Source organism: Cuculus canorus, chromosome 16 (assembly GCF_017976375.1).
Source record: "Cuculus canorus isolate bCucCan1 chromosome 16, bCucCan1.pri, whole genome shotgun sequence".
Taxonomy (NCBI): Eukaryota; Metazoa; Chordata; class Aves; order Cuculiformes; family Cuculidae; genus Cuculus; species Cuculus canorus.
In genome coordinates, this window is record NC_071416.1 from 17,730,583 (window position 1) to 17,863,418 (window position 132,836).

The 132,836-nt window shown below is 47.9% G+C and overlaps 4 protein-coding genes across 6 annotated transcripts; 3 read left to right on the forward strand and 1 right to left on the reverse strand.

Moving 5' to 3' along the window:
* The first annotated feature begins 13,819 nt into the window (after positions 1 to 13,819).
* CCN5 (cellular communication network factor 5) lies at positions 13,820 to 23,820 on the forward strand. 2 transcript variants are annotated; one of them, XM_054081832.1, is made up of 5 exons: positions 13,820 to 19,706; positions 21,919 to 22,135; positions 22,519 to 22,773; positions 22,967 to 23,160; positions 23,682 to 23,820. In XM_054081832.1, the coding sequence occupies exons 1-5, from the start codon at positions 19,647 to 19,649 to the stop codon at positions 23,703 to 23,705; spliced, it is 750 nt and encodes a 249-aa protein (XP_053937807.1). In that variant the 5' UTR covers positions 13,820 to 19,646; the 3' UTR covers positions 23,706 to 23,820. The 2 variants fall into 2 exon arrangements, with proteins under 2 accessions (XP_053937807.1, XP_053937806.1); XM_054081831.1 differs by lacking the exon at positions 23,682 to 23,820 and having other exon boundaries at positions 22,967 to 23,230.
* Positions 23,821 to 28,831: 5,011 nt separating this feature from the next.
* Positions 28,832 to 31,196, forward strand: LOC104065132 (P2Y purinoceptor 1). Its single transcript, XM_009567565.2, has one exon. The coding sequence runs from the start codon at positions 28,854 to 28,856 to the stop codon at positions 29,907 to 29,909; it is 1,056 nt and encodes a 351-aa protein (XP_009565860.2). The 5' UTR covers positions 28,832 to 28,853; the 3' UTR covers positions 29,910 to 31,196.
* Positions 31,197 to 42,235: 11,039 nt separating this feature from the next.
* On the forward strand, positions 42,236 to 49,023 carry KCNK15 (potassium two pore domain channel subfamily K member 15). Its single transcript, XM_009567583.2, has 2 exons — positions 42,236 to 43,527; positions 46,494 to 49,023. Exons 1-2 carry the CDS (start codon positions 43,245 to 43,247, stop codon positions 47,405 to 47,407), a joined length of 1,197 nt encoding a protein of 398 aa, XP_009565878.2. The 5' UTR covers positions 42,236 to 43,244; the 3' UTR covers positions 47,408 to 49,023.
* Positions 49,024 to 49,044: 21 nt separating this feature from the next.
* RIMS4 (regulating synaptic membrane exocytosis 4) lies at positions 49,045 to 107,939 on the reverse strand. Of its 2 annotated transcripts, none has more exons than XM_054081503.1 (6): positions 107,624 to 107,939; positions 73,222 to 73,363; positions 60,266 to 60,378; positions 59,510 to 59,611; positions 59,116 to 59,255; positions 49,045 to 56,115 (listed from the first exon to the last, which is right to left on the reverse strand). In XM_054081503.1, exons 1-6 carry the CDS (start codon positions 107,718 to 107,720, stop codon positions 55,981 to 55,983), a joined length of 729 nt encoding a protein of 242 aa, XP_053937478.1. In that variant the 5' UTR covers positions 107,721 to 107,939; the 3' UTR covers positions 49,045 to 55,980. The 2 variants fall into 2 exon arrangements, with proteins under 2 accessions (XP_053937478.1, XP_009565861.1); XM_009567566.2 differs by having other exon boundaries at positions 55,973 to 57,196; positions 107,624 to 107,937.
* Positions 107,940 to 132,836: the final 24,897 nt, after the last annotated feature.

Sequence of the window (132,836 nt, forward strand, 5' to 3'; positions counted from 1 at the left end):
TAGCAACTGGGTATGAAACTGTCCCTGGGCAAGGTAAGCTCTGGCTCACATGGACCATTTCACCTCTATCTCATGGCTTTTTTAGCAGCCACTTGACAGACATCTGCTTTGCCTGGAAAGTGTCCCACAGCACTATGTTTGAGGTCTAATTTCTGCTTCAAAGCAGCTATAGCATAAATGAATTCAGTGCGAATACATGGGCCCGTCTAATGGTCTTCCGTGGGCACAGCCTTGCTCGATGCATCATCTACAATGGGAGGACAGAGGTCACTTAGAGCCTTTATTTGAGATTAAAGGAAATTACAAGGTAAAACTAGCACGTGGGTCATTTTCTGCTGGGAGAAGGGTTGTTAGTAAAGGTCAGAAAGATGCAAAGAGAGCTGAACTGGCCCCATCGACTGAGAATGGTGCATAAGAGTTTTTGATGGTTTTTTGCTGCTTAGCAAATAACACGTGCAGTGTAGGCTCAGCTCTTTAGGGGAGTGTCAACACCAGGACCACATGCTGTGTGCAGAGCCTTAGAAGTAAGTCTTGGGCTGATTTTAATTGACCTGACCCTGATCCACTTTATCCATCTTTACCACCAGCTTAATCAGGTGGTTGCAACAACTGCTGTACTGTGATATTAAATGTATGTTTTCCTACAGAGGAAATCACATCTCTCTGCAACCAGAAGGCTCAAGAAGAACAAGAGTCTGTTATTTAATGGCTGATGGCAATTTCCCACCTGAGAAAGCAGAGGGGCATGGACAGGGACCTCTGTTCCACCCACACTGTTGCTTAGATATGCGTTAGCCCAACACTTCAGACCTAAATTGTTCCCCCCCCCCCCCCCCCCATTTTGGTCATACCTTTGAGTCACTTGTAAAGACAGTCAGCCCTGAACTTGTTCACCTTTGAGGAATGCTGCTTTTGAAGTGGAGAAGAGGCTGAACTCCTCTCTGTCCCTTCAGCATGACAGATGCTCCCCAGAGCCTCATTCTTGGAAAACAATAACTTGGGGAAAACAGGATTATGAAGGAGTACAGTGTGATTTTGCTCACTCAGTTCACATCGCAGCCCTGAGTTGGGAGTCTTCCCTGTCCCTATGAGCAGGGGAAGAGGCAGTCCAGGCACACCTGGGCAACTGCAGGAGCACCAGCTCTACTGCTTCTCCACAGCTGCTAGAGTGAGGGATCAGTGTACACTATAAGAGGGCTGGAGGATGCGTGAGGCTTCTCAGAACACGGTATTGTGAGTGGAACCCACCACAGGTTAGCAGAGACAATAAGAGGTACAGGAACCCATCTCATGCTTGGGGTGCTCTGGCCAAGTAAGAGGCACCACATGAGGCGGCTCTGGGGTCATCCATGGAAGTGACTGCTCATCTGCACAGCCTGCCCATGGCTCTGCTCTCTGCTGATAATTGTTTATCTTCTGTATTCTTAGGAAAATCCCAGGCAGCAAAGTAGGGGTAAAATAGATCTTTGAAGACATTCCGACGCTTACTTCCCAGGGATTGTATTAAAGCCTGCTCCACTCCCTTTCTCTTACCCCCACAGGTTAGATCAGCTGGGTCGGGGTTGCTGACACCCACAATCAACTTCCCAAAAATACCAAAAAGTATGCTTATGCTGGGCTTCTATTTTCAAGGAAAAAGAGAACTTCTGTTTAGGTTTGGGGGTTTTTTGTTTGGTTGATCGGGGTTTTTTTTTAAATGAGATACCAAAGAGTGTCACAGCACAGCCCATTGTAAGGGGCTAAGAGCAGAAAAAGTGTTTAGATCTATTGTACCAGTAAGGGACTGTAAATGCTGATGCCCTGTACAAACACAGCTTACTGCTATACTGGGAATTTTTGCAAGAGTGGACACTCTCAGCCCAAACATCCATTGCTTCTGCAAAATTTTTGTTTTTTGAAACAAAGCCCTAACTTATCTCAGCGTTTCTCATTTAACTTCTGCAGCTTTCCCCGCAGGGCAGGGAAAACCTCTGCCCCAGGGCCAGCCGTCACCAGTTCCCATGTCGGAAGCATTGGTGGGAGCTCAGCTGCATGCTGCTTGGTTCCTGCTGGGGATCAAGGGACCCCACTGTCAATGGGAAAGACAAAAACCCAGCTGAGGAGCAGCCCTGTTCCCCAGAGGGACTTCATTTCCCCTCTACTCCCAAAGGAGGTGGGAGCAGACCCAATGCTGGTCTCTGAAAGCTGAAATAGCACCTGAATTGCACCACAATCCTAGGCAGGTTGCCTCCCAGCTCTCCATCAGCAGGGAGTAGGTGACAGGCTTTTCCTAAGGCTATTCATGCAACTGCAGCTCCAAGAGCATTAGGGCAACCTTCTTGGAGGGTTGATGGCTACCAGGGTATGCCTGACAGCTGACACTGTGTAGGCCTCTTTGGAGGCTCCTGCCTGGTGCTGCTCCCAAGGAAGCCACAATCCTTGCACCACTAAATGCAACACTAGCCTGGAAATAGAAAGACACACTAACCTCCACACAGGATTCCCCTTCCTCAACGTGTATTCTAGGGTACAGATGAGGCTGTCCTGTAAACAGGTTACATTTTCCTATTTCAGGCCATTTTTGAGTACTACAGAAACACACACCTGGCTGACGACAACATGCCCAGCACAGGAGCCCAGGCACATCCCAGGATGCAGTCATCAGCAGAGCCAGGTGGGCTGCTGCAAGCACCACCTTTCCCTCTGCCCTATCCGCTATGTCACCCTGTTCCACAGTATTAAAACCAAGTGTGCAAGTTCTAGACCAGGGGTAGTATCACCAAATCTGGGTACCTGTTGTCATGCCACGGAGGTGATCTGCAGACAGCTCATCTCCTCCTGGGCCCTCAGGCTCCAGCTGTGCTTTGATTCCTCATGCAGGTAAAGAGATGAGACCAACTGCATCCTATGAAAAAACATGGTCCTGTCTCTTTTGTGCCAGCAGTGTCAGGAGAAGGAGCTGAGAAGTCTGAAACAGCCACAACAGCTGGGGCAAACCTCACTAGTATGTGGCCTTTTTCCAGGTAAAGGCCAACAGCATTATCAGCCAAGAGCAACCTGAGGAGACCAGGACATGAGGGAGTAGGTGGGTACAAGGCTTCCCAGCCAAGTGTGCTAGAAGAAATCCATCACCTTTACCACACTGTACAATGCCTTAGGTTCTGGAGGAAGGCTTTGCTGCCAGGGAATTATTCAACCTGATACTACTTGCAGGACTGGAGCCACCTTTCCATCAGTAGATGGTTGGGATGATGAGAGGTCCCCTTCTGCCCTCCTGTGACAGAGACCTCCACCATGTAGGGACAGGACACTCTCCTGGTCCCTGTACTCCTGGCACACACCAGTGCCTCCCTGCCCTGGCCCTGACTTTCACAAAGGCAAAGCCAGAGGAAGAGAGGGACGTGAGCCAGCAGGAACCCACACTACACTGGGACAAATCCCAGTGCAGCTCAGTCCAGTTCCAGCAATAAGGAGATGGGTAGGGACATATTCCTTTGTTATGTTCTTCCTTAAATAAACATACCCTCTACTCAAGGCACTGGGTGTAACAGAGCTGGGACTCAGAATGGCAACTCTGCCGCCCTGAGCAAACCCTTTCAGGAACACTCAGTGGAGCCAAGGGGTGAGGCAGGGTAGAGCCATCCTTGCCATTCTGCAGGAGGAAGAACCATCCTGCAAGGACAGAGGAGATTAGGCCCTTCATGATCTGCTGAGGTCACTGCCCTCCTTGTAGACACCATGCACCAACAGAGGCCAGGATTTGGACACAGATCCAGTTCAGCCTGGCACAGTCTACTTCTCCCGAGTGTTTTCAGCACCATCTCAAAAGGCAGAGCTCTCCTGCAGATCAAAGCCTCTACAGGATCAGCAGCACAGTGCCCAGGCTGGGGCTGGAACATGATCCTGGTACCCTCCCTCATACCTACCTGTCCTGCAGAGCCAGACTAGCCTTTCTGGGTCTGGCTCAGACCATCCTGAGCCAGCAGTGCAGCCCATCGCACTGGGACCAGCCACGGAGGAGTGGAAGGAGGTCTGCCAAGCCCCATATGGAATGACACCACCACCCCCCACCCCCCAGCAGCACTACTCTCAAGGAAATTCCACTCCAAGCAGGCTGCTCTACTCTTGCATGGGTGTCATTGAGCAGAGCAAGGCAGACACAGCTCCCAAGGCTAAGTGTAAGCCCAGCTGTGGCTCCATTGAAATCCACTTTTTGAGGGACAACCAGGAGACACATGGGCTGACACCTCCAATTTTGACCTCCGCAAGGCAGGGCTCAGGGAGTCGGGGCTTGTGCAGTTTTACGTATGCACAAAGCTCAGTAACCTCCAACCCACAGTGCTTCCCCAGCTCTTCCTTTCATTATTCAGTGCTGTGTTGGGAGCAGATCTTCATCCTCAGAGGCCATTCCAGCCATGAATGAGCTAGATCAGGTTTCACACCCTGTCCCATAGTACCTTCTAAAAGTTGCAGAGTCACTGCATTGGGGCAGAGTGACAAGGATCCCAAGTGCAACCTCTGGTCAGAGTGCTGCATGCGCACCTGGCAGCTGCGACCATCACAGACAAGCTTCTCTGGTGCCAGAGGAGGCTTTGTGTGCCCAGGCTTTAGCTGCACGTGTTGCACTGGGGTGGCTGAGCTGCGCTCCAGCCTCCAGCATAAGCAGGTAATTAGATTACAAGTGCTCGGACAGACACTGTCACCCGGGCCACTAAAGGACAGAGAGGAACTGAGGACAGCATTTCTCAGGTGGGCTGTGATCCTGCAAGTCAGCATCATGTGCCCCATCTTCTCTGCAATGGAGAGAAAAAAAAAAAAAAAAAAAAAAAAAAAAAAAGAAAGAAAGGGAGAATGCTTTTGCAAAACCTGACCTTCCTAGACATATGGTTGGGACAGAGCAGCAAACAGTGGAATAATATTGCCTCCCTCAGGCTCTTTCTAATATCACAGCCTCAGCTCACAGGTATGATGCAGTCACAGCAGAAACTCCAGGATCCCCAGTGTTCCCAGTACAGCTTCTCTGCCAGGGGCAGGCAGTGTCCAAGGGAATTTGGTAGCTCCCAGCTTCTGCTGAACCCCATGCCACATCTCACCACTGCACAGGGTGTCACCTTCCAGAACCTGCTTTTTTTACAAAACCCCTTCTCCACCCTCAGGGATCCACAGAATCAGCTTTGTGTTTCTTCAGGGGTTCTAAACAAGCTCTCAGCCCCTTTTACTGCACAGTCCCTCAGGGTGCAACTGGGGGGATAAGGATGGGAGTGGGGCTGGTCAGTAGCTGCAGGGATGCAGGAGCTGCTGCATGGAATAGATCACACTTGGGGAGGTGCTTCCCGCAGGGCCACTCAGTGCCACAGGAAGAGGGCATCCCCTCCCACCACATCAGGTATCTAATGCACACTCTGACCAAGTCATCCTTCTCAAGCTGTAATACAGCAGTGCCAGAAATGAAGGGGGTCCCTGCTCTTCTCAGCAGTACCCATGGGCCAGGGCTAAGGAGTCCATTGTTGTCTCATACCTGCATCTCCATCCCAGTCCAGGTCAGACATCTGGATCAGTGCCCAGAGCTGGGTGTTGGGCCATCAAAGGGAGCAGCACAGACCCAGAGGTGGTAGCCAGGTCCAACCAAGAGCGCAGGTCATAAGGCAACATTACAGAAGCGAGGCAGGTTCCAGGCCAATCCAGGAAATCAGTCTATCCATCAGAGCTAGGGTCAGGTCCAGAAGCACCAGGCAAGTCCATAGTGATGGGGCAGAGCTGACACCAAGCCAGAAAGGCAGGTAGCAGGATGAGGTCAGGACCAAACATCCCACAGCCAGGCACTGCTGTAACTAAGCTGAAATCCAGCACAGCTCAAGAAGAACCAGAGGCCTTGAGGTGAGCTTAAATAGAGCTCCTGGGTTCAGGGGTGTGGGGCCAGGTGAGGCTGGTCAGGGTCATTAAGGTCCATCAGTGTTGCCAGGGCTCTGACACTTCCAGCCATACATGCTGCAGGGCAAAGCTGTGGGATTGCCTCCACTCCTCTACTAGCCTGACACAGGGCACAGGAGACCCTCGTGGGGACCTTAAACCTGGCAAACGGCAGGGTTTGTTCTTGGCACTAATCCATCCCTGCTACTGCTCCATCCTGCCTGGGGGTGATTTTGAGTAATGCAGGAGCTATTTTCATTCCTACAGAGCAATAACTTCAATTGTCCTCCCTGGTCTCAACTCAAGGTTGCCACCCAAGGATGCTCACATCCACCCACCTTGCACCACCAGATAAGGTCTGGCTGATCTCAAACCGAGGGGCACAGTGCTCACACCTGGGGTCCCACGAGATGTTCACTCATCAAACTGGGCTTGCAGAGGGACCACCGGTAGAAATATCAACACTAGAGGCTATTGCATCAGGTTCTATTAAAAGGAAACATAGCAGGAAGGGGGACGAACGCAGGTGAAGGGGAGAAGAAGCAGAGGAACAGCCAGGTGCTCCCACCCATCTCCCCAGGGCTGGCTCCCAGCAGGAATGATGCTGCTGGGGCGTAGAGGGACCCTGCCTGGCTGCTGTCCCAGTGAAAGGCATCTGCGAGCCCCAGGGCAGACTGGACATGGCTTCTGCTTGAGCAAAAGATGTTTCAAGATAAAGTGATCCTCACTGTGTTGAGCTGGAAATTTTTGGAGACACTTTAACTCATCTAATCCAGGGCCCTGACCCAATTAATATTCTATAGTATCTCCTGGAGCTCTTGTTTTGTTCAGTTCTTGGCTTCAATGGCTGCAGAAGAAATTGAAAACAGGTTATTGGGAAGAAAACAGCTTCAATTTTTAGACAACTGTCTCTGGTGAAGCTGGCTTCCCTTCCAATCATTCCGCAGGCGTGATGCAAGTCTGGCTATAAAAAGTTTTTCCCCAGTGCAAGCAGAAAAACTTTGCTTAAAAGCAGAAGGTAAATATCCAGGAATGGTGCTGAGCAAAGAAAGAACAGGCTCTGCGTGTGAGACTGATGGCCTTGCTCACACTTCCAGCACCCATGGGTGCGATGTGATGACAAACCCATGTGGCACCCAGAGAAGGGACTTGAGGAGGCACAGGGGGGTGCAGGGTGGGGAGCAGGGTGAGGGTGTGGGGGCAGTTGGGGGTACTGGGGGCAGTCAGGGGTGCTGGGAGGCAGAGTGGGGGTACCAGAGGTCAGGATGGGGTGCTGTGGGATCGGGGGGGAATGCTTCCAGTGTGAGGATACCGGGGGGCAGTGAGGGGTGCCAAGGGGTGGTCAGGAGTGCTGGGGGGGCAACCAGGGTGCTGGGGGGCGGGACGAGGCTGCCAGAAGTCAGTCAGGGGTTCTGGACGGCAGGATGGAGGTGCTGGGGGGCAGTGAAGGAGCCCGGGGCAGGAATGCTAGCGTGCAGCCCCTCGCCTTCGCCGGGCAGAGCTCGAGCAGAGCGGCCACGAGAGGGAGAGAGAGGCCGTGCGCTGCCGCGGCGCCGCGAGCGTAGGGGGGCTGCGAGACCAGGGGGCTGCGGGGCCGAGAGATCTGATAGCTGCGGAGCTCTGGGGGGTTGCAGTTCTGGGGGGCTGCTGTATCAGCACCGCTCTCCCCAGGCCACAGCTCCAGCCCCCTCCCCGAGCTGAGGCGACGTGGGATGATGGGCCTCAATTGATCAGGGGAGCACGTGTGCTGTGGCAAGGCCAGCCACCTCCGGCGGTCCGTGAGAGAGACTGCTGCCCGCCACCCCAGGCACCTTCACTTTGCCTGCTAGGGCTGGCTGGGGAAGAGGACAAATATTCGAATATACAAGTTATGGCTGAAGTTCTTAAGGCCTTTTTTCTCCTGCAGTTTCAGCCCGGATGCCGAGGCTGTGTTCCATTCCGTGCTCACACTGAAGACAGCTGTTGTGCATGGGATATCTTGCAGGTCAGCAGCTGGGTGGGGCAGAGGAGAAAGCCTGGGAAGTCTCTGCAGTTCAGCTTCCACCTGTGAATCAGGAGCAGTCAACCTGCAGTGCCTTACAGAGGGGCTGTGTGCTCACAATGGGCTGTCAGTCCCCATGGCTGGCTGTCCATCCTCTGTCAATGGTTTTGGTTCAGTCACAGTTAACACCATGACAGGTTGCTGATCAGCACCAGGTAGGGACAGGATCCCATTCACACCATGAGTTTGGTGACCAAATGGGCCCTAAAAGCATAGTCAGAGAGCCCCTGATGAAACCCCATCAGCAAAGGAGTGTCCTGTTAGTAGGTGGTCTGATCCTCCAGCCCAGGACAGTATCGTCATCTGCAAAGGAGGCCCCTTTGGATACTGCTGACATCATGGCTGAAAGACCCCGACATTGGCTGACAGCAAAGAGCTTGTGTGATAAAGGGACCAAACATGCTTGGCAGGAAAGAGGCATCCAAAAAGCTGCAGAAGGGGTGTGCTGGCAACCAGGGGCCAGAGCTGTGCCAGGGAAGCAGCTGGAGCTGGGAAGGAAACTCAAGGAAGTTTCTTGTGGAGGTGGTTTTAAAATCACATCATGCCAGGTTGAAGTGCCGGTTTTCCAGTGACACGCAGAACTGGCTCTGTGGTACAAAAGTGGCCCAGAGAGTGACTCATGGTAGTCTGTGACATTTTAAACACCTTGTGTCCAGCTAATCAAAGACTTCTGAAAGAACAGCCTGCAGTCAACCTGGTAAGTTACCAGTGCATGGAATACAACTTCTTGCAAAAATTAGCCTTTTGAAGGATGCTGCATAAGGGTGGTACCTGCAGCACAGCAGAGTAAGTTCTCTGGCACTGCCAGTGTGTTCTGCATGCTCTGCCAGCACCACCAATACTCCCGGCCAGTGCTTGTCTGCCTCATGGCTTTCCAAGACAGACCAAGAGTTCAGGGCTGCCCATCCGCCCTGTTCACCAACTCAAGAAAGGAATAGGAAGGGCAGAGGAATGCAGACTGGGCCAGAGGACTCATTCATCATTCCCGCTCCCAGCTTCAGCGCTTTCTAGACCGTCTTCCTACAATGCAGCATTTTGTGTGCTGCAGTCCATGCATACACATGCTCGCCTCTCATCCCCTGCCAGGACTTTCTCTCCTGAGACACCTAGAGCTGATTCTGTAATAAATCAGGCAGCAGCCTCCATCCAAGACACGCACATCCCAGTTTTCTCTCCTGAAGAATGAGTGCCTAGCTTTTCATCTGAACACCTGCAGCAAGCAGACAGCTGTGCTGACCTGGAGTGTGGTATCACCTTCCGAATGAAAGGCACATTGCTGTTCAAACACGGTCTCCTGCAGCACTCCGGCATTTTTCTTTTCCCCATACAGGGCAGGGAGCTGCTCCTGCATCCTGATCCCTAGAGCTCTGGATGCCCTGGTACAGTTCAGTGCCACCCCAGTGAGTGTGAATCCACCAGCCTCTGGGCCTCTGGTGTTGAGGTGTTGAACATGGCCCTTACTCTCTAATGAGCTGGTGCAAGAGTGGAAACAAAATCTTTCCAACACACTGATGGAGGCTGGGAGGGAGCCCTGGGAAGGGGTGCATGCAGGGCATGCTGGAAGGATGTGCTGCTATCCAGCCACAGGCATCTGGGGAAACGTCTTCAGTGAGAGAGGTGGGAAAGGGGGGATTTTGCACAGGGCTCCTGTGCTAGCACATGAGCAGATCTAGCCCTGGGCACAAGCACAGCTCTGCCAGACACAGGAGGAAGAGTGCCAGCAGTGCTCGGAGCTCACTCGTGTCACTGAGACACTTGTGAAAGTCAGGAGAGTGATTGGAGCCAGGACATGGGGTGCAAGAGGGTGACCGCACTCCTAGAGACACCCAGTGAGACATTCCCAGCAGCCGAGTCAGTGCCGGGTCCCACTGCAGCCTGGAGCCTGCAGGATCAACTGCACAAGGTGGGAGCTCGCAGCACTGCACAGGGGAGTGTGGCCCAGCTTGGGGAAGCAGGAGCCAAGGCCAAACCCACCTGGCTTCGCTTTGCACACTGCCAAGATCTTTTTTGTTGATTTACATTCAGATTCCCAGAACACAGACATAGGCAAGAAAGCAAGAGTTGAAAGCAAACAGGAAAAAGGCAGGTTCCCTTGATTTCTATTTTTAACACTGCAAAAAAACATTGGTGTCATTATATTTAGGAAAAAAAATATTCTGAGTGTTTCCTGTCTCCCCTTTCAATACCTTCAGCTATTTCCTTGCAGATGTTTCCAGGGACCAGGGCTCAGAGGCAAGAGAATAGAGGCTAGGCTCTCACCCCACAGACCAACCCAAGGAGGGGAGGGTCCTGGGAGAAGAATGCTGGCTTGAAGCAGGTGCCCATGCCCCTGAATGGGGACAAGGAGGACAATCAGGCTGTGGAGGATGTAGCCAGATCCAAGCAGAAGCTGCATGTTACCACAGAACCTTCACGCTGTGTCTCCATACAGGGGAAGGCACAGTGGCACCATCATGGCACAGGTTTAGGGAGAGAGGCTGCAGCAGCCAAGGCTGGAGGCATGGCTCTGCCCTGCTGTGAGGACCCAGGGATAAGCAGAGCACCCCTGTGACAAGCTGCTGCACAAAGGGGCTGGTCTGCAGCAGAGGTCTCACCGTTGCTCTCCTCTCACACCCAGCACCACCTCTGTGATGGGGATCACATGTGAGACTGGTGAACAGTGTCAGCAGCAACAGAGATCTTAAAGCCAGGCTTGCATATAGAGGATGGCTGGTGTCCCTTGGAGCCAGAGCCTCTGCACGTGCTGCTTCTCTACTCGCAAGTACCAGCGTGGCTCAGCTTCACCTGCATGGCTCAGAGGATCTTCCTCTTCACTTTGACAGCCTAGGCTCATTGCCTCGCACTCAAGGACTGTGGTTTGCAAAGTGTTTGCATTTAATTCTCATACAGGCAATCCAGAGCATGCTTTCTGCATGGCAGGCCAGCAGAGAGGCTTCGCCTGTGCAGGCAGCAGATCACATCTCAGCAGGACCAAGAGATGCAAAGAAAACTGGGGTATGAATGCGGTCAGCTTCTGGCAGTGGAGAATGAAGCCAGCCGCTGGGGAAATAAATGGCTCTCCTAATCCTAAACACACTGTGCTAGATGTGGTTCCCAGCAAAATCACAGCACAGGGAGATCAGGATTTCTCCATGTAGCCTAGGGAGCACCCTGCCCCAGGAAGGAGATGTAGATAATGTCATAAATGTGCCATGGACAGCATGCATGGCCTCCAAAAGCACTTCAAAACATCTCCTCCAACGTAGGTCAGTTAGCTAGGGTTGTGTACATGTGTGTTGCCCTGTGCACACACAACTCTCCATGTTCTAAGTCACTGTAAGAGATGTTGTCCTTCACTGAGTTCTGGGCTCAGCCAGAGCAGGGAGAGCAGATGTCTGCCCTGGCCAATGGAGTGAGCTTCTGGGCTGTTTCCATTCCTGGAGTCTGGTCTACAAAAGGAGCTGCCTTGTGAGATGCTCCTCTGGGGCTCTGGCTGACTCTGAACTGGAGGAAAGCTCTGGGACAAGATGAGCCATGGGTCAGGCTTCCGTTGCTGGCCCTGGGCAACCAGGTGCAGATAGTCCCATAGGTCAAACACTTCCTTTCTATATTACTTTTCCAAAAGCCCTGCAGCAGGTGGAAACCCAACACCAAAGTGTCTTGATTTAAGGACTACATGAAAAATACCCTGCAGTTCCCAGTACAGCCCAGATCATCCCAGTTCTAAGCTGAGGGCAGGAGGCAGTCCTGCTGCACTTCCAGCAGGAGCTGCTGGGCTTTTTCCCGGAGCCGAGGCGGTGTCCACAGGCTGGAGCCTTGCTCTGGCGACCCTCAGCAGGAGCTCCTCCTATTTTCTGACTGGAGCTGCAGGGATCTGGGCTGCTGTCAAGGCATGCGTGGATTTCACAACACCTCCCTGCCTGCTCTGATGAGACATTTCTGCAGATGGTCCCAGAGGTCTGTGGCTGCCTCAGCAAGGCAGCAATGCTCGGTGGCCTCCTTTTAGCCCAGATTGTCCAAGCTCTCAAAGGGAGCTCACCAGCAGGCTCCTTGGAGAAGCTGTCCCCGGTTGGATTCAGGGAAGGGCTGATCTCTGTGCCAGAATCAGAACTGGACCAGTTATGCAAGCAGAAAATGCAATTTGTGGCAAGGGGGACCAGCCCAGAATGAGCAGATGCTGATCCAGAAGATGACATGTCCCAGTTAGTCACAAGTCATGGACAGGCTTTTTTTTTTTTTTCCCCTTTCTCCCCCCTCTTTTTTAAAAAAGTTCTTCAAAAAACTTTAGTCAGGAAAGGAAAATATTCCAGAACAGTCTCCCTTCCCATGGCTAGCGAGCTGTCAATGCGGTAACTCCACACAGACAGGGCTTGCACAGTTGAAAGCCAACAGAGTTTCGTTGAATAAGAATTGGTGAGTTTTCCTGCGAGTGCTAATCAAGTGTCTCAGGAAAGTGAGGTGAGGTGGCTGCAGTGCAGCAGCAGCAGGTGGCTGTAACTTGCAGCCTTACCGAGCCAGGTGAAGATGCAAATGTCACCACAGGAGATGGAGACATCACCTTGTTTGATGGGCAGCAGCATCTTGGAGCCTGCAGAGTAGCGCAAGCAGGAAGGTGAAGCACTCACCACTCCATCTCCTCCTGCCACTGTGGGGTGTGGGCAGCTCCCAGCCCAGGGGCTCTGCTCATCATCTTTTCCAAATTTTGCCTTTCTGCCATCGTGGTGTCTGGGCACAGTCTCCTGAGAAGAATGTTGGGTGGTGGCACACTTTTGTGGTGGGGTTTTCCTGCCTCCATGGGGAACAGTGGGACGAAAATGAAATTGTCACAGCCTTTCTCCTTCCTTTCCTGACTGCAGTGGGGAAAACACCAGTTTGTGGGAAACCCCGATGCCCCAAAACACCATCTCTTAGCCTCTGCTTACTATCCCAGGAGGAAATTCCTGCCACCTCCAGATGGCCACAGGCACCAGCTTCACAGGGACTTGCTTCAGGGGATGTCCCGGGCTGTGCCTCCTCTTCCAGACCTGCTTTAGTGGGTACGATTTCCAAAGACACAGCCATACCCTTGAAAAGGAAGCAGCTCTTCTGTGTAGACTGACATCACACTTGACACATCTCAAGCTCAGATAGCATGAGGTTGGAGGACACCAACCCCTCCGGCTCTGTCCCTGTGGTCCTGCAGGTCTCCAGTTCCTCCCCAGTGCCCATGCAGAGCCCCTGCCTGGGCTGTGCTGGGTGCCAGGCCACTAAAACTTCTCCATACCGTGAGGGCCAGCATAAGCCAGCCTAGCTGTAAAGGGTCAGTCTTGGCTCTTGCTTTGTGGTCAGAGCACAAAAGAAGACCCACCAAGCAGGCTGGTTGCTTTTAATTAGGCTTGGGACCTGCGTGAGGCAGCCACCTCCCTGTTCCTTTTTTGGGGATTCTTGTTTAGGGGCCACCAGTTTGAAATTAGCAAGTTGTGGCTCTCCTACCTCCCACGGCAGCAGGTCACCCTGCCCTGTGGGCAGCCTGACAGCCAGGCAAGAGCTCATCCTGCCAGACACCTTTTACAAATCATTCTGCATAGTTCACATTCTCGTCTGTTTTATGAGTGTTTCAGCTCCTCATATTGATCAGGGCTGGAGCCGAAGTAATTATGTTCATCACAAATAATTTCCCTTGATTTTGAGTCATATTTGAGCTGGTGCCCACCTCCTCTGCTCACCCTTTAACACAGGCAGCTCTCTGCTCACTGGTACATACTTTCCAGGCGACATCGTTGCTTTCATAACAACATCGTTGCTTTTCATAATAACCATTGTGAGACTGAGAGGCTTGTTTTCTTCACCTGGATCCCACACACACTCTAAAGGTTTCGGTCATGTCTTTATTGATTTGGCTGGGGATGTGGACAAGAGGACGCGGTTTATGGGAAGTGCATGCTTGGGAGATGTCTCCAGATGTCTCTAGTGTTGAGGGGGGAAGTATGGGAGGGTCGAGAGCCTAGGACCCTTCTGCATTGCTGGTTTCAGCCTTTGTAGTCTTGCTTAGGAGATGGAGAGCAAGACCAGCACTTGTTTTACTCCCATGGGCGCAGGTAGGAAATGGAACTCACTCCCAGAGCCTTCGATGTAAGCCCTGAGGACTAGCAGCAGGTCCTTTGCTAGATGGTCTTGGGTGGTGACTGGACATTTTGGCTTTTTAAGTGCTGGGTGTGAACCAAGCACTGGTGCAAGTCAAGTGAACCGACAGCTCTTCAGTCCTCCCCAGACCAGCCAACTGCTGAGCCCTCCTAATGCGCCCAATGTCTCTGCTGGAAGCCCCTTACCTGCATGGACCAGACTCCTACCAGTCAACAAGGACCTTATGAAGTGCCTGCTGCACAAGGTCTTTGGGCAGGTCCCACCAGCAACCAGGGGTTTGCAAGGAACCTGTGCAGAGCATCCACTGGAGATATGCCAGACAAGGGTTGTTGTCTTTGCCCCAGCTCACTGTTCCCTCCCCAGTACCATCCTGTCCCAACACCTTTACCATTCCTTCCCTGCACACAGTCCCAGCATCCTGAATCCATCAGCACCTTGAGCTGTTCTGGCTCCCAGTGCTCCTGCTGATGGTGAGCTAGGACCAGCTCTGGGGATGTGAAGGGCTGTGACACTGGGAACAGGCACAACTCGTGTTTCCCAAGCCTCTCCCAACATCACCTGCTTCCCAGGCACAACACTAGCTGCTGCCTGGCTGCAGCACTTGCGTTCTCAAATGCCTTCCTCAAGCAGAGCTGGCTGCAATTACCAGGTGGGTTTGGTGAGACCTAAAAGCATCACTGGCTGTACCTCAGTGCCTGCCTCAATCTGCAGCCTATTTGACGCTGCAAGGGACATGGCAGCTGCATGGGAACACATAGCACACTTAAGCAAGACAAGAACTGAAGGAAAAACATTGTCTATTCTAGCCTGAAACCACAAGAAAAACAGAGATAGTAAAAAGGAATGAGCAATTTGATCAGGAAACACGAGTTAGCCATGCAGCTTCATAGAAAATACCAAGGGCCTGTCGGTGACCACACAAGGTCAGGATCTGGGGTTTGTCTGAAAGGCAAAGTTCTAGTGAGATTTTTTTTAAAGAAATTTATATATAATGATGTGTGATACCAAAAATAAACCCTCAGAGGATCACAGTGTTTGATACGTGATGATTTCTGACACTGTTTTCCAAATAATAATGGAAAGACTCATTTGGCTGAGGTTTCCATCCAGGCTTTGTTTTACAAAAGTCTTATTCTTTGGGTTATCTGAATCTTTAACTTAGGGGGACGATTATGAATTGCTCTTGTCTGGACTACAGCAAAAAAAACCCACACAGAATGACTGCCCAGGGTTTGATACATCTATCAAGAAAAAGTGTTGTCCTTTCACAACATCTGACATAAAGCTGGGCTGCACTAACGAGAAACCCTCAGTCTGAATGATGAGATCTCACTACACTTTTGGCTAAGTGAGGCTGTGATAATCTCTTTGCTCCCTGTCTAATCTCTCCACTTCTTCCCCTCGGCAATGACAGACTTTGAGACCAGAATCAGCACTGACTTCCATTTATCAATGCTTCCTCCTAATGAAACCTACTTAAAAGTGCCTGGAAAATGGTGAAGGACTGAGTGTCCCCACCATCCCTCATCACTCCCCATCTGAAACACTCTTCCTTCTCGGGAGAGGGCAACGCCTGGTTGTTGCTCACTCTCTCGCTGGCCTCACTGTGGTGGCTGGAAGCTTGGAGGGGTCAGTTGGTCTCAGATGAAGCCAAAGTTTTCTCATGTAGTTGCCTGGCCATCAGAAACTGGACGGCAGCCCTGAATTCTTTTCTCACAAGTCACTTGGACAGGAACCAGATGGTAAATACTTTCAGTCTCTCCTAGCCTGGATCTGGGGTGGAAGCGGTGACTTCAAGGTAAAAGATTGCCCGGCCCATCCTTCACCCCTCAGGGTGGCCAATCCTCCCAGCCCAGCTCCACTCTCCAGTTAAGGTGCGAGAACCAGAGGGAATAAAAAGGCCAGACAGGAATGGAAACGGCCATCACTACCTCTCTCAGCTCTTGCTGTTTGAAATTGGAGCTGGATTCCTTCTGGGAAGGAAACAACTTTCCCATCCTGCCAAAAACAAAGGTATTTCAAAGTTTCTCAAAGCTGTGGTGTTTCCAGAAGTCTCATGAAAAACAGTCAGAGTCACCAACAGCTGAGGAAGACCTGAGATGTCTCCTTTTCATTTAAAGACTCTTGGCTCTTCCAAGCTGGGTATCTGTCCTGCTCTCCCACCAGTGCTGTCCACCCTCCATGCACAGACCTGTTCCCCTGCAGCATGGATTTGAGCCAGGAGTGCCCAAAAGCAAAGGGAACGCCCTCCTCCTCAAGGTATGGAGAACATCTTTCCCTAGACCCATGATTTCACTGTTGATATGAAGAGGGACAGAGCCAGCAAGGACCCTGGCTCAGACGGCCTAGGTTCTCCCCAGCAGAGATGAACATCCAGACCCTGGTCTGACTTCAGCCAGCTCTAGGGAGCATATTCAATAAACAGCATGGAGTAAGGAAGGGAAGAGTCTCCAGCAAAGGAAAGGGATGGAGGGAGAATATGGTCTATATCCATCACAGATGGATGCAATTTTAGCTAAGCAGGGTGCACAAATGAGAGCTTTGCAGTGTTATTCATGATGGCACGTTAAACGGCACAGACATGAAAAAAAAAAAAACCAGCTGTCTAAAATGTAAATTCACTGGGTCAGTTCTTTCATTTCTATAGAAACAGCAGAGCTTGCCAGCGGCTAACTCAAAGGAGATGGATTCAGATCCCTGTATCAACTATTTTCTTGCACAACTGACCACAAAAGAAAAAAAAAAAAAAAGAAATTACAACCCCCAAAAATTCTGACAATAATACCATGGAAACTGTGGAGCACAACATATGGACTTAATTACTAGATATGAAATCACACGTATGGTACAGAACACATATGGGGTACTTGCTGCAGAGGGGAAAGGTTATAACCGAGTATTTATAAAATGAACTGCTAATGTGCTGCTCTCGTGCGGCTTTGCAAATCAAAACCTGTGCAAGGGCTGTATGGCTTTACCAGGCTCTGCCTGCAGTCCCTGGCCCCCTCGGCACGGCAACCTGGGTGGGCACACGGGACCCTGAGAGCCAGGAGAAGGGAAGCTCAAGCCCATCTCACCCATGGGAAGGCAGAGTCATGGGACACTTTGTGGGGATCCCTTCATCTGGCTCCTCTGGGCGCCCCCAAAATGCAGTGAGATACTGCCAGGGATTTGTGATGCCATCTGAGGGATGGGCAGTTGGCTGGGTGTGAAACAGTGGGTTTGGCCCCTGTCTGGCTGCTTGACTCGGTGCGGTGGCTCTCTGTTGCTGCTTGGGCTCTACTGTGATGTCAGGCCATCACAGTGATGTCACCTTACTGCAGCGAAAGCTCAATGGCATCAGCTAGGGGGAAGCAAAGTCCCCTCTTGTCCCAAGCTGAGGAAGAGGGTAAAGAAGGGGCTCCCACCCCAAAGAGGCAAACCTGAGCCTTAGCCCGCCGGGGGGTGCCTCACTGCCCCCCAAGGCTTCACACGGCATTGTTGGCTGCTCACTGAGGGTGACGAGAGGTTTTTATTTCCCCTACCAGTATTGTCATCTGGGTTCTAACTGGGAAATGAAGTCATGCCCATTAATCAGAAGTCCTAACAAACACAAGCCTGGAATAATTAATTGAACTCCCCACCCCCCTGCGGCAAGGCTGGATCGGTGCTTTGGCTGCTCTAGAGCTGTGGCTGATAGAGGCACTGCAGCCACCTCTGGGATGTCTGGCTGGGCTGCAGCCTCTGAAACATGTGGCCAGTGGGAGGGCATCAGCTCTGAGGAGTGAAGGGGAAAAAGGCAGCACAACATGTGCCTCCTGGCACAAACCTTCTGGCTTGTGAGAACCCATCAGTAGTGCCTGAACCACTCTGCTAGCAAGAATGGAGCAATGCATGGTCCTCGTACCTCCCTTGTGATGGGCACAGTTGTGTCTGGGCAGGGCTTGGGCCATGCAGAAATCTGGGGCTTCAACTTGAGGAGCGGAAAGTCTAGTGCCAGGGTAAGTGACAACAGCCTTTGGAAGGTAGTGTGTTATTTCCACAAGTTGCCATGACCTCATTAACAGACTGATTGCAGCTAACAAAGCAAAACCAAAGCAGCGAATTGGGGTGGGAGAGCTGACTGCATGTTCCTCCCTGCCAGGCTCTGCCCTCCTTGCTCCAGGCCCTGGCTTCCAGGCTATGGCAAGCAGTGGAGCTGAGGTCAGGATTGCTGCTTAGGTGACTGAGGACCTGTTTCACAAAGCAGAAGTAAGAGGAATGGGAAAAGACTGGAGGGAGGGATGGAGAATCACTCCTAGTTGCATAATTTCAGTGTTCTGCTTATACAGCATCCAGCTCCTCCTGTGTGTTTGCCAGCACATATCATGACATAAGATATACAGCCTCTCAATCTCTGGGCTCACAAAGTCCCCTTCTTACCCCTTTTAATAAGACCTAAGGGACAGGAACATGGAGAAGGGGCTTGGTCTCCTGAAGGTGTTGAGATGTGTAGTTTTTTTCTTTCTAAAAAGACCCATGCTTTACCGCATAGACACAGCAGCTGCAAGGAAAGCTTGCAAAGGGTAGGCTGAAAAGCAGTAAAACATTGGGAGGCAAAACCTGAGCACCCACTCCTTTTCCCCAAAAATGGATTTTAAATTCTCATCATGGCTTAAACCAATCATATTTTTTCAGGAGCTGAGCTGGGGTTTACAAGGCTTGAAATCAGCAGTGCTCTGGCAAGGACCATGCTGCAGCCCTCTCTGCATCACGTACCAGGGCAATGTAACACAATGTGAATCCAATGCCCCTCCGCCACAGCACTAGCAGCCTCCCTGGGCAGCCACAGCCCCACGCAGGATGGGGGATTCTGTGGCACCTCACCACCACAGCAAATGCCTTTCCCGCTCTTGCTGCACCAGAGAAACTGAGAGGGAAGCACACCTCTACTGCCTGGAGAGCTTGCCTGGCAAACTGCTGCAACCCCAGTGCTGGGAATCAAAACCAAGCCACACACTGTCCTCAGTGATGAAGAGAGACAATCCTGCCCTTGACTTCAGGACTCTGTACAGCGTGGACAACTCACCCCTGTCCCCCAACCTGCCAGGCACTGTGCTTAGCATAAAACATAGGAATCAGTCCCCAGCAACAGCACAGTTGTGGCAATGTTCCCGCGTGTATGGTGGCAGGGATAGCCCTGCCGAATGCTTTAAAACCCACGAAGAAGACACCAGCTCTGTCCAGGCAGACCTTAATCAGTAACAACAAGCATTGACCTTCCTTCTGGGATGCAACTAGCAGCAAGGAGCCAGTCGCTCCACCAACCTGGCTCCCCAGCCCCTCTCTCCTCCTCTCTGGGGAGAGCATCCCTTCCCTTTACTTGCTGTCTCAGCAGACAGCACAGTCTCACCTTGAAGGGAGTGGAAATGGGAGCTGGAATGTGGGCTGGAAAAAAAAAGAGAAAGGAAAAAAAAAGAAAATCTTGAGGCTTGTCCAAACCTGCTCATGTTTATATTGGAGCCTGTGAGTGACATCAGAGAGGGAGAGTATAAACACCAGCAGGACCTACTCAGGGCTTTAAAACCTGCGAACACGCCACTGCCTCCAAACAGCCCAGGGGGTGATGTGCTGAAGTGGCAGAGGGGAGAGCAGCATGAGGCTCCAGCTGGAGAAGCAACTCCTCTTCCTCTCCCTCCTCTGCATCCTCTCTAAGGTAAGGGAGATGGGGCCCTGGGGCAGCTTTAGCCTTATTCGGGGGAGCACCCAGTTCTTGCGAAGAGAGATGCAGGGAGGAACAGGGTGTTACACCAAGTCCAGTGGCTAACGCTGGCAGACAGGCTGTATTCATGCAGTCCCACAGGGACAGACCTATGGTTGGGAGAGACATTTGCAATTAAGCAGCAGGGTCTTAACATTTATGGGCCAAAGTTGTTGTGCAAGTCCACCGAGCAAGCAGGAATGACAGCAATGCACTCTGTTTGCTTGCCCATCCCTCCAGCTCCCCCGCACCCGGGGCTGTGGTATGCATCCCCAACGGTGAGCGAGCAGCAGCTCAGTGGTAGTGGCTCCTGCAAACTCCTTGGTCTCTGCCCAGGCTCCTGAGGCAGGGGGCCAAGCGAGCCCAAGCCTCAGCATTCTTCAGCTCTCCCTCCCCTCCCCGGGATGCTCATGCAAAGCCAACACCTCCAACAGAATTTGGATTGTTGCAGTGAGCTTTTTTTCTTCTTGGCCTCTGCGTGAAAATAGTTGCCTGTGCAGAGAACAAGGACACTGAACAGTTCGGGATATCTCATCTCCAAGTGCTTGAATCCTAACGCAGACCTTCTGCAAGCAGGGACATCATGGCAGTGTGGTGACTATTTGACTCCTTTCCCAGACAGTTAAGATCTCTGATAGCAGCCACATTGTCATCTAAAGACAAGTTAATTACAAGGAGCTGGGGGAAATAGGTTAATGAGGCTTGGGTAATCTTTCTAAAACATTGATTTGTAACAGCAACCTCCTGAAATATGAAAAATGGCCTTGGCTGCCTGAGTAAGCTGTGAGAGAGAATTGATTCTGCCCCAGGTGCTTATGAGTGCTTGGAGAGTAACCAAGGGCCCTTGTGCTCCAAGCCCAAACCTGGCCACCACAGCCAGTCCTTTCGTTCCTGTGTGAATGTCTCTCTGGTTTCTGCCACACTAATAATGCTGCTCATTGATAAAACTACAATAAGACCCAGGTCACTCAGCCCATTTCAGATATGTTTTATCTCCTGGCACTGACATTTTTACAGACTCATGAAAGAACATCTAAATTGCTGCAAATGGGGACCAGGGAGCATACCAGCACCCACCTTCTCTGCCTAACTGGTCAAATCAGACCTGAAGATACTGGCAGAAACTAAAAGAGAAAGAAAAATGGTATCTAAAATCCATGTGGTCCAGCTGAACCTGTCAATCTCTTAGCACTGGTATCTGGACAAGCACAGGACTGAGTTGTTTTTTGCACATTTTCTGAACTGCTGCCTGCATTGCACGTGCTGGCCATGGGGCAAACAGAGCAGCAGGGCTGCCAGAGAGTGGGTCAGAGCTGCTGTGAGGAACTTACACACGTGCATACGCTGTTAGGCCAGTACACACAAAGAATTCACTTCCAAACTGCAGGACCAAATCACTTGGCTTCGGGCCCTATATGCAACAGTACCCTCAGATATGACACCATGGCAGCACGAGCGCTGCCTGTAGAAGTTATTTGTGCCAGGGTAATTGTGCAAACAGAACGAGCCATAGATATCAACACCTACCTGGGGCTGTTTAGCCTGGAGCAGAGGAGGCTGAGGGGAGACCTCATCACTGTCTACAGCTCCGGGAGATGAGGTTGGAACAAGACAGGTGCTGGTGTCTTTTTCCAACTAACAAGTGATAGGATGAGAGGAAATGGCCTCAAGTTGCACCAGAGGAGGTTTAAACTGGATATTAGGAAATATTACTTCACTGAAAGCAAGCACAGGAACTGGCTGCCCAGGGAAGTGATTGAGTCACCATCTCTGGAGGTATTTAAAAGACGCATGGATGTGATACTTAGGGACATGGTTTAGTGGTGGAGTGGGCAATGTTAGGTTTATGGCTTGACTTGACAATCTTAAAGGCCTTTTCCAACCTAAGCAATCTGATGATTCTATGTTCCCATCCTGTGGAGTGCTAAGCGTCCCTGATTCTCCCCGGTTTCCATGGATGCCCATCACACTTTCCCTCTAGAGGACAACAGCTTTCCAAGCTGCTTTGCTGTATTCTCACGGACTTTCAGAACCTCCCTCCACCAAAAATCTCCCCACATGACTGAGAGAGGATTACCTGTCTGTCCCAGTGAAATAGCAGCCATTAACCCAAAACTGTACAGAACCATTAATCAAATCCTGGTTAATGATGGCTTTGCCTCCACAGGTGTGTGCGCAGCTGTGCCGGAGACCATGCTACTGCCCCTGGGTGCCACCTCATTGCCCCCGTGGGTCCCCCCTGGTCCTAGATGGCTGCGGCTGCTGTAAGATCTGTGCCCGGCGCCTGGGAGAGCCCTGTGACTTCCTCCACATCTGTGACCAGAGCCAGGGCCTCGTCTGTGACTACAGTGCAGCACCCACAGGGACAGGAGCCACCTGCAACTGTGAGAACCGGGGTGCCCGTTCCCTGACAACAATGCCCGCGTGCCTTGAGCCCAGCACAAACCCCAGCTCCAGCTGGAGCCCAGCCAGCTCCAAGCATCCCTTGCATCCCTCACATCTTTCAGGGAAGCTGTTAAGGCTCCAAAAGCAGCTTAACTAGTGAGCTATTCCTTTGAAAATAGAGAGATGATGATGAGAAGTAGTAGGGAAGAGGAGGAGGCTGGGCAATGCACATGCTACTGCAAACCCATGTCCACCCCACACACTTCTGCTGTCCCAAATTCAGTCCTGTTGTGCCAGCCGCACCATTTCCCCCAGCAGTCCCCTCTGCCATCCACATCTCTGTCATTTTGCCCCTAACGGGCTCCCCTGCTATTGTTTGCAGTTGAAGACACCAAGGAGGAGGGCTGCAAAGTGAATGGCCAGGTCTATAAAGATGGGGAGGTTTTCCAGCCGAGCTGCAAGCTCCAGTGTCGTTGCCTAGACGGGGGCTTCACCTGTGTCCCACTCTGCCAGGAGGATGTCCGGCTGCCCACCCCGGACTGCCCGTACCCACGGCGGGTGGAGGTCCCAGGGAAGTGCTGCCCTGAGTGGATCTGTGAGGCCAGGGACCAGAACCTCCTTCGGGCTGCTGGGACAGGTAAGATGCAGGACATGCCAGCAAGGGGCTGCCCATGCAGGTCTCTAGAGATGGTCTCTTCACTCCAGACCATGAACATCAACAGGAGACACCTCATTTCTCCACTATGCAGGGCTATGCCTGCAGCACCCACAGAGTATGTTTCACAGTCCTGGCTCCAACTACTTTTTTCCCCTCATTTCTTTTCCTCCAGTCCCTGGGGCAGCGTCCCCACCGCTGCCATACCCCTGCCAGGAGTGGAGCACGGAGTGGAGCGCCTGCTCAGTCACCTGTGGTACTGGCTTTTCTACTCGCATCTCCAACCAGAACCGCTCCTGCAGGCTGGAGACCCAGAGGCGGCTCTGCATGGCCAGACCCTGCCCAGCTCTTTCGGCAGCTTCCCCAGTGGTAAGTGGCAGCCTGAGTGAAGCTGGTGCCTCTGAGCAACAGGTTTGACTAAGAAAGGGAAGTGCCAGCCAATACAAGCCACTGGACCTCCAGTTACCTGTAGGCACCACATGACCCCTCCCAGCCATGACCTGACCATGTCTCAGATAAACCATCTCCTGAAACTGCACTTGGAAAACAGTTGATGGCAGGTGCAGACCTGAATTTTGGGATCTCTGCATATCTGAATCTTAGAGAACTGTGGATCCCACGTAACACTGAGACACAAAGGTGGGCTTGACCTGCCCCTGTGTTCAGAGATGCTCCTAGCTGACTCCCTGGGTACCCTGGCTCCATCTTACACCTTTAATTAGCCTGGCACAGCCCCCAGTGTGGACACAGTGCAAAACTGCCTAGTTCACAGCCAGACAGTGCTTTCTGGGGCCAGGTACCTGCACTGCCACATGTCCCTGCTCTCTATATGTGGGGGGCATGCCACCACTCCCTCCATCTCCCCATCACTCTCCACTCTGCCTTTCCAGAGGGGAAGAGGAGGTCGTTGGTAGCTGTGCCTACCCCAGTTTCATCCCGGAGCAAACACCTCATCCTGGCAAAGAGTCTGGCACAAGCTCATGGCACTGTGGTTTTGGTGGAGACAGAGGACACATCCCTTCAGAACTGGGGAAGAACTGATGAACTTTGGCTGCAAAGGAGGGTGGAAATAGGGAACAAGATCCCCATGTCACCCAGCACCTGCCCCCTCTGGGAACCCCACTGCCCCAGGCAGGGTTATTGGGCAGCATCAATGATTTTCTTAAGCAGAATGAAAGAGGAATTGGGGAACCCATGCCCCAAGCATAAATCCACATGAGAACTCAAGAACTAGTCTTTTCCCGAATCAGTGGGGCTTTTGGAGAGGTGATGCTGCTCCTCCACCACGTCACGCATGCAGAGGGCTGCGAGAGAGACTATCTCCAGCAGCTGGAAGTTCAAATCCCCAGGAGAAACCCTCACACCCTACCTCCCTGAGGAAGGAATAGGTACATTGGGCTGCACATCACAAATTGCTGCTGTGCCAGGCTGAGCAGCTCCACCATTCACCAGCTCAGCCATCCCACGACATCCACCCTGTAACCTGGCAGCTGCCTTCCTGGGCATGGGCAGAGGAGTTCTCCTGATGTACGCTCTAATTCACCTTCCTCACATCTCTCCAAAATAAACACAAACCTTCCTGCTCTGCCTGGCCTTCCTCTCCAAAGCGCTAGTGGTTTGGCGGGGCTTCGGTGACCAAGGAGCTCAGACACAGGAGACACTGCTCTGCAGCACCAGACATACCGCCTGCCATCCAAGCACATACCCTGCCAGTCAAGGCCAAAAGAAAAACAGTAAAAAGAGAAAACAAATCACAAAGATGAGTAGAAGCCATCTCCCGACAGGCTGGACCCGGCCCAGCTATGTGAGAGTCAGCACAGGAAAGCTGCTTGGCAGCTCTGCCTTTACTTTCTCACAGCTATAATCCTTCTGGATGATTGAAAAATGCAACCCAAATGCCCTCTAACGGCCTCATGCAAGCATTCAGAGAGGTTGTACCTCCCACAACGGGACAAGGAGGACAACTGGAAAGGAGCAGCGGTTTAGACAACATGTCCAGGTGAGATCTGGACAGTTTAGACGTGTATTTATGGAACTGAAAATAAAGATGTGCTTACGTAGGTGCGGAGCTTATGTGGGCTTGCCTGTGTGGGGCGAGCCCAGCTCTGGCAAGCCCTCGGGAGCCTGGCTGCTCCTGGCCACCTCGGCTGCTGCAGGAAAGGTCTGACTCAGGGTGGGGCAGACTGGAGGCACCTCAGTGCAGGCTGCTTAGAATAAGAAAATTAAAAAAGAAAGAAAAAGTAAGTCAAAGTACTCAAAGCATTATTACATTATATTATATCCTGGATTAAATTCTGCTCCTTTCCTTTCACCCAGCCACGGCCTCCATCCACTCAGTTGATGGGACCAACCCTGGCCATACCAAGGCAGATATGACAGTGCAGGGGCAAAAAACTGAGTGGGGAAAGACTCCCCACAAGCAGCAGGAAAGGCAGCCACTCACCCACTCTCCTAGCCACTGTAACTGCTGAAAATGAAAGTCAAGGATGCTTTTCATTTACCTCTTCTGGGGAAAAAAAAAAGATAGAAAAAAAATCTCACTGCTCCTGCAGAAAACATTGCTTAAAAAGAGAATTATTTATTGTGATCATCTGGTGCTCTGCCTGAATACAAATCATTAATGCAGTTTGTCATGGGGAACGTGGTTAACCTCTGGCAGGCAGCAGATTACAGAATGAACATAGCCTGGTCTGTGACTTTTGTTTGGCTTTTTTCACCTCTGTGACAGCTGCACCAAAAAAGCGGTGACACGAAGTTCACAGAATCATAGAATGGTTTAGGTCGGAAGGGACCTGAATGCCCATCGAGTTCCAACCCCCCTGCAAAGAGCAGGGACACCTCCCCTGGATCAAGTTGCTCACAGCTTCATCCAACCTGGCCTTGAATACCTCCAGGAATGGGGAAGCCACAACTTCATGTAGACTTTAAAACCACAATGTTCCTTGACTGGCATGAATAAGACATTCTGTGTGCTGAAAATCCTGTTTTTAAGCCAGTTCTTGTTTGAGCATGTTGGGACACAGCCACCAAGGCCAGGTCAGCTGCTGGCAGGGAGTGCTGCCAGGGCTCTCGCTCCCTCCCAAATCCTGCCCAGCCACCTCTGGGTGACGGCAAAATTCAAAAGGCCACTTTTTAAGCAGCAACCTGTAATTCTCATCTCAAGCAGAAATGACTCAATGCACCTCTGCTTTAATTTTCCTTTTTTTTTTTTTCCCTACAAAATGTCATTTCTCCCTGATTCACTAAGCAGAAAATATCTGAATAATGAATTAATGAATCCAAATAACTCAGAGTTATTTTTCACTAAGAATACAGGGAAATCAACTCTTGCAGCTTGATTGCCAGTCTCACAATATTTGCTGTTCCCTTTAAAGACTTGCTACCCTGGAAACATAGTTATTTGAGGATCATGTTTATTACAGCCTTTGACACAGTGGGTCCTGAGCTTTGCCTGTTCTTGTGGGGCAGCAGATAAATAGTCTGCATCCACAGATGATTATGGTCACTCCTTAAAGATAAAAAAAACCAAAACCAAAACAAACGAGAAGACGACTCACCCCTGTCCTCAAAGCATACTGCTACATCTACATCCAGAAATGGCATATGATTTGACAATCCTTTTCCCAAACCAGCTCATTGCAGCGCAAGTGTGTGCAGATGAAGGAGAAACTGTGAGCAGCTGCATGAGTAAACAATGCGCATCAGAATTTCTTTTCCAAGCCATTCTCTGATGACCTTACTTATGATCTGTAAAAGCATGGAGTTGGCTGAGAAAGGGCTGGACGAGCTCCTCATTAAAGCTAAACATTGTCACATGCCTCCCTGAGCACGAGAGTGCAATGCTCAATAAAAAATAGTAGATCAAGACCCTTTTTTTTTCTGCTGAAGAGCCTTGAATTGGCTGCCTGAAAGCCCATAACTCAGATTATGCATTTGAAACCTGCAGGACCTAGCCTAGCCCTGTACTCTCACACTGCCCTGGATGCGCTGCCAGCAGCATCACTGCCACGTGTTGGAGCTGGGCACCACAGGGGAGCATCCTGATGCAGGATGCTTGAGTAGAGCTGGGCAGTAGCACCTCTATTGCGGGTGAAATTGTGGGTCAAATGAACACCTTAAACACATGCAAGTCATACACAAGAGAGGAGCTGTGCTGCTGCATGCAAGCCTCCAACATGTCAAGGGAGCAGGAGATGTAGAGGGCACAGGGCTGCAGCTGGGCACAGGCAGTGCTCCCCACGCCCTGCCTTGCTTCTCTCTTCCCATCCAGACCCAAGCCTTCATTCTGGGGACAGAGAACGTTTTGCCTACGCTGCTGAGAGTAGCTTGTGATCCTTCCCATGACTACAGCAGTCCTCACAGCCAGCTGCTGTCTCTGCCTCAGTTTCTCCAATGGTTTGTGCTCTGGGACAAACTGTTCCCAGTTTGTTCCTTTCATCTCGCTGCACTTTTGCACCTCCATAAAGTTGCTCTGCAAGTGGCACCCTAACCCCAGGCTGCAGGAGCAGCTGAAATGCATGGAGGCAAAGCCAGCAGGATAGAGGACTGCTTTCCTGAGAGGTGGGCCCCCACGGACCCCCTCTTCTGCTGCTGTTCCAGGAGAACAGATCCACCAGAGCCTCTGCAAACCTCAGAAAAACCGTAACTTCACCCCACAGAAACAGCTTTTAAACTACACATGTAGTGGCTAAATTTTATCACAGAGGTAGGAAATACCACACACCCTTTCCCATCATTAATCTGCTCCAGCAAGCACTTTTTGGAGTCAACACACTGATACCCACAACAAGGAGCTCCCACCACCCCACGTCTCGGGCTTCCTCACACTGGCCCCAACATGCCATGCCTGACTATGATCCAGCAGAGATGTTCGGCTGCTCCCAAGGAGGGAAGGGCAGTCAGGATGGCTCAGCAAGACTCACTCCAGGAAGGCAGGTGGCCCAACCCTTTACCTGAAGTTATTTTGCCAAGGTCTTTTCCCTATGACTTGCCAGGGCAAACCTTTTCCATTCTGACTGCTGTTCTGTTTACTCCTGTGCCTGGAGATAAAGTTATTTCTGGCCTCATTTATGCAGCAGCAGCTGCTCCGCAATGCAGACAGGGGCTGGTTTTCCTTGGGGGTCCTCTTTGGGGTTGCTGGGTTTAGCTCTCACCCAGCCTCAGGGTATCTGGGTGTCTTCTGTGTGACAACCCCAGCCACAGGGAAGGCAGGAGAGCAAGGTTGCAGCCTGTCTTGTATTTCCTTCCAGCATGGGTAAAAACTGTTCAAAGGAGGGGTGCTTGGGGAGGGATATAGAAGTAGGTATCAAGAACAGGGCGCTGCTGTGCAGTGTAGGGACGGTGCAGCCATTTGGCAGGGAGCAGAGCTCACTGCTGCTTATGCTGGGGCAGGCAGCCTGGCACACCTCTGCAGCACCAGCTGGAGCAGATATGGCAGCATGAACCCCATGCAAAGCTGTTAGTCTCTGCCTTAGCCTTGCTCCTGGTGTTTCTGGATAGATGGCATGGTCTGAGCAGTGGGGCCAGGAGAAAGGGTGTCAGGAGTGGAAGTGAGGGGTGGCTCACCAGGTGCAGGCTTCCAGCTCCTAGTCTGTAGGGATGAGGGGAGTGCTTTTCACCCTGAGAGTGAAAGAACAGAAGCAGACTGAAAGCTTTTGTCCCCATCACCAGACATCTTCCACCCTCCTGTCTCCCTGCCCCCTTCCTCCAGCTCCCTCCCAGCACACATGGCTTCCAAAATAGCTGGGGCTTGCGTATCCCTGGCACTTGGCTCAAAATATCTCAAGTAGGCTGGTGGCAGAAGCCAAGAGCACAGTGGAAGCTGCCGGAAACTGAGGATCTCCACTAAGGCAGCCCTCACCACGTACTCCGATGGAAAGCCTTGTGCCCCAAATCCCCCACTGCCAGGACTGACTCTGAGCACAGCATAACTGGAGCCACCTCACCACTGCCGTGGGCAACAGGCACTGCTTCACTGGGCACTGGCATCCCAGAGCACCATCAGAGACGGCACCACCCCGGGAGCAGCCACCACACCACGAGCAGGGCTGCCACTGCACCCAATGGCCAGGGAGGCTGTTGTCCCATCACCCAGTAATGGTAGTGCAGCTATCTGCCCTGTGGACACCACCTTCGCCCAGTGCTTCTTGCCTGCCATCTACCTTGTGGTGACCCCTCTGGGGCTGGCGGGGAATCGGCTGGGGCTGTGGCACCTCTGCACTGGGCGCCGGCAGGGTACCAGCCATCCCCTCACCCTGCTAATGGGCAGCCTGGGTCTGGCTGACCTGCTGTACATCAGCACGCTGCCCTTCCTTATTAGCTACTACTTGAGGGGCAGAGCATGGCTCTTCGGGCATGGCTGGTGCCAGATCACCCAGGGCCTCTTCCACCTCAACCTTTATGCCAGCATTGGCTTCCTCACCTGCATCAGCATCCACCGCTACCTGGGCATCGTGCATCCACTGAAAGCATGGGGCAGGTGCCAAGGGGCAATATCTTCAGTGTGGCTCAGTGTGATGGTCTGGGTGTGGGTCATCGCACAGGTAGCTCCTGATTTCGCCTTCAGCAAGATGGACAACACAGGGATGCAGTGTCACGACACAACAGGACACGAGAACCTGGGTGTTTACTTGCTGTACACCGTGGCCATCACTGTGACTGGGTTTGTCATCCCATTCCTCATCATCATCGGATGCTACTGTCACGTGGTTGTAGTGCTATGCAGGAATGAGACCATGGACCTCAGCCTCAGGAGAAGAAGCATCAGACTGGTGATTCTTGTGATGGTCCTTTTCTCCATCTGCTTGCTCCCTTACCATATCTTCAGAAACCTCAACTTGTTGTCTCGAAGCTGGCAGCTGCAAGGGTCCTGCACACAGGCTTTAAAGAACATCTACGTTTCCTATCAGGTGACCAGGGGTCTGGCCAGCTTCAACAGCGCCCTCAACCCCCTGCTCTACGTGATGACCAGCGAAGACTGCATGTCACATATGAGGACCACCTGCCAAAAAGCCAGCCAGTCCGTTAGGTCCACCTTCAGGAAGAAAACATCTTGCCAGGTTGATGAGAAGACAACAAACATCATTCTTCATGAGGAGGAGTCTTCTTATGAGCTCTGAGGTACCCAAGACTCCCTCCAAAGGATGCAGCACTTCAGTTTTCACTTGTCCCGTTCTCAGGAACACCTTGATGCCTGTTTTGCAGAGAGATGGTGACTGCAGCATCACCGTTTCCGATCTCAAACAAGGTATAGACAGGACTGCTAGCATCAGAGAGCAAACTAGAACCAGGTTTGAGAACAAACCTGCTCAACCCAACTATTTTGCCTACAGTACGCCTGGAGGTGGAAAGAGATGAATGTTGAGTTTACTCCACTCCTGAAGTCCAGCCTCCAGTGCAGTGGGCCAAGCTGGTTAACATCCTCCCCTGGTCCCCTGGCCATGCAGAGCTAGCTCCTCAGTGAGTGAGGAATGGGGGGGAAACAATGCCTCGTCCCCACCACTGGACAAGGGTTTGAGACAGGATTCTCTCCTTCACCCAAGGAGAGGGTACTGGTAATTAAATGCTTGCATGACAGGACAGTTGAGAGGGTGAATTTTTGTAGGAGGGAAGTGCTTTGAAAATGGAAATATTCATAAAAATACCAAGTTTTAAATATATGACACAGTTGTGCCAGTTCCTGAGTTTGTTGTTCCTGGGTGACTGACCTGCTTCAGGATCTGTGTTATCCTCTCCTGCCCACCCCCCTTTACAGAATTAAAAAAGAATTTTAGCATTACTTACTCTCTCTGGAACAGCACAAAGCAGACAAAACAAATTGGCATTTTAAAGCTTCTGGAGGCTATTGGTTGGGTTTGGGGTTTTTTTTTGCAAGGCAAATGACTGCAGTAGCCTGAACCACTGCTTTCAGCAGGCAGGAGAGTTGGAATCCTCCTGTGGGTGGCTGCATCTTACTCTAGCATCCAGCCTTGTGAGGGGATTAGATACATCCATTGAAAATCAGAAAAAAGAGAAGCAATGCTCTTCAGAAGGCTTGTGAAGGTGAGGTTCGATGCTGAGGGCAGTCTGTCTGTTGTCGCCAGGGAGGGCCAAGGAGGTCGCTGCTTCAGGGTAAGCTGAGGCACCTGAGCAGTAGTTCAAGTTTTGCTCTTTGTGTTCCCTACCATGAACATCTTGAACATTTCGGTTCTTGTGAAAGGAGCAATGTGATTTGCAACAGCAGATCTTGCAGCTCAGCTGAAGTGGATTGTGAGTTAAAACTTGCCCATTCTGGGAAACTGCTGACCCAGGAGGCTGCAATCTTTGAACCGAAGCCCTATATATATCACAGTCAGCTGCTCCTCACAGGGACTTACCCTCGGATCCACAGCTGACTTTCAGATGAAGTTAATCTGTCTAAAGTGCAAATAAACACCTAATGCTTTCAGTTGTGAGTCATCTCGCTTCTTTTAAAGCCTTATAGGAACACAGGAGACACCTAGCCTGTGGGCCGGAGAAGTGATGAGTTTCCCAGGGGTCTGCAGCTGGGAAGTTCACTCCCAGTGCAGTAAGACTGCAGGCAAACGGCGGAGCACAGTGCTGGGCCAGGCATGCACTAAGGTAGGTTTCCAGGGTCTGCTCAGCACCTGGCAGGTGTACAGAAAAGCCCTGAAACTTTCAGCTCCCACCCCATCCAGAGGAAACCCAAAGTCAAAGCTTAAATTCCTGAATGAGATGCTCTTCTGTCTCTGCAGTAGGGAAAATCTGTGGGACGTTAGGACCAGGTATAGCCTCTGGTACTTGCACAAACTTCCCAGATCAGAGCTTCTCCAGAGCTCTGAACTCTTCTCCTTTCCTGAAAAAAAAAAATATCCATGCCTCCCAAAGCTGTCCAGCTCTTCCACCGTCACACATATATCCCACTCAAGATGCTACAGCTCCCCAGAGCCCCCAGGAGCTGCAGCACTCTGTCAGTGCACCAGCTTTTTGCATGATTTATTGAAATAAATCATCACTGTATCCCAGGGTGGGAGCACTGCTTAGGAAGAGTCAGCAACTTTGCTCTTGCCATGTAGCATCACTGTGCCCAACTCTGTTCTCCAGTGCCCCTCATGTCATTGTTAATGATGATTTAAAGATCTGTATTCCTAGAAGCATCTCTGAGCCTCAGGAACAGCTGCAGCCATGAATCTGTTCATTTTTTCTGTGTTCTGCATCCATCAAATCAGCAAAAGCTATCGAGGAGATGTATGTTGGGATGATGACCCTGAGATATAGTTTTCTGGGCATCTCATGCTTTGCAACCCCCTTATCCTCAATGTTGCTTCCCCTTGTGAATTGGGGGAGAGGAAAAAAAAAAAAAAAAAGGAGCACCTCCCTTTATTGGCTGTATGTGTAATTAAGGCCCAATTTCTGGCACATGAGCCTGCATGGCTCGTTTTCACAGCTGGTGATGGAATAGCAAGCAGCCCTCCTTCCTCCAGCCCTTGCTGCCAAGGGCCCTCCTTCTCTCACAAAGAGCAGCCGCTGTTTTCTGCAGGACACTGCAGGTGCACGGTCACCACTGAAGGCCTGCCTAAAATCTATGGGCACTGCTGACCCCTCAAAACCTCCCCAGCGCTCTTTGTTCCCTGGGAGCTGAGGGGTGGGATTGTCCCTGGAGCAAACACCAACAGGCAGCTCTTGCTCTGTGCTGGTCCCTGCTCATGGCATGGGGAGGCAAGGATATAGCAGTTTTGGCAGTGGGTGAGGGGGCAGGGAAGGTGAAGAGCTACCATATTCCTCCTTCCCTTTCTTCCAGCAGCTCTGTCAGTCACTGGCAAGGCCACGTACACGTTTGCTGCTGGCAGGAGGCAGTCAGTGTCCACTGGAACTGCCGTCCCACGGTTGCATCCCAAACCAGCAATCGGTTCCTGGCTGGCATGTGCACAGTGAAGAGACTTGAGGACAAGACCTGTGGCAGTGCTGGGGTCAGCACCCACCTGCTCAGGGCCTGGCTTTCAGTCAGGTTCTTTCCCCTCTGTTGCAGAGACTTTCCAGTGCTCTCAGGTTCCTTTATATGAGCTGTACATCCTCATGGGGTGAGATGGCCCTGCTGGAAGAAATAAATTCATTTCACCGCTTTTTGGCTTAAGATAATCTGAATGTTCCTTTTCCCTCCCTTGGCTATCTGTTGCTAAAATCAGGGGAGAGAAATCCCACCTGTATTGTTGCTTCTCCCACAGACTGTCTGGCACAGCAAAGTGGAGCAATGAACTGGTCTACAAATCTGACCTAAACACCAATTTTTAACTCCTTTACCCAGATTATACCCAACCAACAAACCAAACATGGTGGGAACTCTCCAGCTGACAGTAACGGGACTGAGATCAAGCTTGTAAATTTGGCAGCATTTCTTGCTACATTAAATAAACCCATCTTGGATGAGGACTTGTTGCAAACAAAGTCAAGATTTGTTCGGTTAAAGAGAACTTTTGAGCTGACAGCCCTCGGAAGCTGTTCAGGCAGAATTAACAAGCACATGTACAGATGCACAATATCTTTCTTTCCCTCAAAGGAAAAACTGTTTTTCTTGGCATGAAAAACATTCTACAAGAAGAAAATATCACTATCAGTAGTAGCTAAATGCAGAGGACTCAACTCTGTTTAGGACTTTATTTCACTTTGCACAGATTCCTGACAAGAGACTAAACGCTTTGCATCTCCAGGGTCTTTGTGGTTCCAGAGGCACCCAGCAAGGCAAGGGGGTGAGAGGCTCCCATGTGTCCATGGTGGGGATCATGAGTGAGCAATGAGTGCTGCAGGAGTCACAAAGACTCCCTGAGTTCAGCAAAATGATTCCCAGACTGTTCGACAGCTGCTGGCTGCAGCAGTACAAGATTATATCCTGCTGGAGCAGAAGGATAGGCTCCTGACCTTGATTAGAGTTCATAGCACATGATACATTGCCTTTGGTCAAAACCTGGCTCTGACCAAGCTGCCCGCCTCACTTTAGGGAGCAGGCATGACCAGTAAAGCCCTGATTACTAAACAAGTATCGGTTGGCTGCCCTGTGCTGAAAACATGGGCTCACACATTTGTGTCAGACATCTCCACAGCCCAGGGAGCAGGAGCTGCTGCTCAGACAAGGACTGGGGCTGCCAGGGACATCACTGCAGGACTGAGATGGAGCAAAGGGCCAAACGCCTCGTCAGGCCCCAGGATGCTGCACCATGAGGCCACCACTGTGCAAACGGGGCTTCTCCTTAACACAAGAGCCCCTAGCCCCAGTCAGAGGTGTGAAGATCACATCTGAAGCCGAAGGAGAAGCAGCGTGAGCAGGAGGCTCCATAGGTCTCTATGCCAGGCACCAGGCAACGAGACTTTGTGGTGCAGCTTTCACAGCATGGCGGGAGGCTGCAGTGCGCACACAAAAAGGGATGAGTCACTCAGGTCACTAATGAAAGGTTGCAGCATCCTCAGATTCAGCGAGAGGCATTTATTTCTTCAGCAAAACAATTTCACTGCTGAAGTAGCTTTGGCTACAGGCTCAACAGACCGGACTGGTTATCTTATTTACAAAGGATATTGATCAGACCAGGGAAGGAATAGTAGATGCAATTACTCCAGGTGGCCTGGGAAAAAAATGGTAAATATACCTGTGACAGGTGCTGTTGGTGAAGATTTTATTAAAAGAGAAAAATCTGAGTCTTCATCTACGTTACAGAGAGTGTTTTGGCATCTGTGAGACCAACAGCTTGTGGAGAAGAGCACATCACGTAAATAGAATAACATTTAGCGTGACTGTGTGAGCCCATGAGTCTAATATTATTCCTGCAGCGCATGCAGTTATAAATAGGGGATGCCATGTAGTGTGGGACCTGGGGAGAGCAAGAGCTAAGGAATGCACTTGCAGCTCAGCAGCACTGCACAGCTTGCAGCTGTGACACACATTTGTAGGTTTGCTACAGAGCAAGTGCAGCTGCACCCTGCAGGCAGGGATTAATCCTGGAGGACTTGATGAGCCCAGGCTTAAAAAGATGAGCCTTTTTTTAGACCATCCCTCCAAATATCCCCTCAGTGCTGCCCATTGCTCAAAGCAGGGGTCAGCAGAGAGAGCAGACCAGAGCAGCAAGAAACCCCCAGGACCCATTCTGTGCACCATGACTTGTGCTGCCTTTTCAGGAACCTGGCAGGAGAATATAGTTTTAATTTCCTCTAACACCTCTTCTCTGCTCCAACCGAGAGATGCTTAGGTTGGATCTGGCTCCCTGAAGAGCCCTTTGTACTAGAGCACAATGCAGCCAGCTTGTTTGGGCTCTGGAGCAAAATGAATACTAAGGAGCATCAGAAATCTCCCAGGATTCTCATTAGCACCACAGCTCCTTCTTGGAGAGGCTGCTTCCGTGCTGTGCAGAGTACATCCAAGGACAGGAGGCAGATTAGCTCCATTCCTAGCTGCCTTTCCACTTCTGCTGCCGCTCAGCAGAAGTGGAGGAGAACCACACACCACAGCTCCTGGTCAGCACTTATCAGACCAGACCACCCTACAGCACCGCTGTGCCTTCAATCCAGGCCATTTAGGGTAGCAAGGTCTTGTGGCAATGCGAAGCTGCTGGCATGGAGGAGAGCTCAGGGGTAGGAAGGTGACGCCAAGAGCCAGGCACTGTCACTGGGTGAAGCGTTGCTTGGTCACGAAGGAGAAAATCCCCCTACGAAAGTGTGTACAGTGCTGGGATGACAACACACTGCAGTGCTGAGAACCCAAAAGAGCTGGGAACACAGAGAGCCCTTGGGATGCAACTCCTCCAGCTACCTGGGGCTCTCAAAGACCCCAGTGGGTTTGCAATACCCAGCAGGAGATGCTGCAGCCTCCCCAGGGCTGCTGGAGGAAAGCATCTTTCTGCATACAAAGCAGAAAACAACAGTGCCATCACCATAGCCACTATCCCACTGCACTGAGCTAGGGAAGAACTGTGGCAGGTTTGCCCCAGGGCCAGCTGTAGAACAGAGACACCAATGGCACAGATGTGCAGTGAAGGAGAGGGGCCCCATCAACTAAAATATGAGGGAGAAGTCTGTGTTTAACCCACCTGTCTATAGGGATGAGCATAAGCCATCTCTCCATGGCTGGATTTCATGGACACAGCTGGTGGTGGAGGAACCAACCTCTGGGTGGTTCAGTGTTTCTTCTCTCTTCTTGCCAGGTCTCCATTTCATAACCCCATATTTACTGCCAGTAGCTCTGGTTAGCCTCAGTGGGAGCAAACCCAGCAGCACAGAAGGCAAGCAGAGGGTTTATTTTCCTTTCCAGTGCTGTATGGATGAAGAGCAGAGTTGTTGATGGATGAACTTGAGCGGCAAACTCTTATTGGGAGTACAGGGCAGCATCCCCTCCCAAAGGGCACAACACAGCTATGAGTGATAGACTCGTAGTTGCATCCACACCAGGCTGGGGGACAGCTCGCAGCTCCCCATCCTCCCACAGAAAGGGAACCATTCAAATATGTTTCGCAAGCCAGAAATCCAAAAATGGCCACACTTTGAATCTGTTACTTGGCTCCATATGGAGGTGGCCCAGGGAGGTATGTAGAAGAGCATCACCCCTGTCGCTGCTCCACCTCAGCTCACACCCCAAGAGACCCTCAAACAAGGGAATTATAAGCTAGCTAATTATTTCTGAACCCAGAGATGCCTGTGGTTTATTTAGCCATTTATCTCAGGTGGTTTGCCTGCCTTCAGAAAAGGCTACTCTTAATTTGATTCCCTATAACTGATTCATGGCTGATCTGGCATCCTGATGCCCAGGATAGCTGTAATTCTTGTGCCGCTGTTTGCTCTGCCCCAGGGACACCACGCAGCCCTTGAGTGTGGCTAGAAAGAAAGGGCCAGGGCTGGAGCAGGGCACAAACACTGGGCCAGGCGCACACAGACACATCTCTGTATTTGCAATTCAGAGAAGATGTGTCTCATCTCCCCAATTAATGCTGTCAGAGCAAAGCCTGGAGAGAAGCAGCTGGAAAATCTCTGCATACAAACAAGACTCAGTAAAATCTGCAGCTTTGAGGTAGAGGAAGAAATGTGGTCCAAACACTGTGCTTTCACCATGAGAGAAAAAAAATATGTTCTTTTTGTTGTATTCATTCTGCACTAGGAACCTGCTGTGCTCTCAGGCATGGCACAGCTGGGACTGTTTTCACAGAGCAAATCACAGCTCCCTCAGCTGTGAAATTGTTTGTGGCTCCAAAGTTGGAGCTACTCCTGGATGGCTGGGAACACCCTGCGGATCATCACCAGCAGGGAAAGAAGTATGCATCTTGGTGGAATCAAACACTGCATCAAAGCAAGCTTCTCCCTGGCCGGGAAGCACAGTCAGCATCTCAGCACCAGTTCCTGGAGCCTGAGAAGCAGAACAGGAAAGGACATCTTGCGTTTTACTAACAAATGCACTTTTCCCCAGTTGAAGTGCTGGGGCCAATTTGTTTTCTACCAGGTTATTTTTAGGATTGAAATGAGCCATTTGCTGTAAACTGTCTGCTTGGGAAAACAGAGCAGAGCAGCAGACAGGTCTGCTGCAGCTCCCGCTCCGCAAGGTCACTGCCCCAGCTGCCAGCATGGCCAAATCTCACCCGGAGCGTGGCTCAGCTCGTTAGCAGGATGGGAGCCACTGTTGTTCCTCCCTCAAGCATACACAGATGGATGCCCAGGCTGTCACGCACACGCCTCCTGCCCCAGCCAGCCTATAGTGCCCTGCATCGGAAGTGCTGCAGCTGTCATGGGAAGGAGTGTGCCACGGCACCCAGGGACCTTCGGCACTGAAACCACCCACAGGGCTCCTGGTAGGGGCCACGGCACTCACCAGGCACCACATGGGTTACTATGAGGCACACGGAACACCAGAGCCAATTTTTTGCGGCTCTGATCACAATCATCCCCATGGGTGTCCCACAGGAACCCTACAGCAGCTAAGGACCTTTCCTGTCCCCATGGTGCAGTACTACCATGGCAGTGGCTGCCTTGCAGGGCAGGGGTGAAGCTGTCACCGAGAGAGATGCCCTCTGAAAGAGCCTCGCATATTTGCAATTCATTCCCAGACCCTTTGTCTGCCCCCATCCTTGACCTTCCTGGCAACCCCATGGGCTGTGATGCTGGAAAGTCACGTAAAGCCATAGCGATGCTGCTGTGGTGGGAGCAGAGGTGTGCTCAGGACCAGGCCCTGCTCTCCATTTGGTCAAGTGTTGTATGTGGCCATGTTCTTAAGGTGAGTCTGCAATCATGGATGTGGCAGCTCATCTCCAGATTAACCTCCCCAGGGTGCACAACCATTCTCCAGACACCTTCCAAAGCCTCTCTCCTCTGTCACTGGGGTCTAGTATCTCCTCACAGGAACAAGACCCCAGCACTGACAGCAGCACCATGGAGCCTCCTACCTCCGAGCCCCAATCCAAATCATTAGCCAGCTCTGATTTAACAAGGCCTCAGCACATATTTCTACAAATTATTAAGCAGGGGCATTATTATTTTATCTTATTATTTTATTATACAGCCAAGATCCTCAGACCAAATGACTGAGCCAGTTAATGCTGCTGAGATCAAGAACTTGCTAAAGCAGAGCAGCACCTTTCCCATTTGGTTGTGGTCCAGGCAGTTTATGGCAGGTACTTTGTGCCTGGCTGATGTTCAGCTGACAGCTTTCCAAGCATATAAAAAACTTATTAGGCCGAAAATAGAGTTTGTGACCATAAACTCTCAAAAGTACTGTCAGCCTTTTCAGCCCTGATCTGCTTTGTGTACAGGCACCAGGAGATCAGAATGCCAGGGGGAGCAGGGATGGAAAAGAAGGGGCTGTGCAGCCTCTTGCAGGACCCATTTTGGGTTTGAAGGGTAACTGGGGAAGGCTCACTAACAGGATATCAGAGGGAGGCATAGCTGAGGTTTAGCACAGCTGGTATCAGACAAGGTGGCTGAAGACTGTCATACGTGGAGCTGTATCCACCTACCCTGGGGGGCTGAAACCTGACAGCCACATCCATGGTGACCACGCACAGGCAATTGGCACTTGCAACCAGTTTATATCCAATGCTTCATTAATTCCCTCACTAAGCTTACAGATTACAGAGCGCCTGCAGCTGTCTAAACTACAGAGTCAGGCAGAGAGACAGCAGGGAAACCCCAGAACCAAGAGAAAGCCGTGAGGTACCTGAGCTTCCAACAACCCAGAGCATGGCCTGTAGGACAGACAAGTTAGCCCTGGCTAGTGGGAAGGGATTTTGCAGGAAGATTTATGGAGTCATTAGGCAGAAGCAGACATTGCTAGATCCAGCCTGGATCCAGTCAGGGACTCTGCATCTGCAGAGAGTTCATCGCTATGGCCTCTTGCACAGAAAGGAGGGATCGTTCCCATGCACAGCTCCAGGGTGCTGGGAGAGCCAGGCAGTGCTTGCAGTCCCACTCTCATCTGGGCAGCTGCAGCTGGTTGTTATTCATATCTCAGAATCTAATCCTTTTTAGAAATGAACTAATCCATTGTTTTAAAAATATCCTGTGGCATGGTGAGGCTATAATCTGAGTATTAAATGGCATTAAAGCCAGAATAGCTGATGCTTTTACTAAGGCAAAACAAAACATCTGTTTGGTCTTAAAAATAATCAAAAGAATCAGACCATGCCATGATGGTCCCTGAGCCCCCGAAGAGCTGAACACCCTGTGGCCAAAACCCAGTGAGGGGGCTGATGGGGCTAATGCCTGCCAAACCCCATCCTCAGCCCTGGCTGCCACCTGTGGTAGGTGGGCAGCGCAGACGGAGCTACGCTAGCAGCTGGTACCACACATCGTGCCCAAAGCTGGCAGGATGCTTCCACCTCTCCCGACGTGCACTGTTATACAGGACTGACTCAAACAGATCCACACTGCTGGTGTCTATTTAGTGTCTTTCGTCTGAGATGATTAAGCATCTTTGCTCATTTCAATCCATTAAAACTGGAAAAGCTTTTTAATAAATTCCCTACCAGCCTGGAATTAGATGTGGGCCAGTTAGACACATTAATTAGGCACTGGTTTAAACACAGATGAGGTTTGACTTTGTTTACCAGCTTCAGAAGGAAGTAGCTTCTCAAAGTTCACCTCCAAAGGACTGAACAAACAAGAGACATTTGTTCCCGGTCACGAGCACCTCACAACAGAAACACAGCACTTCAACTTCTATTTTATTTTCAGAGCTCTTGCTTTGTCTCTGCTTCCCTATGCAATAAAAATGAGACATTTAATCTCATAATGCAACTTGTCACTAGAAATCAATGATAAAGTACATTATCTTGCCTGGCCTGATCCTGTGGCTCCTGCCTGACCTTTCTCAAGTGCAGCGAAGTGAAAGGAAAGACAAAGGCTGAACTTAGGGAACTTCCCAGTGAGAAGGTGTGAAACTTCCGGTTTCAGTTTGCCATGCACAACAGTGATCTGACACAGTTTGGTCTCACTCGTGCCCCCTTTTTCTTGCTGAATGCGAGAAACAGCAATATGAGAGCAGAGCAGGCTGATTTCAGCATCATCTTAATTCCGAAGCCTTTGTCCCCATTGAGAATGCAGGACTGAGCATGTTATTTCCCACATGGTTTCATCAGTACTGGATTTGTTACTGGGCGGTTTCTTATCTGGAGATGGATCCTGCTGCCTTTGATCCTGCTGACCAGCATTGATTCCACTGGGGCCTGTGACCTGCATGAGGTCAAAATAAACCCCAAAAGGAGAAAACGGTGATGTCCCAAGTCCCCATGGGAGTGATAGCAGCCATTTCGTCATGCCCATTGCCAAACGAGACCCTCTTCCAATGCTGCTCCATTGATAGCATCCCTGTTTCCAGAAAAAGGATTTGCCTGAATCTCTAATGGGATGTCCCTGCCCATAGCAGCAGGGCTGGAATCAGATGATCTTTAAGGTCCCTTCCAACCTAAACCATTCTATGATTCTGTGATTCTATGATTCTGTATTTCCCAACATAGGAGGGAAAGGCTGTGCCAAGGGGTAACCCATTTCACCAGACACTGGCAAGGGAGGAATTCCTCTGTGGTCAGAAGAAGACCTTGGAACCAACCAAGGTCAACCCACCACAAGACACAAAGAAGACAGATCTAGCAGGAATCACACTGAGGAAGCACTGAGAGCTGTTCATACTGCAGGGTCAGAGATGAACTCCTGCTCCAAACAGCTCTAGACACAGGGAAGGTGAGATCCCATCAACAGAGCCCCTTCTCTGTGTAGGTAATGCTTTGAGAAGGCCGTGCTCTACCATCTCTGTACAAGCACCACTGGATGTCATCGCAGACACATTTGGAAACAAACCATGGAGGATTTAGGCAGTCCATGACCACACAGGATTGATGCTGCTGCTAAAGGGAACTGTGCATGCAGCTTCTGCCATTCTTCTCCCATGGATGGAGAGCATCTCCCAGGGTTTTGCAAGCTTGAACCTACACTGGCATGTTGGCCCAAGGTCTGCACAGAGCAGCCGGCTTTGAGCAATACCCTACGACATCAGCTTCATGCTCCAAATATTACCTGGGGACACTAGAATTTGACCTGCAAGGTACTGGAGGTCCAGAACCCCTCCTAAAATTTGTGTGACAGACACCCAGTGAAGTGATCACTGCTTCCTTTGTTACAAGACCAATAAGAACTCAATTAGAGTATTCAAGGTGGGATGTCATTGCTGACAGTGGAAAAAATCTCCAGCAGCTGGATGGCCACAGGTGAAGCATATCTTCCCTAGCAGGCAGCCCCCACATTGTTCTGAGTCCAAAGGCTTGACAGCATCCCAGTCCCCGTTAGCAGGACTACAAATGACCACATAGAGAACATAAACCAGAGAAATTCCTCCCACAGAGGCTTTTCCATGTGATTTAGGAGGCTGCAAGAGCTACGATGTCAAACAGCAACCCACCGACAGCTTGTGCTGCTGGTGATGGATGCCAGAGCCTGTATTTTTTCTTCAATAACAACTTTCACTAATGGCGCTGGCACAGAGAGTCGGCAAGGAGGAGGGAAGTGGCAAGTGTCCAGGGTGAAAAATAGTTCACGATTACAGTGGGAACTGGCACTGTGTTCCACGTGCTAGCCACAGAAATACAGAGGACAGGGCTGGAAGGGGCTCCAGGAGGGTATCGAGTCATCCCCTGCTCCAGAAGAGCATCATCTGTATGCAGAGCACTTTCAGGAGACAACCAGACATCTGCTTATCTTATTTTTAAACTCTTTCAGTGGCAGGGTTGTCACACGCTCCCCAGGCAATCTGTTCCAGTGTTTCGCTGTCTTCACGGTTAAAAAGCTTTCCTTATGTCCAATTTAGACCTCCTTTTCTGCAATTAAAACCCTAAGCATCTTGGTCTCTCCAGAGAGAGAAGTGAAATGGGTGGAGTGAAGAGGGATGTAAGCCTGATCATTGGTTTGACTTCCTCTGCTGGTTTATTCCTAGTCAAAAAAAAGGAGATACTGTCTCCTGCAACTAACAATTCAAATATTTCTATTTTTAAAAGTGAAAAAGGAGGGTTATGTAAAAGCTCAGGAAACTGGTAATGAAAAACAGGGTCTCCACTTTCTGGGCTCTGTCTCCTGCCGCAGCTGATTTCCCTGCACCTCCGAGCCGACTCGGGCTGTCCAGAGCGCATCAGTGTGGGGATGTTCTGCTCACTGCCCCCCACACCAGCACAGGCTCGCTTCCCCCTGCACCTGCAGCATCTGGTGAACGTGGCAGAGAAAGCAGCAGAAACACCAAATCTGATCAGTTTGCTTCTTTCTGCTCTTAAAACAGCACTGGGTACATCAGGCCTTCTGCTCTGGTGACCAGCTGGAAAAAGCCGGGACAACATATTCCTCCAGCCTGGGAGCAAGCAGCTGGGTGCAACTTTGGAGAAAGGCACCGTTATTAATGTAATCGGCACGGGAGAGAGCACGGCCTCACTAGGGAACGCCTACAGCCTGGCCTTGCCAGGCGGGTGAGCCCGGGACATGCGGGAGCCAGCTCCGGTGCGAACGGGAACTGGTACCGGAGCTCAAAGGAGCTGGTGCCTGGAGCAGACCCGGGAGCTCGTGCCTGGGACAGCCGGTGCGCGGAGCAGCCGGTGCGCGGTGCCTGTGCGCGCAGGGGGCGGTGCGCGGTGCAGCCGGTGCCCACAGGAGCCGGTGCGCGGTGCGCGCAAGGGGCGGTGCAGCCGGAGCGCGGTGCAGGGTGCAGCCGGTGGCTGATACCCACAGGAGCTGGTGCAGCCGGTGCACAGTGCGGACAAGGGGCGTGTGCGGGCGCGCAGGGGGCGGTGCAGCCGGTGCCCGGTGCGGTCGGTACCTACAGCAGCCGGTGCACGCAAGGGGCGGTGCAGCCGGGGCCCCGTGCAGCCGGGGCGCCGGTGTCCCCAGGAGCCGGTGCCCGGAGCGCGGCGGGTCCCGCGGGGGCGGCGGGCTTGGGGCCATGCGGAGCCCGGGCTGAGGCTTCGCGGCCGCCCCTCGCCATGAAGCGGCAGAACCTGCGCACGGCCGCGCTCATCCTCTGCATCTTCTCCTACCTGCTGGTGGGCGCCGCCGTGTTCGATGCGCTGGAGTCGGAGGCGGAGAGCGGACGCAAGCGGCTGCTGGAGCAGAAGCGTGGGGAGCTGCGGAGGAAATACCGCTTCTCCGCTGACGATTACCGGGAGCTGGAGCGGCTGGTGCTGCAGGCCGAGCCGCACCGCGCCGGCCGGCAGTGGAAGTTCGCCGGCTCGTTCTACTTTGCCATCACAGTCATCACCACCATCGGTGAGTGCCGGCCGCCCGCGCCCTCCCTTGCCCGTAGCCTGGCATCCCTGCATCCCGGCACCCCGCACAATCGCTCCATCCCCACATCCCTCCATCTCCACACTATTGCTCCATCCCCCCATTATCCCTCCATCTTCACATCTCTTCATCCCTACTTTGTCCCTCCATTCCCTCACCTCTGCACCTCCACCACCTCTGAGTGCTCCAGAACAGCCCAGGGGAGATGCCTGCATAGGAGTGGCAGGTCTCATCCTTACAAGGCCAGGACATCTCTTCAGGCCACCCCCTGAGCCCACCATGTGAGACACACAGTGCCCTGCAGTGGGAGAGGTTATTCAGGGGCAGAGTGGGGAACAACTGCTTCTGGGAGATGTCAGGGTGCAGTGATGGCGGGGGCCACAAAACGTGATGCACACATTGTCCCAGGGACGCAGCAGCATGCTGAGCTTCTGCAGGCACCTTTGGAGCAGGCATCTGTAGGAGTTAATGGAGGCGTAGGAGGGCAGAGGTGGGAGCCATGTCCACCCTCTGTGCAGTGTTGTAGGCAGCAAGTCAGGTTGTAGAGCTGGGCCAGAACTGTTGGTTCCTTTGCCAGCTCAAAACTCTGGATGTTTGTCTGTATGAGACCTATTTCAGGGAGCCAAGACAGCCTCCAGGCACTGAACCTGCACGGGAACCTGCAGAGAGGTATGTGTTAGTTGGCTTGGAAGAGAGTGAATTGTGTTAAGCCCCTACTGGACACACTTACCTGTACTAGAGCCTAGCCTTGGTTTGCCCACTTCTGCTTTGCAAGAGAATGAAACTAAATTGAATGAGGATTGCCTTAATTGTAGGTGAGATTAGCCACATGGGAGCTGAGCATTGTTTAATTAATTCACTTCTATTAATCCATGCACCCTGAGCTTCCCATGTGGGTAGACAGGCACGCGATCCTGTGCTCATATCATTGCTCGTGCTGAGATTTCAGTCTGCAGATCTATTTTGGAGGTAGGAACCCTGAAGCCGAATCCTGCCCTTCCACAGCAGCAGCCACCTCCTCGGCTGTGGGATGGGGCTCAGCTGTACTGAGGGAATTGGGAGGGGTGAAATAACTCTGGTAGCTGAAAGCTTCATCCCTCATGACTAGGGCTGGTGGAATCAACTGTGCTGTGTTACCAGGGGACAAGAGGTGGCAGAGGAGCAGGCACCCCACAGGTACCTCCACGTGCCCCCAAGATGTGCTGTGGGGTTTGTGCAAACAGCGACAGGTTCGGGGCATGGTTAGTGTCAGGCCCCAGCAGGAGGGTAGGAGGAATCGCTTCAGTGAAAACCTCCATCATCTCCTGACAGGTTATAGCTTCATTTGCATTATTTTTCTGTTGACTGTGACAAATAATTGCTGTGCTTATCACACACACCCTGCAATAAATAATTTCGGCTTAGGTGCCGTATTTCTAAAACACTGGCACATCAGATCACTTTACATTGGGCTGTGCTCCAAATCTCACTTTTAATGTTAATGTAGCTGTGTTTACTCGAATTCCCTTTGTCATTTTGACAGCATCAGTCAGTTGCTTTTTCAGCAGTCTCTCAGGGCACAACAACTGTTTTTCCACTTACTACTCTTCTGGGTCATTATATTTCCCTCCTCATTGCTGTCTTGTATTATGTTGTAGCCTAGGACCTGGTAATTGCACCACTTGGTAATAAAGCTTGGATCTGACTGGTTTTTTTTTGTTGCCACTGCAGTCTTGTGTCTGCTCTGTATTCTGGGAAATGTAGCAAGCAGGCATTAAATTTATAATTTTTGATCGCATGTGTCTGTGAACTGACAGAGCAATTAGAAACCAGTCCTCTCCTGCCTGCTTGCAGTTTGGAGACAGCATAGTCGAGGAAAACGCTGTCCTCGGCCTCCCAGCCCTGTGTCGTCCCGTCCATTTCCCTCCCCGCCCCCCCCCCCCCCCCGAGTTTCCTGGAGCGAGAAGTGTGTCTGGGAGCCTGGGACAGTGTGGCTATCATCCTCTGGTCTTCCCATCACCATGAGCTAACAGCTTCCCTGAGAGCCCTGGAAATCCACTGGCAGCAGAGACAGAAACAAGTTGCAGCTTTGAATAAGATTGAGAAATAAAAGGGGGTTTCCCCTATGTCTCATGCGAAAGTCACATGGTTACCTGGAGAAAGTAAAAATATAAATAGGTGTTTGGAAAAGGCCACACAGCAGCGTGGGAAGGAGCCAGTGCTGTTCTGCAGGGACCTTCAGAAAGGAAGTTTCCAGCCCTGCTAGTTTCTCTTAGGAACTCAAAAGAAAGGCTTGGATGCCTTTGGATGCCATTCCGTCCGACACTGTGTGCCTTCCTTGGAGTTAGTTACTCATCTGCTGAGGTCAGAGGCCACCAATTTCTGTAAGCCTCTATAATTAAGTAAGGTGGGTGCAGAATCACTTGAAGTCCGGAAGATTGTGGTGAATACCTCATTACGACTCATGGTATAATTGTGTGTCCTTGAATCACAGCTTTAAAACTTGGAGCAAGGTGGGGAAATTAAATCTCAGAAGGCTTTCAAGGAGAACCTTGTCCTCCTTCTCATCCCAGGGACAAGGGCTGACAGGACTGCGGTGGCATAGATACATCCCTGCATTTAAAAGAGCACAATCCCTCCTCCCAAACAGTTCAGCAGTGCTCTAGGTCTCCAGCGACACTCTCCAGGGCTCCTCTTGGCCTCCATGACCTCATACAAACTCAGGGGCTGTTGGGATGGTACCTTATTTCTTCAAAGGCCAGATGAGGTTTTGCCTACATGATACTATGATGTGCCATCATCCCAAAGGATGTGGCATCCCATGACCCCGTTAGCATTGCCTACATATCTGCTACTGATTCATTTTGTGTTTTCCCCCCAGTTCTCCTACTGCTTCTCTTGGTCCCAGGGCAGCCTTGCTGGAAACTCCAGTGAGGGCTTGACAACTGGCTTTCCTCTTTCTTTTTCAGGCTATGGGCATGCTGCTCCTGGCACAGATGCCGGCAAAGTTTTCTGCATGTTCTACGCCATCCTGGGCATCCCTCTGACACTGGTCATGTTCCAGAGCTTGGGAGAGCGCATGAACACTGTCGTGCGGCTGCTGCTGAAGAAGATCAAGAAGTGTCTGGGCATGAGGACAACCAACGTCTCCATGGAGAACATGGTCCTAGTTGGCTTTCTCTCCTGCATGGGGACCCTGTGCATCGGCGCAGCAGCCTTCTCTTATTTCGAGGGCTGGACTTTCTTTCATGCCTATTATTACTGCTTCATAACTTTGACCACTATCGGTTTTGGAGATTTTGTGGCTCTGCAGAAGAATGAGGCTTTGCAAAAGAAGCCCCCATATGTGGCTTTCAGCTTTATGTACATCCTGGTGGGCCTGACCGTCATTGGCGCCTTCCTCAACCTGGTGGTGCTGCGGTTCCTGACTATGAACTCTGAGGATGAACGGCGGGACGCGGAAGAGCGCGCCTCGCTGAGGAGAGCTCAGAACAACATCCACCTCAAGCCAAAAGAGGACAGCCAGAGCAGCAATGCCATTTTTCTCCCTGTGGAGGACAGGACGAGCCAGATGAACCTCATCCCACTGATCCAGGAGGATGCAGAGAGGCAGCGGTGCCAGTCAGCCAACTCAGCAGCTGCAGTCCCCTCTTTCTGCACTTGCCTGTGCTACAGACCTCAGCTGTGTGGCAGCCCAGTGCCCTCTCACCCCGAGACCCTGAGCTGCCACACCAACCCCGTGTATTACAACTCCATTTCTTACAAAATCGACGAGGTCTCCCTGAGCACGCGGGGTCAGACTGGCTCTTCACCGGGGAGCACTTTATCATCCAGCAGCCCTCGCTGCCAGCAACGCCCCCGGCTGCGGAGGAAATCCATCTAGGAGCACGTGCTGAGCCGTACTCAGTGGCTTGAGTCTTACCATGATGATAAATAATGAACAGAGATGTCAGGTCCTTCTTACTGCTCTCATTTCTTCTGTTCCTCTGCCCTGTCAGCTGGCAGCCAGCCCCACGCAGGGGCCAGCAGGAGCCTTTAAACCTCATTGAGAAGTAATTATTCCTTTTTGCAGGCACTGAACTACATTGTTAGTTTTCTTTGCTTTTTCCTCCCCAGTAGGTTCAACCATTTAGGTCTGAAGTCCAGCAAGCTGCAGGTTTGCTTTCCCACCTCCCTGCTCCCCAAACGGAGGTGTTGCTGCCTTCCCACCCTGCCTAACCTTGGCTGGGGCTGCTGCCAGCACATGCTGCATGGGCTGGATTGCACTTGCTGAGAGCAGATCAAAAGCAAAACCTGTGTTAGTGAACCCTGCAGGCTGGGGGATCTTTAAGTTGTCCCCCAACCCTGGGTGCAGGTAAGTCGGTGCCATGCAGCAGGTTTGCAGGTGGTGGATGGGCAGAGAGAGGTGGGCGGAAGGGGACGGACTGCAGTCATGCTGCTCAGCACACGGGGACAGCTTCATGGCACTGCATCTCCAGTGAGCAGCCCTTGGGCTCTGAGCTCAGGTTTGTGGCTGGCTCAGGACTTTCAGAAGCTTGAGGCCCATACAGTCACCCACCAGCACACCTCACCCTGCTGGCGCAAGTCACTCAGGCTGAGTGGTGACCCCAGAGCGTACAGAGGGCACAGCCCATGAAGAATCTCCCTCAACCACAAAACGCCACCTCGCACTGATTAGATCACTAGCTAAAATCACCCTTTCCTTCACCACTTTTCCTCTAGCTGGCAGCCCTGCAAGCCTGCCTGCTCCTTGCCTCCCTCCCATGGGTTTGTGCTCATTGCTGCTAGGATTATCAGAAGCAAGGTGATCCTGTCTCAATGTGTGCCCCCAGTGTAGTACCTGCACAGCCCTACCTGATGGCACAGCACCCCCCTGGGCTGTTTCCAGCTGATTCTCCCCCATTGTGGCTCATTTCCATGCTGGCTTGACTGCAAGAAAACAGGATGGGGCTCTGGCAGTGACAGCAGCTCTGTTTGTCCCAGTAAAGGGACATTTTCAATCCTAGTTTTACCTAAAAGACCCTTTGAAGGGGGTTTCCCAGAGTAAAAATCCCCTTTTCTTGGTAGGGAAGGCATGCAGATTGCCAGCATTGGAAGGGCCTCAAGGCAGGCTTTGCTCTCTCCTCTTTTTGTTCTGGTCAGTTTAATAAAAGGTGAATCCAGCTGGTGGTAGTCAGTTATTAGTCTTGAAGGGGAGCAGAAGCGTGTGTCCGAGGCCCACACCCCAGCCCTGCCTGGCTGCTGGCTCTCCTGCCACAGGGTAGGGGGGCAGGGGACGTGCAGGTGTGTGCACAGGGAAATGCAGGTTTGATGCTGGGGTTGTTTCAGACAGTGCCCACCTATGAAGAACATTGGGAAAGAACCTGAGCCAACACTGAGACACACTGGACTGAGCTCCTCTCATTCCCTACAAGCCAATGGTCAGGCTGGCTGAAATCTTAGGCTGAAGATAATGGTGGTGGCAACAGAGGCAGAGACACTCCACAAAAAAACCTCCAACGCATCATAGGAAAAAAAAAAAAAAAAGGTTTTATTGTCACCATTATCAACATTTTCATTAGCTTAACACTGAATTGTAAATCACTCAATCATTACATATTGTCTGAATAAAACCTACAGACAGGCAAAAAGTACAGCAGAATCATCTCCTGACTACAGATGAGCAGCCGGTGTCCCACCAGTGCTGCTGGGACGGTATATCGCTTTCCACCCAAGGCAGCCCATGCACCTCACAAGCAACTCACCGCAGTGGCAAGCAGGCTGCCCAGCTCCATTGCCTGTGTTCTCTCTGGCTCCACAGAGATTAAATCTCACCAGTTGATGTTAAAAAGTTTTTGAGTGTTACAGAGGCCAAAACCAGCAGATCGGCTGCCCTCACTCCTATGGAAAGGCAAAAGGAGAGGTAGCAGCCTTGTGGTGCCCCTGCAAAGCTATTGTGGAGCAATTAATGAAGTAAAAAGGTTTGACCCCATGAATGCAGATTTCCCTACCACAGCCAGCCCCCTGGGCAGCTGGGGTACAAGGCAGAGTGCTGGCACGCTGGCGCTGGGGAGGTGAGAGCATGGATGTGCTGGGGGTGATGGCTCCATCCCCGAGCAGAGGCCAGCTCTGCAGCAGTCCTGGGGCTCCCCACGGGCAGCGTGGGATGGATGCCTCAGTGCAAAGAGATGCTGCGGGTGCCTCAGTCCCCTCGGGCTTGAATAAGGCCTCATCTTGAGAGGGAAGGGGCAACCCATGTAGGGAGCAGTGGGCGCAGGGGAAAGACAAACAGAACCTGGAGGAGAGCTCGCTGGGAGCTCCCCTTCTCCCTGGCCAGCACAGAGGCAGCTCCCACCCTATCCCTGCCTTCTCCTGCCCATCCATATGGCATGGCACGCCTGCATGGGCTGCAGAGCCCCTGCAGAAGACCCCTAGCTCCTACCAAGAACAGGAAAAGAAAGACTCCCTGTGGTCTGAATTAAGGACTGCCACAAAATGTGGGCAGGACATGGGCATCCCCAGTGGTGGCAGGCCATGGCAGTGGATCTCCAGGGTGTCCTTTCTGCCAGGGGTAGGGAGCAGGAGGAAGGCAAGCCCAGCACGGTGAGGCTCCAGGAACGTGCCTTGGATTCACCCTCCCAATCTCAAGTCTTCGTTGCTCCAAACAAAGCCAAAACCAGCTCCGGGTCAAGGAGATGGAATCACCAAAGCAGAGACCAGTGAGCAGCACTAGGTAAGAAGCGATAGCCCTAAAGAAAAAAACTCCTGCAGGATTTAAAGTTCCAGGCTGGTGTTTAGTAGAGCCCCAGTGGGCAGCTATCCCAGTCTGTGGTGCCCAAGCAACTACAAAAACCTGGAAAGCTTGAGGGCACGGCTTCAGCACTTCCCTTGGGTTGCTTCTGCCCCGTCGCTGCTCAGTGAACAGCGCTCACTGCTGCCCACGTGTGCCCAGCCTCTTGGCAAGGCAAAGCCTTTCCTGCCCACACAGGGAGTCTCATGCCCACCCAAGGCACCCAGCGTGCAGTGTAAATGCAAAGGCTGTTTCCTGACTCAGCAGAGTGGGTTTTAACAACACAGCTTTGGTTGCCATTTTAGCTACCAAAAGGTCATGAAGGGTAAATTGTTAGGTTGCAGCCTCTGTTTGCTGGTGCTCTGTAAAGGGCTGGTGCTGGCTCCTTCTCAGTTTCAGCTGCTAAAGTGCAAAGAACCAAATGCTACAAGAAACTCTTCCCAGTTCCTCTCCTCCATCAGGACGAGAGCAGCTACAACAAGGAAGGGAGGGCAGAAGGGTGTCTACACCAGGAGAGGAGCTTGAGGTACCCCAGGAGCAAGTCTGCTGCTGCTGTCATGAGCAAGCAGCAGGGATGTACGTGTGGCTGCTTGGTCACCCATCACTAAGCAAAGAGTCTGGAGGTGTGAGTTTTAAGTCTCATTAGCCACATTTGGGGAATATCTAACCACTTACAAACTCCCCAGGGATCTGCCATGTTCACAGACGCAGGCTGGGAAGCCAGTCAGACCATCAGATAGATGCAGCGCACAGCAGGAGTGCAGCGCTGGGTCTCTGCTTTCACCAGTGTCCCACAGCCTCAGCTGCTGGGTCTCACGTGGACAAAGGGCTCACACCAGGGAATGAGACACTGATTGCACAACCAACCAGCTTCTTCAGAGAAATTTCACCTCTTGAAGGGAACCTGGCATTTGCCAAAGCATTGCTGTGCACTGTGTGCCTGTACACATCCATACAGACCACACAAATGGACATCCACAAACATACACATCCTAGCAGGTGTGCACTGGGGTCAATGTGCAAACGCTCTCGCTGATCATCCTCTTTTCTAACTGCTTTGCTCAAATTTGGTAGCTGCAATTCCATTTTAGACACTCGCACCAGGTCTCAAATATGCCCTAGACTTCTCTACTGACTTTGCATTTACACATCTCTCTCTTCTCCAAGCATTTCACAAATAAAAATGACTTACTTCATCATCCCTCAGGGCTCCCAGCATCACCAGGCCAGTGACCCCCGCGCTCCCTGCATGGCCAGCCAACTGGCAATCTTGAGAACAACATAAAGAGTTTTCCTACGGGAAATGCTGCAAGAAATCCACAGGCAATGAACTGGGATGCTGGTTTGAAGCTGTTTTATGCCCTCAATCAATGACAGAGCTGACTTAAAATCCAATATCCTGATCGTGCCACTTTGGAAATCCTCTAGCTGAGGCCAGCATCAGCCAGCTGCTGAAGAATGGCTCAGAACAGCCTGTTCCTCTCTTACACACTGGTCCCCATGAACCTCTGCAAAGGTGCAATCTCTGCCTTGGGTGGAATTTTCTAATAAAATGGACAAGTACCACCTATGGAATGGATAAAATCACCCACAAAGCCTTTAAAGAAGAGCAGCGCAACCTGCTGCTCTGAAAACGCCCCCCTCTCTTTAGCTTGCCCCTGGTATCTCAAGGAAAATAGGCAGCTGTCAGGCAGAACTCGTGCGGCCCCAGAGTGCAAAGACTTTTTTGCTTTATCAGGGCTACAGTGGCAGTGGGAACCATTCTCATTGAGTTACAAATACAAGATAGCCTAAAAAAAACACAGAGATCCAAACAGTCGTGAAGTTTATACTGAAACTATCATTACCTCAGGAGAATGAAGTCACCTACAGCTGTTTCATTCTTCACTTAAGAGAGATTTTGTGTCGATGGGCACATATACTCACAGAGAAGTCTAAAGGATGAATATATCTCACAAGGCAACAGCCCAGTCTTTGTATTTTTAAAATCAAAGTTAATATGGATCTTTTTCAAAAGTAGTGTCATCGAGATTGAAGACAATTATAAACCGTATCAACAATATATACTACAGCCTGCAAGTCACAATCTGTGCACACCAAATGGAATATATTATTGCTTGTTAGCCTATTAGACTTTCTTTATAAAAAGATTTTTATACAGAGTACAGGATTATGACAAAACTAGCTAAGTAGTTCTCATCTTGAAAATACAACATCAATTCTTTCAACAAAGATTTGAATAGTAGCTGAGAGTTAATGAACGATAACAAATATTTACTAATAATTTTATGGCCAGTTTGAACAGAATTTCTTATAGGACTCTTTTCTGGTGTTTATTTACATATGCCTCTTCTGTTGGGAAAAAAAAGTTGATAAAGTATAACAAGGAACATAGAAATCAAAATAATGAGTAAACTTCATAGCAAGAACATTAAACATTTTTTGAAAACACTAAATTATATTATCTGTTAAAAAACATACATCATTTTGTCTTTAAAGAAAAATATTTTTCCTGTTTAAAATATTACCAACAACATGTAATAAACTAACTTAAAATGAGTTTCATAAAAAAGTTGTCTTGCTATCTAAGCATTACTAAACACGCTTAGGTTGAGATTCCGTTAACTGCCTCAACATCTTAAAAACAGCTCCTTTACAGGAACTTGTGATATTCTGACTCCAGGAGACCTGCAAATTTAGAACAGTACATTGATAAAGGATCCGGTAGCTAGAAACAAAAAATATATATTTTCATTCAAAGCAAATAATTCTGCGACGTCCTTTGAAACAATTCACGGCCAAGAAGTGAGGATGTAATTGGCTAAATAATAAAGTCACCTGGCCCTTTCCCTGCTTGTAGACTCAAAAGTACCGACACTCATAAGTGATGCAAAGGGATGCTCCACCCAGCTTCAGCTGCAGGACAAGGACCCATAGGTTGAATTGCAGAGCAAGGACCTTGTGTTGACTCTGTGACATCCCAGCTGTGTTGGGGCAAAGGGAAAGCAACACCAGGAGACTGGAAAAATACCACATTTTTTGCCTGAACAAACCAGGACTAATCGCAGCCACGGCTACCTTTTCCTCAGACCACAAAGATAATGAAGCCGTGTGTGAGGCATGGTTTCAGTGCTCTGCTCTCCCTGTGTACAGGGCATTCCTGGTGGAGAGAGATCATCCTGCTCACAGGATCTCTTTGCTTTCCACGGTAGTAGTAATACAGGTAACATTTAGGGACCAGCTCTCCACTTTTTTGGCAAGCAATCCTCCCATTACTATTAAAATGTAGTATTTCATGGACAAGGAACAAGGAATCAACCCTGAGCCGGGCAGGTATTTCTCTCTCCTCAGTCTCATCCCTCACCATTGTTCTCAGACTAAAAATACTATGAAGTCTGGGGCTTTTTTAAGACTTCTGATCTTCCTGTCCCTCTCCTCGTCCCTGACTACAGTCAAAGCTGGACTCAGACACAGGAAAAAACTCATTCAGGACTTGCAAAGGAAACCAAAGTTTAGTTTTCAGCTGCTCATCACTCTAGCAAACTGGTAATTTCTACACAACCACACTGGTAATCCCAACTGTCACATCACATCACCTTAGAAACTGGCGAGTCAAATTCAGGGAGCGGAAAAGTTAGGCTTCATAAAAATAAGCTACTCCAAGCCTAAGACTTGCCTTGGATACCATATTGGGAGTCTTCAAATTGATGGATAACTAGAAGATTTATTTTTTAACTATACTATGCCATGGTTAGCACAGGAATCACAGGCATGAGTGAAACAAGAATTTAGCCTGCAGGGTATGGTGCAGCTCTGCTGGCTTTGCTCAGCACCTGTGGGCATGCTCAGAAGGGCTCCTGTGAGTCTGCTTTACAAAGGAAGAGCATCTGCACTTGCCAGTTTGTGTGACTTTGCTGTGCAGGGCAGCCAGGGGTTGCAACGTTTGCTTACTTGGGAGAAACAGGACTTGGAAGTGAGTGGAAACAAAAGCGAGAACTTTTGGACTACAATCAACCACGTAAAAAATGCAGAAGAAAACAGGACAGAGCAGACAGTTAAAACTGCCTCCAAATTTCAGAATCTGAGACGTTAACAAAAATAACACAAGGAGAAGTGTAATTTTTTTTTTTTTTTTTCACTCTGACAGTGACCTTTCAGCATGATTAAAAACATACAGAAGATAGTCCTCAGTGTGAAGTAGTCCTATTGTAACTAAACTGATCATCGCTGAGCTTGTAGGGCTTTTGGAGGGCTAGGATACAGAGACACATCGCATTGACCAGGCACACAGGGACAGTTTTTCAACAGACAGTCGCTAAACAAAGTTCTCGGGGGGGAATATTTTTGGTATATAAAGTCTCCTACTCCTCAAAGACTGCAGAAATGTTGCATTCATCTTATTGGACACAGGAAAACCACAATTAACTAGCTGTTACTGGTAGATAACGTCCAAACTAAGCTCCGATATAAAGTTTTCGGCATACCTTAAGACAGAAGCCCTGTTACTCAGCTGCCAGGTCTGGCAGATACCTGCAGCTCCCTGTGGTCCTTTTAAAGTCATAGTTATTAAAAGATCCAGTGCTACAAATCACTAAATCTACCTAATCTATTCTAGTTCATACACATATTGTACAATATTGCCTAGTACTCACTACATACCAAGAGGAAAAGATGCAGACTTGGGAATTATACTAAATGTGCTTTGTTTAAAAAAAAAAAAGAAAAGAGCCACAACATAGTTTGACCAGCATGCAACAAACTTTCCTCAGATAATATATAGAAATTGCCTAATACAATTAGAAAAAATAATTAGTGAGAGGCCAGAGACGTATTTGATCAAGGAAATTAAGAGATTTAGCTGAAATGTTGAAGCTTTTGCCACCGAAGACTCAAAAAAACTATTCATTCTGTGTCCCTTCTCATCTTTCCCTCTCCTTTATATAATTTTTACAGAGATTATTTGTAAGGGCTATTATTTTTGCATCTAACATGTAATTTATCTCAAAATAATTTAAAATGCCATAGACAAGCTAAGACCAAAAGCAACTGCTTTTATCATCCACTCAACACTCATGCTTTTATCCTAACAAAGCTGAGGCCCACACGCAGAAATTAAACATTTACCTCTAGGGAAGGTCAAGAGTCTGCTCGTTCCTAAATGTGGCATGGGACCTTCACTTTTAAATCACAAAGGAAAGCATCTCCTAAAGCTTATTTTGAGACAAGAGTCATCAAATCCTTATTAAGAATTACAACGAAACCTAGCCAAAACAGGTCAATCAAAGAAAATCTTCAGAGATTCTCTGTGATTTTGGATATTAAGTTTTTAAGTGTCTGAAGGATCTAGCTCACCTTACTCCAGCACGTGACTGCTGAGAGCAGCCACTGTGGCTCAGCAGCTCAGAGAATGTGCTTTACTGGCTTAATCTACAAGAGTCGTTTACAATTAATGTTGCACTTTAATGAACAAAATATACATGCTGTGATCACTACATCTTCAGATTCCTCACCCACTACCTCTCCACACTTCGGGGGTTGCATCTCTTCTCTCGGGACACTTGGCAATGTCTGTGCACTACCAGGACTGCCTAAAGCACCCTTCTCTCCACAAGGAAGGTTACACACTCTCCAGCGCCTTCTTGTCAGATGACAAATTGGGTTTTCTTTCTTCTGTGCCCCTAGAAGCCTCAATCTCCTCTCCCGTGGCAGAATAAAACAGTCCTGTTCAGGTCAGTCCACAGCACATGAAGGGCGGCATCTCCAGCAGATATGTACCAGTACAAAGGAGATGGAAGAAAGGCAGGAGATAGAAGACATCGTAACTGAAGGATGCACAGCAACAAGTAAAGGAGTCAGTAAATTGCAGAACGTTGTGTCTGACAATACAAAATACATCTCAAGCTGCAAGTCTGATTTTTCAGTTCCCACTTCTAGTGGTTTTTTTCTGAGCAAAACTGCAGTTAATCAGCCTGCTAAACTCAAACTCCGTTCCAACTGTCTGGTCTAAGTAGGCGCTACTTATTCTCCCATCAAGTACGCTTCAGCAGCAGTGTTAGACAAGTAATGCAGTAAAGACACTTGCTGGTATTTTGGCACAGGTTGAAAGCACAGCAATGACAGTGTGACAGTTAACATGACTCAGATGTGGAACTGATTCTAAAGAAAGAGTTGCAGGTTTCTTTCTTTTTCTTCCTTTCAAGTAGAAAGACCTTATAAAAACCCTAATGCTTCCTCTGACACTTTCTGCTCCTGCTCTTTTAGGTCAGGTATTGGCCTCAGAACTTTTCACGTACCTTCTCATGAAAGAATTCATATTAGAAATTTTCAAGACATGCAGTTAAGAGAAATACCTTCCTTACTCCCTCAAAATGCTTTCAAATGCTGCAACTTTCCAAGGTTAATACTGATCTGAAACAAGGGTCCAAGAATGACAGTGAGAGAAGTTAAACAAGAGGCATATGTCTAAATTTGACAACTAGGACTCATGCCCCGCGGCACCTCCTCCTCGGAGGAGAGGGCACAACGCTCTCCCCCTCGTCTTCTGTCTAAGGTCACTGGTTTATCCTCTTCTTCCAGCTCCACAAGAACTGATTGAACATGCATTGCGCTTGAGGTCAGAGTTCCAGCAAACAAAACCTTGACAGCATGTTTAAAAAACAAAAGCAGTTCCCCCTTCCTTACTCACTAAGACCTGTCACAGCAGGGTCCCACTGTGCTCTCCAGGGAAAGCTGTGAGGATTGGCGCAGGAGCGGGCCTGTAGTGGGATCTACCATTGAGGAGGTTGGAAAGAGCTTGTACCAGCCGATTGCTAAAGTGGACAAATCCAGTTCTTCCAGGAGGACCCTGGCGACTCCCATGAAGTGCTTGCGCTCCATGCGTCCATAGTTTCCCCACACTATCACCTTTGGAACAAGAGGGGGGAGCACAGTTAATCCTTCAACTTGCACACTCACTTGGGAAGCACAAGTCTGATCAATCCTTCTTTCTATTCATCCTACTTCCCAGGGCTTTACTACAGTCCAGGAAGAGTAGAAAGGTTTACACCGCCAACAGGTGACGTGAAACTCTGACTGATGGTTTTGCATTTTTTAAGCAGAGCTTTACAAATCCTAATGTTATCAGACATTTTTTTTCCCCCGTGAAAAAGAAGTGAATGCAGGTGTGGGTGAGACACCATCCTGCTGTTCTACATGCTGGGCAGAGACAGCAGATGCATGAAGTATCCCTGGAGCCGCAGCTCCAACACTTGCACATAAAGCCTGGTCCTGGCACAGTAATGGATCTTGGACACAACAAAAAGTGGTCTGTGGGGAAGTGCAGGAAGGGCTCCTGATCTGGAAAAATACACCAACAAAAACAAGTAGGGCAACAGCTTGGGTCAAGAGCCAACAATCTGAGGAAAAGAGCATGTCCTAACTTCTGCGGCTGGAGCTCGTGACACAGAGCAGATGGTGACGAGGCATGGTAACTCACCTGGAGAAAGAGCAGGAGCCGAGTGCCAGCAAGTGGGAGCGGTGACACTAGGGGCACAAATGGAGGGGCATGCAGGGGAAGCAGAACAGACTGCTGAGAAAGGCTTCCAGGTGCAGAGGAGGGTCTAATGAAAGAGAGCTGGCAGATGAGCAGGGTAAGCTGAATCACACTTACGACACAATGGAGACCAGTAGGTGGAACAACAGATGTAGTGAGGGTCAAGGGCTTGGGCGTGCTCGAGGTCTGCACATGGCCAAATGGCCCTGGGTGGCTCAAGACAAAGGTGACGACTTACTCCAGGGCAAGTCCATGTTCTGAGGAGGGGATGAGTACGATGGGTTATGACGGTGACTAGCGATCTCTGGCTAATCCTCACACCCCCCTTCCCTAGGCTCCATATAACCACAACATCACAATCTTCTGTAAAATGAGGTAGGAGAGACAACAAATCTTGATCTAAAGACACAAATTAACACTCTGGGTCAGCATGAGATGGAGCAGAAACTTGTTTTGGTGGCACAGCTGCTGGCAAAGAGTCAAGCTCCACAATTTATTCTCTTTGAACGTGCCTTTCCTAGCATGAGGCAGCAGGTATAGAAACCCATGTAAGGGAAGAGGAAGACAAGCCAGGTCCCACCCCTTTTCAGTCAAAAATGTGCAGACTCTTTGCTACAGGGGAAAATGCTTCTAATCAAGTTAAATGAGGAAGAGTTCACTAATGAGAAGAATCCAGCAGGTTAGCTGTCAATTTGTATGCCAGTGGAGGAATGCAATAGAAACTCATAGATTAATTATATCAATATTAATTTCAGTGGATTTTAGCCAGCCTTACTGGATGACAATGATTTAGGTATGAATTAACAATGCAAATCATTCTCTGCTGTGGAAATACAGGTGCAGAATTGAAAATATAAGTATGGCACAAAATGTATGACAGAAAAAGAGAAGATGTAAAAAAAAGGTAGGATATGTGATTGGGTGATGACTAAAGCAGAGTGCTCTGAATATGTATGAACACAGAAGACAACCTATATTGCAAGATCATTCAGCATCTATAGGTTCTATGTATCTCCTTACTGGTCAGAGAAAGAAAGAATTAAAAAATAAAAATCAACCTTTTCCTAGTAGGCCCTCATGTTACCTGGCAGGGTGTCAAATCATAATCAGTCTAAGTATGAAAAACAGTTTTCATTCCCATTTGTTAAGTTCAGATAGAGTGCATTTGGTTCAATGAAAACATTGCTTTCTCTCATCTCTGTGTTAATCATCCAGACCCCTTGCCAGACTTAATATCTTTCAGCAAAGGTGGAAGAGACAGATGGGCAGACTTGAGACTTGCTCATCTTACCTGTAATACTTTGCCCTGGGGGCTCTCAGCAAACAGCAACACCTGATTGTACAAAGGGTCTAATGATTTGCGAGCCACTTTTGTCTTCTTTTTCGCAATGCACACGCCATTTTCTAGCAGGTAAGCTTTGATGTAAGCAGCTGGAAAAAATAAATATGGTCAAACATGAAAAAAAAACTTCATGCTCACTTTAGAAAAGACAAGAGTGCCATGGCTCAAGTATTTCTAAAGAAGGCATTTACAGCAGTGAAAAGATTTGCTCAACCAGCCTTATTTTCAATACCGCATACAGACTGCTCATTCCTGCAGAAGCCAAGCAGAATTAATTTTTTTCCTATTCACAAGCAGGAGGCTGGGACTCAGTGAATTACTTTAGGAGGTCAAAGCACACTACCTGGCAGTGTTTTGGAGCCGGGTTTTGGTGTCAGTCCTCGAGCTTGAATGATATCCACTTCTAGCTGCCCATTTCGCTCTTGCAAGCCAATTTCCACATCCCCTAAACCAAAATGTCAAAATAGAGAAAAGACTTTGAAAACAATGCATCTGTGGGCTACTAAAATGTTAAAAAAGACAATCTCCACATCATATCTGCTACGAACTGTAACAACCTGTAGGCCCCAAGTGCCTGATCCCCTCCTGTGCTACTCTGGAGCAGCTCTGCCGTGAGTCAAGCCCATATTTACATAGGAAATCTCTAATGTCAGCCCTGTAACACACCTTTGGTGACTCAGTCTCTGCTTTCCAGGGCAGCTGGCCTCTCACCTCTCCCAAAGTGAAGCACCTAGATTTGCAAGGTGCTTTGGAAAATGCACTTATGGTGAACCATAAGAAAATCTTTACAGAGCCCAGTGGGCCTCAGAGAAAAAGAAAAACACAAAGATGCACAGGCCGCATTTTCAGGATTTTTGCTGTGGTTTACTCAGTCTATGCCCTTCAGATCTGATGGAGGAAAGCATAAAGTTGCTGCTCTCCTACTAATGCCACATTTGCAGCAACCAGCAAAACCTTTCAGCCAAGCTCACTCAATTTAACTGAGAAACAGAGCGGGGGAGTGGTAGATCAGCAGATGCTAGACACGTTACTAGGTGGCTTGAATGAGTGGTCTGTCGAAGATTAAATTAAAGCCACTTAATATCTGTGTGTTCCTTACCCATTGAGGTGGTGGCCAAGGTCTGACGCCCAACAAATTGTGCAGGGCCCATACTCCCCAGGAAGTCACTGAACCGCCCAGCAGATGCCAGATGGACTCCACTGAAATTCAAGCTGCAAAAGAAATTGATTTTGGCAAGTGGTTAATTTGCATTTTAAAGCAATCCAGTAAGTAAAGAAGCAGATTTAATATCTTTGAAACAAAGGACACCCACAGAAGCCTTTTTCCCTTACAAAACTCACTGATTTGGAGACAGTTTAGTGACACGGAAGCCATTTAAAATCCCTTTCCTCATACAAAAAAAACCCAGCAATGGTTGTGGTCATCAGCTGGTTAATACCTGTTTAACTACAACGAACTGTCTGTAAGGAAATTTGCTGCTATATTTGGCTCTTACGCAACCTGTCACCTCTTCTAGGTAGCATTATAATCTAAACAGCTTCCTAGCACAGCTTATAGGATCTCTCTTGGCCACTGTCCCTTCTCTATCTTCATTTCTGGAGAGGAGACAATGTATCTAGAGGAGCAGTTGAAGTTGAGGTGAGGGCTGCTGGCATCAAATCCCCTGGGGACTCACTTTCCTATTTATTTCTTAGGCACACAGAGAGCAATGCATCTCTTTCTTGACCAGAGGGCCCCATTTTCTACCGCTCAACATCAGAAGCATCCATCACATCCACTGTGCTGTCTTCATACCTGCTTCCATGACCAGGTCTGAAGCGATCACGAAGAGGACCTGAACACTATAAACACCAGGAATGCCTCTGCCACAGCCACCGCAGCAAAACAAAAGTTGTCGGGGAAGACAGCCCCCAGATCTATTCCTCACGCACTTGAGGTCAGCCTAAGGCACGGCTACAGGTACTGGACACTGCACTGCACTGCACAGGGGTGAAGCAACACAAAAGGGTCAAACACTATGGTACATGGATACAAACCAAAACTGTACCCAGTTGTGCCCTGATTTATGCAGCTGTTTCAGAGGTTGTGGGAAAACTCAGTGCAAAGGGTAAGGAGGAGGCTTGAGGCTACCACTCAACACCTACGTTGTTGGTACCCACACTGCCGCACCAGGCAAGCTGCTGCGTGCCAAAGTCAGGCACAGTTACAAACCTCCTGCACTTGCCCAACATCCTTGGAGGGGGACAATCACCCACGTAATGATACAGCTCCCTGCTGCTCCAAATTCGTTTCTTAGAAGGGATGCCATTAGGAGGCTAGGTGTTCCATACAAGCAAAGCTGGAGAGGAACCCTGCCTGCAGGGCGGCCTGAGGACCACAGGCTCTCACACAGTCTGAGTCAGCCAGAAAGATTCTTTGATTCCCCCCTGCAAGCCAGTGATATTTAAAAGGCATTAAAAAAAATTTTTTTTTAAACCTTATTCAGCCAAAAGAGTGTTACTTTCAGGTTGGGATTTCAGCTCCTGTAAGCAGAACTGGTCCCAGCCCTATGGGAATATTTATTTATTCAGATGAGGAATGAGGAAGCCAGCACACACCCCTCAGCATCTCACCATCCGTGTGACTGAAGGGACATGTCACTAGCACATGTCCCTTGCGGTGGGTTCATCACAGTTCACTGTGATGGAGGCACCAAATTAAATGACTTTTCCCACACACAGAGTGCTGCATCTCCCCTCTGTGCTGACCGGGCTCTTTGAGAAACCTGGTTATCGCTGCTATGCCAGGAGTCGCTGAGCCTTCAGCACAGAAAAAACTGCCCTTGAGCTCTTTGCAATGTCACCTCCGTGAAAAGGGACGAGGGTGCCTTCATGTCCTGGAAGACAGGCTCAGGAAGGGCTCTGCACAGAGTGATTTTTCCTGGGTCAGTGTTTTTTCATCCTGCATCCAGTGTTTGCACAAACACTCCAAGTGACATTTTGATATACAACACAAACAATACGATTTGTAAATGGCATAAATTGCATAAAGGACTTAAGTTTCTTCTTAGTTTTCAGTGCTACTGACTATGCAAGATGCACAAGACGCATCCCCAGTCCTACCACCTGTCCTGGGGCAGAGGCACAGAGTGGCCACACTCTGCTTCTACTCCATCTCCCAGCTGGCATTTTCCAGCCCCAGTGGAGCAATCCTCTCTAGGGAGCAGCATGGCAAGCACAGGACCAGGGCAGAGATGCTGGCTGTGGAGCACGGCTGCTGAGAACAGACTGTGCATAGAGAAATCCCCAGGGCTGGTAAATCTGCAGGGACAGGGACATGTGATGAGAAACGCAGGGGAATGGGGAGCCTGGAACCAGATGGGCTTTATCAGGCTCATGATTTCCCCATACAAGGAAGGAAGAAGTGAGTCCTGGTGCACATGAGGAGCAGCGAGACTCCTCGAGCCTACTGGCTGAGGCATTTTGAGCTGCCCAAAGACAGTCAAAAAAAGGATTAAAACTAGTGCTTTGGGAACCCAAAATAGTTCAAGAAAAAGGAGACCTGACTGAGAAAGACATAAGATTCAGAAAGAGATGAACGGACCATCAGCCAGAAGGTAAATGTTTTCTCTGTTCTCTTCAACTCATGCAAGAGAAATGGGCTGAGCTTAGGTCTTGCTCCTGCCCAGGGGAGCATGTGATCTGAACAAGCGCATAAATAAAAAGCTGGCAGAACAACTTACAGCCCTTCAGGGAAGTGTTCACTGCTATGCTCCAACCAGATGCATGGGCTCATTAACAAGATGTCTGGGACCGGTAAGTGGAAGAGAAACCCCAGACTGAGCAAAGCCCAGCACTGCAAGAGCCTGCACAGCACACACAGGTCTTGGAGTGGTCCCTACCTAGGGTGGGGTGAAGTCCAGCTGTGTGGCTGCAGTGGGGACAGAAAGCTGGGAGAAGAACACCCACAGAAACACCACTTGCTGCGGGACAGCAAAGAAGAGAGACCTTTCTGAGACCCAGATACTCAAAATAACGCACAAAACCTGCCACAAGAAACTATCTCCCCTTACCTGCCGGGGAAAGACCAGATGGAAGGCTGATGCCAAGTATTTGTCTGCATTTGATACATGCGTGGAGAGAAACCATCCCTGCTCTCACACACCAAGTCACCTCTTCTCTGGGCAACTCTGAGAGCCAAGGCTCTGCTCAGCAGCTGGGGCAGCTCAGGAGAAAATAAAAGCACCTGGCTAATGCAGCAGCAGCAATGCTGCAGCCTACATCAATGATACAGAGCAAAACAGCAGGCGATCAGGAAGAACAGCATTAAAAGCACAAGAACAAGAGCTGTTAAAGGTGAGACAACAGCAACTGGAAGTGTGTACAGCAAAGCAAACACTGCTGTTATTCCATACAGGTTCAGAGACAGAAGGCTCGGGATGACCTCAAAATGATGAATGCTCCTCAGTGCAAATTACAGTGAGAGGGCAGAATGTTGCTGCAGAGACACCAGGGCTGTGCTGCAACCATGGACCCTTGCAAGGAGGGCAGTAGAGTTGCCGCTCAAATGAAGTTGTTGCTGCTTTGTAGCATGGAACCTGATCGACAGGAACGGCAAAAGCCCACTTAAAAACACAGGCCAAGGTCAAGACTCCGGCAGTTTGGATAACAGCCTCAGTTAATAGGTTTGCCAGCGCTATATGAAACTCAATATTAGGTTAGACAGTTAATGTTCCTCATTGTTGTATTTGACTGGGAAGGAACAATGTAGGGAATTAATTCTTTAATAGATTATGCCATTAGCTGCTGAGACCTGGCTGCCACATCACACAGACACTGACCTTTTGCTGTGCTGCTCTATTAGACTTTAGAATTAGCAGCTCTAAATCAGGCTCCTTGGCTTTGACCAATTCCTGGACATACATTTGGGTATTGGAAATAGCCCTGGAATGGAAACAATTTCTGTCTGGAAAAATCATAAGCTACCTCCAAGAAAACCATTGCTTCTCCCTTGAGAGGAGAGAGAAGGGGAAAATAAAGCTGCAGAAATTCAGTATGAATGTGGAATTAAAAGCAGCACGAACTATTTAGCTGCATTAGCTAAATTTAGGATGCTCAAATCCAACTTAGTGAGCTCTGTCTGTCAAGTGTTTGGAGAGAAGCTGGGATGCCAAGATGAGGGGTCCATGTACGGTGTGATTCTGAGATTGGTAGGACAGACCATCCCCATTCACCCATGTACTTTTCCTGACGCTGAAGCAGGGAGGAAAAGAGCTCCAGGGACCACTATGACTTCCTGCAGGTCTTTTAAACACAGCTCTGGTGCTCCCAAGAGCTCTTCCACACACCGCACACTCAACAGACCTTTCCTGCCTGAATTCTGAAGACACCAAGCCATTTTTCTCACCTGCCCTTGACTCAGTAACCAGCTCTCCAGCTGAACCACCACACAGATGGGATGTGCTGGCAGGGAGATATGCTCCCAAAGGGATCCACTGCAGATGTCAGTGCCAGCTCCACTTTGGGTCACAGCCAGCATATGTGTTTCACATGAGCAAAGCAGCCCTAGAAAGCCTTTCCTCTTCTATTGCCAAACATGCTTCTCCCTTAAGGGAAGAAATTGCTACAACCTGGTTATCACCAACATGAGATGTCTTTTTTTTATTGCAATCTAAAAGGAAGTGCTAAAAATAGTTGGAGGAATAAAGAGGCAGCATTTTGTAGCAGACTTTCAAACAGCATCTGTCATAACCAGCAGTGGCCTGGGGAGCAGGGTTGCAGCAGGACCATCTCTGACAAACAGAGACACTTGGGGAAGATTAACAGGTGACACTTGGCAGCCTTCTGTCTAAAGGGCACAAATCCACCTCTGAGCAAGGGCAGCACAGCCTTTGGAACAGGAAAAAGAAATTAATTGTCTCTTCTCAGTCCCTCTGCTTTCACTAATCATGATCCATGGGCTCTGCTTTACAACAACTGAATGAGACTTATTTTAATGAAGTGAATCATAGAATCACAGAATCACCAGGTTGGAAAAGACCTCTTGGATCATCAAGTCCAACCATTCCTATTTGCCATTAAACCATGTCCCGGAGCACCTCACCTACTCATGTTTTAAACACCTCCAGGGATGGTAACTCCATCCCCTCCCTGGGCAGCCTCTGCCAGTGCCCTATGACCCTCTCTGTGAATTTTTTTTTTCTGATATCCAGTCATAATTACAGAATACCAGGTTGGAAGGTACCTCAAGGACCACCTGGTCCAATGTTTCTTGGCAAAAATGATCATGGATTTTGCTGTGGAATTGGCTGTAAGTCAAATATGACTCTGTTATTGACCTGAAGGCACAGGGAGATCAGCAACACCTGCAGAGTCTCAAAGACAAATGAAGGGCATGGCCCCAGGCTGTAGATAAGGAGGTACAGCTGGGCAGCAGCAGGACAACATTCTGGATACTATTGATCTGGGGGTCTCTAAGCCCACCAACGCGAGCAGCATCAGCAGAAAACCAGACAAACATTGATTTTATTTGCAGAGGTATCAGCTCTACCCTAAGACTCCACAGAAGCTGCATCCCAGACACGTGGGTAAATCAGCCCTTTCTAACACAATGTGTCCCAAGGGCAGCAGGCAGCGTGGACGCCTCCATGCCCTGCTGAAGGCATGGCAGCACGGACAGAGCAGGGGACAACTGCTGATGCCGCAGTCGCTAGGACACCACGAGAGGGAGACAAGCCCACACCACAGCCCCAGCCCAGCAGCTCAAGCCACGCAATCCCCAGGCAGAACATGTACCTGATCACCACCCCCGATTTCATGACAAAGGTGACTGCAGAAAGAATTTATTTCTTTTGTGACACATTTATACGCCAAATAAAACTGTATGTTCACTCAGTCCTAGGAACCGTATGCTCAAACTGGGGCTGAGATTCCCTAAAAGTTCTTCTTTTTAAACAAAACATTTGTAATCCTGTGATTATTCAGGGAATCTGTGCAGCAGTCTCTGAAGACTCCGCTGCAGCGTTGTACGTTGTAGGTCAGGATATATGAAATCTGTCCTCTGCAGTGTAATTTAAGAGTGGCTTAAAGGCTCTTTGCCAGCTGCTTGCTTCTCTGCTCTTTCAAGACAGCAGCATTTCCTGACCTCGCCACTGCAAAGATCTGTGTCCATCCGCTCCACACACCGTGTGGCTCATTCCTTCACAGTAAGGTTGCCGCTCCTCATTTATATTTGGATGGAGAACTAGCTTTTCAACGTTTAGTGTAAACTGATCAGGATTTGAATACACAGATGGACAATGCTGATTTCAACACAAAATAGTATAATAACACTGATCCCTCTCATACCGCCTGCGTGTGTGACTCCACTCAGCCTCTTCCACACCCCCAGCCATCGCTCGCTGCACATTAGCATGCTGAGCATGGATCAGCACAGACACATTTAGGGAAAATGTATCATTAATTTCTTTTCCTGTCCATGCGGAGTTTGTCTGACCTTTTTTCTAAACCTATTTTTAAATTGCTTCTGGGACTCTGCATGCCAGGTATACCATTATGCTGCTGCACACGTCTGCAGAATAAGCTTGTCAAAACCTTGCTAAATTTGCAGGGAATGTGGTACAAAGGCAACTCCACAGGTTGCCCAGTCCACACCCAAGCCTCAAGGGCAGCACACCTTTATTTACATCATTCATGAAAGCTGCCTGTCTAACCTGTTCTTAAAATCCGTTGTCCGTTCCGTGTCCCTCCCCCCCCCCCCCCCCCCCCCCCCCCAGGAATTTATTCCTGTATTTGCTTTACTTCTTCCTTCCATATCTTTTCCCAGTCCTTCCCCTTTGCACATCACTCCTCATTATCACTCATGAGTTGTCAGTTTGAACCACAAACCAACATATTTCCTTTCTTTTGCCCTCAATACTGTATTTTTTACTTCTGTCTTCTAAGACTTTGGTACAGGTCTTGACTGTTCCAACTGATAATGGCCATAGACTGGCTGCTTCATCTGAGTGGAAGAAATGCAGAGCAGGCATTCATCTCTGGCTCTAGCACCCTTTTGTCAAGGGGATCTGGCAAGAAGAGGGGTACTCATAGAATCAGAGAACGGTTCAGGTTGGAAGGGACCTTAAAGATCATCTATTCTGAGATGACTCTGTGTTCTCCCCCTCAGACCAAATCCACATTACTCTTCTCTATGACACTTGCACACCTCGACTTCGGCAGAGCTCAAGTGCTGGGGGTTCAGCCAGCAGGGTAGTAGTGAAGCCAGACTGCTTCAGCACAGCCGCCCCCTGGCACACCCAGAGAACACCTATTTTCAGAAGATAAAATTTTGTCTTGAGCTTTTCATGGATTTATTCACACTATCCACACAAATGCCTATTTGCCATCAACCCAGGCCTTCAGGGGTTATATTCTCTTACAAAGCTACAGCTTGCAGGAACAGCACAAGTGCTCCACAGTGTCTAGTACATACACAGGATGTGTTGGGGCCCAGGGCTCAGAAATTATTGTTCTGTTTACATAAATATTTTCTAAAAGGATGGGTTTTGTCCTTTCAGCACACAAAGCTGCAATTAATAAGCAAGTTGCTTAAACATAGCCATGCAACTGAGTGGTTTGACTTGCACAGCTGATCCTACAAATTTACTATATGTCTACACCTAATGCATAGCTAATTTCCTCATCTCTGTCTTTAAAAAACATGGACGGTAATCGTGCTTCTTTCATGCTGAAGAACAGGGAGGGAAACCTCTGAGACTGATAACATAGTTGACAATTATTTTATCTGAGCCTAGAAAAGAGCCATCAGAACTCCAATTTCAGGAAGCAGAAATGTACTGTGTAACAATCACACTCATCCATGCCACATGTTAAGGTCTTTTAAATTGCATATTACATGTAAACGCCAAGTAGATATCTTATCAGCTAAGCAGGAAGGCAGAACTGGTTAATTCAATGTCCACTGCCCTTATCTTTAAAATATTTATGGTGCATACGAGGGATTATTAATGCAATGCATGTCTGACTACATTGTCATGGGATTGGGCACACAGTCCCATACCCTGTCAAAGTCAACGTGAATGCTGCAGGAGCCTTCAGTTTGGCTGGAAAGGTTTTCCATGAGCATCTATCCCTGCAGGACTCAAATTCAACCTAACCCCACTGACTGCACCCCTTTCCTCCACTAGGCAACATCTCCATCTCCCCCTCTCTACAAGCTCCACTTCTCTCCCGGCCACTCCACTTTCTGTAACGTTTTTAGCACTGTGACATGCTGCTTTATGTGCTGTAACACACTGTACTCCACTCGCGTATGCGATTCCTTCTGCTGTATGAATTCTACCACCTAAACAGAGCTATAAAAACTATGCAGTAAATTATGTACCAAGACCTCCCCCACTGCCTTCCCCACCTTATCAGGCTAGCTCCATTTTTAGCAATCAGAAGTGATCCGAGGCACACTGAATAAATGTAGCTATCTGCCTTCAGAGAGCAATTCTACCTGTTCCTAAGAGGCTGCTGAAGGCGAGATTCACTGTATTTACTGCTATAACTACAGCTCTCAAGGTCGCATCCTCTCTGAGCTGTGCTGGTCAAGCTTAACAGCACAAAAGGATGTGGTGTTGCTGAACAGGCTGAATAATTTCTCGGCATATTACAAAAACAATCTCCATGCCTTTTCTCGTTTCCATCTTGAAAGGCCTTGATTTCTTACAGCCTGAATTGTATTAACAACACATTTCTTTACAGTTTTAAAAGGACTTGGATAAAAGCAGAGCCCTAAAGATAATTTGCCGTAAAAGAGCCTAGAAGTCCTCTGGTTTTGGATACCGAGAGAGCGACACTCAGGGAAGAGCTACGGCACAAATCTTCCGAATGGTGCCTTTAGGAATCAAGTCTTTTGGTAAATCTCAAATGACAATGAATAATTTTTGGTGAGGGAAAGTGAATTTTCACACAGTCACAAGTCAGGCCAGTGTTTTCTCCAGCTTCCTTTTAGTTATTGTTCCATAGTGAAGCAGAGGAGGGCAGGTAGCTCTCCCAGCCTAAGTCCCAGCACTCGTTCGCATCAGCCCTGTACGCACAGATGGGAGAACTGGTACAAACCACAGCTTGCAGGAACAGCACAAGATAGAACAAAGTCGAGAGGTATGAGATGTTCATGCTGGTGGCACGGGTGCCAGGCTGCATTCTGCCTCCAGCCCTCATCACGACAGTGGCTTCAGGCAGCGAGAGAGATAATATGGCTAACAACAAGATGCTTCCTTGCCGGACAGGCAGACTCAAATAATACAAGAACAATCCTCTAAGTCTTTGCTAGTCATCTCTTGCTGTGCTTTTCTGAAGTAAAAATCGCCTTAGCTCTCCATAACTTAATCATCTCAGCAGCAGCCAATAAGTACGCGTATCGGTTAGTAGGGAGTATGTCAGCTAGCAATCTTTTTTTGCAGAGGTCCATTTTTATCTTTCTGTTCCATTTGCAGAAAGAAAAGTGGTTGGCAGGAATAAGTTTACGCCTAAGTCCAGAATCTATTGCTTTCTGAATGTTGTACATGGTTTCGTGAAGCTGCAGCAAAACCCAGCCAAAACAAGATGTAGGTTGTGCAAGAGCCAGGATGGAGCTGGAGATCTCTGGCAAATCTCATGGGTTTGCTTGTGAGTTATTCCCATATTGGGAATTTTATCCTTGGTGTCCTGAGACTACCCAAGAGGGAAAATGACCTCTCATGCAGATTTTTGAGCACATAGACAGAAGAAAACTCCCACTGCTGTAGAGATTTAAGCCGGTACTAAGATTCGTCTGGATGAATTATGAATAGAAATATCTGTGTGCATGAAGGCACAACCAATCTGTCAGCAGCAGACCTGTCCTCTGATAGCAGGAGGAAAACAACAACAGTTGAGAGCACATCACTTGCAGAGCCTATCTGAAGGCAGACTACAGCCATGAAGATTCCTCAAACAAGGAAACAAAAAGGTAGCAGCACTGCCTGAAATCTATGGAAGCTGAAAAAACAAGACCCTGAGGTGAAAGATCACCCCATAAAAACAGGTAAATCCTAGAAAGCATGAAAAACAGTCCAAGAGCCAGTCTGTTGTGAAAAACAACACAGAAGACACAGCAAAGCTTGACAGATGGTGTCCCTGGTGCTCCCAGCAGCACAAGCCTGGCTACAGCACCTGGATGAATGAGGCTTGGCGCCTGCTCGGGGCGGCAAGAACGCCAGTGAGTGAAACCTAGAAGCCCAAATGACTAAAACCAGCTTTGTTTAGAATAAATACCACCTTTCCCTTCTATAAGGTCTCACGTTGAGTTTTATTATATTAATTTCCTACACTACTGCACTGCCACTGTGAAGTATAAAAGCCGAGTAATATAGTTGGGGGACTTTTTGTATGGCAAACAATTAAATGGAGCTGCATGTTGACATGGTCAGCACATGACATGCCATATGAGCTTAAATTCCAGGATACACATCCTTTAACCAACTAATTTGCAGTGTACGTCATCATCAGGTAAAATCCTAGAAGGAGTATTTTCTTGAAGGAGGGCCTAGCGCATCTGAGGAGTATACCCCTCCGTAATGAACCTTTGCATAAAAATATCTGGACTTCCCACTCTCTGGTATTCACGCAAAAAGCAGCACTGTCCAGAATCATGCACTACAGCAAATCCATAGCCTGCACAGTTCACAGGCTACGAGCAGCTGCAGCGAACTCACCACAACAAACGTGGAAGGAGTCAATCAGCATCGCTTTAAAAAAATGTTTGTATGACTGACAGCAGGTATTTTAAGACCTTCTGCAGCAAAGTTTCATCAAACCTTTGACCATTTCAGTGTGCCACCTTTGGAAGTTGTCCTTTTTGTCCTTAAATTGAAAAGGATTATAAAATCATATGGAATTAAGAAACAAGCCCTCTTGGAAGGTGAGGTTTTGAATCTATTTTCTTCCCTGAACATACCAAGGAGATGCAGTAAGAAGAAGTAGGGCAACCTTATCTTTCTGAAAACTGGGTTTCTAGCAGTTACTGGTGAAAACTGTCTCTGACCTCGGAGTATCTGCATCAGTCAGAAATCCAGCATTAATAAACCTCCAAACTTGCCATAGCTAACACAGTGGTACAAATCTTTATTTTGCCTTCCTGGGAACACAGCTACAGTAAAGGAGAGAGGTCAAGAGATCTGATTCAGGGGAATATATTTCTGTCCCTCGAAGATATACCCCAAACTCTTTCTTTCCTGCAGGAAAAGAAAGCAGATGAACGCCCCTCCCACCATGTTTCAAGAGAATAGAGCACTCTTAGCTCTTTGTACTCTCAGTCCTGTTTGCTTATCACTTGTGGCTCAGACGGATAGCTGCAATTCCCACTGTCTTTCCAGAGGAGATCAATTATCCCACCTAGGAACAAAGCAACTCAGAACCACTTAATCATACTTTTTGGAGGAGAAAGAGGGGAAACCATCTAATGCCTGGCAGAGGGGCTGGCAAGGTTGTTCTGGCAGTATTTGAGGCTGCAATACCAAATGTTAGACTTGTTCTAATAAAGACATTTGGACTGGAAGACAAGATTTTTCTTTATTTGTCAAGCTGCTGCCTGCCTTCAGGGTAGAACTGCACTAGTATGGGTGCAACATTTTGTTGGCAGCAATATTCTCTCTCCAGGAAAGCACAATCAAAGCAACCAGCGTATGCAATGATGGGACACAGAGCTTTCAGAGAATTATGCCCCTTCCCAAGAGGGTAAGCTATGTAAATACAAAAAGGAAAGAATTCTACTGTGCACGAAAGCAGATTCTTACCCCACATTGCCAAGGGACTGAAGGTAATTACTAATCTTCTGCCTCTCATAGCGGAGGCAGAACTCCAAGCCACAGGACTGTGCTGGTGTAGCAGGAATATTTCCCTGGAGACAGCAGCTCACAGAAGAGATAAGGTACAATCACGGCTTTGGAGTGACAAGATTGCTATCGCAGCCTGTGCTTCATTACTATTCCCAACTTTCAGCACAGATCTAGGATGCCTTTCCAGGATTAGCCTACTTTTGAAGCTAAAGAATGTCTCTCTTAATTTACAGCCTGTTACTTATTTAACATCAGCATCACATTAATTGAGGCCGCCTTTGGACTACTGCTGCAGTTTAGCAGTACAGTGAATTTGGAATACTATGTAGGACTAGAGAGCGTTCAGAGCGATGCCAAGCTCAGTACTTGGCTTCAAAAGAGCACATTTTAGGTATACAAACATTCCGTATACCTAGAAGCACGTATATGTATACCTCATACCTAGAAGCACGGAATCTGATAGCATATATCATCCCCTTTTATAAATTCTGGGGATTTTTGGCCTCCAAAGATTCCCATGAATAGTCATCTTGATAAAATGATGATAATCACCATGTATGGCTTCAAATAACAGAAATACAAAAGCACAAACTGGAAACAAGTCAGCCCCCAAAGTTCTAGACTAAGGATTCCATCCCTGTTTCGCATTCTGGTTTAAAGCCTAAGTAGAGCAAAGTGTGTTTTAACTTTCTTGGGTCAAAAACTCTTTCTAAAACACATTGTTTTAGGACACTAACTCAGATGTTTTGCTACCAGAAGTATACATAGGCTTCTAATTATGGATTTTTTAGTATCAAATGATTATTTTGCTCCTTGCATCTTTTCATCACCCCAGCATTTTTTTCCCCTCCAAATCAAAAGGCTATTTTGAAATAGGGAGATGGACAACTATCGTGCAACATTAAAGACTACTGGCTTATAATTTATTACCAGCAATGAGCCTCAGCTATTTGCCCTGAATTATTCTTCTAAATCCAAAGCAGTTAAAAGGAATGGGTGTCTGCTTCAGCTCAGAATAATGAGGACACTAAAAAAAAGTGTATAAACAGCTAGAGAATGTGCCAGCTACACAGGCAGAACAATCCACTCCATGCTAATGGAACAGGCAGTACACCTGCAGCACAGGCAGGTCAGACAAACACATCATCTATCAAACTTGAGGAAAGTTAATAGGTGTAAGAAGAACAGCACACACCACAAGCGATTACCCAGCTCCCCTTCGATGACTTACTTTCCCTCCGATCCATAGCTGTTCATGCTGTCCTCAATGGACTCATGGCTGGCTTGACGGACAGTCCGGCTGGGCATTTCGACAGCCAGCCCAGTTTCTGTGCTCCTCTGGATGGCTCCTTTGAGTCTTCGACCATCCCCATCTAGGAACAAAGGAGAAGACAAGATAGTCAGCTATTGTGCCCAGAGCATTTCCCAATGGCAAAGTCAAGGAGAAGCAGACAAGGTCTTTCAGATCAGTCTGGCATCTGGCAGACCGGCAGTATTTTGCACTCACAGTGTTTCATTCCTGCTTCAGTAACAGCTTCTAGTTGTCTCTGGAACAAACACAGTGCTTCAGCAAGCCACGGCCCAGCAGAAACTCAAAACATACATACCACCCTCCCTGCTTCAACCATTTGTACCAATTAATCATGCATTGAGCACAGGTGCGCGCAGCCACAGAAGCTGGCTATGCGTGGAGCTACCCAGTTCAGGAACAGAGCAGCAGGAACCACAGCAAGAGCTGAGGTGTACAGCCTGACCACGCCTAAAACGTTTCCTGTATCCCATGTTGCTGCCTCAGATTGTGCAAAGCAGCAAAGAGCTGCAGGTCCTGGTGAGCACCAAGGGAACAGAAGGGAGGAAAAGGCCAGGATGCACCAGAGATGCTGTGAAGGCAGGACCCTTCCCAAATGGGCTGTAGAGGAATAGCTGGGCATGGCCAAAACATTCCCTGGTGGCACATGGAAAGGCACCAGCAGTGGAAAACTACAGAGAGGACTATTCCCCTTCGTACACGCCCTTGGCCACAGCCCAAAGGTAATTAAGTAGGTTCTGGATCCTCCTGGGTGCAGTCTGCAGAGGCTCAGCCTTCTGAAATTAACAGCTGCTATTTTCATCCCTCATCTCTAACAGTCCGTTTCTCAGAACAAACCACATTATGCAATGAATATGTAATGAATACCATTACTATTAATTGCTTTAGGTGGTGTTAGGAAGCTCCAGATTTCATCCCACATACAGCACTCATCCTGAAACACAACTGCTACAAGTTTTCTGAACAGAGCAGAATTATCTAAATCATTTCAAGATACCCAACCATTAACCCAGATACAGGCAACGCATCTCAGGGCTCTCAGAAACCTACCAGCTTTTTGAGTGCTGGCCCTGGAGAAGAAGTGACCCAGGGACAGAGTCTAGAGAGCACAGGATGTTCAGATATTAAAGAAAATGAGTTGTTACAATTACTTTGGAAATACAAGGGTATCTGTAAGAACTTAAAATAGGCAGAACATTGTTATTTTGTATAGCAAGCTGCTTGACCCAAAATACTTTCCTTTAGATTTCGGATTGAAGAGGCACTTTTGAAAAAAAAAAAAAATATCAGTAAGAGATCAGAAATGCTTCATACCCTACTTCTCAAATTATACCTATACTGAAATGCAAAGACAAAAATGCTCCTATAAATACAGCTATAAATTCCCTTTTCCTCTGGTATCATGAAGTTTTCAACTAGGTAAAAGTGTTGGCCCCAGGGCTCTGCATCAGCTGCTGTCCTTATACACGGTGCAGCACACATATGCATGTCCCTATGGGCTGAGAGGATGGAATATGCATGTTCTGGGTTAACAGTAACTACTGTTTGTATTGTTTGTGTGCCTAGAGCAATGTATGAAGCTCTGTACAAACCAGGAAGTTACACAAACATAAAACATAGTTTTAATGTGCTTTCAAGATCCAAATCTTCAGGCAAGAACAACAATACAGGAATCGATAAAAGCAAGCCTTGTGAAACAGCCTTGTACAACTTGCATCCTCTGATGGGGTCTGTAGGATCCTCTCAGATCCTACAGCCTTGCAGGAAGACTAGATGGAGTAGTTAATGGGAGTAGCATACCTGGAAAGGGTCAGCACAGAAAGGAAATAATAATAGGGACAAAGCTACTTGTCTGCAGACCGAAAATGTTTCACAAGCAATAGTAACCTACTAGCAACTTTGTCTGGCCAGTGTGGAGCATCGCACAGGGGCTACTACTCCTCTCTTACCTGAAATCTTTGTGCTTCAACACCTTTGCCAATCAAGAAGGTAAATGACGTGTCTACAAAGGCGTCGCCTGGCAGAACCATTTGTCTTGGTTTAATTGTTAGTGGTATTCAGAACAAGTGAGAGTAATATTGATATTTTCTGCAGTGTCATCAGATTTACTCCCTGCACTTTTTCCAATTTAGCAGTAAATGACAAATGTTAAGCAACCAGTCCAGCCTGCAGTGCAACGCACAACTGAAGAGCAGATTCTGGTTTAGGATGACCTTGGGAGGAAGAGATTTTTTGTTCAAATATCCAGGATGAAGATACTCAGCACCTCACAGACGTCAAGGACCAGAAGAGACCAGCAGATACTTTGCCAAGTTCTCTCTGTTGACAGGTGCTTCGATTTTACTCTGTTCAGCCAAACAATTCACGTTTGGCTAAAGAATATCTTCTACAAAGCTATCCACACTAGATTTCAAGATATTGAGAGATGAAGAATCTGCTATTTGCTTGTGCGGTTTATTTTACTACCTGACATTTAGAGATGCGACTTAAGTTTGTCTGGTTTCAGCGTTCACACATCACTTTTTCTAATGCCCTTCTCCACTGCAAGGGCTGCTTTGTGTTCTCACTGTAAAGACTCTTCTGCAACATAATCAAGTCATGTCTCAATTTTCTTTGACAAGTTAAACAGACTGAGCTCTTTTTTTTTTTCCTGGCATTTTGTTCTCCTGCCTTTGAACCTTTTTAATGGCCTCCCCAGGTTTTAAATGCCATTTTGAGAATATGCACAGCTACGTTGGAGACTACATTTTGTGCAAAAACACGTACAGAGGTAAGAATCAGCTTGTACTCTCATCTGCACCGCTTCTGCTTGCAACTCCCAAGACCCCACACCAAGCTCTTGGTACAGCACTACACCTCACCTGGATGCTGTGCAGCCCCTGCCTGTCCTGCAGTCCTGGTACGACCTTGCAGAACATTAAGGAATAGGTGAGAAAACACGTTTTACTTGGAGAGCAAAAAGTCCAGACAGCTCTATAAAACTCTCCCATAAAATACTATTTACTATCCTGCTAATGTGTGTATTGCCTGTGAGTTTAGCAAGGTTTAAACTCACACTTGCTCCAAATCAAATAAGAAAACTGAAGAGCATCATACTTTCCTGCCTCTGAGGCTTTTCCTTGATAACTGCTTCTTGAGATGTGAAGTAAGTTTTTAACCTATTTATTACTATCAGATTTTTTTAGGGTCACACTGTTCTAGGACAAAACCCTTATATACTTATCACATTTACCCAGATACCAGGTTCTGCTAAAACTCAGGGAAGAAAATGTCTGACAAGACCCATTTTCCCTAAGTCCTTCTTGACTGGTATTAATTATATTCCATCATTTTGTTCTTTGTTAAGTGGATCTCATTATCATGTTTCCCCTAAATCGGTGAGTGACATCAGACCAACTAACCAAAAGTTTCCTCCAGACAACCCAGTAATGGATGAAGAGGACTAAGGTGACCATGCAGCTGCCCTGCACTGCACAGAGCATCCTGTGGAGAGTTCCCTTCCTTAAAAATATTTTCAGCTGCCAACTGCACCGAGAGGCAGCTCTTCTCAAGGATGATGCCACTCCTGTGGCAGAACTACCTGCCACCAAGAACTGTACTTGCCTTAAACCCTGGGCCTGGGAAAAGTAAGAGTGGCATTGTCATTGCCCCCTTCTCTCTTTCTCTCCCTTAAGGAAGGAGTCACCATTTCTGACGTCCTCTTCCACGTCAGTCTAATCTACGACTCCTCAAAGACTTTGCTCTCTCTACTGGCAGGTCTCTCCATGTTCAGAGGCCATCAAGTCTTGAAAAAAAGAAAATATCTACATGAGTACCATAATAGCTCATCACAAGGTCATGATTATTTAATTATTACTACTACACAGAATTACTCCACAGTAGATGTTTAATGAGTTGATAGAGCGTGCCCCTTTCACTACCTCCTCTTCTGTCACTTCCTTCTCCCCAGCTCAGGTGCTTAGTCCCCTCCTTCTCTTTTTCAGTTTGGTTTCAGTTTTCTCCCCCATGTTCACTCAGTTTGCTGGATGCTACCAACACACAAAAAAAAAATCAACACCATATATGTGCTATGGACTCTTCCACACTTTAGAATTATTTTATATTGATTGAACCCTGAGATTAGGAATTGATGAATTTCAACTCAATCTGCTTTGCTCCTAAATTAGCAAACTGCTTCCAAGTGCAGAACACCCTGGTACCCAAAGCACACAGACAGGCAGCACCAACCAGGCCACTCAATACACACCGAGGATCCAGCAAAGTAGCCTGCTTTGCTTTTCTGCCTCCTCAAACTTCATCTTGGGAGGAAAGGGGAAAATCAAGAAGGGAAATCAGTTGCATGCTTATTTTTAGGGAGCATTTATTCCTATTGCAAAGCTCTGGAAAAAACAACATTTTGTATTTTCCAGGAAATACAAGTTCAAGCCTGAGCGAAGAGACTGCATTTCTGTTGCTTTTCCTACCCAAGCTAAGCAGCATGCATCGATTTGCATCCACAGATGCCGCAGGGTATCAACTTGGGCACACTCTGCTCTCTGGCTTCTCACCTGGGCTCCTCAGCAAGCGAATTATCTGCTTTGCTCCAAAATGAGGTCCAGCTACAAACCAGCATGTAGGAGGCATGGAGAACTGACAGCCCCAGCAGGGAAATGGAGAAAAACCCATTTGACAGATTCGATGAACCCTGCAGAGCATATTGCAGATGATATAGAAGCAGGGATGAGGGGGATGAAGGTCTGTGGCAGCAGAGTGCATCTGCCGCCAGCACCCAGTGGTACCAGGGGCATCAGGCTGGCTGAGACACAACTCGACTGCCCGCAAAGGAGATGTGCCCTGAGATATGCAGCAGTTTGCACCCGATCTGCCTGCTCTATCCTTGGCTCAAATGTGGTCTCACAAGCCCTGTCATTTCCCACAGCCACAAGCTTTGCTCTTAAGGTCAGAAACAGAGTTGATTCTTGCTTCTTTCTCCATGAAGGTTTACCCCAGAAAAAAAAAAAAGATGATGTGTCAGTTCGGGGCTGAAAATGAACAGGAAAAACACCAAGTACCCATCTGGAGATTATTGAGCACTGAGATTAGGAAGAAGGTCCTCAAGACAAAAACTGGTGTTCAGCATGTCTGTGGCATAGGGCAAAAGCAGCAATGGGAGCCGCCACCCAGCACCCTGCAGGACTCTGCTGCTGCACTGGACCATTTTACCTACCTCTTATTTCCAAAACACTCTGAGAAAAGAGCCAGCACATCAGCTTCTCTGCTTCAAACTTTGCCTCTGCACTGTTGTTCCCAAGGGGTTTTAAGAGATTTCTCTCTGTTTAGTGACATGCTGAATCCCTACAGACGTGTGCTAAGATTTGTGTGCCACAAATCAATTCTGAGAGGAATAAAAGAACTCCACTGTTGTGCTTCAAAGAGGAAAAAAAAAAAAATCTCCTCCTACCGCCGTGCATGACTATCCAACACCTGTGACAGCCTGGCACATGCTGACAAGACCGGCTGTTGGCTTGGGCATTGCAGGCTCTTTTACATTGGTATCTGTGTTCAAACCAAGCCATGCTGCTTTTCTTAAGGGATGCTACTGCTAGGAAAATATCTATATATAAAAAAATACTCGATTGTCACTTCAGAACACATTTGAACAAGATGAACTCAATCTCATCATGCCTGGCTAGATCTGACATTCTGCCTAGTATTCCCTACATCGCCATCCTAATGGAGTGTGAATTATGAGCACCTAAAGAGAAGCAGTTTGTACTGTGCTCCAGAACATGCCAGACTATCATCACAGCCCAAACAATCCACCACACATGACAGAAAATGGCTGGGGATAAACAGGGGCACTAATCGGGCTGTTTGCTTCGTCCTAGTTTTAGACACTAAAAAATCATACCCTCTCTTTCCAAATTAAGCAGGAAATCTTCTATGGGATGGGGGAAAAAAAAAAATCAACACGATAATTCTTAATCTGTGCAGATTAAGTACATCCACGCAGTTGGGAAGTTCAGGCAATTCTTCTTGTGAGAGACAGAAAACAGCAAAATCAGCAGTATTTGTACTGTCGTGACAGCTACAGCCCCCAGCTGCAGGCAGAGCAGGGCCAGGACACTCTACCAGCCTACAAAGCCTCCTCCAAACTCGCACCCATGGCATAGTCACCCACACATCCCACTGATACTGGGCCACTATGGTATTTTAGCTCAAAACAGCTGTCTCTCGTCTTAGCATCCAGCCCTGCCTTCCCTCGGCCACACTGGTCACACCCCTGCCCACATGCACACACATTCCCCAAAACCATCATTTTTCTTCTTGCTCTTCACCATTAAAAAAGGACCAAAAACCACTCACAGCATTACTCATACTAAGTAGGCTCCTCGCAGCAGTCTCAGAGGGTGCCTTCCCTTCTTCACCCACTGAGCTCAAGATGCACAGCAGAAAACTCCCTCAGGGCTGCAGATGCCTGACCGGTCACATAGCTGTGCATGGCACGAGAGCTCTGCGACTCTTCAGAGAGCAACGTCTTATTGATAAAGCCTAAGAGTAGCTTAACTTAGGTAGGACAAAGATAACCTCCTTTCTCTTCCTTCCTTAAGTGCTAAAACCAGAGCATAGTTTCCATGCTCTGCTTCCCAGCCATCCTTCCCTCCCACCACCTAGCAAACGAACCCTGGAAGAAGATCGTTTCACCCTTTCTACCTCTCCAACCCCACCAGCATGGGCAGGAGAAGCATCAAACCACCCCCCCACACACACAGTTTTGAGGCTTGCCTGTAGCTCCTAACAACCCTGCAACCCAGCCCAGCTTCCCAGCTCCTTAGCTGCTCCAAAGCAGTGTTTTCTCCTCAAAGCAGCATTTTCTCCTCCAAGCTGCTCTGAGCTGCAGTTTGTTTTAAATCCAGCTACATCTGTATTTAAGCAGGTTTCCACCCCCATAAGATGTTATTGCCTCCTGTAGGTTGGGAGGAGCACTGGTGAAGCATTAATTTTGTTTCCTATCTTCATGAGATCTATTTTCATGTTTTAATCTAGAAAAGTGTGATATGGTTTTTGTGCTCCTTTTGAGGTTAAAAAACACATAAACCATTAAACTATTTTTAATGTTAACGTTTCTGGTAATTCATCTATATAAAATAATTAAATGGCCAAAATTCTCATTTAAAAACATCTAAAGAAAAAGTTCTGCAAGTAACACATAGCCAGGAACATGTAGCTTTGAGGGTTTTTTTCCTTCACTGACAAAAGCAAGTCAATTAAATAAAAGGTAAACATTTGTATTCCACTGTCAATGATTTTTAAACAGATTTTTTGACTACCATAAAAAATTGTTTAGCTTTTCATCATAAAAGAGATATGGTACCATAACACTAACAAAACAGTTTGTTTCTTTCAGAGTATTTCATGGGAACTACTTTGCAGCTAGATCCAACCCTTCAGAATTCTTTCCATGTCTCCCTTTTGTGTGCAACAGCAGGATCCAAACAGCTTCTTCTACAGTTTTATTTTTACAAGAAATTGGAACATGCTGCCTCCTTCTCTTCCTCCAATCTGCCAGAGAGCCTCATTAAGTGAGATGTCCACATGCGCACAGAAAATTCGCTGCCAGCATATTCCTTCAGCAGCCCAGCAATGAAATCCGGCCGCTGCCTCCATCTTCTGCTGCTCTGGTGCTTGGGCAAGAGCTGTGACTTTATAAAGAACAATCTTACTATGATATTTATAATGCAATAAATCCCATTATACAAGTACAAACATCCTGATTGCACAGCTATGAGGGAATCCAATCTTTTGGGCGGTTTACACCTCTCTACAAGCTTAACTTCTCTCTATAGCATTTGCCCACCCCCGATGCCGCAATCGGGGTCTGCTATCCAAGTATACGCTGAGGTAAGTTTAGCAGATGGACTCAGAGAATAGGTACATTTAGCACACCCGTGGGTCGTTAATAAGTATACATAACTGGTTTTATTTCAAATACTATTGTAATATTTATACCCTAGAAAGCTGAAGGAGATATCAGACATAGCACTACCAACCAGCAGCGCTTTAAGATTCTCAGCTATGGAGGTCTGGACACCAGGAAAATATGAAAAGCCTAATGGTAGATGGCTAGTTTACCTGCCAGGGCGATCCCATGGCTTTCTTCTTGTTACTTCCCAAGGATGACCAGAGGTGGAGCCCCTTTGTGCCTCTGCGGCTGGAAGTCCTCCAACTGACCAACATTTTAAGTTATGAAGGGCAGGTCAGGATCTCTACTTAATGACAAGTGAGTTGAACCTGAGCACTCCCAATTCTGCCATCCATCTCACACTATTAATAACTCTGAGGATGTTGCTTAAGTTCAGGACCTGAAATATGAATGAGCCTGAGCCGCCAAAAACCTCCCAATTTAGAAGAGGATCATAAAAATGGGGTGACTTCACAAAAATAAAGCAGCCGGAAAGCATCCTTGTAAGACAATCATAGAATCACCAGGTTGGAAAGGACCCACTGGATCATGGAGTCCAACCATTCCTAACACTCCCTTAAACCATGTCCCTAAGCACTTCATCCACCCGTTCCTTAAACACCTCCAGGGAAGGCGACTCGACCACCTCCCTGGGCAGCTGTTCCAGTGCCCGATGACTCTTTCTGTGAACATTTTTTTTCTGATATCCAACCTGAACCTCCCCTGGCGGAGCTTCAGGCCATTCCCCCTTGTCCTGTCCTCTGTCACTTAGGAGAAAAGGCCAGCTCCCTCCTCTCCACAACCTCCTTTCAGGTAGTTGTAGAGAGTAATAAGGTCTCCCCTCAGCCTCCTCTTCTCCAGGCTAAACAACCCCAGCTCTCTCAGCCACTCCTCGTAAGACTTGTTCTCCAGCCCCCTCACCAGCTTTGTTGCTCTTCTCTGGACACGCTCCAGAGCCTCAACATCCTTCTTGTGGTGAGGGGCTCAGAACTGAACACAGTACTCAAGGTGCGGTCTCACCAGTGCTGTGTACAGAGGGAGAATCACCTCCCTGGACCTGCTGGTCACACCGTTTCTGATACAAGCCAAGATGCCATTGGCCTTCTTGGCCACCTGGGCACACTGCTGGCTCATGTTCAGTCGGCTGTCAACCATTACCCCCAGGTCCTTCTCCTCCATGCAGCTCTCCAGCCACTCTTCCCCCAGTCCGTAGTAGTGCATAGGGTTGTTGTTCCACCGTGTGGAAGAGCTGCCCTGACTGCCCTTTATTAAGCCAGCAGGGTTTACATGAGGCCATCCTGCCCTTCCTGAGCCTGCTGAACCTGTCTGCTCACCAACTACACCTGCTGGAAGGGCCCAGCATCCTGCTCGGCACTCAGTAACGCTTGGGAAGAAAGCAGTGGACAAAATAACTGAGGTAGCCCACGTGCAAGCTTGGTTTGTTTGCATTGTAGAAGAGGTCTCTGAGGTCACGAGCCTCCTGAAGCAACCAGAGCTTCCATGAGAAGTTGACAACTTTTCCATGCAGGGGATTTAAAATGTTCAGTTCCAGGGGTTTTGTTTTCACTCGGAACATTATTTTTAAGCTCAGATTATAGGAGACCTTTTCTTTGGGAACACCGATTTGATTTTTTTCATTCTACCCAGACCCATCATAGGGTCTTCATATCTTCCACCTCTCCAATAATTTGGCCAACACTGGACGTATGCCCTATATTCATAGGAATGAAGAAGAGAGGGTGAGGACAGGGATCTGTCTTTTGTATTGAAGAAATAATTGCCTCCCTCAAATTCACAGCTAGAGCAGGTAAACTTTAGTTTTGGTACAGATAAAATTTGAGGGAAAGAGCTGGCGAGGCCAGACTTATTTACAAGGCTTTCCCTTTTCTTCTGTCCCACTGACGCTCTTTTAGGAGCAAGCAGCTTTGTCAAGACTGTGTGTGTCAACATAAAGAGAGAGCAGTAGTCCTGGCACAGTGAATGAGTCATGCAACCTTTTGTTCATTTGTTATAAACACAATTAAAAACACAGACACATTTCTTTAACAGCCATAAAGCCACAGAACCCTGGAGTCATTCATAAACTAGAATCACGGTGTGGAATCATGCTTAGAATAGCATTTGATTTGTGTTTAGCTTGGGTTGTAATTACTTCATCATATTTTCCTTAAGGAAATGAATGATGAAATTCACAAGGAGTTGACTTCAATTATACACACTGCTTAATAACTCACGTCCATTTGGAAGCAATTATTTGATCCACTGTGGAAACAGAGAAGGGAGATGATGGTCTGGTTTCCAGAGAAGTCAAGCAATTTCAGACATTCAGCTTCTAATTCCAGGCAATTCCACCAGGTAATAACAATTACCCATGTCAGCCTTCACCAAAACTGCTTTCATGGAATACCTATAGCAAATGTTGAAGGAAGCCATCAAGCCAGTACACTTATCCTCTCTAATTCTACGCATTGCTTTGACAGACAGAGACATCTTTTGACAGGTCCATGGCCACACAGTGCCCATTCTGCTGGGCAGTTACCGCATCCCCCTATAGGTGTGTCAAAGGGAACTATTTTCTTTCCCAGAGGTACATGGAACAGCATGAAGACCTCTGCTTTGCAGCACGCCTACGATGCTGAGGCAGCAAGTGTGGATAGCGGCTGTGTTTCCCAAAAGCCTGGGGAAGAGCTCAGTGCTTTTTGGTAGGCAGAGAGGGTCTGGCACTGCAGCAGCCAGACACACTCACTGACTCTTCCAACCCACAAACGAGAGCTCTGCTCTTGCAAACAGATCCTCTGCACTCATACAGTTCTCTCCTACAGATTCCTTGTCAGGATCTGGGATCACTGTAATACAGCTCAAGTGCCTGATTCTGTGTGGGTGGAGCGAAAGGAGAGCACCCTGCTGTTCATGACGGTGATAATTAGGCTGCAGGCATCTCTGGACAGCTGGAAGAGAGAGTCAGGCTTCAATGCAGGAGGGACCAGCCATCACACTGCAGCACTACCTCACAATAGGAAGTGATTAATGGTGACTTGGAAATCAAAGTGGTCAAAGCACTGGGTTTCATCTCATAGCAAACAGCCATGCCAAGCACATTCCACAAGTGTCTTCAACTGGTCAAGCCACTAAGCACAGAAAATGCCATCCGATACCAAAACAGAGGTGCTGAAGTTTAACTAGCAGTCTCCTAACAGAAGATCCCAAACACATTCAAGCAAAATTTGCACAGCTCGAATCCTGAAGAGATGCACACAGGCTCTCATCTGAAGGATCAACTCTCCCACAAACAAGCGTGGCAGACACGTAACTGCCTCCTACGCCTGTCTTTTGCATGCATAAAAGCAGCACCCGGATATAAACAGACCCGAAATTGCTTGAAGTCCATTGGGAAATTCAGTTATCCGTTTGTATAAGCAGAATATTGAGCTTCCAATAGAGGGGAAAAAAGCCCTTTGGCCAGAGCAGGAAAACAGAGAGATCATCTTCAGCTATGCTGAAAGATACTGGAAATCATGGGAAACCAACCACAATATCATGCCTGTCTGAAGATTACTAAGGATTAGAGAAAAAAAAAAAGCTATCAATAGAGCAGATAAATATGTTTTGGGAACAATACCAAGATCTAATTTTCTCAGTCACCACCCATTAGATGACAGAAGGATCAGTGCTTTGTCAAGAAGAGACACACTACAGTGTTCTATATTGTACTGAAAAGAATTTGTGTTAATCGCTTACAGTGTCCAACAGCTACACACCAGCACAGCTTCATTAAAAGCAGGTGGCTGTTTGTAGCACAGCTGCCCCACGACACGGCAGCAAGTTCACCTGAATCCCATGATTTGTGCCAAATACTTCTAAATACATTTTATAGAAGGAGTAAGGACAAACAGAATGCTTTAGAGCATCTTGCTGATTTCTGTCTCTCTATTATGAGAGCAGAACAAAAGAATGGATAAAGAAGTATAGTCTTGAGAGATGGCCAATGTCAGTATTGCAGACAGTGCTACCAGTTCAGGAAGATCGAACATGCGTTGCAGCACAGCATGGATATTTATTTAGTAGTGAAAAAATCAGTTTTAACATAATTAAAAGAAAGAAATGTTTGATAGGAACGTCTTTATAAGATATGCAGGCAATGACTGACCAGCAGTAATGAAACAAGGTTAGAAAAGGACACTGTGCATTAACCTGCATCTGCACTTGCTTCCTTCTTACACCTGCAGGTGACGTTTACATTTTTATTCTCATACTTTCAGACCAGGCTGACACAAGGAGGCCTTGCGATTTCTCCAGATGGTACTGCAAGATCAGAGCAGTTGGTTTCAGATGCAGCACAATCCCCTTCCATCACTGTCTGCACTGAGCGCCCCATTTCACGCCGCTATGTACAACAGCCGTGCTCATGCGTGCGCACAGCCACCTACCCCACGGTCTCAGTATAAGAGCAGAGCTGTGCTGTCAGACTCCAGCCTTCACATGTATTCTGACATAGAAACAAATGCAAGGAGGCAAGACACAATTCTGAGAGTAAACTTCAGAGGGAGATCCTCAGTCCCAACCCGGTCACAGTCCCCAGTTAGAAATCAAAATTACGAAGGAAACTTGGGAGTGAAATAACGTCCTTTCCTCCTCCCTGCGGAGCCACAAGTTCAGGGCTCCGTTTCCCTGGCAACAAAAAAGAGCATCACAACAGCCTCCTCTCTAGCAAATGGCATATGAAAATGTGTCATTTTTTCTCTCTGTTATCTTTTATCACTAGGGAATAAACCTGAACCCAAAACTCGGCACTCAGCAAAGATGGAAATAGATACCCATTATTGCTATTTAAAATGTAAGGATCTCTGGAGCCTATAAGCTTGTCCAGAGATAGATAGTGAGTAAGGGATTTTAATTTATTAAGTAAAAAAAAAAAAAAAAAAACCCTTGCTGAAGTTCACCTTTAAAGACAAATTACAGAGCTTGATGAGTTTGGGGAAAAAAACGCAGCTCATAAATTTAAGATCTGTATTTTAGATTCTGTTAATATTCACTTTTGAAAAGCATTAGAAATGAAGATTACAAATTTAATAATGTAACACATGGGAGGAATTATCCTCCTCCCCATAAAAAAAGGCAATTTGTTCTTGCCTATAAATTAACTTTCTATTACTGCCATTAAACCAGGATAATCTGCTAAAATTAGGGTCTGCTCTGTGGCAACCCACAGCCAAGAACTCATCATGCCAACAATTTAGAAGACATGCTAATGAGATGAGAGGAGCAATGGACACTGCTTCCTGCCAAGGAGCTGGTGTCTCGTCGCTCCAGGACTTTGTGGTGCTGCTGGATGTTAACAAGGGATCAAAAAACAGCCAGACAAAATTAATGACAAAAAACATGTTAGGAGTAGAGGAAGACTCAAAGCCATGAGTCAGTGGAGGCTGGTTCAGCATCCTGAAGAAGAATCCCAATATATCTAGGCAGCTACTATTCACAAGGTTATGAGGTGGGCATTCATAGGAGATGCCAAACTCACACTGGCAGAAGCAAAGCTCCTTGGGAAGAAGACAGGCTTCTGCTTTCAGGTTTCACTATCTCCTATTTAGCTATGCACTGCACAGAGATGGTGGCAAACCCATGGTGCTGGTGATCAAGAGGTCAGGCTGATGTCTTGTCCCAGCACTCATCTCCATCAGGGTTTCCTCCACACCATCAGACTCTCTTACCATGCCCTTGACTCTCTCCAGACACCTTTGCAAACACAAAAACCTCTTACTGCTTCCACATTGCCACAACACAGAAAAATGAAATCACACTGCAGCAGTGCCCTAGTGACTTCCTAAACCGTTTCCAAGTTTTCCTCCTCTATAGCTTGTGCAATAGGTTTACTAGATGTCCAGCATGGTCTCCCTGCTCCACCCATGCCCAGCTCAGCAGAGCAGTCCCTGTCCTCCTGTAGATCATCTGCTCCTACCCCCTCACTCAGCATGCTCATGTCTAACCCTACATGTGCCTGGACCATCAGGGACAAAGGTGCAATGCCCACATGAGAACTTGCACAGCAACACCAGCATTAAACCTGTATTGAGTGGTCTCCTCACATGGGCAACTACACACAAACAGCCCTATTAAAATTGTACTGTTAGGTCTTTACTGTTCCATGTCCCACTGCTCTTCTTCCATCTCCAAGTTACTAACGGGTTATAACACATTTCAATAATAGAAACCTCCTTGCCACTTCTCAGCACTGGCACCATTCTTCCCTTTCACTGCTAACGTACCCACACATCTACACATTCATTCTGTCATTTGCCTTTTTTTTTAACCTGTTTCGCCCATACTTCATGCATCAAGCAGCCAGAATGCTTGCTCACATCTTAATTACTTCTAGAGGAAATCCGAGCAACTAGCATCAAGGAATGAGTTGATAGCACCCGCTGATCATTCTTGCCCTTCCTTTACTCATGAACCGTCCCAAGTTTTAAAACAGAACAAGACATTTTGTTTAAAACGAAACCAACTCATTCGACATTACCAATGAGCAACATTGGGTGGTGCACCCAGAGTGTGCCCTGCTCCCAAGCAAGCAGGCTGGCAGCCAGGCCAGCACAGGACCCTCAGGCACTGATGGGTGGCTTGGATGAGACGTGCCCTTTGCTCCATGACAGGTCAGTTCTTAGCCTGTCAAGTGACTCTTACTAAGTGCAGCCACTAATATTTGCTTAAAAACTTCCTATTTAGCTAACTATTCATTCAAAGAAGCTTAATGATTGGAATAATGGCAGAAAAGGAGCATGAGGGGGACTTGTGATAACCAAAGCATATCCATTTGCGAGTCTGATAGCAGCACAGAAAGCACTTTGCTGTCTCCACTGAAGCCTGGCCTCCGTCTCCCTGCTGAAGCAGTTTCTAGGTCACAACATGTGCAGATGTTTGGAGGTCTGTGCTTTGCCCTTGGCCTGATTAGGAGAAAAACCTTATGTTTTCCTTCTGCACTGACTGCACATTTCAGTCAGAGTAAGCCATTGATTTTGAAGTCGCTACTAAATTTTAGTCTTCAGGATCCATGAATGCCTAAGTGCATCCTTCTAGAACGCTGTAAGCCAGATCCTGCTTGAAATGTCCTCCTGTTGTATCCATTCTCCTTTGAAATGTCACTTTACCAAGCAGGACTCGGCTCTCCTAAATGTTACATGATTTCTCTGTTTTGTGGGGTTTCTGCTACAGATTTGTGACTTTTCTCCTTGTATTTTATTATTGTACAAAACAGTTTTCCCTTCCAACAGCCCCCTCCCTACTTTGCACAGCTGCTTAATAAATTCTAAGTGTGACATTTTGTTTTCCACAGTGAGGTATGACAGAAGCTGTAAACCATCACTGTGAGATGAACTAGAAAACACAGCAAGCCCTTCCCATCACTCAGCCACAGCTCTCCCAACAGCATCCACTACACATTGCAAGCCTCAGCCTGTACTCAACTCACCAACAAACTTCACTAAACAATCAAAATGTCATCTTTAGGAAGTATATACAAGCTTCTATATACAATACAGTTTCACAAGCCCCAAAGAGACAGTTCCTTTATTTTTGACACTTGATATGTTATTGCTACCTGACCACTTGGACACTGTTCATGCAACAGTTCCAGGATCCAAGTGCATTTAAAGCCTAGAAAGACTTTTCAGAGCACTGCATAATTTCCTCTGATGTAAACTATATAGGAGGCTACAAATTGGCACCAGTAGTCATCAACATTTTGTTTTGATCTTCCAGCAAACAAATCCTCACTCTGAAATGTTTGCAGGATGCAGAGACAAAAACCTGTAATGAATAAATACTGAAGAAGTTTGAAGTGTTTATTTTCACTAAGTAATCAATACCTTCTGGTAGTCTTCTCCCAGCTCTAATAATACCAGGGAGGACTCTAACCCTTGGCAGGTTTTCTACATTGCTCTACAAACTTTATCTAATTAAGCACCACAGTCCACATATGAAACAAAGAAAGCATGATCTTAAGTTTTTCTACAGCAAGAGAGACAGAGATACATGAGTGAGATGATGAGAAAGGCAGAGAGATGATGAGGAAGGGACACTGACGGACAAAATAATGTTAAAGTACAGGATTGCCAACTCCCAAATGTACAGCCTACCAACCACTTTGTCCCTCTGGGAACAGTGACAAGGAAATGGTGTGTCAGTCACCCAATATGTGCTCACATTTGCAATCTGTGCTCAGCGCAACCCTTGGTGTCACTTTGCTATGATAAAGCACTCGGAGAGCTGTCCAAGCTGACTCATTAATAAATCAAATTACAATAAAGCAGCTGGAAGGAGATGAATTATTGAACTCAATAACTTAGTGCTCAGAGACAAAACTAAACTCCGTCACCCTATTTAAAGCATTACAAATATAAAACAGCAGTTGCAAATCTCTTTTCTTCCATATCTCCAACCAACAAACAAACACAGAACTGTATTCAAAGATACCAATGATAAAGTGGTGTATAATATAAATCCATTTCTCATACAGTCATTTGTTTGGAATATGTTTCATGCTGATACTTTTCATATAGACAGCTTTATCTTTGAAGATCAACAGATTCTTAATACACAGTTCTAATAACCTCACTGACAAGACAAAAGTCACTGCAGACATTTTATTGAGAGCTGACTATTAACTGCAGCTTCAGACTATTTGCACTTCACACCTCTGACTCTGGGAAGAGTCCGGAGCTGTCTGAGGCCCACATCCAGCAGGAGACTGCAGGATTCCCGCCACAGTGAGCGAGGAGGGCTCAATCTGCCAACAGTCCCTTGTGCCCCTCAGGAAGGTGGGCACTGACTGCCTGCACACAGAACATCCCCCAGCCTCTCATCACTTCCAGTTAAAGGCCAAATTCTCAAAGATGTTTTGTCTCTTGACAACACAAATACTAGATTGGTGGGAATTGGCTCATGAAGCACTTTCAGAAGTTCTGGGGTCTCTTCAGGTGTTTACATACCTTTGCAAATTTGACCCTTGCTGTAAGCATACAACCCAGAAGACAGAGAACCTTTTCAACAGAGCTGCCTCTGTAAACCAGACTGGCATCTCCTCTTTTTCCATCTTCTATAACTTCTGAACTTTGAAATACGCTGGACAGAGAGGTCAGGTTTCAGAGGTTACATATTCCCAAAGACCCATGAAAACCAGCATCCATGGGGAGAAGAAAGATTGAAATTGATGTCCCCACCAAAGGGAATGCCCACTACAGTTCAGCTTCTTATCTGCCACAAGAAGCAAGAGCCAGGTGATCAGAGAGGACAGATACTCCAGCTAATGCCCAGATCACAGCCTGCACATCCAAAGACGCTGTGGGTGACCACAGCGCCCCAGTGGGTGTGCCTGGGAAGGAGAGGAGCAATTAGTTCAGCTGTGCCTGCAACAGTCTTTAAAAGGCTGGGAGGAGTGCAATTGAAATGTAGACTTCTAAAAATGAATCAAACAGTTTAGAGTTCTATATCTGCTCCCTTCCCACTTGCACATTATTCCAATTTCTGTGATTTTACGGCCATATTCACCTATTTGAAAAAGTTTCTCTCCTTCCCCCCAACAAAAGCCCCAAAGAAACTGGGAGGAATTTCTCACATGCAAATTTTCTGCAGAGAAACAGAAGTGGAGCTTAAGAAACTTCTAACAATTGCATACCATTACTTATGTCCAACTCCTTCCTCAAAAAATAAACAGTAACAGGAAAAATGTTACTTTTGACAGTGATGAGATTTGTTTAAAAAACAAACCAAGCCAGAGAAACTGCTTCCTCCAATGTTGGCTGTCCCCTCTGCAAGGGATGGAGAGTAGACTTCCTCCATAGCTCCCTGCCCTCTGGGAAGCGCACACACCACAAATCAAAGGTTACAGATCAATTTCGCTGAGACTCCATATCACAAATGTTCTTCACAACAGCCAAAACAACGCACTCAGTTGCTTTCAAAATCTCCCTATCCAGCTCTGCTTCAATTCTCCCAGTCAAAAAATAGTGTCAACTGCAAATCTTTGGTCAAAGCACCTCTGTATTAGGGTTGCACTTTCACTTCCTTTGGCTATTATCAGTTTGAGAGAAATCTCAAACTTAAAAACACGTTAATACACAATTTTGTTTCCTCTAAGACACAAGAGAGCAGATCTGAGAATGGCTGTAGGCTCAGACTGGAGGCAGAATCTGGCCAGGAGCAATGCAAATACTGATCCTAAACCAACAGACACACAGATACCACAGAAAAAAAAGAAAACTCAGAGTAAGCACTGTGGAAGCTGCACCTTCTTCAGATTCCTTTTGCATACACAAACCAGTTCTGCAGCACTAAGGAAAACAGTTCCAGTACAGATATTATTTCCTTTAACACGAAAGAGCCACCAATCGCCTATGTGACTCCAGATAGTTTCCATACCCTCACCCATACCAAGGTGCAGAAGAGGAATAAATTCTCTCACAGCATTTCCTTTTTGATATTCTGATGATTACTATTAACACTGAAGATAGAAGATGAACCTTGTGTCATCAAGTCAACCAGGAAACCATTTCAGGGGATGTTTAGCTTGACCTAAGCCAAGTCTAAGAAACGCAGAGCCAGCAGCGCAGAGCCAGCAGACATGTCAATATAAATCACTTCTGGAGTCTTTTGAACAAGCTGTTTTCTATTACTTTGGGGCAGCCATTTCAGAGTCACAATATTTAGTCTACCTTTTACTTCTACAGTCATTAATCATGCACCATTTAACTACTGGTTTGTCATTTACTCTCCTAATCCTTTTCAAATCTTTCTGCTTTATTTTCACATCTTTTTCAATCCCATTCTATGTGTCTTGCTAATTATACTCCTTCACTGTCATGCGCTGCATCGTCGAGCTGGTGGTGGTTTGATCACTTGCTGCGTTATACACCCCATAAATCATTTGTTATTGTGATATTCAAAATATAACCAGTGTGACTGGAAGGTGATCAACTGTACTGAATTACCTGGACAGCTGCTTATAACTCCAGGGCAGTAAGGGTGAAGGACCGTTTGGTGGTGTACCTGAAAAGAAGGTTTCTATACTTGTAAAAAAGAACAATGAGAAAGGGGGAAAAAACGCCTAGGATTTCCACCTTCTCAAAATAAGGATTTTTGCTCCTTTGCCAGACAACACTATTTTCAAAGGACTGTTATTTTCAATCTTGCTGCATCCTGAGCCAGCCATTCCTGCCGGTCTCGGAAGGCTCTTCATCAACACATGAGGCCAGTCTAAGAGGTGCAGGTCAGCAAGAACAAAGTCACATGACTGACACCAAAAATGGGTGATAGATGAATGAAACAGAGCAGATATCACCTGAAAACTTAAACACAACTGAGTTAGTTGTGGCCAAAAAGAAGAGATGCATATAAGAGAAAAAAGGAACTGAGGGAAGCAGATGACTGACTGCTGTAAGGAGCAATGAACTAGCTTTCAGAGGTAAGCAGAGCACTGGAAATCGCTGTCCAAATGTACACACCCACAAACTCACTCCCAACGACAAGTCTGACTGCACAACTGAACATAAAGCCAACACCATTCCTGAATGCTTCCTCTCTTGAATCTCAGTTTTCATTTCACTTCTACAATGTCCTGACCCATCATGCTGGTGATGCAAAACTCTAAACCACACATATGTAATACAGAGATGATTTTACCAAGAGCCTGGAATAGTAACTGACTCATTCACCCTGGAGGACAGATAACAGGCTGGTGAGGACCATCATCAGCTACCAATTCAGTATCTTCAAATAAGATGGTAGGAAGAAATGAACACTTCCATCTCCTCTGTGCCAGTCTCCTTGGAGATGGCCAGCAGTCCACACTGAGGAAAGCGTGCAAAGCTCAAAGGGGAACTGAAGTCAACGCACGTAGTACAGCTTGGAGAGTATCATTATTACAACAGTTGCTGCTGAAGTATTCAACTAAAACAAGCGAAGGACCAAACACCTCCAAAACCAGCTTCAGCCCTATGAAGGAATTGGTTGGAGAACCTCCACTTGCCAAGAAAAACACTGTGGACGCAGTAACTCCAAAGTACATTCACATCATGTAATCCCATTGGATCAGCAGCTTCCAATTAATTTTGAGTGTGATCAGTCCTCAAACACCTTTTGCTATCAGCGAGACCTACTGAAAGTGATGAAGAGGAATTATTACGCATAACACCCGCAAGAACTTGCTGGAAACACATTTGGCAGCACATGGAGGTTCCTTTATGGCACAATCTGTTTTTATATCCACCTAATATTTTCAAGTTTTCAACCCATTGTCACTGTGTTTGTAGAGGCTGTTAATGAATCTCATTGCTAAAGCAGTTACCATTCTGTAGCTATTAATACAACGTGACATCAGTTATGCCAGCTTCCGAGTGAATCACAGTTGCAAACTTGTAGGTGTTCGATAGCTGGTTGTGAAGTCGAAATAGAACACTGTTAAATATAATCCAAGTCAGTCCTAGTTTTGCAGCTCTTTTCCCTTCTCTGCACTGCAGACTCAGTGGACTGAACACCTGCAGGTCTGAAGACATAAGCACAGGAATATCAATGGGAAAAACAGGGCAATTATTAGACCACTTAGATCAGCAAGTTTTAAAATGTTCACTTTTGACTGCAATTACCTCTCAAAACTGATGACTATAAGAGCTTAAGAGAGCAGGTCACTAAATCTTTTACAATGTCTAAACCTTGTAAGATGTACTTATACCAAGATGTTAAAGCATTCCTCACCCCCCCCTACAAACTGAAATAAAAGGCGGAGAATCTTTCCTGACATGGTAGTTTAGCATTAGATCAAGCAAAACCCAGTTTCCAAAGCATTTACTGAGTATCAGAGGCCAAATGTTGCTTGAACCTGCATTACTGACACTCACAGAACACTTTTGCATAGGAAAACCCATGCGTAAAAGCAGATTCTTAACAAAACTGACAGAAAACTCAGAAACCATTAATGAAGTTTTTGATCAGTGAAATGTTTTCAGGTCAACATGTTGTCATGCCTTCAGGATTCACTTCCTCCCTAAACATTGTTCACGCAGGTAACAAGCTGACCTTCAGAAACCCAGTCCTAGGGCTCTAGGGGAAAGGTGTGTAAGGAAACCAACAGTCTAGATTTCAGAAAATTAAAATTATGGCCTGAAATAAGACTTCCTGATTTTCATAATCTGTCCTACAAGCTTGCCGTCTCTCTGGAGCAGATGGCTGCAGCAAACAGACTGGAAGAACAGAGTCAAATTCAACAACTAAAATGGACTGCGGATAATTTCCCTGGTATTATTCCTAGAGCAGCAAGCCAAATTTCACCTCAATCAACCACGCAATATTTCATAGAGCTCTCTAGAAGGTACAGCCAGGCAGTACTGAGACAAAAATAGAACAATATTGAAATAGAGCCGACGTGATGCCAGGTTTAGAGGTACTTGGCTTGGGTTTTGGGGAAAATGGAGTTTAGGAGGTAGCGGCTGTCTCCTGTCCAGGAGCAGTCAGAGTGTTTCTGCAGACACAGAGCAGACAGGTCACAGGAACAGATTACTAGAGAAGCTACGAATTAGTGGAAACAGATGAAAAACAAGTTTATGGAATTTATAGAAAGATAACTCGGGCCCCTGGCATGGCTTAAAGCAGAGCCCTGGGCAAAATGGGAGAGCTGGGAATTATTGTTGTGAAACAGTCCAGAAGTCAGCCCTGAGGAACAGATATGATCAAAAGTCAGTGTCTGCTCCTTCCCCCATTATCAGCCTGTTCTTTCTCAAGTCTCCGACTTATTCTCTCAGTCCCATCAAGGGAAATACTTTAGAGCAGACGTTAAAATCACAAGCCAGAGTTTTATCATACATGACCCTTTACAGCACCGTTGTGTACGATACAGCCTTGCTGTGCACCCACATACCTAGTTTGCACATCCACAGCTTATGCATTTTGGGCAGGCAAATTGTTAGTTGGTTACAGTCAACTTTCGGAACCTACACATGCACACTAACTAATCCAAGATTTCTCTACTGCTCTTACAAAGTACCAATCAGAAGCAACAAACGTGCCATGGAGAAAGGGTCATGGGCTGTCATACATAAAACATCTTTACCTTTATTATTTCTTACCAAAGCTCTAGCTTACCAATAAAACAGAGAACAGCTTTCTCTATGTCAAGAGAAGTGAGCCAATAAACATGTGTTGCCTACACAGTGGAAAAAAACCCCATGATGCTAATTTGGGAAAACAGCACCTAGTGGAAATACAGAAATACAGGAAGAAAAAGGAGAAAAACACACAACAGGAATACTGAGACTCACAGCAGGACAACATAGCTGCAGTGTAAAACACTGAAATATTTACATGCCAAAACCACTGATCCAGACACAAATAAAACCAGGAGATAGTCACAGGCGAGACCCTACCCAAAGACCTCGGCCAATCCCACGGTCAGCAGTGTCCAGAGCAGTTGATGACTGCTGCCAAGGAAGAAGATGGAGAAACCGCTGTTGGGCTATAGCTGGGAACCAGCACTAAGCATTCTCCAGACTGAAAGGATCAGACCAGGAACAAGACTGCAGTGTCTTCATGAATTGAGCAGAGCTGCCTGACAAAAGACTGTGAGATAGGAGTGCGGTTGCCTCTGATGCCACGTATGGAACTGCCATTGCAGCGAGCTGTCTGGTCAGAGAGGTAAAGCTGCATTTCACCCATGAGAGCTTTTCTCCTCCAGCTGCCAAAATAATCCACAAAATGGTGTAATATTCAAGCTGCTTTGTCTGTCAGGCCCCACACCGCAGCCATTTACCCCATCTCCTGGTCTCACAAACATCCCTGCAGCATGGGTCTCTCTAAGCAATAGATACAGAATTCAGAGTGATACTGATGGGATAAGATAGGTCACCCTCCCAACCACAGAAAAATAGAATGGCTTTGGTCAGAAGGGACACAATGGTTGAAAAAGCGCTCTGTGCAAAATATTCTATCAGACTTCTTTGGTCCAAAAAACAAAAGGCTGCAAAAGCCCCTCACAATTAGCACCACAGAAAGCAAAACCAGCTGCTTTCAAAATTACTTATGTGAGAGTTGCTATGCTAAAAGCAACCTAATACTTGCCTTCCTTAAGACACCTCTAAGAGCAGAGAGAGCAGCTCTTCCACCTTCAGCCCCATAACTGAGAGCAGTCACTGAAAAAATCTGTAGGATCAGTAGCATGGCATTCCTAAAGGCCCCAGATGGAGGAAGAAAGTGCAACAACAGCATGCACTGACACTGCAGAACAAGAGCAGGTGTCATGGGATGCTAACGTTACCATGGAAATGTCCTCATACCACATAACATTTTGACACTGTCTGTTTTCTGAGAAGCAGCAACGACATGGCAGCCTGCAAAGCCTGCATGAAATGGCTGTTAGAGCTTTGCCATGGTTACTACTGCAGCCAGCAGCCAATTCAAACTGTCTGGATATTGGATTTTGACCAATCTGGCAGCTCCACTTTCTAAAGTGCACGAGGAAGCTTTTACCAGACACAGTTCCATAAATCACCCTGATTTAATACGCACTGTCTGCCAGGCTGAGCACTGGCCTGCATGCCTTCTTTCAGCATTGCTTTCTCTGCTTTCCAGACCAGCGGCTTCAATGTTCCTTCATCCACTTACTAGAACCGTAGAAGCCAAGGGAGAGCCTGCTCCTCTGCTCCAGCTGGCTGTGCACAACCAGAGGGGCAGGGTCTCAGCTCCACGCTTGCAGGGCTGCAGGGTGATTTTCTGAACCGCTGAAGGCAAATACAGCATGAAACCCCATTCACATCCAACAAATACTAGAGACCAAAACTCCCAGACATTTTTGAAAATACACAACTTTGCATATTTTATACTTAAAACAAGCACAGACTCTTGTTGTCAAAACAATTTTCATTGCAGAAAGGTTGTATTTATCTCAAGGCACATCAAGTTACGGTACCTACCTTTTGCTGTCTACTTATATCGAAACAAAAATCCCACATCCGGAGGGGATGCAGCTGTGGGCTCTGTGATTCAAAAGGTACAGGGATCAATCCACACAAAAATGTGTGGTTTGTTTGTTTTTTTTTACACAAAGATACCAAAATCAACGTCAATCGAATAAGAACAGTAACAATGAGCTGCAACAGCAATTCTGTCTGGGTTTTCGGGGGAGAAGGAAGCAGTAGAATACACCAAGCCTCAGAAGTCAGTCTGGACCACAATCTACCTTTATCGTAAGTTGATTTAAAACTACGATGAGGGGTGATGGTTTTAAGCTGAAAGAGGGGAGATTTAGATTAGATATTAGGAAGAATTTTTTTACAGTGAATGTGGTGAGGCCCTGGCCCAGGTTGCTCAGAGAAGTCATGGCTGCCCCATCCCTGGAGGTGTTCAAGGCCAGGTTGGATGGAGCTTGGAGCAACCTGATCCAGTGGGAGGTGTCCCTGCCTATGGCAGGGGGTTGGAAATGCATGATCTTTAGGATCCCTTCTGATCCAAATCATTCTATGATACTATAAATATGGAAGTGCTCTGGCTTTAGCCAGAGGGATGGCAGCATGTGCTGAACAGCAGAGAGAAAGCAGGCTACTGGAGAGGATTTGTCATGATATCATCATCCAGAAACAAACAGGCTACAACAGCTGGAAGTCTAACAGGCATCAGAAAGAGGAAAAGCCTTCTCATTTATCTTCCTGATGATATGATTAAAACCCAAATATGGATATAAAACGGTGGCCTTAAAATCTTAAATCACACATTCCTAATTTTTCACTAGCGTTGTGATGTTACGCATCAAGTACAAGAAAAGAAAGGTAAATAGTAAAAATAAAAGGAAAAAAAAAGGAAAAAAACGCCCACTCACACAATCCTTCTGGGATGCCAAGAAGTGCTAAACAGGGAGTCGAATTTCCAACAAAAAAAAAAATCTTAACTTTCTTAGACATCTTGGCTGCAACACAATTAACATGTTTTCCAACCATGTGGTAGGACACGTTCTCTGCTAACTGTAAATACACATACTGCTGGTGGGCAGCTGGCACAAGTCCCACACCGCTGGGAAGCTGTCACCACTGGGAAGATATCAGTCTGGTCCACAGTGCCCATGGAGCCGAGGGAGGGGCAGGCTGTGCTCACAAACTCCTCTCCACGGGTGATGCTGCTGTTTCCTCACCATGCCGGGTCATCCCGCTGGTCAGATCCCACCAACAGCTGAGCTGCTGCACTGAAGAGGATGGTCAGCTCCAGAGAGGGACACAACCACCAGCGCCACGAGGAGGGAGACTTTAGCCTCTTAAATCTGATCCATCACTGATGCAAAAAAAAGTGTGGTAACCGTGATTATCTCCATTCCAGCTATTAATTACAAATGATACCTCAACAGTCCCTTGAATGCAGCATTGCAAGATGGGGAAACAAGACGGTGCCTGAAAACAAGCCACCCCAGATAAACTGAAAGTAAAGATTTTCAAGGATGCTGCACTTCACCCATGCAAGCTTTCCTCCTCCAGCTGCCAAAATAATCCATAAAACGGTGCAGTATTCAAGCTGCTTTGTCTGCCGGGCCCCACATCACAGCCACTTACCCCACCTCCCAGTCCCACAAACATCCCCACAGCACAGGTCTCTCTAAGCAATAGATTCAGAATTCAGAGCGATACTGACAGGATAAAACAGCTCACCTCTCCCAACCACAGAAACATAGAATGGCTTGGGTCAGAAGGGACACAATGCTTAGAAAAGCGCTCTATGCAAAATAGTCTATCAGACTTCTTTGGTCAAAAAAACCAAAAGGCTGCAAAAGGATGGAGAGGGATGCCAGACAGTGATGGTCATGGGTATGGCCGTCTCCTGGCTTGGAATTATCGACACTGGGAGAACAGTTTTGTGAAGAGTTGCTCTAAAGACAGCAGTGATCCAATGTTTCCCATGTTGTTGGGAGCAAGACAATAGTAAACTGCTTAATTTAAGCAAAGTTTTAGGGTAAATTGTCTTTCAAATACTAAAATTCAACAGGAAGAGGTTAGTTAGCTGGGAAGTGGACACAAGTGAGTCCTCAGGACACCTCCTACCTTTGCATTTCTAAGAATAAGGATATGCATCATTAGCACAAGTTCTTCTTCTTCTTGAAGCAGTTTTGAGAAAAATATGACATTTACCTCTGTACACACTGTTCTCTCCAAACTGTTGAGCACTCAGACATTTTAGCCTGGTTTCTGCAAAGCCATTCAAGTTCTTTGTGTATTGGACAAAAATGTGTAACACGCCAGTGGCAAGAGGCTGAAACATTATCTGCCACAGGGATTTAACTGTGGCTGGATCTGGTTAAAAGATAGGCCTGCTGAGCTTTGCTTTATTCCTACATGAAGTTCGGCTGTAGCGGGGCCTCCCAGCCTTTACATGTGGGCTATTTTCCAAAAGCAAAGCCGAATATTTAACCTAAATGTGGATCCCAAGGCATGCAGAGTTTGACAGCGGAAGTGGAGCATGTCTGGTTTGTGCATGCCATCAGCAGTTGACTTAAGCAATGGCACCTACCAAAGCATCACTTGTGTTGATATGTGTTCCTATATGCTCTAGCATGGTTTTCACACCCTCTCCCAGAAAATAAAACCAAGCCTCAGAGAAACATCACTTGGATAGCTGGATATTCAAATTGCACTGAACAGTTCTGCAGAAGACCAGGAATCTTTTTTCAAAGGCACTAATGGTGCAGATGTCCGAGGGGAAGAGAGGAGAAGATGGCAGGGCTGAGAAACCCATGCAAGCTGGGTCTCACTGCCCCACTAAAACACATCAGCAACTTGCAGACCATTTCTTAAATTAAAATGTTCACATTTCTAATCTAACTGAAGGCACTCAGATATGAGCTTCAGAAAATAACCACCCAGATAAATTATTCCTCAAAACAATTATTCCAATCAAACTTAATTCTTCCCTACACAGACCAGATCCATAGATTCTGTCAAACTGAAATGTTGATGCAAAGTAGACACAGCATTTCACAACTTGCCCTTGTAGGAATCTAACAGAGTAAAGAATTTTTTTTTAAGCCTGGAGAAGAGGGTGCTTTTGAATTAATAAATGTTGCATTAAAATTAACTTCACATGAAATAGAAGCAGTAGGGAAACAATTTCTCCTAGATAGAAAGGTTTCCAGGGACAGACTCTTCTATTTCTTTACTGAAAGACTGGTGAAGAACTGGAAGAGGCTGCCCAGGAAAGTGGTGGAGTCGCCAGTCTCTAAAGGTGTTCAAAAACCACGTAGACATGGCACTTCAGGACATGATTTAGTAGGCACAGTGATGTTGGGCTGATGATTGGACTGGATGATCTTAGAGGTCTTTTACAACCTTAATGAAAGGGATCTCCCTCCCCTGTGGCTGGCAAGGGTCACATAACTAGCCCTCTATAACCCCTGCACAGCTGGACTATAACACCATCCTCTGAACACCTGTAACATACGTCAGGCCAGATGCAGTCACCTTCAAGAGAAGGAGAGAAAGTGCTTTCCCATCATGTCAAGCGTGTGCCACAATAGGCAGTGCTAAGGGGACAGCACTGTGCCACCATCAGGAGACCCATAACCTTATCCATGCATTCTTTCCCCTGTAAGTCTAGATGACCACAAAAGAACTGTCTACACAAGACATTGTGCCACAGTGCTTGAGAGCTCAGGGTTAGCCGGCACCTCTCTCCTCCCTCACCCTGCATAATTTAAAACAGTTCCTCAGCCCATGTCCAGCCTGAGGCACAGGTGGATACTCCAGGTAAGTGCATGCTGGGTGACTCTGTGCCCAGTGGGAGATAGGAGCACATGGCAGCTGGTGCCCTAGGAGGGCTGCCCACCTCACTGAGCGTTGACCGATACCACGTCAGCCTTTCCTGCATCCTGCCATCTGTCCAACCTTACCACCTGCCAGGGTTTGTAAGCTCTTTGGGACAGAGGCTGCCATTTCGCTTTGCATTTCAGGCACAGCATGAACTTGGCTGAGGATCACAGCTCTCACATGTGGCCGTGACACCGGGACCAATGCAAAGAACGAGGTTTCCAAACACTTGTTACTCGGATGCTGACTCATTCACAGGGCTCTTGCTCGGCTCTGGACTCACATGGCCACAGCAGAAGACAGAACTCATCCTCTGTAATTTCAGACTACCAATCATGTATGCAGGCAACGGATTCAGAGAGCAGACAAGCTGCCTTTGTTGCACAGTGGACATAAGGAACAGCACAGCTTGTTCATCCCTGCACCGACTGGGCACATCCGCTGTGTAAAGGTCAGTCATTGCATTCATGATCTGGATTAACTCACGACCAGGTTTGAGATCACCAGCCTCTGCAGGTATTATCCACAGCATCTTCTTCCAGGTTACCGGTCCATTTCATACGCTTTCCTCTGATGAAAGACTGATTTGACAGCAGCCCTTCTAAAACTGGTCTCAATTTTAATCCATTTATAAAACAAACATCTGCTTACACAGAGCTAGAATGCGCTCAGCAGGGAGAGCGGCATTTCTCACAATGTCTTAGATAACCTATGGCCAAGAATACACCCTTTACAGTACAAGAAGGAGGAAAAGACATAGCTTTTGCCACCTCCTTCACCAGCCAAGAGCATTGGCTAGGTGCACAGCAGGCATCAGGCCACATGCAAACTCTCTATGTCCTTGTATATTCCAAGACTGATTCAGATTTTTCTTGCAGCATCCCTGGGGTCACCAGACAAGCCCTAGAGCCTGTGTCCTTGCAGGGTTACAGGAATGAACTATCATTTAATTTCTAAAATAATAATAAGAAAAAGAGCTACCATTCCAGCTGTACAAATACTCTCCCTTGTCCTATCTATTTGCAAACACGATCACCTGCCTAACAAACAACTAACAGAAGCGGTCAGAGGCTTACAACATTCCAAAGGTAACTCTGGACAAAGCAAAAACAGACTCAACACCAAAAAGACAGAACACACTTGATACATATGCATTTAAAAAATACATAAATGGACTAGTCAAGACTTGAATCCTTATTTTCAAAAATCCCATGTATGCCAATACGATACAGTGCTGCAATTGAGAAGTATCCATAGCAACCTTAAAACACACCTAGGGGCTCTCTCTATTTAATAACGTTATAACACTTTAAGCATTGAACTTCTCTGTAACTTTAATCACTAAAATTACAGAGAAGTTCAATAGATAAAACCCAGACAAAAGAGTATTCCAAACTAAACTACACATTTGCAGTATGTTCTTCCATTCCAACATTTTAAATGTTTTTATCAACCCATTAAATTAGTATTTCACATAGCTTCCCTCCAAAGCAACTGATGGTAACACAGTGCATCTGCCAGTACTTGATAGCATGTGAAAGCAGCAGCCTAGGCTGAACTTTATCTCCAATTCAACTTTTCTCTGAACGAGCAGCTGACACGAAGAAGGCTTACTGTCAGTATCTAGGAGACGTTTCGACTCTGGAAACCATTTTCTCTCTGCCTGACAGTCGGTTCCAGCTGGCTGAGACATGATTTGATTCTGCCGTCTTGTAGCCAGAGGTCTGCCAAGATAGATAGAGGTCCCGACTCTTACCCATCCCTCGCAGCTATTCTGCACCCTCCTCTGCTTCCTGATCAAAGCCTCCCTGCTCTCCACACATGCATGGGTACAAGATCCCTATGAGAAACACTACTTTCCCCTTGTGCACATGGTCAAGTTGTATTTGGAGTTTCAGGGTAGCTGCCTTTGCAGTACGGCCCATGACAACAGTCTCCTAAACATCCAAATCTACACCCCTGTCAGGGCACACCTTAGAAGCCTTCTGCCAGTGCAAGCGAGTGCCCTTCCTGAGGAAACCAGGACATGCAACACAAAAGGGAAAGGAGCTGCTGCATCGCCACATCTCACCCACTTAAGCCACACGCACCCGGGTCTGAGAAGTGTTTTGGATCCTGCAGTTTAGGCACAGTGGCTTTAGGAAACCTCATCCTCTTCAGTGACTTTGGGTATTTCCCCACCTTTGTTTCTTTTGGCAGAGTCCTCGTCCCCTGTAGTACTTCTCTGGAAGCTTTCACCTCTTCAAAGCCAAGAGCTACTTCTGTCTTCTTGACTCCCAGCAGTTCCACCACTGTCACACTGACAGTCCCTGTTACTGCAACCACCTCCACTTTCCTGCCTGGAGCTCTCTAGGTTAGGCGCATGCAGTTCCAAGTTGCTGTTGCTCTCTACCAAAATCTCACTTTCTGTTTGCTTTTCCAGATTTTCCAAACTCTGTGCTCTGCACATGGAGCAAGCTGGTTCTCCTCCAAGGCAGCAAACATTAACCATCACCATTAACCTTGAAGATGTGACTCATCCGGGACTGGGCAAGGCTGTGCTAAGGCTGCTCTCAGGGGTGGATTTCATACACCTCCAGTCCACAACTGTGAACTGTACCTAGGACTCACAAGCTGCCTACCAAGCAAGTTCCCTCAGTCACTGTGAATCCTCATCACCCCATTTTTAACCCCTATCCACTTATCACTACTCGGCAGTTTGGTCCCTTCCGACATGTGGCCACATGAAAACCAGCTGATTCCAGCCAAGACCAAACATATGGCAGATGGTCCAGACAGTCAAGACTTCTGTTCACAGTGTTAGAAATAAGCGCTGATTTAAGGCTTGCAGTTCTAGAAACGTGCCCATAAAGAGTGCGTGAATTATTCTTACCTCTTTTAAGTCTACTACTCCATAACTGAAAGAATATGAGAGCTCAGGATAAGCATTTCCATAAGTTAAACCAACAATTATGATGATAGTAACTGCAGTTCCAAAATCCTTAACTGCATTGACATTGCTGAGGACCTCAATGGCACAAGAATAGCGGCACTGGGACACCAGGAAGGACAGCAACATCATCATGCCAAGATGAAAAGAGTTATTAACCTAGAGTCCTTACACTATTGAGTGCAGACAGTAATTTCTGTCATTCCAAAGCCCTTCTGCAGCTTGCCGGTGAACAGAGCTCAGTGTTTGCTCAGAGCATCCTCTGTGTATGCGCAGCTGAGGGATGAAAAGGGTATTAAAACACAAGACTGTCAAGTCCACACATGCTTCTTTGGAGAGATAGGCATGTGGCCCTGTTTGCCAGAGGACACATCTGAAGCTCAATCACCCTCTCTGCCAGATGATGAACTCAAGCATTCAGAAAAGATGCAGTTTCTTGCTTCAAGTCCCATCGCTGTCCTGCCTACGCTGGCCTCCTGCTTCTGCACACCAAGATGTAAGTGGGTACCATCTGCATCTGCTTCATTGCCGAGAACTCAGGCTAGACTACCCCAGCAAGGCAGGGAGAAAAGCTGTGGAAGGTGAGAAGAGTCTTCTCTCCTAATGTCCTGAAAGTGGACAGTAAAGAAGAACAAAAGGGCCACGCCAGAAAAGGAAATAGTCCGTAAGTAAAAGCATTTTTCGAAAGCAGAGTTGTTTTCCAAGACAAAGTGGGAAATACTGCAACCCAGAGGTATCATTATCACTAGCATCGGCCAGTCACGGCAAGCTATGTTTCCACATCACCAGGCCCTCAGCATAGGCACACCTGCACATTTCCTTTTACATTCCTTTAATCTGACTCACCCATAGTAACTCTCATGAAATACCTAAGGAATTTGCTCTGGTTTGTAGATTTGAGCTCTCATTAGACTGCTTTCTCCTTTCAGAGGAAAACATCAAGTGCCCTTGAAGCTTGGTCATTTATCAGCTCCTCTCCTTTCTCTGTAGAATGACTGTTCTCTTAAAGCTGTGGTTCTCAGCTTCAGACAAAATAGATGATGTGTCTGTTTGAAATAGGATTGTTTACTTTGTCAATGCTCCTGGGATCAATTTTTCTTTTTCTTTTCCCCTGCCATCTCCTACAGAGAACACCTTGCCAAGCGCAGGATTCATCTCCTCGAATGAGCCATCAATATCTTTCTTTTTTTTTTTTTTTGACAGAAATCACCCAGCAATCCAAACCAATCCAAATCTCTCTCAATTTCCGAAGCATGCATGGATATGAATAACATGGAATCTCGTCTGGCACTATTTCAGCTCTTCTTTTGTCATTTTGTTTCACGACATTTATTTTCTTGAGAAAATTATATGCTCATTTTAACACAAAAAAATACAAAGCAGCACACGTTCTTTCTTGCCATTTGCTCATACGTGTCTGGATTCACGCTCACAGGCAAAAATATAGGAGCAGCACTGCAGTGTCCTACTGTGTTGAATGCCACCTCAAGCAGCTCTGCTAATGAGACTAACTTGGGCAGGCTGGAGAATGCTGCTGGAGAATGAGCTCATAATTGTACCTTTATTTAATTCAGAGACAAGTAGTTGTGCTGTATTAAGAGCAGCCTATTAACATCCATGCATGAGCATTCACTAACTGTGAATAAACACAATTCAGCGTAAAACCATTTTTCTAAGCACTGGAGGAGGAAGCATTCACTGAAACCCTGCTCAGAGCAAGAGGGGCTGGACACCGGGGAACAAAACCCCATTCAGTGTGTTGTGCCCGGGTCTCATACTCGAGCATGGCTTGCCATCCATCATTTCGGAAGCAACAGCGCTGAGACTTCCCAAGGCTCCCAATACAGTCTTGTAAGCTGCCCAGCATCTGAACCAAATACAAAGTACAAATAAAACATCAGCAAAATCTTGAGAACAAGATTTTAATAAATGCATCTGCTGGAGGATGCAATTTTCTGCCTGACACCCCTGCACAATGCTGATGACAACCCTGGGTTAATCACACAGATGATGAATTTATTCTTACATCAATCCCCTTAAAAACAACAACGTTACAGGTGTGGCAGCGAGTGGGCTGATCTGCCCATGCATTCCTGCTGGCATCTGCACATCCTGGGATGAGCCACTAGACAAAGGAGCATGCCGGCATTTTGAGGGATGCAACTATGACAGCCAGTGTTCAAATACATCTCAGTTACCAACTTTCATTATTTGCTGCTCAGGAGATTCACTTACAGGTTCAACCTCTGGTATAGGGTGTACAGTGAAAAACACCCTTCATCTACGCATGAGCCTCCAGGAACAAAGTGCTCACACACCGCTCTCCATGCGCTCCCTCATACATTCTCCCTACTCACACAGCTGCTGTGCTGCCCTCTACTCCCAGCACCTTCTCCAGCACCAGGTATCCTTCCTTTCCCGTTCAAATGAATTTCTTTCCTACTTTTCCTTACCAATATCCCTCTTTTTGCAGCTTGGTCTTATTTTACGACCACCAACAACTCTTTGAGGCCACAAAAGTCATTATGAAGCAGGCAAAAATGACTGCATCCACCCTGAAAGGCTTTTGTATATGCTTGTGATCTACTTTGCCTTTATTTAAATGGAATTACAGTGCTCTCTGAAAGCGGCATGGTGTATTGTGCTAACGACCTGTCAGAACAATTAGCCTGAGAGTTCATCATGAACAAATCAGTGGCAGATTGGACACAACATCCAGCAGAACACATGCCTTCTCATGAGCGCTGCCGTCACCACCCCACACAGCGCGACACAAGAGGAGGACTGAGGCATCAGCCACTCCAATTGCAAACACCCCAGGTTTGCTATTGATTAGAAGAAGGACTGTGTTTCATCACCGTGAATAAATCCTCCCGTTTAATCTCCACAGGCACACACTTCTCTGCACAAAACCTTCAGCACCTCAGCCCTGGGCACTGTACCAGTGGGGAGGACGGGGACCCCTTGGACCCCAAGCCCAGGAGGTGGGAGGGGGACCTCTTACACCCCAAATCCCGAAGGGAGGGGGGGAACACACCCCTTACACCCCAAATCTGGGGCAGAGGTGGGGGAACCCTTACACTCCAAACTCTGGAAGTCGAGGTCCAGCACTTACACCCCGAACACGGGCAAATGGGGACCCCTGACACCCCAACCCTGAGTGGCAATGGGGAACCCTTTACACCTCAAACCTGAGGAGGGGGGCACCCCTTTACACCTCAACCCTGGGCAGCAATGAGGGATCCCTGACACACCAAACCCACAGCAGAGAAGGACCTCTCACACCCCAACCCAAGGCGGCAAAGGGGGTCCCCTTACACCCCAAACCTAGGGCAGAAAAGGACACCTTACACCCCAACTCTGGGCAGTAAACAGGGACCCCTTACACCCCAAATCCAGGGCAGAGAAGGACCTCCATCTCACACCCCAAATCCGAGGCAGAGAAGGACATCTCACACCCCAACCCTGCGGAGGGGGGCACCCCTTTACACCCCAAGCCCAGGTGGGCTCAGGGGAGTACCCACACACCTCGGGCTCCCCATCCTGCTTTGGGGCGCGCACCCCAGCTCCACCACGACCGACACCCTTGCAGCCTGGCCCCCCAAAACACGCACAAACACTCCCTTCTCCCCGTACCCGCATCCTCCTCGTCGAAGCTGTTCATGCAGGGGAAGTAGATGGCGAGCGCCTCGAAGGATGCGGAGAGGCTGAGGCGGCTCTGCGAGCGCTCCATGAAGAGCCCGGCTCCGGGGGCGGCTCCGGGGGTCTCGCCCGCCGCCGCCGCGGGCGGCTTGGCCAGCTTGGCCGCCCCATTCTTCACTCGGAGCACGGCCCGCGGCGTCTTGGCTGCGGCGGGGGCCGCGGGGAAGCGGCGGGGCCAGGCGGGAGCGGAGCGCGGTGCCGAGCGCAGGCACCTGCAGCCACTCTGGGCACCGCCCCACCCCGCAGCACCGAGCGAAGCACCGCCCGGGGGCGGGACCGCGGGGGAAGGGGGGTGGGCGGGCTGCTGCCCCCGCAGGACCCACGGGGGGATGCGGGGGACCGGGATCGGGGAGACAAGGATGCTCTCCCCGCGGGACCCGGGACGGGATGGGGGTAACCGGCATGCTCTCTCCGCGGGCACCGGGGTGGAACGGGAGGGACCGGAGCTGTAGGGAAAACTATAGCTAAAACTACCATACCCTGCGTGCTGCAGAACAACAGCCTGAAGTGGAAAAGTGTTTTCCCCCTCCAGTGCCGGAGCTCAGCTGCAGACACCAGAAGGTGACCAGACCGGGCATCGTGCACTCAGTGGTTCCTGGCATTCAATTCACTTGAACTTCAAATCTGTAGTAACAGAGCTACAGACCTCTGCCTTACAAATAATACTTTTGTTTTTATTTCCATGCACAGCAAGCAATGTAAGAATTATAGCCCATAATATTACCTGTACTCTTCTCTCAAGCAGTTAATACATCAACCCATTAAAAGCCTTCCATCTACTGATAACCCTACCAGAGCCGTAGTGCATTTGTGGCTGCCACCGTGACGGAGCAGTCCCAGCACAGGGCAGACCTTCTCCCACCAGACAGGCACAGCCCCACAGCACAGGGTGCACAGGAGGGTGGTGATGGCAATGGGTCCTACAGCTCCAAGCTCAACCAAGAAAAGCCAAGCACCAGTTCAAGAACCGGGCTGAGACAGGCTCACCTACAACATGGCCCAGGCAAGAACTTGGGGGCCCTGGAGATGGAAGTTAAATGGGGTTTCTGGCAAAGATATGGCTGTGAACCCCACATGAGGCTCCTCAGGGCAATTAAGGCCAATTAGTGCACTCCAGCACTGACATCCAAGTCTTCATTACTGGTGATGAATCCAGAATAGCAGAGGTCATTTGAATATCAGACGCCAAGCTGAGTTTGCAGGGCTTCCTGACAGAAAATATGTTTTTTAATTAAAAAACTAATCAAAATTTGCTCTGGAGTTAGTGAGTTACATGAATTCCTTCATCAAAGCTAGGATGGGCAGGCGGTAAAGCAGAAGGAACAGAATGAATTTATTACAGACATTGATGACTCCAGGTCTGAGTTTTGAAAGGCGGGGACATCAGTGAGGAATGCATTACCATATATATCAGAAGAGATTTCAATAGCACAAATCAAAGCATTAGCAGCAACTATAGGGACAAATCCAAGTGCATTAAAGCTGTTAAGACAGCTCCTGTCTACCAGTCCTGGCAGCACGTTTGATTGCAGGAGCAAGAGGCATCTGTGAATCAAAAGCTGCTTCCAGGTTCCCAAACACAGGAGCTACCTAGAAGTGCTGAGAGCTGCTTTCGATTCATTTAAAGCATGCAAGGAAAAATTTAAATGGAGAATAGAAATTTAATCACAGTTTTATGCTGTGGTCATCTAAAGGTCTCTTGTTTCCCTACAACTTGAAAGCACAGTGATGGCAGAGGTATCAGTGCCTAATGGACAGCACAGGCCTGTGTTTTGGGTAGCTGATAGCTGATCTCTGTCCCCAAAGCTCTTCTCTTTGCTTTCTTCACCAGGACTGAACACACTTCTGCTCTGAATGCTTTGAGATCTACCTGTGAGGTGCCGAGGAAGACCATCACTACCTCACCGTACGCACCTTTCTCCATGCTCCATCCACCTCCCAGCTTCCTTGCCCTCTGCAGGTGCAGTTCAAACCCTATGCATCTGCAGTTTCACCACTTGGTCACATCTTCTCAATGCTCCTTTTATGAATTTTTTCCCAAGCTGTCTCACACCTTTTTTACTGTACCTGTGGGACTGGCCATGCTCCAGTCTCTCCCTGCATCCTTCTGCAACAGAGGGGCTTGGGCTGAGTGCCCTCAGCATCATCCCTTAGCATTTGTGTCCTCTGCCTCTCATTTGCCTGTTACATTTTGCCCTCCAGGGCAAGAACCTGCCTGATTTGTGTACTGCAGGGCTCTTTGATCACTGGTTGGGCCAAAGCATCCTAAACCAAAACCATCTGCCTTCAGGTGAGACAAAATGCATTGACAGCTGGAAATCAGATGGACAGTTAAAGGTGTAATGACCTCCAGATGCCTGGAGGAAACAGTTTGTTTTGGCTGCCTGTTTAAGAGAAATAAGGATTTGCAGTGAAGCTGGAAACTGTTAGTCCATATTTGTCCTTCATCACTGATCGTCATGGACAGAAAGATCCTTGGGAGAAACTTAGAGAAGTGGGGGTAAGCAAGGAGGAATATTCATCTGATGTATTAAATAAGCTGCAAGTGCAACCGAGAACAAATAAACTCAAAGATTTACTACCTCCAGAGCAGCACATCTGTGGCTGCTCTAGTGGAAGTGGTTAATTGATTGTTTCCCCAGTGAAGCAGGCTCTGACTGATTGAACCATGGAAAGCTCTGATAGATTTTTCCTGTTGGGTCTTTCTCTTCCCTCTAGTCATGTAGCTTATATTTTTGCCTTGAATCTTAGGTGACTGGGTCAGTGTAGGAAGTTGGGTTTTATACTCTGGAGTAAGAGGATGTGCTGCCCTCTCCCTCTTGTACTCCCCTACAGCTTTGTGTATGTCTGTTTGGAAATAAAACCAAGCTCCCTGGCTTGTCTATATTGCTGTCTGTGCCCTATCTGCCCACTGCTTGCTCAAAAAAGAAATAGTCCACGTGCTGGGAACACGAATGCAGCAAAAAAGCAAACCCTGCTAGTGAGAACATATCTCATGCATAAATCTACTCGGAATAAATACAGCATCCCTGAGGGCAGGGAGAACTGAGCTCCTCCCTGTCTCATACTCCCCTTTCCTTCCTCAGGGTGAGGCTGATGCTTGAGCCAGGCAGTTCATAGCTGGTAGTATGACCAAGCACCATAGTTTTACTGGGCTTGGTTGCTGTCCGCTTGTATAACAATACGGATTTTAACTTATTATTTCCTGTTATTTGTATTGAGGCAATATTGCAGACTGATACCCTGAAAAAACAGGCACAGCATAACCACACAGAGAAAGCCTTTCTCTTACCCAGGTGCTCACTGTCTAAGCAGTCAAGGCAGTATAATTTTTCTTATGCAAGTTCAGGATACAAAGCAAGGGAGTTTTACTTCTCTTGCCCAAGACTACATAAGGGAAGTCTCTGTTGGAGCTAGAAATTGAATACAGATTTCCTGCTTTAATCTCCAGACAACCTTCTGCTTTTCACTAATACAAGCAATATTCTAACCTTAGCAAAATTACATTGTAAACCAGACAGGCTTTTACAGTATAATTTGCTAGTTGAGATCCAGGCAACCAGGAGCACTCCGGCTTGTTGATAGCCCTGCCACACACATGCCCTGCTGTGGCACAGCGAGTGCTGCCCTAAAGTGCCAGCCAGAACCCTACTGTGTGCAGTGTAGTTCAAAATAACACTGCACTTACTGGAACCCCAAACCCCATCTAGAAGCAGATTTGTTTTCTGTCTTGCTGTTCTTCCACCCCTCTCTCCTAATATCCTGTTGTCTTAATGTCACAACTCTTTCTCCTTCTTTAGCTATCAAAGAGCCCACAGAGGTGCTAAACCACCAGAGAGACAGATCTGAGAGGCTGAGTAATGAGATGCTGAACTGTCAGCCTTGAGCCTCTTGCTAGCCCAGCTTCTTCTCACATTTGTCTAGCCAGCCTTTTCCTGAGAGTTAAGAGAACTCAAGGCTTCACAGCCTTGAGCACATGCTGCACTCTGTTTTTTACCATTGGCATTCACTTAATCTGGATGGGTTCAGTCCATTCAGTGGCTTCCAACCCCTTGGAGCAGGAGTGTGGGAATGGGTTGGGCACTGCCATGAGGTATAGGTCAACAGACCATCTTCTGCTCCACTTTGCCTTCCCAAATGTTGGAATTCTGTTTGGGTTTGTTGGTTTGTTTGGGGTATTTTATTCAGACAGACAGGATGGATAAAAGGATGTTAAATCAGGCTGATTCTTTTCCGATAACCAAAATGTGGACCCAGGCTGATGAAGTGCAGGGTAGCAGTAATTTGCAGACGTGTTGTCTGCTGCATTATCCAGCCACAAGCGAAAGGGAAGAGGAAACACCTGCACCTAGAAAAATGCTGTTAAGAGCAGGTACTTGCTTATTCACTTCCCTGATTTATCATAAACACGCAACCTCCTCACTATTGCCCAGCTCTCCAGGCTGGGAAATACTGGGCACAGTGAAGCAAAGCTTGAGAGACCTGGCAGAAAGAGGATGGAAGGGCAAAAGCAAGAAGGAGGCAAAAAATGCTGAGCTAGAGGATGCTCAAGAGGAGAAGGAAAGGATTGGGGAGTTTTGCAGCCTCAGCAAGTTCAGGAGAGCTGTAGAAATGTAACTAGGGCACATCCTATGGCCAAGAGCAAAACTGAGACACTAAGTCAGAACTCATACGCAGGAACAGCCCACGTAGCTCCTCTACAAAGCTTCATAAGAGAAAAAACTACCTGGAAACCCCATCAACAGTCACGAGTGTGATGTTAAAGTAGCCGGTTGAGTGGCCACAAATGATAGAGGGCTGCAGCTCAAGCAGGAAGGTTTCTGTCCTGCCGGGGTGTGAAAACAAAGAGGATGCCTTTGAAAACCTGAACCACAGTGTCTTCATTCAGCAAAGCATCCTGTAGAGCAGACATTTTGTGGAAATCATCCCAAGAGTTTTGGAGAGGGGATTTAGCTGAATGAAAGCATGGAATCATGCAGACGAACTGCTTCCTTCAGTCCTTTCGTTCATATCCACTTATGGTTTGGCATTGTCACGAGTGGAGGCAGTGCTGAGAATGACAGTTGGAATTTAGTGCATTTGAATTTTAATCAGCAATTATTGTAAAACACAATAATGCTTCAACTGGTGGGTAATTTAGCTCCAATTCTAAAAACATAGACTCATCCACTCTAGCTGTAAATTTCCTACCTCTTTCCTCCAAGCAAACTAGGATATAGAAATGTATGAATGATAACGAAGCAAAGTAATGATGGCTGGAGGATTAAGATGGCTTAGAACTGTCCGGCCAAATTACACAGCAATAGTATGGCACTCATCCCAGGTCAGGCTTAGAAAGATTCAGGCTTACTTCTCTCACTGACATGAAATGCACACTGACTCCACCCGATTCCCCTGTGCACACACACTAGCTTATGTTTGCATGTGTAAAAGGAGAGTAAATGTTAAATGCGTTGTAGCACCAATATTCAGTGCCAAGACTGAGAAGTTGTGCTACCTGTGTGACTAAACCATTTCCTGGAGGGAATGCAGAAAATAGATTTTTTCTGAGTTTGAAAATGTGAATCTAGCTTTTTAGCTATGGATGTGTTTGTGGCGTGCCCCCATATGCTGGAGTTTGGCAGCCCTCTGTGCATAACAGCTCCCAGTCCCCCCGGGTGTCATCCCATAGCTGGGACCATCCCATGCCCTGGGAAGCCTCAAGGCACTGAGCCAGCTTTACAGACCTTGAGTAGCTCAGCCCCTTGTCAGGAGGCCAAAACACCCAGCAAATAAAGGCATCTGCACTCTGTGCTGGTGCTAGAGACAACTGGGAGCTGATTTTGTTTGGGTTTTGCTGCAGTCTGTGCCATAAACCCTCACTTGGAGCAGATACCTCTCAGGAGCTCAGTGAACAGTAATTTGATTCAGATTTAATCTTGGGATTTGGGTCCTTCAGTTGCCAGAACATATAATCATGCAGACACAATGTTCCTCGCTGGAGCATGCCTCATGTTGGCATTTGCGCTCTCTCCACAGGAGCAGCACACTGGGGTCATCGATGCTGCCAAAGTTGGTGGCTTTCAAACACACGCTCTCAGCCTGGGAGGCAACAGGCTTGTGAAATATCTTTTTTAAATGAGTCTGCTGAGTCTGTAATAAGAAGAGGACGGAAATAATCCTGTGCGTGGCTTCCTACAGATGGGCTTTGGTACTTGTAAAAGTTGTAGCAAATGGATTTGCTCCAGGCTTGGATAGACATTGACAGATTTAAAGAACGAGAGGTGATACAATATAGCCACTACAGCAAAACTGCATCTCAGAAGGAGAAATCACCACAAACTCTTGAGAATACTTCAAAGGCATTGCCATCTTGTGCCTGCACCTGTGCTGAAGCTGCTCTCAGCCAAAAATGGCTTTTGTGTCCCTCAGAAAAAGTGTTATTTCTTCACCTCAAAACCAGCAACAGTTTAGCAGAATGCATTTGTGATTTTTATGGTACTGCCACAAAGGCTGCTTTTACCCTTTCTCTTGTTTTGCCTCGCCTTTTCCCTCCCTCCCTCCTTCCTCCAGGCTGCAATAGCCATGCTCCAAAATGAAAGGAAGATTTCTTAGTCTGTGGTTACCAAAGGGACTGAATTTGTTGTACATTATGCACATTTTTCACGATGCAGCATTTTTTCGCTGAACTTGAGAGGAATGATGTTACATAAGGAGCCCTGAACAGATTGTTTAGAGAAGGCTGTACAAGACAAATAATTTGAAGCTGTGACTCAAACTGTGTAACTACAAACTGAAGGCAAGACCACTGTTGATCAACCAAGTGATAACACAAGTTTTTTCATAATACTCTAAAACATTGCAGCAACTTGAAAATAAACAGAGATCTCAATAACCTGCTGTACTCTTCAACAGCAAGCTCCCATTTAGCATCATGGCTCTCTCCTGTCTTCTGATATAACTCATGCTAAAACAAAAAATAATGTGCTCTACCTTTCAAAATGTCTTGTCTATGTATGTTGTCAACAAACTGCTTTTTCATACTGTGTTCAGTTTGGACCTCTCACTACAAAAAAGATTCTGAGCTGCTGGAGTGTGTCCAGAGAAGGCAACGAAGCTGGTGAAGGGTGTGGAGCATAAGTCTTATGAGGAGCGGCTGAGGGAATTGGGGCTGTTTAGCTTGGAGAAGAGAAGGCTGAGGGGAGACCTCATCATGCTCTGCAACCACCTGAAAGGAGGTTGGACTGAGGTGGGTGCTGGTCTCATCTCCCACGTAACAAGTGACAGTATGAAAGGGAATGGCCTCAAGTTGTGCCAGGGGAGATTTGGAATGGATATTAGGTAAAAAATCTTTGTTGAAAAAGCACTCAAGCATTGGAACTAGCTGCTCAAGGAAGTGGTGGAATCTCCATCACTGGAGGTGTTCAAAAAGCATATAGATCTGGCACTTTGTGACATGGTTTAGTAGGCACGGTGGTGTTGCATTGATTGTTGTACTGGATGATCTAGAGGTCTTTTCCAACTTTAAGAATTCCTTGATCCTATGGTTGCAATTCCTGTCTCAATACTCTGACTACAGGAAACTACAGGAGGAAATATGAGGGATTTTGTACTGGGAAGAATGTATAGCTTGTGAAAGTTTAAAATTAAAGAAGTACATGCTAAAATTCACTACCAACATATCTTGGAAATGTATTTTTACACTGATTGCTTTAGCAGTCGCAGAGCTGTTACATTTCTTATCATCTGTCTATAAAGATACATTGGTTCTGGTAGTATCAGTAAAAACCCAGATAATGTTTTCATGTTTTTACTGATACTATACTTCACAGCAAGTACTTGAATATCTCACTCCATTTCTTATCTCACCAGTCTTATTTTTATTCCCCTCTTCACCTAATTTCAACTTTTTCATATTTGCAGAGTCATTAAATCATTTGCCTTTGTCAATAGTTTTGGGGGCATGGTTGTGAAAATCACTAACGCAATTCAGAGTGGGTTTCACACTTTTTGCTATGAAGAATTCTTCAACTTCATCCAAATTGCTTCCAATCTTCAAAATACTAGGCCTGCTCATTCAAATACTCAGTGAAAATACTCAGGAAAAACAGTTTACCCTGATTTTTCACTTTTGCTGCCAAAAAGACTCCTTCATTTTCAAGTTTAACTATTAAAGCGTTTGGCATTATGGCCTGAAAACCTGTCGTGTTTTACTTCAGTTCTTACTACTAATGGCTTAATATTCCCCGTTTCACAAAGGTACTGCGTTCAGTTTCCTTGGTTCTAGTGGAAAACATCTTCAGTTTACTTTTGACAAAATGGAGTTGCAGCAGTGATTCAGGACTGCTGAAAAACTGCTTTAATATAGCAGAACACTTGCCATATGAGAGAAAATATGGTTTGAAAGCATCTCAGAGGTCAATAAATCTGCTGCTGGCTGGCTTTAGAGATAACTACCTTGTCTTACAAGGTCCAAGAATTGCTTTTAGTTTATTTCAATAAAATTGTGGAGGATGTAGAAATATGGGAAGGAGGTATTCACCACTGAGTATGCATCAGCACATGCTGTACCAGCTCTTCTTTGAATCCCTTGTGGGCTGGGTGGACAGCATAGTCCCCCTCCTGGAAGCTCAGATTTAGGGGAGGGTTAGTTTTGTAAACACCGTGTTGGTTTTTTGTCCCTCCTGCCTGTCTAGAATTCACATCTCTAAAGGAAGTGAGAGTTTTGTTTATCTAGCAGCATCTGCCCAAGGTCTTCAGTGCACGGGTGACATGTTTCTCTGCATCTGTACCAACTCGCTGTGGTTATCTGGTGGCTCAAATCCATTCATTTCTGTCATGAGCAAATTGCCTAAATAAACCTGTATGTGTCATAATCTCACATCATGTGTCTGCTCTAACAGAGATGTACCTCCACACCCAGGAAATCTTGTGTTTTCCAGGGCTGGTGTATTGGCTGTGCTCTGGTTCCTCTCACTACTGACTGCTCCAGTTTTAGCTTGAGCACAGAAGAGCTCTTTCTCCAGCAGATGCATTGCTGCCCTGGAACAGATCAAGTACTGGAGCAGTTGCTTATTTTTGCTTTTCAAGGCAAAATTCACTCAACACTGGAGCGCTGGATGGATTCTGGAGGAGGTGCTCTCCCCATACACACGTCTCTCAGTCTCCAGCTGATGGTTCTGCAGGCAGGCACCTGCCCAGCTTACCCGGGCCATGGGCTCTACTCCTTAACAAGGCCACTTTCCATAGCACCAGCAAGAGTTAGAGTGGCTTTGTACATCTAAGCATTTGAAGGAAATGTGAAATACTGACTTATGAAGAGAAGAGATGTTTGGGTAATTGAAGATGAGGCTTAAGCACAAAGCCCTGAATCTCCTGAGAACTCTTATAATGAACTTCGCAGCAGAAACCTGCGTACCTTGTGAGCTGTACCCCAGCTCTGTGGGGTTTGGTCCCATCACTGGGGTGCAGTGAGAGCTGCAGCGTGCTGCAGCACTCAGCCCTCTTGACCTCAACTTGCTGGGATGGGGGCCTGGCCTGGACTGCGCAGGAGAGCTCCTGTGCCTGAGTACATGCTCTGGGTGTTATGTGCATTGATGCAATGGAAGAACCTGCTTGTTTCTTCCTCATGCAGGAGACAGAGGCAGGGATGCTGTCAATACCTCACATCACAAGTCCTGTTTGTTCCTCTTTGGTGAACAACTTTAATCTGAAGGCTGGCCCTTGATGAGAGGAGGAGCATCTTCTCACAGATAGCAGAGTTTCTCTGATTTTGCCTGGTTTTCCTAGGTTTCAGTTAGCCCTGGTCACCTCCCCAATCTTCCGCTGTCCCCCCAGTGCAGACACAGGGAGCCAGAGGTGAGCGGTGGTATACTGAATGGGATGCTTAGAGTGGCACTGCCCCCTCAGCTGCCAACAAGAGCAAAATCTGGAAACTGGATCAGTGTCCAAAAGACTTTGATTTTTTAATTTGCTTTCCACTTGATTTAGCTATTTCCTGAAACAATCTCAGCAGTGAAGAGCCTTTTCAGAATAGAACAGGAAGGATTTTTTTGTCTTGAAAACGCTGAAACAAGATGTTTTGATGCTGCCAGATCTTTTTGTTTGTTTGTTTCAGTTCAAAACAAAATTCCAGTTAAATGTAGTCAGTTCTGTGAAGTACTTTGATTTTGATGGGTCCATGTATGCTGGCTTAAATATTTTACTTGCTATCTCCACTTGGAGAAGCCGGAGGGAAGGCAGACCAGATGTCCCGCTATGCGTTGCAGAACTGGAGATCTGGCACCCATCTGACAAACAGCCTTCGGAAATGTGGGAACATGGTGTGGGTGCATCCACAGCTCAGGAAGGGACACGCTAAGGAAGAGGGAGAGTGATGGAAACCTGTCTGATTAAGGGTCCATGGAAACCACTGATGGCCTGGCTCCAGTACCAGCCTCTGGTAATGACTTTCCAAGTGTCCTCAAGCAAATGTGTGTGGCCCAGTGACCTGTAAGAAGGCAATAACAGTGTGACCCCTTGGACCTCTCTGTCTGCTGAGAATTTAGGTGTTTTAGGGCTGCAACACCCATTTACATTGTTATTTTGAACAGCAGCTTGAACAACGCAGCCCTTGTCTAGGTTGGGGCTCTTTGCTCTGTGCAAAGCAAGCAAGAACAGTAATTGCCTGTACCTGTGAGTTTTTGTTAAAGACAGGCAGTGTCAGAAGAATTTAAATGCAGATCCCAGCATCCTGCAGACACAAAAAGAAATCCAGGCTTTGCAAAGCCAAAGAGAAGTGATTTTGCCCTCCTGGGAGCTACAAAATAGGTTAGGCTGCCAAAAATAACCTGCTACTAGTTACAGATGCTCCAGCTTTTTTACCGAGACGTAAAAACTTGAGCTGGGTTTAATGCAAGACACTTGTTTAGTGTCACTGTGACCTTCTGCAGATTTCCCACACCAGCCCTAATCAAATTACAGGTGAATCCACTCTATCACTTCTTTGCTTTATTCTGGCTCTTGCACTGAGTTGGGCTCATGCTGCAAAGTTTCCTTAGTGATATACAACTCATTTTGTAACAGCTCTGTCTCCTCTATGAATCCATTTGCATGAAAGCCCGGTTCTGAAGTGGTGGGTCTGTGTTGTCAGGGAATGGAGAGGAATTGAGGCTCCAGTTCTCAGAAACACCCAAATGAAAGAGGAGCTGCTCACAGGTTGTTCTGCGGCTTGAGGTCCCTGCTCCTATTGATTTAAGGTAGGGCCCCCTGCTGGCTTAGGGTGTTCAACAGCTTCACACGCTGCATAGACAGCAGCAAGCCACGCCAAAAGTCAGAGAGAAAATATTTGGCTGTTTTAGGAGAGTTATGGCCCAAGGACTTTTCTAAGGGAAATTATCTAAACCACAGATCAATTCCTGCCCTAGAAACCATTCTGTTGGGAGTCATGGAAAGCAGAGGATGTCATGTGAGCAGGGCCACAGAGGTGGCCTCACCCTGCAGGCATTTGGGTGCCCATAGTGCTGTTTTTTGGGGTGTTGGAGTGAAGTGGGGAGGACACATGCAGGGTCTCACAGCCTGCCCAAAGCCCAGATTACTCACTCTCACTCAGTGCCCAGCCCCACCAGCAGCAGCCGAGTATGCCAAAAGCCTGGCTAATTCCCATCAAGGTTTGCCTGAGCCAAGCCAGGCTGGAGCATCCATGTGTCCCTCCATCCCAGGACATCTCAGCAGGAGGGTGATGCCTCCACAGCCGCATCCCTGAGCACACACACACCTTCCTGTGCAAGCACAGACAGCAGCCCTGTGCCCTCTCCATGGAAGTGGACATTAAAGGCAGGAGTTGAAGGAACAGGGTGAGATGTGGAGGTTGCTCTTTCTCTTCCACACTTTTCTCGTTCCAGCTATTACGATTTTCTCGTGCTCCTTTCTAGTGTCAAGAGTGCCAGATCTGCTCTGTGTTTTGGAGAAGCCGTGAGCTGGACAGAGACAGGATTTGAGCTGGGGACAGGATGGCTTGTTGGAAAGCTGAGCAGCCCGACATTCAGGTCTGGAAAGGATCGGCTCTCCTGCTCCCTCTGCCCTCAGCGGCACTGGTCGCTCCTGCAGCGCCCGAGCGGAGGTGGGAGGAGAAGCAGCAAAGGGAGTCACTGGAACAGAGAGAGATAAACAAAGGATAATCTTTCAGGCAACAGTTCATCATTTAAAGCCAAAGCAGGAAACAACTTCCCCTCTAGCACAGCATTAAACTGATGGGCTAAACCACTTCAGCGGCAAGCAGGTCTCCCATGGCTCAGAAAACCCATCAGTCCATGGTCACAGGGCAATTATCCTGGATGGCTCAGGAGTTTCCAAGACCAAACAACCAAATCCCTCACTGTAGCCACCTCTTTTATTGATTTATTTATTCATACAAAGGGCCGACTATGTCTCTGGAGAATGTTTGCAGTGGTACAGCCCCTGCCTGAGGAACAGATGCTCTCCTAGCAAATCATTTCCATTTGCAAGATCTCACATCAAGATAGCAAACATGAGCCATTCATGCTGCCTTTGGCCCAGCTTCCTTCTATCCTCATATCTGCCCCAGCCTCTCCTTGCCACTGCCAGAGCTACTGTTTCAGTCTCAAAGCATGCAACAACTGAGTTTATTTCCTGCCGGTTTGCCTGGTTTGCTTCAGGCAGATCCCTTGCTTCATCCAGGTCATGTCAGAGATGGCACAAATTCTGGCAAGGAGAGTGGGAATGCCCAGGAAGTGGTTAGCATTGCAGTCTGGCATTTTGCATGCTCAGGAATTTTCTGAACTTTCTGAACCAGGAAGAAGCCAGAGAAGGGGCCGTGGAGCACTTTGGTAAGGAAAATCCCCAGGTGAGGGTTGGAGGAGAGCAAGGGGTTTGCACCGTGCCTGGAAGGTGTTGGGATGGAACCTGCTCTGCTGCATTGCTCCTGTGAGCAGCCCAGCTCCCCTCCCAGGCTGCGGACCGAGTTAAGTGGCCACCAAGAAAGGACCCATGGGAGGTCAGGGGTGCAGGAAGAAGGAGGTGGCTCTGCGCACCTTGCTCTGTCTATGTTAGGATACCTCCATCATGGGGTATGACAGCTCCGTAGCCGTGTGGCATCCACTAAGCCTGAAAGCATCTTTCCTTTTCCTCAACCACCCAGGAGTTCCACAGGAAGCCGGCAGGTTGATGTCAGGGCAGTCTGCTTGTCTGCTCTGAGAGCCTGGTAAGGAGGAGGAGGAGAGCTCAGAGCTACCCTGAGGCGGCTGATGCTGCTGTTGCCACTGGCAAGCTGTCACTCCAACACCTCGATGTGCAGAGCTCTGACGTCAGATGCCTCTGACAAACTTTGCTGTCAGTCAAAAGTCTTTTCATAAACAGAGACAGTGACAGTTTGCAACACAAACACCAATCCCAGCCAGGATTCTTTCTCTTCTTTTCTTTGTTTAAGCCCACAGATTTAGATTTCTAATGCTGGTTCACTGCTGGCCTCCTGAGCAAAAGAACTTTCCCCCGGTCTCTAGTGTTGTGTCCTCTCCTCTGCCTGCCCACTTCCACAACCCTCAGGACTAGCCCTGGCCCAAGGACGCCTCCCTGCAGTAATTGAGAGCCCAAAGTCTTAGCTCCAACAAGACCACAAAGCCTTCAGGGGTAAGAAGTGGGGGAGATAGTCACAAGACCAAAATGCTCCACCACTTGGGTCTGGTCATGCTCAGCAGGTGGTGGAGATCCTGCAAAGGCTCATTGCCTCCTTCCTCCCATTTGTATTTCTTTCTTTTCCTTTTCCGCCCTTTCCTCCTTGCTGGAGGCAGCAAGGCTGACCCTGCTTTGGAGATCCTGGCTCCTCCAGGCTGAGGCTCTCGGGAAAGACAAAGATCACCAGGGTCTGGGCACCTGTGCAGTAAGGCAATGCAGGCAGGCGGGGCAGCTGGGCTGGAACCATTTCCTCCTCCATCCTGAGCTGTGCTGCATCCCAGGAAGTGTAATATTTGCCCAAACATGTCAGTAAATCCCCCTGTGCTACAGGAGGTCACCTTTGTTAATCCATGTTGTCCAGTTGCATAACTGAGATACTGAACAAATAGCTTAAATTTAATCTTTGTTTTCTTCTATCTCAAGCGTTGCAAATCAATTCCTGGGAAAGCACAGCTTCAGCACAGGGCTGGGAACACTCACCAGTCATGTTAACCACCAAAAGAGCAGAAAATATGAGAGAAATAAACCGAGTGAGGTTTTACTGCCTGTTGCAGCACTTCTTCCTGCCAAGCATCACTCCAAGGCTGGGGTTTCAATGCTGTCAGCAGGGGTTTTGCATCCTTGCTGCTCAACGCAGCGCCACAGGTGCGAGTCTGTGTCTTGCTGAGGTCCAGAGGCAAAGGCAGGAGATGCTGCTGTGGATATCAGCAGATGGGTGCAGTTTTGAGCTGCTTCATATCAGCGTTGTGAGGCACCAGTTCTCATCTTCCCTGAAACCCTTCCACCCTGTACTGCTCTGACTCTCCCAGCAGCTTAAAGACAGCACAGAAAGGCATGGGGCAAGGGGCAGCAGGGCTCAGCAGCACTTGGAAGGTGTCCTGGTGGCAACACTGACAGCGGGAGGCAGAGAGAGAGATTTTCGGGTCTCTTGTTCCCCTCACCACTCATTTTTCATTGCTTCATTAAAGACCCTTCATATAACAGGGAGGATATTAATAGCATGCTTCAGTTCCAAATGTCCCCATCTCCCCTCCCTCACCACTTTCTGGCATTCTGACAGCTTCCTTCACATTAATTAAAACAAATAACAAGCTTATACATCTCGTCAGGGTAATTCAAAACCTATACACACCAGTCATCTATTGCTCCAGTTCCTGTGGATGGAGCAAAACCAACTCTTTCCTCCTTGCCATAATTTCTCCCTTTCCCTGTTGGAGTAAGGGTGTGCTTTAAATGTCCACCCTCAGCCAAACACCCCGGTGGGCTGGAAATTCTGTGCCTCTAAGCACGCTCTGCGTCCTGCCTGCTCTGCTTCCCTGCGCCACTCTGGCAGATATCAAGCCTGTGTCATGAGCTGTGCCTCTCCTCTGCATGGCATGGATGTACCAGGTGATCCTTTGGATCCCAGACAGCACTGCCCCACACCCTCCAGTTCAGCTCAGGGCTGCATCTGTCCCTGCTCTGCACCAACATCTCACTTACCACCTCTGGCACCCATTTCCCAGAGCTAGGGAGGCATAAATCATACCTGGTGAGCTGCAGTTTGCCCTGAAACACAGCTTCTGTGTGAGCCCCTCTGCATCTGGGGCTGCAGCTCAGCCCTCTGCAAGGCAAGCACAGTGCAGGTCTCATTGCTGATTACAGTTTATTTCAAGCACTAAAATTCAGGAACAAATTCATGTTGCCTGCTCCCTTAGTAGAATCTTAGCGTGGGCTCCCATCACACAGCAGGAGGGGGGCAGCACGAAAGTATCTGGGGGCTCAGAGCACCCTGAGAGCTGGGAAATAATTCTGCAAGTATCCAAAGCAGCTGAGGTTTGTGTGGGCACACACATGGGAGGAAGATATCTCCAGGGCTCCAAGCCTGGTGGTGTCAGGAGGCAACAAGAGCAGGCAGCATGGGATTCCAAGGGAAAGAAAGAGAAACTGGGTGAGGAGGAGCACATACACATCTCTCTAGGGCAGCAAGGAAGCACCAAGTCTCTGTCCCTAGAGGCGTCCAGCGGCAGGGGGGCTGCTTCCCACCCTGCAAGAGTATCTTCTGTTTTACCGTCAAATCTCCTAATTTACCCTGTGTTTCTCTCTTTAATAGTATCCACGGTGGGAGCCATCTGGACCAGGTACTTTATTAGCTTAGAATCATTCAGCTGCTTTGCTAATCTCATCTCATTTCATAGGGTTCACTCCAGTTTCCTTGCAGTGCAGGCCGGGACAGGACAATGCTGCTGCCCTTACAGGGACCCACAATGGGTGGCCACCTCCATGCAGATCCCATCCCTCCAAACAGGGGCCCTTTAATGTCCTCAACTCCCTTTGTAGGCAGTCAGAAGGTGCCAAATCCACTGGGGTTTTCCACTGGAAGGCGTGAGGTGGGGACTGCACTGCGTCTCTTCCACCCCTCACAAAGCCTTCCCATCCCCTGGCAGGGGAGCTTGGCAGCGTCCAATGGCTCAGCTATCCAGAGCCACATCCCACATCAGGAACATTTCCCAGAGCCCTAGGAGCACAGCAAGCCAGTCTGCTCCTTGGCCACAGCAGCCACTTGCTGTCCCAAACACTGGCACCGTTGCAAAGCCATAAGTGAGCCTTTATTAGCTTAAACGATTAAATTGCCCTCTATTGAGAGAAACCAATTTGCCAGCAATTTCCTTCTGCTCTGCCTGTAGCACTAAGCGGTGTGCAGGCTGGTGTCAGGCTTCCTGAACACGCATGGACAACTCTCATGGATATTGTGTTCCTCTCCTCTTCTCTCCTCTCCCGCTTCCCTCTGCTCTGCCGGAGAAATAGCAGGAACCATGTGAATGAGATCATCTGCTCCAAAATTATTCACCCTGAATTAATCACCCAGAACAGCAGAACCACAGTGTGAGTGAAGCCATCACTTTGCCTTCTCTGCTGCTGACCTGGGAGTGTGCAAGGTGTGTGCTGTGGCAGGAGTTATGTGCAAAGCTCAGAGGTCACAACAGTGCACACAGCTGGTTTTCCCTCCTGGGAGAGCATGGGGAACATGAGGTGTCAATAAGGTGTGTGAGGTTGTCTGGTGCTGCATCTCTGTGGAAGTCATGTTGCAGTGCTGGGGAAACAGCGCTGGGTGCATGGGAGCCAGCACCAAGCCCTCTGTGTCCTGGTAGAGAACCTGGCTGCAGCCTCAGCAGAGCCATTTCCCACTAGGGAACCTCATCCAGCAGCTCCCTATGCACAGAGCCAGCGCTCCACACAACAGGGATTAAGTTATGGCTGATAGAAAAGTGTGGCTGCCAGGAAACATCAAATTACTTCCCTCTGTCACAATAAATTAGAAGTGCTCATCCTGCCAAGAGAATCAGGCCTCTCTCTAATAAGAAACCAGCCCTGATATAGCAAAATATTTCCCTGCCCATTGTCTCCCTGCTGCCTGGGCAGAGCAGCAGGCAGCAGGCAGCGGGCAGGGAGGACAGTGGTGGCCCTGGGAGGATGCTGCAGGTGAGACCGGCTGGCCTGGGAGTAGCAGCCAGTGTCTGCAAAGCCATGTGACAGAAAGGGGACTTTGCCTGGATCAGTCTGTAGTGGCAGGTGACCACCATGGTGACAGGGAGGGCACTTTCACAGCATTATGTTACCACATTACTCCTCGAATAGTGTTTAACAATAATCCACTTGGAGTATAGTGTCCACTTCTGGAGTCCCCAACATAGGAAGGCTATGGAACTGTTGGAACAGGTCCAGAGGAGGCCACAAAACTGATCCAAGGGCTGGAGCACCTCTGCTGTGAGGGCAGGCTGAGAGAGTGGGGATAGTTCAGCCTGGAGAAGAGAAGGCTGCCAGGAGAGCTTAGAGCAGATTCCAGTACCTGAAGGGGATACAGAAGAGCTGGGGAGGGACTTTTTACAAGGGCATGGAGTGATAAGTCAAGGGGGAATGGAGCGGGGAAGATTTAGACAAAACATTAGGAAGAAATTCTTCATGATGAGGGTGGTAAGGCCCTGGCACAGGTTGCCCAGGGAAGTTGTGGCTGCCCCATCCCTGGAGGTGTTCAAGGCCAGGTTGGATGGGCCTTGGGCAGCCTGATCCAGTGGGAGGTGCCCGTGTCAGGGGTGTTGGAACTAGATGATCTTTAAGGTCCCTTCCAACCCAAACCATTCTATGGTTCTATGATTTAAAACAAGCATCCATGGTGTCCACAATGCTCTCAGCAAGTGCAGCCCCTGGTACCCACATCATGTCTGTGCGCACTGCTGCCATCATGTCTGTGCGCACTGCTGCCTTGGCTTTTCCTCAGCCTCTCCCAACAGAAAGTGCAAAACGGAAAAGGTCTTTGGGACCTGGCACAAGCCCAAATTGTCCAGACTGACGTAATCTGAGAAACCATGTGGGATCCCAGCAAGAATAAAGCAATCACACTGGGCTGGAAAAGGCAAAGCAGCAAATGGAGCTGGGGAGAGTGACCCGTTAAAGAGCAGTGGGTGAGCAGCAGCAAGAGGCGACAGCGAACAGACCATTTCTGCCACTGCCGTGTCAGCTGTGACAGTGCCTGGTCTCGGCAGGCTGCACAGGAGCCGTGCCCGCAGGGAAGAGACACAGCTCAGGTACAGAGACACAGCCCTCCTCCCACCAGCACACCAGACACCACATGGGTTCTGGAGCAGCTTTACTCGTCAGTCAGCACCTAGGCTTGCCAGGAGCCTGAACACCAGCAAATGCATTTCTTCACAGCAGAGGCTGAAGTGTTTCTGGTGCTGTGGATTTGACCCGCAAGCCTCCCAGTCAGAGTGTGCTTAGCATTTTGCTCCCAGACTGCTCCTTCCTCCTCCCAGCTCTTGGCCTCTGTGGTTCATGTAATGACATGCAATCTATATGCATGTTTGCGTGGCATAAATGCACATTCCCAGTAGGTAAAAACGATGCTCACAGCAGTCAGCAGCCCACATAAGGTGCAAATCCATTTTATTTGCATTTTGCCTGTTTCAGAGAATCTGAAATATTTTTCAGGATTTATGCCCATCATAAAACCAAGCTCCTGTCCTGAACTAGCCACAATACTGTATGGCTGAAAATATAAAGATTTAATAAAAACTTGCAGAGTAATTTGGCTCCTAATCCCAAACACAATCTCTCCCTTCAAATAACTGTAGTCCTTGCAAGATTAAATTCCCTCTACATATTGTTTGTAAGTCTGATACCTCCCATCAAGCTTAGCCGGGTTTTAAGTTCTTAAATCATGGCTCTGTAATTGCACATCTTATTCAGTTTGTCATGCAAAGAGTTCCCAAGGAAGCTTCTGTAAAGATTTCTTCATATCTGACAGTACTGTGTGGCACTTGTACGTATTTTGAAAGTTAGGCAGTGTGGGGAACAAAAGAGGTCGATGGTTTCTGAAAGCAAGAGGAGGCTGTAGGTCTTGTTCTCATTTTACCACTAAGCAGCAGGTCCCATAAAAATGAGGAACCTGTTCCTCAAGCAGAAAGGGCTTGGGGAAAGGTAGAAATAGTCACCCCCACTTGCCCTGGCTTCATTTTCCTCCAGGAATTAGCAAAATCCCAATTCACAATGGGTAACTGAATAGATGCTTTAAGTGTGGGCTACAAGGCGAAACTGGCAGTGATGAAAAGAGACCTGAAACTCGGGAGACATGGTGCAGCACCACACTCTCCCAAATGACCTCCAGCAAGTTTTTTGATCCTCATATCCCCTCAGGAAACACCAATAAGGAGCCATCCCTCCCCCCACATTCTTGTCAGCCTGGATTGCAGCTCCTTGGGGTGACCCATACGCTCAGGACTGGCAGGATGATGCTCCACATCCAGCTGGAGCTGCAGAGCAAAGGGTACAGGGCTTGTGGGGTGGGATGCTTACATTGACTTTGTTTCTATGGGCTTCCTCAGGCCAGGAATGTGCAGTGCTCACTTCCTAGGGCTTAGTTTGCTTTGGACAGCAAGGGTAGCTGGCAGGAGAGGCCAGCCACAGTCAGGATTTGGCCTCCCTTATCTCCTGCTACTTTATCCCAGTCCTCCCTTTCCTGAGGTCTCATACAGGACCCTCTTCCTCCTTGTAAGGACTGTTTCAGAATGCAGAATCACATTGCTGGGGCCCCAAGCAAAGGCATAGGAATAGGAAATTACTGTAAGAGAAGCCCTGTGAATTCCCTCTTAGGAACAGGAGGTTTTGTCTGAATCAGCAAGAGGGTGCCTGTAACATGGGCTCTTCTCAAAGCAGCTGCTGGGAAACAGCGAGAAAACACAGCCTCAGCATGGAGAAAACATCCCTCGGCTTTGTTGCACTTTGCCTGGACAAAAACAAAGGAACAGTCATTGCAAAGGAGCAGCCACATTGGTTTTCTCCATCCAGAACTCTCCAAAACACCTGCATCAATGGGGCTCACTGGAGAAATGCCCTGAAAAGTGTGCTGCTGCAACAGGCATGTCCTCTCTGCATCTCGCTCACTCAGCAAAATGTCACAGCCAGGTTATATTTAAGTCTTCAGTTTTAATATCATTGTCGTAACCTCCCATACGATCTGCCTGGGCAGTGCCATAATTAATAGTGCCCTTGCTCAGAGTACAAGCGGAAAATGTGATGGCTCAGCTAGCTATAAATCATGACAGAGTTTCCATCTGGTCCAGTGTCTATTTATACCTCACCAGCCTCAATTAACTTTGAAACTTGGGGCTGGTGGTTAAGGAGAAAAATTGTTCTTGAAAAGTGTGATGGGACATGCAGGGATATGGATGGGAAGGAGGAGATGGTGATAGCTGCTTGCTTCTCAGCAGGGGGAACTGCACAGCCCAGTACTCCAGGGGACACCAAAATGCAGCTCCCAAGACCAAGCTAATCTTTGAATCAGTTCAACATCATCTGTGAGAGTCCAAGGGAGACAGAGAAGTTCAGGGCATATCCCCGACACACATCCCCTGATGCCAGACAGGTACCTGCCTGCCCAAGGCACTGCTTCCTGCCCCAGGCACTGCTTCCTACCCTAGCTATGGCTCCAGTCCCATGTCTCAGACAAAGCCAGCGACTCCACTGGGCCAAGCGGTATGTAGATCAGGTCCAGGAGCACGAAGCAGAGATATTTGGAAAAGCATCTACAAGTGGTAAGACCAGGCTTTGTGGGGTAAGGGGCTCCTCCATGAAGAAGCCTGGTCCAACAGACTGCACTTAGCTCAGCCCCATGAGGCTGACACCTGAGGCTGCTTCTTGGTCTGATCCCACCAGCCTTGTAACCTCTGCTCTTTCAAAAATCAAGCTGCTGACAGTAGAGATTCAGGCAAGGGAACTCAGCAGAGCCATGAGAAAATGGCGAATCATCATCCTGGGTGCATGCAGATTCCTTCAATACGGCACGAAATCAAGACGGGAGGGCTTGGCCCAGTTTCAGGAAGCTCCTCAGCAGAGACTCCAGTACCACTTTCCCTAGAAAGCACAAAGGTTTCCCTCCTGGTTTAGAAACTTGCAGTGCCATTTTCATGATGCACGCATCAGCACAACATCAAGCCCATATCTGTCAGCTATTGAGTTAAAAAGCACAGCCTGACCCAGTGCCTTGAAAAGCCTGGAGAAGTATGAACTCAGCAGGAACCATTCCCCTCTGAGAAGGTCATAGCTGTGAGGCTGAAACCACTGTGTGTTGGTCTCTGCATGCACAGCAGCTCTTGGCACTGTTTTACTAATGCTGCCCCCATGACAGTGGGTTCTGGCCACCAGCTGAAGCTTAAAGCTCCCTGCTCTGTCCCTGAAGTATTTCATGGTGCACTGCTCTAACCTATCTCCACCTTCCTCACCAGGCTCTAGGGCTGGTTTGGGCTCAAGCCCTTACAAGCCATGCCAGTGTGAAAACTTGGAATTGGCATGGATTATAAAATGGCCCAATGCAAAGAAGCCAGTGGAGTTCCTGTGGACTCTAACACAAGAGGCTACAGCTGGGTCACAGCGGTGAGGGATGGTATGAGGAGTACCTGGCCCATAGCATCCCAGGGCAGATCCCCTGCTCCACCAGGCAGTGGAGTGGCTGGGGAAGACAGTGCAGAAAGCATGCCTCTTTCTCTCTCCATTCATGGTGGATCAAAGCCCCAGAGAGGGGCACAATGCAGGGATGCTCTGCTATTAACTTCCTAAAAAAGAGTCAAACTTCATTTCTGGTTCATTGGTACCTACCTTCCCTATCCCTCCCTCCCTCCCTCCCTTCCTCCCGCTTTTCAGCTCTTTTGCTCTGGCAGCACTATTACTTGTGGAGTCCTGGCTGGCTCCCAGCTCAGGTAATTACATGCTGTCCTCTGGTATTAGAACAGGATATTTGCTCTCCCTGATTTCCTGTCCTACATGCCTGTGCAGTGCTGCAGACAGCCTGTCACCCCAAGTGAGTATATTTCCTTCGCAAAGGCAGTCATCCCAGTGTGCTGAGCTCCAGCATTAAGTGGGTGTTTTGTAAACATGGAATTATGTAGATGCCTTCCCCAGGGAGCCCAGCTGGGCTGTAGGACTGTCTGGGCTGGACACAGCGCCCTGTACGGGTGTGAAGCTGCAGCACTATCCCTCTCCCCATCTCAGCAGGACCCCCTTCAGCCTGGATTAGCTGAGAAAGTCCCAAGTCTCCCAGCTCCCTCTGTAAAAAGCTGTTTGCGGCCCATACCCCGTCACGTCTTCTTGTTTGCTATAAACTTTCCCTCCTGTTTAGGCTAACTGTTCACAGAAGCGATTTACAGCACATACCTGGCAGGAGGGTAAGAAAAATGGGGTTAATCTATGTCTACTCTCTTTTAAAAACCACCAAGAGATCACAGACAGAGCAGCAGCATTGAATTCCTTGCCTACGCTCCAGGAGCTCTGCTGAGCCGGAGATCCTCCACTTTCCTCTGGGCTTGTTTCCACCCCGCTCTTGGGCGCGGGTGGATCACCATTCTCCATGGCAGTAAGAACAAGCTCTAGGGAGGAAGAAGCCCTACTTTCCAGCAGATCAGATATATTCTTGTGCTTTGTTCGACTCCCTGTAAGGGAACCTCACAGAAAGTTGGCAGCAATTTGCTTTCTTCTTCAGAAAGAAGAAGAGCGGGGATGTCTCATTAGCTAAAGGCTTGCAGCACTGCAGGAAGGAAGAAATAAGTTCTTAGAGAAAAAGTGGAGCACAGTCCTGTTTCCTGAGGGTAGAGGGGACAATCCCTGAATGGCAGAATTCAACCCTACACTGCAAGGAGCCACCTTTGCCTGTGCTACCTGACCGCTGCAGAGCCTGTTAAGCACACTCTGACTTCCGTGAGGAAGGAATCAATTTTGGTGGCCAGGCTGGACTTAACATTCCAGGTTCTTGATAAGAAGAGTCCTAGGGCTCAATGCCTTCTGCTTTGTGGTGTGCACACAAAGCAATGCAATATGTTTTCAGCCTCATGCAGCTGCACTTGAGTCTCAGTTTGCAGAGGGCCAAGCAAAGGGCAAGCCTACAGCTGCCAGCTCCTTCTGTCCAGCTTCTGCTGACTGCAGCATGGCTCTGGGCTTTGCTGACATTGTCACAGTGCTGTTGAGTTGCAGCTGATGACTACGCAACACTAGAGGATGAGAGCTGCGTTTTATAAAGCCAGATTGTCTTTCCTGGGAAGGAACTGAATAGTGAGGATTTCATAAAATCGGCATTCTCTTTTTGCAAAGTCTCTGAATTCAAGTTGGGTGGTAGACAGGTGCCAGCAGCCTAGGAATCGAGAAAGATGCCTGGCACAGGTTTGCTCCATGTGCAGCAGTGATAGCCCAGAGCAGCTTCTCTCCACCACCTCAGCCTTCCAAGCAATGGGAGTGCTCCAAAAGGATGATTAGGCTGGGCCTGCTATTTTCTCAGTCAGTCTTCACAAGCCTTCCTCATCCTGGTGCTCACAGACTCCACTGGCTCATGGCTTCCCTGTGCTCAGGACGGCTTGGAGATATTGCTATCCCAAGGGCTGAGCCCTGGAGCGAGCAGAACAGATGGCTGGCTTCAACAGCAAGAAAACTGGGAGAGGAAAGGGAGATGATGGGGGAGAATAAAATCTCTTAGTGTTACTCAGTAATTGTGTCCTCTTAAAATGGCAAATTTATCCTGCTCCAGGGAACTGTACTGGGCAGTGAAGAAGGCAATAGACTGTATGTGGAAGACTGGCCCTATACAAAACAGACACCATTTCCAAGTTTTCTTGTGCACCCGTCGGGGGGACCGGTGTGTTTTTCCTGGTGAGGGATGGGAGGCAGGCTCGGTCCTACAGCATCTTGTGAGGAACTAGGGTATCTGGCCATGGAAGATGAACAAGAGTGGCAGAGGAGTCAGCAGCTTGATCAACCCCTCGCTGGCAAGGAGGGGCTGTCGTGCTACAAACCTGCTCGAGTACATGCACATACTCCATCAGACTAACACAGCATGGAGTTACTGGGAGCCAGAAAACAGCCCTGGCTGCCTCCTCTCTTTTTGAAGGTTTCTTCAAACCCTTGGCAGTGAGAAAGCCACATGAAGATGAAGCCATTTTGCCCCATGGAAGCTGCAGCTGTGGGAACACTGTGTGCTGGGCAGACTGAGCAGCCCATGGCTTCTCAGCCTGGGAGACTCAACTGTGGGAGACGCTCGGGGCCCAGCATTTGTAGGATGCTGTGCCACATTCCACAGATCATACTCAGTACCTCTGTGTGGTGTGGCATTCATTACTGGCCTCCTTCTTGCTGAGCTAATTTGCAGCCTTGCTTTGAGAGCAGCTCCGTGTTCAGGCTGTGCTTGGGGACGGCTGGTGGCAGATGGTGTGCATGTGATGGAGAGGCAGTGCCACGTCACAAGCTCTCTGAGACATTTGGCCAGGCTTCCTGACAGCCGCGTTCCACTACCCAGGAGTTCAGCTTTCTGGCAAAGCCAGCTCTCCACTTCTGAGGAGTGATCTGTTCCGTCTCACCAGGCAGAGCCAGCATCAAATGCTTTAATCTTTCCTCCTTGCAGGTGAGAGACTCATTGGTTTGTGGAGCTGTCTTCTGCCCAGGACCAGAGGAATCTGCCACCATGGCAAAATTCATGCAATTCAACAGGGAGTGATGATCTCCTGCCAGTCTGGACCACCTCCATCTGCTGCATCATACCCTAAACTGTGTTCCTTCCAGTGAGGAATATCTTATTTCCATGTTTCTGCACAAAATTCAGCACAAGCAAGCCATAACCTACGATAGATACGATGATGATTGTGGGAATGGTGGCATCACAGCTTCTTCTTCCTTTTCTTAAATATACATGCAGAGAAGACCACAGAGGTATGGCCATATAAAGAAGAAGGCGGCATATAAAGAAGCATCAAAGGAATATATTATGAAGCACAGTAATGCCAGTCCCCTGAAGACCAGAGGAGCATAACAACCCGGGCACTCTGAGCTCACCTTCTCAAGAGCCCACCCTGTGCTTTGTCATGCTGCCTTCTGTTCATGAGGTCTGTGCAGCTGCAGTGTAAACTTGTCATTGCTGTGCTTTTGTGGGGCGGTTCCCAGGATGTTGTCTTGATCTACTACAATTACAGCCTGGGTTAATGTCATG

Coding starts and splice junctions, on each gene's coding strand:
- CCN5 (XM_054081831.1), top strand. CDS start 19,647: ATGAGGCTCCAGCTGGAGAAGCAACTCCTCTTCCTCTCCCTCCTCTGC. Junction 19,707..21,918: donor TCCTCTGCATCCTCTCTAAG/GTAAGGGAGATG, acceptor TTGCCTCCACAG/GTGTGTGCGCAGCTGTGCCG. Junction 22,774..22,966: donor CCTTCGGGCTGCTGGGACAG/GTAAGATGCAGG, acceptor CTTTTCCTCCAG/TCCCTGGGGCAGCGTCCCCA.
- KCNK15 (XM_009567583.2), top strand. CDS start 43,245: ATGAAGCGGCAGAACCTGCGCACGGCCGCGCTCATCCTCTGCATCTTC. Junction 43,528..46,493: donor CACAGTCATCACCACCATCG/GTGAGTGCCGGC, acceptor TTTCTTTTTCAG/GCTATGGGCATGCTGCTCCT.
- RIMS4 (XM_009567566.2), bottom strand. CDS start 107,720: ATGGAGCGCTCGCAGAGCCGCCTCAGCCTCTCCGCATCCTTCGAGGCG. Junction 73,364..107,623: donor CTTCGACGAGGAGGATGCGG/GTACGGGGAGAA, acceptor CTTTGTTCCTAG/ATGGGGATGGTCGAAGACTC. Junction 57,197..59,115: donor CCCAGGGCAAAGTATTACAG/GTAAGATGAGCA, acceptor CTTGTTCCAAAG/GTGATAGTGTGGGGAAACTA.
- LOC104065132 (XM_009567565.2), top strand. CDS start 28,854: ATGGCCAGGGAGGCTGTTGTCCCATCACCCAGTAATGGTAGTGCAGCT.